Raw genomic sequence first — 121,797 nt, 5'->3', positions numbered from 1 at the left:
CGCTCACAATCACTTTCCCCTATATATATATATATATATATATATATATATATATATATATATATATATATATATATATATATATATAGAGAGAGAGAGAGAGAGAGAGAGAGAACTGTTGGTGCGCTTAAATTGTTATAACGCCTCTCATTCATTTAAATGTTTAGGTCCCGCTTAAGCGCACCAAATCATTCATTTGTTGGGCCCTACTTAGACCGTGCCCCAAAAATCACCAATGACCCTCTGAGCTCTAGAGGTTTTTATATGGAGATGATTTTTGGCTCACAACTTATCTAAGTAGAGGCCCGACAAATGAACGATCATCAAACCATGTGGGCCCCACTGTAAGCATCACGTAAAAACTCCATTCCCAGGGAACTACTATTATTCCACTGACAAAAGATTAGGTGCAGAGAAGAATGAAACATGACAAAACCGTTGAGAAGTTTAATAGTGTGATCATGCATTGGCAGCTATATCTTCATGTTCTTCTCTTTCTTTCCTCTACTGCGGTTTTCCTTCTTCAAAACAGCTAGTTCTTCACCCCAAATTTGCTGTAACAAACTAAGAATTCCCCATTTCCGATAACAGAAGCCAAAGCTGTAACCAGGTGAGAAAACAGAACTACTCGACATAAAGAAAGAAGATACCCTTTCGTATTGTTTTAATTTACAATGAAGATATTATATCAGCACAACCGAGTTTTAATAATTGCACAGACCCAGCTTGTCTTTTCTTTTCTAATTGGCTTGTGAGAGTTTTTTGGTAACTGTAGTAACCTTTGACAGCTCTTTATATACTGAAAGACAAGATACACTAGTGAAAATATCAAAACATGGTTGTGCTGATATCATTTCCCTATACGATATCGGGCGTGGATCTTTTTCAATTTACATTTTTGCTTTTATTGGCATTTTGTTTTCCTCCTTGCAATTGTTGAACTGTTGAACTGGGTTGTGCTAAAATTTTGATTTCAGGTGCCTATTTGGTATTGCTTACATAAATTTTCAGGGATTTTTGCTTTTTTTCGGGTTTTTATGATGATTTTAGAGACCCATTTTATATTTTTTATCACATAATTTGAAGTTCCAAAATTTATTTTCTCCTTTAATCTTTAGGATGTGGTGAGATTGGTACCGACAAAATAATAATTAAATAATAAATCCACCGACGAAAATAATAATTAAATACTCACGTCACTATTCACATCACTATTCATGTCACTATTCACGTTACTATTCACGTCAGATTTTCCTATAAATAGAGGAAGAGGAAGAGAAGAAGAAGAAAAATAGAAAGAGAGAAAGGAGAAGAAAGAGAGAGAAAGAGGGAGAAAGAAGAAAGGAGAAGGAAATCCACTTCAAGGTAAGTCTTTCATAGATAGTTAAAATATTTATTATGAGTAATATGGTTCTTAAAATATTAATTATGGATAATATGGTTGGTTCTACCACCTAAATATTTATTATGAATAATATGGTTGGTTCTACCACCTAAGTTTTATCATCTTTTTTGAAATAGTAACCTGTGGAGTCCACAGAAATAGTAACCTGTGGGGTCCACATGAATAGTAGCATGTGGGATCCACATAAATAGTAACATGTGGGGTCCATATGAATAGTGTCTGCTGGGCCCCATGATCTTGAAATATGAAATAATATGGGGTCCACAGGGAACATTATTTTGGACATAAATGGACATTACCTGGATAGAAAGAACACTGAATACAGGGAAACCATGGAAATAAATAAATAAAATGGTAAGATTATGAGGAACTCATAATAACGGTATGTGTATGGCCTTACTTCCAGGTTGATCACTCCCTAGTCTTGTTGGGACTTTTCGGTTTCTACTTTTCGGTTTCTACTTTTCGGTTTCTATCATCTCCAGGTTTAAAAAGGCAGGTGACAGCTAGACCTTGCTTGTAATGGTTTCCAATATAATTTGTCTATGCAATGTAGCTCTACTTATAAAATTGTGCTTTATTGATACCTGCTTAGTTAATTTATACTTGCTTGCCTGGAATAAAATCTTATGCGAAGTAATACATGAAGGGAGACAAAGTAATACACGAAGGGAGACAGAAGTAATGTACTTTAAACTCCGAATTGCATATCATACATGATCATACATGGGGGAGAGTGAAGGGGAACTTAAGTGTGTGGTGGTATCATCCTGGGACCTAAGGTCCAAAGGCCAACGCGAGAAGCGTGTACTGCCTTTCGTTGGCAACCAACCAAAATGGGATAGTATCCCCGAAACGGCTCGGCATTAAATGAGAGACCGAAATCCGAGTCCATAACGCCACTACCTTCAAACAGGGGTAGTGGGTAGTCGTGCGGCAAGGACACCGGCAGAAAAATAAAAATAAAAATGAGAAAGTCAAAAAAGAACTGACAGAAAAGAAAATGGGAAAAAAGCCGGATGTACCTGGGGAATGAGCTGTCTCATGCACACATAGCATATCAATTATTATTGTCACTCCTGTTATTTATATTGCAATCAATAGCGTAATTCCTTTCCAGTTTTTATTATTGTTGCTATATATTGCTGAGGATCTGAATTATATTGCCTGTACTTTTTATATTGTCTCTCTTACTCTGCTCGGTCTCTGGAGGACCCTGCTCTGACGTTGTTTACTCCACCACAGGGGTTGAGGCGTTAGATGGTGGAGCGTTTGCAAATGAAAGAACCTTGGGATAAGGGGCTGTGTGATCAGAGAGTTTGTTTCTGGGGTTTTTGTATTTTGACGTCTTGCGTCATTTATCGTTTTTATTTCTATCAAGACTTTATTTAGTTTGGACTTTGGTAAATGTTATTGTAAGGAACATTTTAGTTATGAAATAAGAATGGCAGTTGTTATTGTGAGTATTTTGACAGGTGTTTGCTCGTAACGACTTGATGGGAAATCGGGTCGTTACAGTTGTGGTATCAAAGCCCGGGTTTACGGAGAACCTGGTGCTTGTGGGTTGTGTCATTAAGTAGGGTTAGATAGCTAATAGGTGACATATGATGTGTCACATTTCAAGGGTCAACCAAAAAATTCGAACAAGATAGGAGAACTACCCTAAAGACTTTCGTAAGTAAACACACAATTAGAGACTTCATTGTACCTTAAAATTTTAGTAAAAGAAATAAAGAGATTTCTAATCCCTAGTTTTCGTCTCATTCCTAGTATCTTATAGATGTATTCTATCTTATAGATGTATTCAAGAAAGAAGCGAACTGGCAGGAATGGCACCACTAACCAAGCTCCTACATCTGACAACAATACCCAGGGCCCAACTCAGGCTCAGAATCAAGATGGCCTACAATTACTGGCTGAAATCCTCAGGACAAATCAAGAAGCAAATCAAGCAGCTCTTCAGGCCATCGCAGCCAATCTCGGGGCTCGTCAGGAGTCGAGGCCTCGTGAGGATGCCTCTCAGGTGCACCGTCAGTTCCGGGACTACCATCCATCTGAGTTTACTGGTTCAGGTGACCCCTTAGTGGCAGATCATTGGCTTACAGAGGTAGAGGGGATCTTTGCCGTGATGGAGTGCTCTAACATTCAAAAGATTCGTTTTGCTTCCTTCCTATTGAAGGGAGAGGCGGGTGTCTGGTGGCGGACTATGATTCAGAACTATCCCGCAGTTTTGTCTGGAACTTGGGGACAGTTCAAGTCTCGCTTCAATGAGCAGTTCTTTCCAGAGCGCATAAAAGATCAATTGGCGAGGCAGTTCGCATAACTAAAACAGGGGACTTTGACTGTGGCTCAGTATGGAGCCAAGTTCAGAGAGCTTTCACGTTTTGCACCCGGATACGCAGCGACGGAGGCAGATCGGGTTCGGAAATTTGTTAGCGGTCTTCGCCCTTCCATTCGGGCGAGTATTATAAATCTCGGATCACGGACGTTGGCCGAGGCATGTGAGAAGGCAGAGGTGGCAGAAGACTGTGAAAAATTAGTACAAGCGGATAGGTCTCAAACGATTACTATCAAAAGTCAACAACCTCCACCCAAAAAGCCGAGAATGGATAGTGGTCCACCATAAAAAAAACTTGTGCCCCCACTGTGGAAAGATTCACGTTGGGCAATGTTGGAGAACCATGACAGTATGTTTTAATTGCGGAGACCCTAACCACAGAAGAAGGGATTGCCCTAAGGCACCAGCCTTCATCCAAAACCGCCCACCTCCGCCACAATATCAACCGGTGCAAACAAATCAGCAGAACCAGGGAAGAAGAAATCAGTATCGCCCTCTGACCCAAGATAAGAACGCACAGCCAGGAACTGAAAAGCGTTTCTTCGCCCTAATCAACAATGACAACGAGGTACAGGATGGGGCAACAGAAGGTCAGAAAACTTATTTATAAATTATTTATCATATTGATTACTAATTGGTTTAGAAATTTCGTTAAAAGTATGGATTATGGGAAACAAGGGAAATCATAGGAATAAAATGTCTGCCTAGAATAGAAGATTAGTAGCATAGAAGAATTATAAAGAAAATTTTTGTGATTGATTTTAATTAGTGATTTCGAGATGATGATCATGATGAATGAATATGTGTGAAAATTGATGATTTTGGAGAATGGAAATGCATTAAGAGCTTATCGACAAAAATATTTATGGAATTGTGAAGATTTTTCCCTTGCATATAGTGATATTGTGATTGTATGCTGCGATCTCTGATACTATTATTATAAAATTCTTGAAAGTTCAAGATGGCACATACCAAATTAACAGCCAGGAAATATATGTTGAAACCAAGACTCTGGAAAAGACGAAGAGATCAGGAATTAGAAGAAATAACAAGGAATGAAAGGATTGCAGAAAATGAGTTAGAATTTATTGAGATTTCCTCTGACTCCGAAGAACAAGAACCTGAAGAAGAAGAGCCACAAGAAGAAGAACCAGTAGGAGGGGAACCAAGAGGATCCTGAGGAGGAACCTGCTCATATCGAACAAGACATCAACATATCATCTTACTCATTTGGCGATCATACGCCCCTACATTCAGAAGATGAAGTCACTAACAAACGTCGCAGATTGTCAGCCTTCGGTAATGTACTAGATGTATATGAGGACGACGATTACGACGTCGATTACGACAGTGGGTAGTAACTGAGACGTAGGTATGTACCATTATTACCATTCCATTTTACTGCTTAGACACTATGATATCTAGGTTATGGGCGTAGGAATTTCGAGGACGAAATTTTTTTAAGGGGGGTAAAATGTAACAACCGGGGTAAAATGTAACAACCACCCTGCTTAAATCTATAAAATTAAGCTTAGAAAAACTTAAATATATATATATATATAATAAAAATGACCTCATAGGCGGGTAATCATCGGCCTTTACTCATTTTTCCCCGAGTTAATCGGGCATGAGGACATCTGGCATAATGGGGCGTACGCGATTCGAACCCAACACTGAGCGAGGATTGAACGGCTTCCTACCACTAAGCCACCGCCCTAGATGTCAACTAAAAATGAGTAGATACTTACACATATTAAAAATTACCAATAGTCATTATTCATAATTACTATTCACAATAGTCACTATGCAAGATTACTATGCAAGTTCACTATTGAGATAACTATTCACAGTAGGACCCACTGAATACTATTCATCAGCGGGTCCCACATCAGTAGGTCCCACACAAGCGGGTCCCACATCAGTAGGTCCCACACAAGCGGGTCCCACCAACAGTAGGTCTCACACAAGCGGGTCCCACATCAGCGGGCCCTACACAAGCGGGTCTTACCACCAACGGGCCCCACAACAAGTAGGACCCACAAATAGCGGGACCCAACGCCAACGGGACCCATCACTAGTAATAATAATTAAATAATAATCCACCGACGAAAATATTAATTAAATAATAATCCACCGACGAAAATAATAATTAAATAATATTCATCATTACAAAATAATAATTAAATAATAATTCACCGACGAAAATAATAATTAAATAATATTAATCATTACAAAATAATAATTAAATAATAATCAACCAATTGACGAAAATAATAATTAAATAATATTAATCATTACAAAATAATAATTAAATAATAATCCACCGATTATTATTTAATTATTATTTTGTAATGATTAATATTATTTAATTATTATTTTCGTCGGTGGATTATTATTTAATTATTATTTTGTAATGATTAATATTATTTAATTATTATTTTCGTCGGTGGATTATTATTTAATTAATATTTTCGTCGGTGGATTATTATTTAATTATTATTACTAGTGATGGGTCCCGTTGGCGTTGGGTCCCGCTATTTGTGGGTCCTACTTGTTGTGGGGCCCGCTGGTGGTAAGACCCGCTTGTGTGGGCCCGCTGATGTGGGACTCGCTTGTGTGGGACCTACTGTTGGTGGGACCCGCTTGTGTGGGACCTACTGATGTGGGACCCGCTTGTGTGGGACCCGCTTGTGTGGGACCCGCTTGTGTGGAACCTACTGGTGTGGGACCCGCTGATGAATAGTATTCAGTGGGTCCTACTGTGAATAGTAATTTTGAATAGTTATCTCAATAGCGAACTTGCATAGTAATCTTGCATAGTGACTATTGTGAATAGTAATTATGAATAGTGACTATTGGTAATTTTTAATATGTGTAAGTATCTACTCATTTTTAGTTGATATCTAGGGCGGTGGCTTAGTGGTAGGAAGCCGTTCAATCCTCGCTCAGTGTTGTGTTTGAATCGCGTACGCCCCATTATGCCAGATATCCTCATGCCCGATTAACTCGGGGAAAAATGAGTAAACGCCGATGATTACCCGCCTATGAGGTCATTTTTATTATATATATATATATATATATATATATATATATATATATATATAAGTTTTTCTAAGCTTAATTTTATAGATTTAAGGAGGATGGTTGTTACATTTTACCCCGGTTGTTACAATGTGGGCAGCGTGGATTATAGGCCTGCACCAACAACACTACATAGATCTAGAGGTGCACTAACATTGCTGCAATAGCTGAGGCGGTAGTGGAGAAATTCAGTTGGAAAAAGAATAGGGATAAAAATGTCAGGTCTGATCCAGTTCTGAGATGGAAAATGATGCCACAAAAGAGGGGAGTTTTCGTGGCTGATTTTCACAAAGCAACAATATTCAATCAGAGCCAACCCCAACTAGTTTGGGACAAAGGCTTAGTTGAGTTGAGTTGAGTTGAGTTTAATGATATTCAGTCAGAGCTGGAGCGAGCAAGGGAAGAACAGGGAGAAAATTGGGGCAGAAGAGATGATCGGGATAGAAAAGTCGAAAACTTGACTTTGTAGGGTTATGCAAAAGACTTATCCGACAGACCTAATTCAATCTCCAGTTTTTGCAACTTCTACGTACTCTGTTGGAGAGTATGGCACTTCCCCCATTTTGGGGTAAATGGCTAATGATGCAGAAGCAACTTACAGAGTGTTTTTTTCTCATTTATAAGGGGTAAATGAATGTTTTACCCCACATTTACCCTCACCGGAACAGACACTTAGCAAAAGAAAATCCCTTGTGAAGATCATCACAGACATTAAGCTCAATTTACCTGCTTGGTCCAACAATAGGTTGATCTTCAAGTTATCTCTCCAAACTCCCTTATTTGTAACCCAAAAATAGCATATGGATCAATTGGAGGTTTCTTACAAAGGTCACTTTAAGTAAGCTAAAGAACAAAATACACCATGGAGTACAGGACAGTAACTTCTTAGAGCTAAGCGCTATATACTATATAATTAAATTAGCTCTAGATGAATGAGTTAAATCAATTGAAATAGAAACCAATAGCCAATCAACATACAATTGGATAACAAAACAGAATTTAAAGGATGTTACGAAGTTAGTCAATGATATATTGATTCTACTCAACCAGTTTAACAAGTTGCTAATCATAAGAATCTCTGGAACGACAAATAAGACCGTTGATATCCTCGCTAGACTCAGCGACCCGAAAAAATGATAGAAGGGGGTTTGAATACACCAATTGCGGTGCAATAAAGTTGTAATGTGAATCATTTCTTTGAGTAGCTGGGTCTGACGAGGATATCAACGGCCTTATTTGCTATCCTACAGATTTTTGTAATTGACAAACCTCGTAACCATAACATCCTTCGAATTCTGCTTTAATATCCAATTGTATGTTGATTGGCAATCAGTCTCTATTTCAATTGATTTAATTTCATCCAGAGCTAATTTAATCCTATAGTATATGACATGTAGCCCTAAGATGTTAATGTCCTGTACTCCATGGTGTATCTTGAAATAACCTTTGTAGTCTCGTAAAAAACCTCCCATTGATCCATATGCTCTTTTGCATCTGTGTTCAATTTTATGATCCCAAAATCAAGCTTTTCCCATCGCTCAACACTAGTCAATATTTTTTTCTGCACAGATAGAAGAAAAAACAAGAAGAAATTAATGTAGATAACAGACAAAAACATTAGTAGTAAGAGAAACAGTACTTAATACACACCAACACACTACTCAAAAGTATTCCAATATTGAGTATTCAAAATTAAAATCAAAGCAACATACCATAGTCATTTAAAAAACCCCTAAGGGAGTTCTCGACATCTCAACTGAATAACCTATTTCAAATCAACTTTCCTACTTCGACTAAAACATTTCCATCACAAGGATATTGGTCCTAAGAAATATGTAATTTGACCTCCATGTACACTTTCTCATGACTTATGAAGATAAAGGGGAGAACTTGTTATAATTATTATTTTTATTATCTTATTTAAAAAAATATAAACATGGTTGTGACAAAAGACTTACCCAATTATATATATTGTTATCAGTATTCAGATAAAACTTTTAATGAATAATTACAATATTTATTCAAATGCAAAGAAACAAACAGAACCTTCACTGAACAGTGGCCATATGATAACAAACCACAAGCATTTCAGTAAACAATAACCATAGTAAAGAAATAATCTTATCACATACTTAAGCCAAATCCTAGCCCCTCATTATGCCAAAGAATAAAAACATGACAAACATGACATCACACACACTAGTTTTCATGAGAAATTCCACTATAATAGTAGCTCAACTGAACCATGCTTTAAATAATAATTTTAAACTCACACTTGAATGACAAGGATAAATAAAATTGCTTTATCATCCAATTAAGATAATGAAATGTGAGTTGCAGAACTGAAAAACAACTCATAATTCTCACATTCATACTTTAGCTGAAGTAAAAAAAAATAATTAGAATTTCAAACTAAGTACTAAGAACCAAGAAAATTAAGGTACAAAATTATATTTGTATGATCCTTTAGTTCTAATATACTCATAATCTATAGGAACAGAATTCTACTCAGACAATATGCAAACCTTATAGAGTATTAGCAAGCACATTCATTATTGCGAAATAATTTTAAACCAAACAAAAAGGTACTGAATCATCAAATCATTCAAACTAATAAATGGATAACCAACAACGCAGCCTAGAACCTAAACACCTACTGACATGGGATATTAAAACATCTAGCTGATACGATTTTCAACATGTTTTATTCCTGTTTCTAATACTACAAAACTCTGTACAGACTTCAGATGTAAAATAACAGTCCTAAGACTTAACAGAATTATGACAATAAACAGTTACTTCTTAAAATCCTTTGATCTTGAAAAAAAAAAAAAAACTTTATACAACCTGAAATTCATCTCCTAAAAAATCTGTATGATCTTGATTGGAAAAAATCCTAGATAAACAATGACTTAAGCTGCATGTTAAGGTTTCAACACTTCATACTCATGATAAAATTTTCAATAAACACCTCAACCATTTGATCTGCATCTACTCATGAAATGAACACAATTCATATAAATTGTATTTCTTGTGTGTGTGTGTGTGTGTGTGTGTGTGTGTGTGTGTTTTTAAAGGACTAGAACCTGTTAGCAAAACTATATAACTCAAACCTTTATTTACATTACCTCAGTTATACTAATCAAATAATCAAGAAAATAATTGCATAATCAAAATGTTCAAGACAGTAGATCAAATGAAAAAAAAAAAAAAAAAAAACTTGAACATACGAACAAATCACATGAATAAATGAACCTGATTCTAAATCCAGACCTTTTCTTTAAATATTCAGAATTAAATAAATTGAGGTAAAAATGAAATTTTCTCAATTAAAATGAGTAATAAAAAAAAAATGGATCTCAGGACAGACATATCAAAACTAGCATTTGTATTTAAAACAAAATTTCATAACATTAATTTTAATTGAGATACTTAAAACAAACAGATTATAATTAAAAATACACATGATGCTATCAATCAGAACAAAAAAGGTATTATGTATCTTAGGTCTTCTTGTAAATATTTGAATTAGATAATCCTCAAAAAAAAAAAAAAAAAACACACACACACACACAATTTCATAGAGGAGAATCAAACAAATCAGTACAAAATAAACTTTCTCAAGGAAATTACATCAAACAGGTAAACTAGCTCAAAACTCAAGATAAATAAATCAAAATTATAAGAGAAATACCTCTGTCCTGAAAATCATAAAGATGCTCTTAGCCTCTCAGAATGATGAACAAATTTTCTCTCTTTCTACAGCTCTTAATAGTGGATCCGAAAGAGATAATAATTTCAGCAAAAGAGTATCTCATCCAGAAAATGAAAATTCCTAAAAAATATACCAGATCTAATAAAACATGCTTAAAAAAAACAGATCTGAGATTATGAACTTGAAATCAAAGCTAAAATGAGGATTTAAAGCAATAGACGTAAGATTTTGCCTAGCAAAGAAAGGATAACGAAGATGAGACTAAGAGTTTCTATGAAGCAACAGATCAGAACTTAGGGAAGGAAGAGAAGGCTTGGATAGGGTTTCTATGGCCTGATCTAAGATTTTTACGCAAAGAGTTGATGGATCTGAGGAAAAGTATCAATGAAAAGAAAAAAGTAATGGAGATTCCGGCAAGCCTCGCCGGAGATGATGATTTCTGGCCGGAAGGGAAGAAAAATCGATCTTTGTTGATTTAAAGGGATTTTGGTCGGCGATGAAAAGAAAATTGGAAAAATGACGATAACAGTGGCTGGAATTGGAAGAAAAAAATCGATGATTTAAAGGGATTTTGGCTGATTTTTGGGGAAGGATTTGGTAATACAGATGAAGAGTAGTGTAGAAAAATAAATGAGAAAATGACGATAAAAGTAGCTGGAATGGCTGATTTTTAGGGATGAAGAGTCGTGTAGATAGAGAGTGTTCTTGTAGGATTGTTGACACGTGGGGAGTGATTGTTGGTCCGTTTTAAATGTGGCTTACTAATTAAGAAGTAAGCACCATTTGTGTTGCAGGAAAATACTTCTCGTGGAAAAACATTTCCTAGGATTTTGTTTTCTGTCTTCGATTAAGAGAGAATTGATATGGTTAGACAACTGATATTTGCACTAACATATGGTTAGACGACTCTCCCTTACGATTAGGGTTTCAAAGGGAGGCCTCATTTTTTAGTTAAAAAAGGGAGATAGAGCAGAGTAGAAAAAGAAAGATGGAGAGGGATAAAAGGGTTTGGGGTTTGTCTTCTCCGGCCACACTTCCCTACTAGCGAGCTCCTCCGACCCCTCCATTAGATCTAGCCTCACCTTCTTCCTCCCCTCTATTTAAATCAGCCATCGCTACCCCTTGAGTCTACCTCCATCAAATTCCTTATACCAACAGCCACCTCCGTTGATTCTGGCAATAATCTCGCCGGACTAAACCTCCATTGCCCTTCACTCGCCACAGATCTGTCGAACCACCATCTTCTCTGCAAATTTCACCCATCATAGCCGCCATCATCTTCACCGATTATAGCTCGGCTGGGGTTTTACTCCTTCTCTGCAGATTTCACCCATCTTGGCTCGGTAAGGCTCGCGAGCCGCTCACGAGCTTGGTCGAGGTTGGCCGAGCTCGAGCCAAGCTCGAGCTCAGGCATTGAGCTTCACAAGCCGAGCCGAGCTAGGCCAAGCTCGGCTCGTTTACATCCCTAAGCCCATGGTTATTTGCCAGAAGCTTTTCAAGCTCAATCATTTACTTTTCTAGTTAGAGACCAATGTCTCGGGGCTAACATGGGATCCGCTCAATGGCCTACTGGTTTAGGTAAATATCTCAAAGTTCCCCAGGTCATTTTTTTGGAGAAGAAACTATGCGCTTTTAAAAAATGGTTGGAAAAATGCACTAGGGTTTAGGTCCCGACACAGATTTCTTGAGTAAAACAACAATTCTTCATTGCCTTCGGAAAAAAACCAATTAGTAGTTGAGGCATCGAGTTCCTCGGTCCTCCTCCATGAGCGTTGGCCTGAGCGCTCTATAACCAAAAAAAAACACTAAAATAAATAGTTTTCTATATTTGTTACAGGGCTTTTGCGTTGACACTCAACTCCACATGTCCAAGTCGTCCAATCAGGACAAGGTGTGGAGCGACAAATAAAAGCGCAAATGGAATCTTAGCAAAAGCCACTATACGGTTAATAGGTTACAACTGATTTTTTTTAAACAAAAACCGAAGTCGAAACCGAAAACTGAAATCGGTACAAATTGTTAGCCGAGACCGAACCGAAGCATCACATAACAGAACCGAAATAACTGACCAAATTCGGTTCGGTCGGTTATTTTGGTTTTAACCGTATAGTGGACAGCTCTAATTGGTAGTGGGTTCGTCGTTTAGAGTGTTTAAAATATTGAGAGAGATTTGAAATGACACAATGAAAATCGTGAGGGAAATCCGAAAGCCGGGATTTGCATTTCCAAACGAAACCTCGAGATGTTTTTTTCTTTCTTTCAATATTTTACATATACACATTACGTGTAGTATGCGATTGGAAAGGGAAGAGTATAAATCTTGAAAACGAACGGATTTAGTGACTGACTAATTAATAGAGAAACTCCACAATCAAATCTCTATAGATCGGACGGTTGGGATCATCATATGGAAATTATTATTGGGGCACAACCTTTTTACATTGTCGCCCATCAAATGGGCGGTTTGGATCATCCTATCCTATGGGTGTGGGCTATACAATCCATTTTGAAAAATATGGGGTGAATTCACACTGCCCAAAAAATGTTCTAAATATATATAAAAAAAGCATGCCCCTAGTAATAGGGGGATCCGTTTTGGTGGCAGAAACTAGTTCACACTACTGTGACACGTGTAAATGAACACAAATTGGTAAGCTTAATCCTGCTCGAACCTGGTATCTCTCTTTTCATTCTATCCATTCAATTGCAGGTTAAGTGTTTACACTGTACTGCAAGTGAACTGCCTGAGCCACTGAAAAGGTGGTTTCATTTCAAGCCCATGCTAAAATGAAACATGTTGCAAATGACTACAAATCAATATATCACCAAACCTTATCAACATCAAGCTGATAACAATATACCTTTTGGACATACAGAAATTTAAGTCCGAATCCTCGGTTTCTTTGGGCCTTCCAAGGGGCATTGGATTTGTTTTGGTGCTAAGTAGACCAAAACAGAGCAGTGCACCAGGCCACGATGCGTGTTCTTGTTTTTAATAAAATACTACTCATCTTCAAGCTAAGCTCCAAGTGGTTAGAGGTTCCCAAGCTAAGCTAGGCATGTAGTAATAGCTGAATATAATCAACGAGGCTCTGTTTCTTTAGTGCCCATTTTTTAGTGGAAAAATGAGTGTAAAGCTATCACAAGTAAAACTTTACAGCAGTAGTAGACGAGGCAAGTGTAGTCCATCCAATTGTTGTAAAGCTTGATGGAGGTCATTGTTGTAGAATTTTCCTCTTAAATTAAAATTATGGCGTACCTTATTTCTGATTTCTGTGAAAAACAGAGAAATAAAAAATTAGATGAAACATTTTCGATGCGGCGAGATGAGGCACGGATTAGGTCGCTCTCTTTAAGGTGATTTTACGCCTCTGCGCAAAAACCTCCGGTGCAACAAATCCGAACGCAATCATCCCCAGGATACAACAGCCCGACGCACCGTCGATATCTTATCTTAAGTGCACTATCAGATAGATCTGAACTAGACGATTAACACTCCAATTGCCCAGCAAGAAAGAAAAAGTAGATAAAGATAGAAGAAAATGTAAGGCACTGTTCTGTTAACAACAGAGAGAATGCAAACAAGTTGTGCGTAAAAAACGTTGGCGGGCTTCTGTTTTTATAAGCAAAAACGTGTCTGTTAAAGGCACTCTTTAAGAAATGTACACACCCTTTACAACATGTAGACCCTTCGGGTTTAAAAAAAGATAATTATGTTTAAGAAAATCCAAACCCACACGCATGAGCCGAGCGAGCCGTGCCAGGTCGGGGCGCGGGTGCGTGTGTTTTAATTTGTTCTAGTTCTTTGCAAAAGCTCCAAGGCAAACGAATTGAATGCCCTCGAAAGGCCTGAGCCTTTCCCTCAACACTCCCTCTTATATGGTTGTAGAAATCTTTCTCACTTTCCCATCTAGGACTATCTTTTCAAAGAGGTAAGAGAGCTCACTTCAAACCATTTGAATTCTTTGGTGGGAAAAGTACAAAAGAGAGAATCAATTTGAGGGTGGGAAGTTCTAAAAATAAAAGGTGCTCGTGCATGTGTTTTAATTTGTTATTGTTCTTTGTAAATGCTCCAAGGCAAACAAATTGAATGCCCTTGAAAGGCCCAAGCGTTTGCCTCAACACTCCCTTTTATATGGTTGTAGAAATCTTTCCCACTTTCCCAACTAGGACTATCTTTTCAAAGAGGTCAGAGAGCTCACTTCAAATCATTTGAATTCTTTGGTGGGAAAAGTACAAAAGAGTGACTCAATTTGAAAACTTCAAATTTTAGGTGGAAAGTTTCAAAAATAAAAGGAATCATTTCAAAAGGCAAAAGCTCTTTGTAATTTTAGTATTAAAATACTAACAGTCATCGGTACCATAGGGAGTGGCACAAAAGAACTAGCAATAGTGGTCATATTGAATATTCACAACAAATAACAACAACAACAACAACAACAAATCGCCAACAACCAATCACCACCAACAAAAAACAACCAACAAGAACAATGAAGCCACCAACAAATTATGAACAAATCACCAATGAAGCGCCAACAAACCACCAACAGATCATTAATAAATCAGTAACAAATCTCCAACATAGACAATTGCAACCATTGCCAGCCACTAATACATGATGGCCCATACATCAGCACATGGTTTGGGGACAGAAAGATTGCACAATAGGCACACCACCAACAAGAGGGAATCACCAAACATCGCCCCAATTTAGGGTTACAAGACTCCTTTTCGGTCATGAAAACACAAAACAAGGCATGGAGAGTAGAGTGTGTAGCACACATTAGTATGTCATGGTGTGCGTCGCGCACATTAGTCTGCCAGGGTGTTGTATCACTGTTAGAATAAAAGCAAGTCGCGCGACATATAATATCTTCTATCTCATGATCTTATCTATAATTTTATCATGAATGCTACAAAACTCGATGCGCAATGAAGTGGAAATCAGTATGCCTAAAAACATGGTTTCAAATTTCGGTTGCGGAATGCATTTCGGTCCTCACCGAAACTGAAATTTCGGCCAAAATTTCAAAATTTCGGACTAAGTCTGATGAAATATAATAAAATAATATTTTCTCTAGTAGAGCAATTTCGGGAAAATATTAAAGAATTAAAAAAAATCGAGATTCTTGGGTGAAATCCCTAAAATTTCGGCCGAAATTCCGGGATAAACGTCGGTCAATTTCGGTTCAAATAAAATACCCTGTTTCGACTATGTGTGATTTCGGTTCCTGAATTTTTGGATTTCTGTCAAAATTTAAAACTATGATACGAAGGAAGGTGCATTACCTATTCTTTATCTCGTTCTTCCACTTTTTTCATCAAGATTTTCAAAATTTTAGTGGGCTCTATTGATTGATAAGATCCACTACAAAATATGCCAATGGAAAGCAAGATTTTTATCTTATCGAGGGAGATTAGAGTTTATTAAATCTGTTCTGGATAGTCTTCAGCTATATTATACACATGCATTTCAATTGCCAAAGAAGGTTATTCTTATGATTTAATGTATCCATTGGACTCCACTATTAGCATGCTGATGAAGGACAGTGTTTTTAATCTGGAATTATTCTCAATCCCTTCATTAATAGAGATCAGAGAAAAAACTTTGGGAAGCTATTTTCTTAGCTAACTCAAAGGGTTCACTTATTTGGTCATTCTCTCTTAGAAGTGCTTGTAACTCTCTTAGGAAAGTTTCTCCATTGAAATTTTTTATTGAAATATTTTGTTTAGGGCGTGTCCACCATTTTTTACACCTCATGCATGGCATGGGTGGGACATATCATTTTACAACATATGTTTTGATAAGCTCTACCCATCATTTTACACCGATTGTTAGCAAGAGTGGGCCCACCATTTTACACCTCAGGTCTTGGTAAGGCAGGGCTCACCATCTCGGCCCAAAACACATGCATATAGTGCGGGCCACCTTTTTTAACTCACGAGTGGGTCCTCCATCTCCACCCAAATCCATACATAGGGTGCATCCACTATTATACACAACGTTTTGTTTAGGGTGTGTCCCATCAACTCCACTAAAATTCTTGCATTGTGTTGGATCCAATCGGTCCGATGGATCGTCCGAATTCGAACGTTAATGAACGGGATCTAAACATATGAATAGGATCCATGGGTATATTTCGGATCATCAAATCTGGGATATGAAAAAAATTGGATTGTGTATGGGCACGCCGCAGAGGCCCATTGGATAGTCACGATCTGAAATGGTTTACCAAAATACCCTCTAAATTTTGTTAATGCTAACTGTTCTATGAAGGGTATTTTGGTCAAAACCTCTCTTATCACTTAATGAATTAGATGGGAATGCAATTTCACTCATTTCAGTCGTTTCACTTCATACTTTCATGAAGGAAAAGAGAGAGGGGTTTTGCTCTTTATGCATCATATCCTTTGATAATAGTTATACCTTATATCTGTGTATGTAATTTTGGTTAGTGTTTTTGTTTACAAGCATTATTATACACATAGAGACACTAATAGTGGATTGTCATTCTATCTCTTTTTAAAAAATTAATTGTTTACTTAGCTTAGTGGGACATAATAGGACACTTCGATGGACGGTTCGAATTAAAATGGATCGTGATCATGACGTGGATAGTAGGATCCAAAAAACAATCCGACTTCGACCCGACTGATAAGGAATTTGAATGGATCGGGACTGTGACATAGGTGGATCCGACCTGAAGTAAATCCATTGACACCCCTACTTCCGCCCACTCAAGCCTATCGCTTAGTACCATCCTTGCCTGAGGACCCGACCCTCAGACTATTGGGCACACCAATATTCCTTGGAATAATTTTTCATTGCTGACAAACATGGCCTTAGACTAAGGCTAATAGTCCCAAAAAGATACTAGCGACAAATCAGAGAACTGTTATATTTTGGATGACAAGAATTTTATGGAAAAGTTTGGAAAGGAAAAATATTTCTAAAATTTCCTACTTTTTTAACACACAAAAAAGATAATCGGAACCAACCCTATTCACATTTTATTTAGTTAATATCCGTCCAAATTAACCATAATCATAACAGTTCCCTCTAAATTGTGGAAATAAAAAAAAATTTCTCTTGCAATCCAAACAGGGCGTAAGGAGCATGGAAATCACTTTCCTATAAATGAAGTTTCAGTGCAATACATTCTCATTACCCATCAATTCCTCTTTTCTAATGATCAGCAAAATCTTTTTATGTGTTACCACAACAGAAACAATAACTCCTGTATTATCCTCTCTATCTTCAAACAAGTGGGTGCCTGAATTTCTCACTTATACTGCCTTTTCATTTCGCCGTAAATAACAACCCCGATATAAACGAAACGGGATTTCGAAAGATGAATATAGGTATTACAACAGCCACAACACCTTTTGCATTGCCCAACACCTGAAATGAAGGTGAGAGTTCAACAGAAGTGAGCAGTGAACACTAAAATTTGAAAAAAAATAAAAAATCATTGAGGCATATGTTTGATACACAGACACACTTATGGATGCAACATATATAAAAATGCAGGTTTACATACAAAATGAGTTAAAAAAGGGATATTCAATTAAATAAGCAATCAACAGTCACCAAATGCATTTTATGGCTCTAAGAACGAACTATAAAGATTGATTTGTAGAGAGCGAAGAGAAGCTTTTCGATGGAGTTTCGTAAATAAAAGAAAGGAACAGGTAGCAGAGGAATTTTTTTGGCTAAATGCTACAATTAAAATAGATTATAACACTCAGACACATGGTGTGGAATCAGGTAGCTTCAAACACGAATCAATTGTATGAGAACAACTTACATATGGCACAAGTAGAATGTCTGGTTCTTAAAGAAAACTCAAGTAACCAACATATGCTTACCAACCCAATATAAAACAATAATTAGATAGATATAATGAATGTTCTTCTATTTATTGGTTTTATTTTTAATAGAACAAGCAATGTTCTTCACCAATTACTGCGTTTGATTTATAACCACATAGTCTACAGGGATAAGCAACTTCTTGATGAAAGTCCTCCTAGTGAACCAAAACTACGTGTGTAAGAATATTCATTAGAAGATGTTATTTTCAAAGCAGTATCTGATCCACATAGTATCCCCAGACAACTTAAAACATCTCAGCCATTATTGCATAACAAGATACACGCAAACAATGTAAGGGATATAAGATCTGTAGTGTTAGGGGACTCATATGCTTAGTCACCAAGAAGTTTGACAAATTCACTGAATAGGCCATTGCGGAATTCACTAGAAGAAGTGGCCACATGAACCTATTGCGCTTCTTCCCAGTGAAACAGTGACATCTAATACTGTGGGTTCCATGGCGAGTGCCGCAGGCAATAGAACTAGAACAGCAATTGGTGACATATACAACAGCAAATTCATGGAGTTCAACTTCTCCCTGTAACAATGATAAGAAGGTACAGTAAATATCTCAGTGCAGAAGCCAGTTAATAACATCAGAGCAAGTATAAGTCGTATAAGGGAATCAGAAGTACATAAATACGAGGCAACCTTTTCCAAAGAGAATACCAAGTTACCATGTATCTTGTACCTAAATAAATTCCACAAGAATAAAGGAACAAGTTCATCATACCCAAAATGGGTGATAGTAAATCCCCTAATAGCTAGAAAGCTAATGCATGAAGTGCAACAATCACAAGCATAACTTAGTGTGCAACATTACAAACTAGGAACAATTTTTTATTTTTTGAACTAGGAGAAATTAAATGTCATGTATATTAGTATATACTCTTACGAGAAAATTTCGGTGGAAACTTGCAAAATCAAGGAAACATATGCAAATGATAGAATTTAAAGACGAAGCTTCAGGAAGTCCTAAAACAAGCACAAATACACACTTGGAAACCATCTATAATGATTTAAAAATATCGAACACCCGTAGAATGCACCGTTGAGCATGTCTGATAATTTAATAATTATTACATACCAAATTTTAGATGATATTCAAATAAATATTTTTTTTGAATGGTAATTCAAATAAATATTTATACATAATACATGCACCACATTTCATATGCACTACATATAAATATAATTACATAATACATACTGATATAATATACCAACTATTACACTTGTGATTTTGGTTTATGCATTTCGGTTGTTTTGGTTTCGGTAGGGATGGAATCGGTAACATTTTCGGAGTTTCATGCTGCTTTAAGTGGAAATTTAAAACCATGTCCATGATTTTTTTATGGCATAGGGTATCCCCATCCCATTTTAGGGCGGGACTAATCCCTATGGATGCACGCAATCACCCGTAAACCACGTACATCGGGCAACTCCGAGGGGACTCGGACTCGCATCTATGGGGAGCAAACCCATGAAGACCCAAGTCTGCAAATTACTCCTGTCAGCTTGATGGGACTAATTACCTGGAATGGTGATATCATTTCCCTTTACTTCTTGTTTTCCCGCTTCCAATCCATTGGATTTTTCTCTGAACAGGGCTCCATGGATGGTGGAGACTGATCCGAAAGAGGTCGGATTAGGAATATACGTATAAGGATGCTAGAATAAAAGTCTCAAGTACAGCTGAGTTTCTACTTTCGCGTCTGTTGTAATACAAGTGGTAAACCGCTGATGTTTCTGTCGAGGTTCCTTTATCATGAGTTATCATCAAAACTGGGATATGGGTTATCTTGATTGGACAAGAATATCTTGTCCTACTCATGGATTATATCTAATTGTATTTGTAGCTGTACTGTATATCAACAAATCATTCAATTTTCAGCAACTGACCAATAAATCCATTGCCAGGTAACCCCCTGTGGAAAGTTGGTGAAATGCAACTGTTTAGAGTTGCCCAGTGCTGGAAATTGGAAAAGTCAATTTTCAGGGAAAGTTTTTACCCTAGATCCAAAAAAACCTAAGTGAGCTTATAGGGAGAAGAGTTTACATATAATTTCACATATAAAAAAGAACTTCCCTCACAGACCCACTCCATGCTACAGTAGACAGTGGTTGTTATAGTGCTATTGGGTTGGTTTTCTATTATTAAAGTTTGAGTAATACTAGACTGATGGGAGCCCTTGCAAAAAATGAGATGAAAGGGCTCTCCCATTGGCTGCACTTCACCAAAGTGCATTAACACTCGTTTACATTTTAGAGTGACGTGCAGCCAATGGGGAGGCCTTTCATCTCAATTTTGCAAGGGCTCCTTCAGTCTAGCATTCCTCTTGAAAATTTGATGTAGCTTTTGATTTATGATTTGTTTGCTTCTTTTGAAAGGTAAACTGGGATTGAACTAGGGATAACAAATCAATGGGGCAGATTTTTTAATCGATTAAAAAATTCCATGGAAAATGAGTTGATAAATGCTGGAAAAGTCAATTCTCAGGGAAATTTTTTACCCAAGATCCAAAAACCCAAGTATGCTTCTAGGGAGAACAGTTTAAAGAGGATACAAACAAGAATTTCCCTCCAACAGACACTGATTTTTCTTGGCATTGGCAATGAAAAACAAAAGGCACAGCATGATCATGTAAATTTCTTGTAATTCAATGATTTTGCATCTACTCAGGTTCTTGAATTCTCCCTATGGGCTGAAATACCAACTCGAATTCTTTGTGGGTTCTTTGTTTAGTCTATTCACGCAGTCCAGAAAAATTGACACAAGAATTTCTAACTATATTAAGCAATACAGAACTACAAGATCCTTTTACAAGCACACTCACGCAGATTAAAAATTGAATGAATTAACACATTACAACAGAATTCATTCCCCTGACTGATGCGGCTCTCTGGAGTATGCGATAGTCAAGGTTGTCTCAGAAGTGATGGCATATAGAAAGCATGGCTGTGAGCCATTTCAATGCGATCACGAGGATCATTCATGGTTTCATCTCTTAATGCTTGAAGAAGTGCCCCAAGTTGAAAGCTCCCTGTAAATCCAAGTCAAATGAATCATTTTTTGTTTGTTTGAATGATTGGGTTTATTAATAAAAGAGGAACTACAGGCAAGATCTAGCTGGTCTCAAGGGAAAATACCAAAGTGAAACAACCAAACCATAAGAACACAGGAAAATAGGAATTTTGTAACGATCCAAAAACCCAAGTATGCTTCTAGAGAGAACAGTTTAAAGAGGATACAAACAAGAATTTCCCTCCAACAGACACTGATTTTTCTTGGCATTGGCAATGAAAAACAAATACCAACTCGAATTCTTTGTGGGTTCTTTGTTTAGTCTATTCACGCAGTCCAGAAAAATTGACACAAGAATTTCTAACTATATTAAGCAATACAGAACTACAAGATCCTTTTACAAGCACACTTACTCAGATTAAAAATTGAATGAATTAACACATTACAACAGAATTCATTCCCCTGCCTGATACGGCTCTCTGGAGTATGAGATAGTCAAGGTTGTCTCAGAAGTGATGGCATATAGAAAGCATGGCTGTGAGCCATTTCAATGCGATCACGAGGATCATTCATGGTTTCATATCTTAATGCTTGAAGAATTGCCCCAGTTGAACGCTCCCTGTAAATCCAAATCAAATGAATAATTTTTTGTTTGTTTGAATGATTGGGTTTATTAATAAAAGAGAAATAAAAGAGAAACTACAGGCAAGATCTAGCTGTCTCAAGGGAAAATACCAAAGTGAAACAACCAAACCATAAGAACACAGGAAAATAGGAATTTTGTAACTGCTGGATCAAATGAATCAGGTTTAAAGTGTAGAAATCCAGTTAAACTGAAGGGTTTTCATTATACAATTAATACTACCGGTAAAAGTTGTCAGATAGATCTGATTTATCTGCTGTGTACTTGCAAACAGCAACAAATATCTCCAACTTTTTCAAAATATTGAATTTTCTCGCGACATTTTGATGAACGACAAAATCCGGAAATAATCCCGAGATTGTAGAAAATACCACGATATTTTCATTTTTATCATTTACTAGGAAAAATGTCTCGATAATTTTATGGTATTTTTTTAATGTTTTCTTTAATTATATATTCTTAAATGAGAAAACGGTTCCTACACACGTGTAGATAAGTTATCTATACACTAGCTTAAAATACAGTGGGGGCCACATTATTTGGGTGATCCAAACCATTCATTTTTAAGGCCCTCACATAGATAGGGTGTCCACAAAAAATCACATCCATAGGATCATCCTAACCATTCGAATTGTGGAGGCAAAAAATGGACTAATTTGTGAAGGTTTAAAGACATCCATTTTACCTCCACAAATCGTAGGGTTGGGATGATCCTATGGATCTGATTTTTTGTAGACACCCTATCTATGTGAGGGCCTTTAAAATGGATGGCTTGGATCACCCAAACAATGTGGGCCCCCACTGTATTTTAAGCTAGTGTGTAGAGAACTCTCTACACATATGTGTAGGAACCGTTTTCTCATTCTTAAATATTCCATTTTCCAGTTTTTTTCCAATATAAACCCAAAAGTAACAAAAAAGAATTTTAAATCTTCCAAGATATACACTTCCTGAGAAATTCCCAAGGCAAATATTTATGACAATGTTTGCAAGATAACTTATATCAAGCATACTAAGAGTTGAAACCAAAGTTACAAAGTTCGAGTTCGGTAATTATTCGACAAGGCAAATGTTCAAAAACTTTGTAAAATGTTTGGGAACAGTAAAATTTGGAAAAAATGCATGTTTTTATTATTTACATCATGAATGCATATGCCCATTTTCAAAATAAGAAACAGCAAGAAACATGGATGAATGGTGCAATGCATGTGTTTGCTAAATTAAGATGTGAATTCAATTTTCAATACAATGTCTTTTTCAATAATTTTGAATTTCTCACAAGATTTACACATAATATATGAGAAAGCGATGAATTATTGGTCAAATTCACATTTCATTAAGAAAATTTAGGTTTAAATTGGAAAATCTGATTATGTAAGTAGAACAACCCAAATCAACCGACAGTGGTCATTCCTTTTGGTGTTCTATATATGATCATGTTCCTACACCCACATTTGTTATTTCCACAATACATGGAATCTCTGTTTGGTGTGGATTATGTCTATAGGGCCTGATGGTAGCCCACCAAATCAACAGCCGCAATCACCACACTTGCTACTGCACACCTTGTACAAATGGGCTGGTGAAGCTCAACTCAATGATGCAAGATATGTAGATATGGGCATTTTGAAGCTCAACTTAGTGACACAAAATAGGTAGATAACATGGATTTTCTTGTAATCAGCTGGTTAGGTTGTGATAATTTTTTGTTTCAAAATGAGATGGCGGACATAATTAACATCATGGGTTGTGAATGTCCCGTATATGGTCGTTGCCTAAATTGTTTGAACCTAATGAACTGGACTCTGTTGTGTTTGAACCTAAATTACCTTTAAAAAAACACTAAAATGAAATGCACATTAAATCAAACATGTCAAAGAGATAAAATGGGAAAATTAATGGGAATATCTTTTGCGCGGTGACTATGATCTCCTTCCTGAAATCGCCAGAGGTTACGGATAAGGAATGGGCATTCCAGAGCCTCTTGCCTCAGTTAAGGAAAGAGGCGAAAGAGGCTCCGCCACCGGTGAGGGGTGAAAAGGAGATCTCCTAAGTGTGGGAACCTGATAGGAATACAGAGATGGTGAAAATTGAGAGCACCATGATAGTTGCTGTTGATTTCTCTTCAAGGTAGGCAACAAGAGCAGCAGTTTTTACTTCCTTTTTTTATGGGCACGCTGGGGATTAAGCAGGACCCCCGACCATTTTTTTCAAGGTTGTTAGGCGCAGCAGTTTTTACCGAAAAAGGGGGTGACAACAGTTTTTACTTTTTTTTTATGGCCAAGCTGAGGATTAGGCAGGACCCCCGACCACTTTTTTTCAAGGTTTTTAGGCGCAGCAGTGTTTACCGAGAAAGGGGGTGCGATTCATTTTTAGGATTTTTTTCTTTTGTAAGGGCTTACAACAATAACGCCTTTGTACTATCTGATCCAACAAATGAACGGTTTAAGTCATCTTATGGCCCCACTGTACTTTCTGAAAAATACCAGACTTTATGCACACGTAATGTGTAAATTACCAATTTATGATGGAGTTTTCTTTATCCATTTGGCCGAGTCTTGGGTGGTAACTGCTCCCCTGGCAAGAACTTTTCCAAAATTTTTGCTTTGGCATTACTTGATTACCCATGAAAATAAGTAACTTGAACCATTGCAGTTCAAGTTTTATACAAAGATAGACCTTCATTTTATAATGATAGATTTTACATTGTGTGACCCTATGATCCAAACTGTCCATTTGTTGGGCCACAATGTAAAAACCTTGAAAAAAATGGTCGGGGGTCCTGCCTAATCCCCAGCTTGCCCATAAAAAAGAAGTAAAAACTGCTGTTCTTCTTGCCAACCTTGAAGAGAAATCAACAGCAACTATCATGATGCTCTCCATTTTCACCATCTCTGTATTCCCATAAGGTTCTCACACTTCAGAGATCTCGTTTTCACCCCTCACCGGTGGAGGAGCCTCTTTCGCCTCTTTCCTTAACGGAGGCAAGAGGCTCTGGAACGCCCACTCCTTATCCCTAACCTCTGGCGATTTCAGGAAGGAGATCATAGTCACCGCGCCAAGGTATTTCCATTAATTTCCCAATTTTATCTCTTTAACATGTTTGATTTAATGTGCATTTCATTTTAATGTTTTTTTTGAAAGGTAATTTAGGTTCAAACACAACAGAGTCCAATTCATTAGGTTCAAACAATTTAGGCAACGACCATATATGGGACAGTCACAACCCAGGATGTTAATTATGTTTGCCATCTCATTTTGAAACAGAAAATCATCACAACCTAACCAGCTGATTACAAGAAAATCCATGTTATCTACCTATCTTGCGTCAGTAAGCTGAGCTTCAAAATGCCCATATCTACATATCTTGCATCATTGAGTTGAGGTTCACCAGCCCATTTGTACAAGATGTGCAGTAGCAACTGTGGTGATTGCGGCTGTTGATTTGGTGGGCTACCATCAGGCCCTATAGGCATAATCCACACCAAACAGAGATTCCATGTATTGTGTAAATAACAAATGTGGGTGTATTTCGAATTCATTTCTTCTGCTTGGTTCTTTGTCCTCATCAATGGCTCTCCCTATGGCATCTTTAAATCCTTTAGGGGTCTATATCCGTACGCCCCAACCCACCCACCCACACTTAACATTTAAATAATGCTTGGGTTAAAAAACCCCACATTCTAAGTTCACTGTACTGTAACTCACGGCTCTTAGTCGCACAACCTGTGAAGCGTACACTTCAGACTTTAGTCATACTAAGGGGTACGCCTCAAAGCACCACAGTATGCATAGTGGCCTAAGGCATATGTCTCAAAAGCATTTCACCTCTTCATCAAGGCCTTAGGCCATTTAGAGTGCACCTCGAGGCATGGGCCTCAAAAACCATTGAAAACATTATCGGAGCCTTTCTTTCCAATGATGAGAAAATAAGGTGAAGCCACTCACTTTCAGCCATCTCAACTCTGCTGATTTTCTCCCCTGCCCCTTGGCATTATACGACCATAAAAGAAAGGGTTCTTTTTCCCCACCCTACACAAACTCTTTGCCACTGTATTGACAATGTCATAGGAGAAAATCAGCAGTGGACATTGTCTTTTACAAATCCTCCACAAACTCTTTGCCACCTGATAGACAAAGTCCACCTCCAATTTACACTAGAACAGCAGAAAGCCATCTTCGACGGACATCCCCATTGACCCCTCCACACCATCTTGATCGTCTCAGTGAAGTACTTGAACTTAAGTCGTGATGGTGCAAATTTGACGATGATACACTGATACAAATGATCTATCATCAAAGTTGTAGCCACAATGGGGAAAAACTGATGTTCTTGGCCATCATTTCCAAGGTCATAGGATGGGCATTAGAAAGCTACTATGGTCGAGCGAGAACCTTCCCAAACCACCTCTGAAAATATTTACCCAAGGGTTGCATAGGAGATGGAAAGTCCGATTGAGGGGTAGTTAAAGCGTTTGGGACCCCATGATAGGGAACTCCAACCCAAGAAATTATGTCTTGAAAAACTAAATCTTGCGAGTCGGGAAGAATTCACATAGAAACGGAGCTCGAATTCACGAACTAGTGACTCAATAACATTGACAATATCCGTGTTGAGGACATTCGGTCTATCGGACATTTGGTTTATCATTTGTATTTCTATCCATCTTCTATGGTATTCAAGTTATACACGAGTAGTTACTCAAGAAGATAAAGAGTCATTAGAAAATGGGAGGATAGCATCTGAGTTTATGTTAGCATCTTAATAAAAGCTAGAGCTAAGAAAGCCTCTTAAATGAAGTTAAGAGTCAGCCTCATGCCCACTTCTATTTGGTTGTATAAGTGGTTCCAAGTGGGTCAAGAAATCAGCTCTACTCCTATGTCTTACTGGTTAACAATTCAAGCATGGAAAGGGACAAAAAAGATGGGAGTAATCCCCTCCATAGGGTTTGAAATAATCTAATTTTGCCACCAAGCCTTCACACAATTTTTTAGGCCCGAAATGGGGAATTTACTAACAGTTTTAGAAATAAAGATCACAGATCTTGAAAAGCTGTTAAAAATGAGCAAGTATGGGGCCAAAATGGATACCTGGTGGGCATCGACTTATGCCCTCCAGAAACATAAAAGCATTTTGGAAGGAAACCTCCATAATGAAACAAAAATGAGAGAAAGTTCTTGCGATTTATGATTTATCTGATTGGAATAAATGTGTACTCCCCTATCTCAGATTCCGTATAAAGAATATGAATAACATCTGAGTCCTTTTCCTTTAGAATTTTTCATTTCCGATAACAAAAAAATACAAGAAGAACCACTTACTCAGAATGAGCAACTAGACGTTGTCAATCCTTCCATGATGACCCAAAAACAGAGGCTGCAGGGACAGTCTACCAAAACAATTTCAATCATTAAACTAACATATCAAATAAAAAACAACAGATGTACAACACAATGAACCAAGGAAAATCAAGATCCAGGTATTTCCACATAGATATGATATAAGGTTAAAAAAATTTAGTAATAGAAATAAGTACATATACTATCACATAATATACGTCAACAATAGGATCATAGACACTGATAAAGGAAAAGGAAAAGGAAAATCAGATCATACATATATCTACAAAATTTGGAAATCAGACTTTCATGTCTAGGAATTTCAATACAGGTTCCATGTTACAAAAGTACATGGTGCAGTAATCAATAACATAACAAAACCTTGTTACTTCATAGCTACAAGCTGAATGTTGGGGCCATTCAATATCTAAATCTAGCTAATGAAACTAGGGATGTTAACTCATACTTCACCCCCCTATGTTACATGGATTCTTCTGAATGGGCAAAGTACTCAAGGGCAACATATGTCTAACACTTGAAGTGTGATTGTAGGGAACTTCAAAGACCTGGGGAGTCATCTATATCCTCTGACCTACATGGAGACAGCATCACTGTGATTAAGATTACATTTAATCAAAATTTTCATGAGCTACACCAAACATTCTTATTAAGGGAACAAATGGCCATTTATTGAGCCACGGACACCAGTATCAGAGGAAGTGTTAGACAATGATGTATTATCCATATATATATTGCGGTAGTTTGTGCTTCTATACTTTGTGTGCATACAATGTATCTGTACAGCAATTAGTGGTACAAACATCCCTAGTTCTCAATACACATTTAAAGCAACTAAAATTTCAACAAACATCCCCAGTCGTCTTTAAAAATTTATACCAACAAATATTTCACATTTATTGAAGTTATATTTTTACACGGAATATGTGATTTAACCAATTTTTCAAAAACTTGTCCCAGCCTAACTCAAAAAACTGCACCAACTAGTTTTAAGTCGATTTTGAGCTTTAAAACACCGAAATGAAATGTGGATGCATTCCTGCATGAAAGTTGATGTTGTGATGCATGCATACAAATTTCAATTCCAAGAATCAAGCTAAGGTCCCGATAAAGCTGTTTGGGATATACACAATTCTAGATTGACAAAGAGAGCTGGTTGTACATGAGTTTCTTTATCTAATATGAAGGGAATAATTGGTTGCCTTGATCATGAAAGCCCTATTAGAGATAGTTTGAGTATCACTTGTCTTTATTTCCTTTTTGGATAGTTTCCACTAGATAGTTGGCTAATTAAGGGCACTTATGTAAATAAATAAATGACAAAGAAAACCTAATCTGGGGGAAAATAACTCATGATTCTTCTCCCCAACATGTTTACCGGCTTTTAACATGGTACCGAAGCGGGAAAGTTGAAACCCTAAATTTCTACAAGTTGTCCTTCTACTTCAATCTTATGTTAAGGTTCAATTGATCTCAAGAGCTTTTTCAAGGACTAAAATCAGATACTACTGGATCGAGGAGAGCCTCTGCAACGGCATCACCATACAGTCAACAGAGCCTACACTAGCAAGTCAGAAACACCATGATTTTCGCTTTTGGAAACGATAAAGTTGTACACCTACAATAATACAGAAAATTTTCATCATTCTCGAACCCTTTCCTTTTGAATATTCCTGAGGAGTGTTTCAAGTCAAATGTCATATAACGTTAGGTATATGCAATGGACAAAGCATGAGTCCAATATACATGTGTTCCCTTCTACAGCTTTGCAAAATCTGTTTATAGTTTGACTAATTACTAGTGACACCCTAAGCTGTGCACTTTTTCTCAGCTTCCTCAATCACCGTATCAAACCTTGTATAGGTACTCTGCATCTATCTTAGAATCTAATGTGTTTTATTAGCATATAATGCATTTTATTAGCATATATCCTGTATAGGCTCTGTACAGCCGCCTTATTTGAATATCTCACAGGGCTTGAAAATACCTTAATAAACTCTCTCCTGAAATTCCTCAAAACACCCCCAATGCCAACCATATTTGAATATTTCACACTGGCAGGGCTTGAAAATACCTTAATAAACTTTCTCCTGACATTCCTTAAAACAACCCCAATGCCAACTAATCCCGACTACCTCTAGGCCTTCCATCAAAGTTGAGTTTGATGTCTCCCACCAGTTGGAGGGGTTCACCGAGAAATGATTACTCTTTAATATATTCTTTTCCTATTAGCACTTGATAATTAAACTGTTTTTAGAAACAAAATCCTTATATGAAATTGACAAGTTTACATATGTTCTTCATTTGATGGCCATCGAGCCATAAAAAATATGTACAGCACAGAACTCCAAACTCTGTGCAGGGAAATTGACCAACTCTAACTACGCCCACCTCAACATTTAGAGACAGACTTGAAATCCCTTGCATTGTAGAAATTGAAATTGGTTCGTTAACTATGATCTTTGACTGCATTACAACAAAGAGACCTACAATATGCACTAGCATTAGATGAAATGGTGTAGAAACAGAATTTAGCAATGACTTGGCGTAAAACCATAGCCAATGCCGACTTAGGTTAGGTTATCAATCTACAGTTATTTCTTAGAACATACGGTCAGGATAATACATAAGTGGTGTTCTTCCTTCTATATCCTTCCAACTAACCATTGGCTATAAGTGTAAATCGTGCTTCCAACATCTATGTCAATTAGCAGATCGCTAATTAAAGAAACCTCATCAATTACCAAGAGAAATAATATCTCTTCTCTATAGGAGGTGGTACTCTACTCCAAATCTGGCTTTTCACTATGTTGTCATGCATTGACTTAAAATATGTTGTTCTAAATAAAATGATTTGACGCCTACTCCAACTTAAAATAAGTTGTCAATTTCGTTCAGGTGACCATTTCATTTTCGTAACAGGGATGGCACGTTTCGGTCATCTCAGTCATTCCATTGCAATTTCGTTTTAAACTTTCTGTTTCGCTAAAAACAATGGGAATTGTTTTTCATAGTTAAAAATATGGAAAAACTCCACAAAAAAAAAAACAGAAATTGTTAGAAAAATATAAGAAAGAACTAAATGAACTAAATATGTAAAAGATCCAATATTTACTTAAAGAAAATCAATATTAGTCAGCTGAAATGACTGTGCTGACTGTTGACCAGTGTGTTCACCAGGCTTGACAAGATGAAAAAATTTTGGAGATCAAATTATGAGATTTTTACGTGACTTTTGGGATTTAATAATGTTTGGACATGCTAAAATTTATGAATTTTTAAAATCGGAAAAATACCCCACCGTTTGGAATTTAAGATTTTGACCCGACCCTTTTTCCGAATTTTGTACTATAACTGGAGAGTTGACTTTTTATCCTTTTAGATTTGGGTCTTGAAACTATTTTTAATAGATCCAAATGGGGGTATTCCGTTATTTCCCAGTGAAGCGGCATATGATGTATCTGTACATCAATTAGTGGTACAAACATCACTAGTTCTCATTAAAAATTTAAAGCAACTAAAACTTCAACAAACGTCCCTAGTTGTCTTTAAAAATTTAAACCAACTAAAATTTCACATTATTGAAGTTATATTTTCCCACGGAATGTGTGATATAACCAATTTTTCAAAAACTTCTCCCAGCGTAACTCAAAAATCTGCACCAACTAGTTTTAAGTCAATTTCGAGTTTCAAAACACTGCCATTAAATGTGTATTCATTCCCATTCCGGCATGAAAGTTGATGTTGTGATGCAAGAATCAAGCTAAGGCCCCTATAAAGTTGTTTGGGATATACACAAATCTAGATTGGGAAAGAGAGCTGGTACTACATGAGTTTCTTTACCTAATATAAAGGGAATAATCGGTTGGCTTGTTCATGACAGCCCTATTAGAGATGGTGTAAGTAGCATTTATCCTTACTTCCTTTTCCGATAGTTGCCACTTGATAGTTGGCTAATGTAAGTATCATCTGTGTTTAGTGTGTTCATATCCATTTCCCATAGTTGCCACTTGATAGTTGGCTAATTAAAGGCATTTATGTAAATTAATAATTCACGAAGAAAACCTAATCCTGAGAGTAAAATCACTCATGATTCTTCTCTCCGACATCTTTTAAACGCTAAATTCCTACAAGTTGACCTTCTACTTCGATCTTATCTTAATGTTCAATTGATCTCAAGAGCTTTTTCAAGGGCTAAAATAATATACGAGTGGACTCAGGAGTGAGGAGAGCCTCTGCAACACCATCATCCATACAGTTAGCAGAGCCTAGACTAGGCAGTCAGCAAACACCATAATTTTCGCCCTGGAAACGATAAAGTTTTTCCCCCACTTGAATACAGAAACATTTATCATTCTCGGACCCTTTTTGAATATTCCAGGAGAGTTTTTCACGTCCAATGTCTTATAACATTAGGCATATGCAATGGACAAAGCGTGAGTCCAATATAGATGTGTTCCCTTCTGCAGCTTTACAAAATCTGTTTACAGTTTGACTAATGACTAGTGACAACCGAAGCTGTGCACTTTCTCTCAGCTTCCTCAATCACCTTAGCAAACCTTGTAGAGATACTCTGCATCTATCTTAGAATCTAATGCGTTTTATTAGCATCTAGTGCATTTTATAAGCATATATCTTGTATAGGCTCTGTACAGCCGCCTTATTTTTTTTGATGGGTAAGCTGGGGTTAGGCAGGACCCCTACCAGATATATTAATTGAAATCGAAAGATATACAAGGAGCAAGAGAGCAATCCCTAACATAAAGGGGAAAACAAAGAAGCAACAAGCCAAACAAAAGCAACAAAACAGGGCGAAACCCCAAGATACAAGACAAGCCCGAAACATGGGCAAAGCTCCCACACTGCAGGGGGGACAATAGCAACCCACCAAGCAAGGACCGGAGAAAAGTAGCTATAGCCCACTGAGGATCAGAACCTTCCAGGGATAAGGCCTTTGAAAGCTGGTGGAGTTCGAAACCCAGGAAGGGGAGGAACAAAAGGTAAAACCTTCCCTTTCTTTTTTGAGACTAAATTCCAGGGTTCTCCATTGGAAGAACAGGGAATAGAAGCTGAATTAGATAATGGGCTATCTAATGGGGGCTTACTACTATTAATCACATTTGTTATCACAGTTGCTTTGCCTTTGTCAATTGCGTCTGGGGGAATCGGGGTGATGGTTTCTCCCTTGGATACCATATTTCCTTGATCACAGAGGGCATCAAATCTGTTATAGAGAAGATTCTGATTAGGAGGCAAGCTCCTACAGGTAGGAAGAAGATTTTCGGGAGAAGACTTAGCTTGCTCAGGGACTACACTCTTTTGGACAGGTTTCCAAACCTTTTTGGGGACCACATGAGAAGAAATTAAGGTACAATTCTCCAAAGAATGGCTGAAATCTTTGCACCTAGAACATGCCTTGGGCTTCCAATCATAAACAATTTCTTGAATGATCTCCCCAGAGGAAGTTTTAAGCTTTATAGAATCAGGGAGGTCTTGCTCAGCTGAAATTTGGATGCAAATTCTTGCAAAGTGGAGTCTTGAAGTTTCAGCTGTGTGGGTATCCATGTAAAGTGGCTTTCCGATCATGCTTCCAATTCTACTCAAGCAGTGAGGGTTCCAGAATTTGAGGTGAAGCCCAGGAAGACGAACCCAAATTGGGATTTCTGGCAATTTTTTCTTTTCAAGTAAGGCTGTACATGGATTTCTGGTATCCATGTACAGCCGCCTTATTTGAAGCCTTATTTGAATATTTCACACTCACAGGGCTTGAAAATTCTTAATAATCTCTCTCCCGCCATTCCTTAAGCACCACCAATGCCAACCAATCCCAGACTACCTCTAGACCTTCCATCAAAGCTAAGTTTGATGTCACCTGCCTGTTGGAGGGGTTCACCGAGAAATGATATCTCTTCAATATATTCTTTTCGTTTTACCATCTAATGATTCAAATGTTTTTAGACACAGTTTAAATCGACCAACTCTAACTATGCCCACCTCATCATTTAGAGACAGACTTGAAATCCCTTACATTGTAGAAATTGAAATTGGTTCCCCACTTTGACCTTTTACAGCGCTACAACACATAGACCTACAATATGCACTAACATTCGATGAAATGGCATAGAAACAGAATTTAGCAATGACTTGTGCGTAAAACCATAGCCAATGCCGCCTTTAGGTTAGGTTATCTAACTTCAGTTCTTTCATAGAAAATATGATCAGGATAGTACATAAAAAGTGTTCTTCCTTCTATATCCTTCCAACTAACCATTGGCCATAAGTGTAAATTGTAATTCCAACACCTATGTCTATTAATTAGCAGGTCTCTAACTAAAGAAATAATGTCTCTTTCTTGTAGGAAGTGGTACTCCAAGTCTGGCTTTTCACTATGTTGTCATACATTGACTTAAAATATGTTATTATAAATAAAATGATTTGACGCAGAAAGTACCAGATGAGCTCGAGATCCAAACCCTTTTGTCATCTCCTATCTTCCTTATATAGCAGGCTTCCAATAACTCCAATAACCAGGCTACCCTTTCTATCTGCCTTTCAAAGAAATTATGTCTAAATAGTATATTCCACGATATTCTCCCCTCTACCCATTCATAGCAATCTAATACAACCGCATTCTTGTCGACAGCCACCTTGTACAACTCTAAAAAAGGCTTCACTAAAGACAAAAACCCACACCATATCATGAAATAGTTTGGCAATGAACTTAGCAACCAATGTGTGCAAAACCACAATCAATGCTGCAAAATCAAACTCATTTGCACGTCCAGGCAACACATTTGCAACACGTAGCAAAATCAAACTCAAAAGTACACTCTAGGTTATTGATATCACCTTTAATCCTGCATCCTATCATAATCTCCCTAGGCAAACTCATCTGTGCATTCTCTTTTCATTTCTTTTGTTTATATATGATTATGGATCTTGTTCTTCACTTCCTTGAGGATGTTAACACAATCAATCCCCTACATCTTTACCAGCTTAAAGTTGGTGCAGTTTACTACCAAAAATCTACCTGTTACAATGATTGGGTCCAACCTTACACCAACACCCTTCTAGCTTATTTTGGTATTTCACCCAGAATCCATATCCTTGAGAAATATTTACATTGAAAGAAGGTTAAAAGAATGTTAATTGTAAAAAAAAAAAAACAATAATATCCTATTCTAATTCCTTATTATGTTTAACCCTTCTTAGTATAGTAGCCCTTTCGCGCCCTTCTTAGTATAGATTGTCGGGTGCGATGGTCAGCCATTCATAAAACTGAAAAGTAGATTGGATGCCCTTAGGACAATCTTGAGCTTCTAATATATCCGTTTAAGCTATTAAATGACTAATAAAGCAAAAATCTTGCAAAAGAGCATTGAACTAAGATTTGGCTTAGAAGGTAAGGTGGGATACTCACAGTGAACAATGACATCAGAAGGGACCAGTTAATAGTCTTTGTTAAGTACCTGTCTCCAATGTGAAATGTAGATACTTAGAACATGTTGTTAGGACTTTTCACATATAATTTGGTGACAATCTAATATCAATTTAAACATTATTTACCTATCATAAAAATGAAACGAATGGATTTCAGGATAAACTTGACGAATCATGGATGGCCTCCAAACAAGGAAATAGATGTTAAGAGATTATATAGCAAACTATCACCCTATCTACTATTAATGGTGAGGACCAAAATTCCTCTTGTGATGGTTGTTGAAGTAAATACTATTTCACTTACTCAATCCCAATAGGTGCGCCCAAAACAATAGCTCCGAAGGCATTTAGTAAAGCCCCTACAAGGTCAAAGTAGTATAAATTATGCAAGAAGACACTAAAAAAATAAACACCCAATACCGGAACCAAGCCTGAATTGTTTAAATTAGCTAAGACATTGAATCAGTGATGGACTTGAGCAATTTTTATTAAATTAGCGACTTTTTTGTAGGACTAATCCAAATTGAATTCAAAAATCAAACTCCCAATACACAAACTAGGCCTAAATTGTTTAAAATTCAAGACAAGAAGACGCTAAAACTTCAAAAGATAAAAGAAATAGAGACCCACCTGCAAGAAGCCCTAATAATCCTCGTCCAACCGCCTTCAAATACTGTTAAAATGGATTCTATTAGAAACCTCATCAGTTTACAACAGAACAGAAAAGAAACAAAAAAATCAAAATAGAAAATTTAAACAGATTAAGGAATTACCGAGCAATGTTGGGGATTTTGTCGAACGAGACTAAAACCCAAAAAGAGAATAAGGTAAGGAATTAAAAAAAAAAAAAAAAAGAGGAAAATAGGAGCTAGGGTTTGGAATTAGGGTTTAGGGTTGAGGGTTTAACCCAATGAAGACGGAGAGTCTGAACGGGATTAGATATGAGACTCGAAACATAGACTACGCGCGTAATCCAAAAGGCAGCTGATAAACTGCACGCGCAGAGCAAATGCAAGGCAAAAGCTACGGAAGAGGAAACTTCAGTCATCTCTCTACTATCAGATGGTCATGGGAAAGTATGTGATCGGATCCTGATCCAAACATGGACCTCAGGTATGGGTGTCAATGGACCCGGACAGTCCGATGGACCATCCGAATCCGAAGTTAAACGGACGGTATCGAGGCTGCTTACAGGATCCATGGACACATTTTGGAGCCCTAGGATATGAAAATATAATTGATCGGATCTATACGCAACCACCAAAAGCCCGGGCAAGAAGTAATCTTTATTTTGGTCGGCCTTTGACTAGAATGGAATCCAATCCTTGCTCAGATATGCAAGTTTTCATGGCAAAGAGCTTTATCAACCTACTCACTTAGCTAAGAGTGCCCACCAAAGTTGCTCTTAGCAACGACTTCTCAAGTCGCAACGAGACGAGTCGGTTCGGAAGCTCCCATTGGGAAGATTGAAGCATGTAAAGAATTGGGGAATTGCTAGCGTCCATAGCAGAAGGCATTTCGCGGATGGTCCGTCACATATTAGACCACCCACCTCATGAATGGAGACAAAAGCATTTGTCTTTATTCATGAGGTGGCTGGTTTGACATGTGACAAACCAGCCACGGAATGCTTTTTGCGATGGACCCTATCAAATCCGAAAGAGTTGATTGGTTTCAAATATCTTTAAAAAGGATGTTTTTTCCCTTTACCGTTGATCAAGGGGCTATGATCCCCCGATGAGGGTGGGACCATGGGTAATAGATTTGAATTTTTATGTTCCACAAGATCTACGAACCTGATTACCATACATATGGTAGTTGGTGTTTTACATATTCAATTCTTTTTTATCCTTCTCTTGGGCATGCGTGTGACTTGTCAGCTTGATCGGATCCACTGGTCCTATAAGCTACCACTATACAGCCAGATATTATTGAGAAAACATTAATCGGATGATCCTAGGCCCTTAATCAGCCAAGCCTCATTTAAAGTTTCGCCAAGAAAAGTTAAACCATTGATTTTTGAAGTATTTTCCTACGTATGGAATTTCCATTCAGCACAAGCTCGGACCATGTGGGTCGCCTCATAATGCTCTAAAGATCAACGGTCTTCTATTGCATATGCTTGTACCTGAGTAAGAAACACAAAAAATATATTATTAGCATTGATTATGCGTGTGCCTAGTGTCACGGGGAAACAATTCAGGACACAACCGGTATTAAAATCTAAACTTACCTCGTCTCGTTGCGCCTTGAGAAGTCGTCATTTATAGCACCTTACTTCTTGGATGACCAAGCTCAAGTGCTTAGCGGATTGGTGCGTGGCATCATCATGCCTCGTACTCGATGGACTTTGCATTGGGCTCCAAGGCCCGGTTTACACGCATTTTGCTAGCTTATCAAAATTCGGGGGCCGGGGGGTTAGATGTGGGTCAAAAGTATTTTGACTGGTTAATAATAGATCTACCAAACCTAATCAATTCTATAAAAAAAAGGTGTTATTTTCACTCCCCTGCATTAAGTATGCGCCCCCCTTTTGACATGATTTGACATAAAAAAGTGTTAAAGTTGCCACTGTTCACGTCATAAGTGGGGCGCATATGTATATGCAGGGGGAGTGAAAATATCATCGCCCAAAATAATTTAGTATTTTGACTGTACGGTGTCTTCACGTGGACGAGATCCACCACCAAACCTAATAAATACTATAAAGGGAGCTGATATTTCCGCTTCCCTTTTAGACTAATCCGCTCCAAGTTTATTTTTCACCCTAGTAAATGACAAGAACACCCTTGTGGCATGTTCTGTTATCTTCACATGCCAAATTTGCCCCTGATTGCTTTAAGCAGATGGTCAACGTCAAAAGCCATAAACACGTATCGAGGGCAGTGTGTATTAAACGGTTATGCTCTGTTTGGTTGTGTTTTTTTGAGAAAAATAGGGGATTGTAATTTTCGTGAGAAATTAATTTTTTCCGTAATTGTTATAGTTTTCTACCTTTTGTTGGAATTTTTTTCGTAATTGTCATAACTTTCTACCTTTTGTTGGTAATTTTTCATTTAAAACTTTATAACTTCGCTACTTTACTTTTTTTTTGTGTAATGATTACTTTTTTTTCTGTGCGCATCTTTTGCGCACCAAGGATGATATTCATATAAAAAAAGAAGAAGGAAATGTTATCAAAACTACTGTTTTCTTACGAGGGCACTCTCACTTTATTAAAAGAATGGTATGGCCCACACCATAGGATGATCCAAACCGTCCATTAGATGGGCCATAGCCTAAATAGGTTATGCTCCAAAAATCGTTTCCATAGGATGATCCTATCCTTCGGTGGGACCAACAAATGAACGGCTTAGATTAACCAAATACCTATTGAGGGAAGTGCTTATTATGTATAATCTCGGGTATGATGCAGTAATTGCTAAGATAACAGGGGCAAATTTGGCATCAGCGTGTTTTTGTGGCTTTTGACGTTGCTTAAAGCAATTAGCGGCAAATTTGGCATGTGAAGATAATAGAACATGCCACAAGGTGTTCACTTGGGTGAAATAGTAACTTGGAGCGGATCAGTAGTCTAAAAGGGGAGCGGAAATATCAGCTCCCTACTATAAATTCTATAAAAAAAATCTCGTCCTCGAGAAGTTGAGTCTCCTAAAAAGGAAATGTTCTGGGGTTTAGGGGCAGCAGCCCTTCATTGTCTTTGAAAAATGGCGATCCGTGGCGGTCTTCCACTTCCTCCCCTGTCACTCTCGCCCTCCGTGAAGTCCTTGAAATTTAGCGCTCTCACAAGCCTCTCTTTCTCGCCCTCAATCATTCGTTTTGCTCGTCTCTCCCTCCTCAACTCCTCCAAAGGTACACTCTCTCTAAAAATCAAACCTATTTTGTTTGTAATTCTTTGCTCCTCTTCTCTTTTTCGATTTTTTAAGTCCAAAACCCATTCTTAGCTAAGTTGACGGTTTGGTTTGCAGTCTAATATTGAATTTGGACTCGAATCGATTTGACATGTCTCTGTGTATTTTTCATCCATTTTGAGTCCAAATTCGATTTTACAGCCAACAACTTGTTTTGTAGTCAAAATCCACAACTATCTGGGACGTCACATCTTTTTATTTAAGGATCTATCGATGGTTTTTGTTTCTAGAGATTTATTTTATATGATGTGTGGCTGTAAAAACCTGTATTTTTCAAAAAGTACGGTACGGCCCCCTCCATAGGACGATCCAAATCGTTCATTTGTTGGGCCACGATGTAAATAGGTTATGCCTCAACACTTGTTATCTCTATGAAGCACTCTTGAATTGTCAAATTTCTCACCTTGTCTGAAGTCTTAACTATTCTGCTGACTATAGACCTTTCACGGTGTTTTAAAATCTATTTTTTGGACAATAACAACAAACCATCCTTCCAAGTTGAGGAAAAAAAAAACTTTCTTTCCTATTCTTAGCTTGATATCTTTGAAATAGGATAGAAGGTTCCCATGTTCAAACAGCTTTTAAGACTTCCATTCTGTCGTTGTTGTGTATGTGTAAACAAGCACCATTTGGGATTTAACCTATGGGTGCGATTTGGGATACCTTTCTTTGTTGGTGACCATGATACCCATGTTTGATAGTTGCTTAACAACTGGGCAACTATAGCTGCAAGTGAAAAAAAGAGATTCCTAAATCAATATCGAAATATGCTCACACTAATGTGAAGTCTTTTTTTTTTGGAACGACTACGAATTTATTAATGAAAGCCGAGCAAACATATTGACTGAGGATGAATGCCAAGTAATCACTTTTCTTCTAGATTTGATACCAGATTGATGTAGGATGGAAGTCAAAACAATAAACCATATTTGTGATAAAGATAAGTCTGAATAGAGAGTTGGTACTGGATAAACAGTTGCATAGAAAAGTAACGGAATCAGGGCAAATAAGGGATTGTAATGCCTTAGAAAGTTTCAGGAGGACATCTCCAAAGTGTAAGGCTAACAAAAGTATTATTATGTAAAGGATATAGGTTTCATAAAATTTACTGGGTTGGTGAAGTGGACTAATTATTATACGTTTTAAATATAGATCTAAAAAATTATTCGATAACATACCATTTCATTTTGAACGGTAAGTGTTGAGTTATGCACATCTCCCTTCCTAGTGGTATTTATGTCTTTCCAATTTTTTCACTTATATATATATATATATATATATATATATATATATATTAATGTGCGTGCAGGAATTTTCTCTTGAACTCTCCCATTCACACATTCATCCAATTCTTCTCTTCTTCTCTTCAATGTAGATTGACATGATATCTGAGCTTTGATCTCGTTGAAGCTTGAAGAAGATTGAAGATTGGGATTAAGGTACCAAAACCCTCATCTTCCGCCTTGAATTTTTTGTCTGTTTTTTCTGCTTGTAACCTTAAGGACCATCTCGGTTCTTTCTTTAATATATATTTATTTTTGCCGTTTCAGAAAAAAAAGGTACCAAAACCCTAACCCTCAACCAACCTATAAACCCTGACCTTTGCTGCTTAACCCTAACCCTATTTTCTTCTTTTGTTGGGTTTTAAAATGACCCTAACTATCCATTCAAACCTTTGTCTAATCCTATCACACTGTAACGGCCTGGATTTTTTTTGGGGCAATTTTTTGTTTTTTTAGATCCCAAAATCCGAATCGCTACTACAAGAGAAACACGGTAAGTTTCAATTGAAAAATACTAAATATATTTTCTTGAAAGTAGATTATAACAAGGACTCAAAAAAATGTTGATTTGAAATCCATCCTTTTAAAACACCAACAATAGTTAAGAGAGTTTAACAAAATAAAAGAACACTAAGACAGGGATTTCATCTATGCCACAAGACCGAATCAAACTCTTTGCGCACACCCTTTTTTCCCAACGGCATTAGTTTCGTCATCCACTATTGCAAAACCTGAGATATATAGCAATATTAGATACAACGATCTAGCAGAATGATTCAGTTACCCAAACAAGTATAGAGATCAATAAAAAAGTAAAGAGTAACATAGTCTACTGAATAAAATTACAAACTAGAATAGGCAGGAATAAAACTCAAGAGGATAATTGGAATAATAGAAATATGAGTAATAAGGAGAATAACTAAACAATGTGTAATATGCATGAAGTATGGGATGACTAGCCAAGGTACTCCGGCTCCCATAGCCTGTTACCTTTGCCCGCACAGTCGGCTCCGTGAGGGCTTGTTACGGCAGATCCTACCGCCTCAGGACTTTGTCTCCAAAGGATTCCGCATCGACAAGGGTTAGCGCTTATCACCCTTGACGTCTAAATATCCGAGGATCAGCTCGTTGGCCTCCCATCACCCACCCCATTAACAGTGTTCATGTAATGGTTCATTTTTTCCTTTTGAATCATTGGCATAATAACAATTTCTTTCTATGCAATAGAATCTACTATCACATGACAACTATGCCATTACATCCCTGTCAAAGAATTAACAGTTTTCCAGTTTTATTGCATGTTACAAGTACAACAAGTGTGGTGTAACATCTTATCACATCAAAGCATATATCATGTTATCATTCAACAAGCTACATTATTGCATTTACTTCTCTCATTGAAAACCATATGAAGTTTAGGTTTAGCTGTCACCTGCCTTTACAAACCTGTGAAGATGTGAAACGGAGAGGCTCTGGCTGAGAGGATGGTTGAGAGGAAGCGACCTGAAATGAGGCCACGCAGCATCTGAAGTCTTTTCCCATTTCTTTGGTATTAACTTCAGAGTTACTTTGGATTGTTATTAAGTTATGAGGATGTCCATGGTCACTCGAAATTATTTAGGTTATGCATCCCTATTTGTGATGAGATTTGTATGAATTCTTACATCAAAGGATCACTTAGCATAGAAAAACCATTTGGAATTATATGGTTTACTTAACGTTACCCCCTCAACTCATGAATCACAGAGAAATCATTTGAAACCATATAATTCTTAATTAACAATACGCTTAAAATTCATTATCATAGGGAAATCATTCGAAACCATATGATTCTCACTTGACAGTATGCTTAAAATTTATTATCATAAAGAAATCATTTGAAACCATATGATTCTCACTTGAAAGTATGCTTAAAATTTGTTATCGTAGGGAAATCATTTGAAACCGTATGATTCTTAGATTTTACAGCCAACAACTTGTTTTTAAGTCAAAATCCACAACTATCTGGGACTTCACATCTTTTTATTTAAGGATCTATCGATGGTATTTGTTTCTAGAGATTTATTTTATATGATGTGTGGCTGTATAAACCTGTATTTTTTCAAAAAGTACAGTACGGCCCCCTCCATAGGACGATCCAAATTTTCATTTGTTGGGCCACCATGTAAATAGGTTATGCCCAAAATTCATATCCATAGGATGGTCATTCTAACACTCCGCTCGATAAAACTTTCCAGAATGTGCAGCCCTCTATAGAGTGGAGGGTTAGGATCATAATATGGAAATGATTTTTGGGGGCACAACCTATCCAACAAATGGACGGATTGGATCATCCAACTGCCTGGGTCTTATTGTACTAAAAAAAAATGGGTTTATACGGCCGCACATTATATAAAATCTCTATGTTTCCATTCATTGACTCGGTTTTATTGTACTAAAAAAAAATGGGTTTATACGGCCGCACATTATATAAAATCTCTATGTTTCCATTCATTGACTCGACTCATATTTTTGTGTTTTTTTTCTCAAACTCTTTATGCCATTTGCTATAAATCGAACATCTTTTTATTTTTATTTATCACACGCACACACACACACACGTATATATGGATTAGTAATTTTGTAAATATTCTTATTGCAAAGACACCATAAATACTCATAGTTTCATTGAATTTAACATGGATTGTTGTCGATGCCTCAACACTTATTATATCTATGAAGCACCCTTGAATTGTCAAATTTCTCACCTTGTCTGAAGTCTTAACTATTCTGCTGACTATAGAACTTTCAATGTGTTTTAAAATCTATTTTTTGGACAATAACAACAAACCATCCTTCCAAGTTGAGGGAAAAAAAAAACTTTCTTTCCTATTCTTAGCTTGATATCTTTGAAATAGAATAGAAGGTTCCCATGTTCAAACAGCTTTTAAGACTTCCATTCTGTCGTTGTCGTGTATGTGTAAACAAGCACCATTTGGGATTTAACCTATGGGTGCAATTTGCTAGTTGACTTTGATACCTTTCGTTGTTGGTGACCATGATACCCATGTTTGATAGTTGCTTAACAACTGGGCTACTATAGCTGCAAGTGAAAAAAAGAGATTCCTAAATCAATATCGAAATATGCTCACACTAATGTAAAGCCTTTTTTTTTTGGAACAACTACGAATTTATTAATGAAAGCCGAGAAAACATATTGACTGAGGATGAATGCCAAGTAATCACTTTTCTTCTAGATTTGATACCAGATTGATGTAGGATGGAAATCAAAACAATAAACCATATTTATGATAAAGATCAGTCTCAACTCTCAATAGAGATCTGGTACTGGATAAACAGTTGCATAGAAAAGTAACGGAATCAGGGCAAATAAGGGATTACAATGCCTTAGAAAGTTTCAGGAGGACATCTCCAAAGTGTAAGGCTAACAAAAGTATTATAATGTAAAGGATATAGGTTTCATGAAATTTACTCGGTTGGTGAAGTGGACTAATTATTATACGTTTTAAATATAGATCTAAAAAGTTATTCGATAACATACCATTTCTTTTTGAATGGTAAGTGTTGAGTTATGCACATCTCCCTTCGTAGTGGTATTTATGTCTTTCCAACTTTTTAACTTATATATATATATTAATGTGCGTGCAGGAGTTTTCTCTTGAACTCTCTCATGCACACATTCATCCAATTCTTCTCTTCTTCTCTTCCATGTAGATTGACATGATATCCGAGCTTTGATCTCGTTGAAGCTTGAAGAAGATTGAAGATTGTGATTAAGGTACCAAACCCTCATCTTCTGCCTTGAGTTTTTTGTCTGTTTTTTCTGCTTGTAATCCTTAAGGACCATCTCGGTTCTTTCTTTAATATATATTTATTTTTGCCTTTTCAGAAAAAAAGGTACCAAAACCCTAACCCTCAACCAACCTATAAACCCTAACCTTTGCTGCTTAACCCTATCCCTATTTTTTTCTTCTTTTGTTGGGTTTTCAACCGACCCTAACTATCCATTCAAGCCATACAGAAGTTGAACAAGGACTCCTAATCCATGTTGCAAAACAACTCCTACACCATAAGATTACTTATAATAAGACTCCTATTCTAAATAACCCTTTATAAAGACTTATACTACAAGCAACTTAATCTCTTAATCTCTACCAACAGGATCATGACAAGTGTCCAAAGACTTACTCAATTTTCTAAATTTAATAATTTTATTCTACCATTACAACAACTCTTCAATAATCCTACTACTACTCATCTAATAACTTTTCCTACAAATGGGACTCCTATGGAAGCGAGGAAACTGTTTGTGGCGCATCCTGCACTTAAGTGACATTACCTTATGTCGTAAGTGCTTGATGAAACCTGTCCACTATTGATATCGTCACCTAAAAAAATGAGGTTCAATAGAGATATTGTCACCCGGGATTGATTATGGCATTAAAATTGATATTGACGTCCAAAAAATTGAAGTGGTTAGGGATGTTACCTCCATCATACTCTCCCTCTTGAAAATACTCGATCTTGTCGTTTATAATGATCAGCATTACTAATGGGTGATCGTCATCTATGATCTTCACACACATTGCAAATGGATGTCCTTTACATCGATCTAGGTAATTCCAATGCACTAGTAGCTTTCGACAATCATTTCGTTAGTTCAAAGTAACATAATCATAAGGTAATCCCTCTTGAAAAGACGGATTGGATCATCCTACTGCCTGGGTCTTATTGTACTAAAAAAATGGGTTTATACTGCCGCACATTATATAAAATCTCTATGTTTCCATTCATTGACTCGGTCTTATTGTACTAAAAAAAAAGGGTTTATACGGCCGCACATTATATAAAATCTCTATGTTTCCATTCATTGACTCAATTCATATTTCCGTGTTTTTTTTCTCAAACTCTTTATGCCATTTGCTATAATCGAACATCTTTTTATTTTTATTTATCACACAGACACACACACATGCGCACGTCTATCTGGATTAGTAATTTTGTAAATATTCTTATTGCAAAGACACCATAAATACTCATAGTTTCATTGAATTTAACATGGATTGTTGTCGATGCCTCAACACTTATTATATCTACGAAGCACCCTTGAATTGTCAAATTTCTTGTAAAAGGTTTCACCTTGTTTGAAGTCTTTACTATTCTGCTGACTATAGAGCTTTCAATGTGTTTTAAAATCTATTTTTTTGGACAATAACAACAAACCATCCTTCCAAGTTGAGGGAAAAAAGAAAACTTTCTTTCCTATTCTTAGCTTGATATCTTTGAAATAGAATAGAAGGTTCCCATGTTCAAGCAGCTTTTAAGACTTCCATTCTATCGTTGTCGTGTATGTGTAAACAAGCACCATTTGGGATTTAACCTATGGGTGCGATTTGCTAGTTGACTTTGATACCTTTCTTTGTTGGTGACCATGATACCCATGTTTGATAGTTGCTTAACAACTGGGCAACTATAGCTGCAAGTGAAAAAAAAAGAGATTCCTAAATCAATATCGAAATATGCTCACACTAATGTGAAGTCTTTTTTTTTTGGAACAACTACGAATTTATTAATGAAAGCCGAGAAAACATATTGACTGAGGATGAATGCCAAGTAATCATTTTCTTCTAGATTTGATACCAGATTGATGTAGGATTGAAATCAAAACAATAAACCATATCTATGATAAAGATAAGTCTCAATAGAGAGTTGGTACTGGATAAACAGTTGCATAGAAAAGTAACGGAATCAGGGCAAATAAGGGATTGTAATGCCTTAGAAAGTTTCAGGAGGACATCTCTAAAGTGTAAGGCTAACAAAAGTTTTATTATGTACAGGATATATGTTTCATGAAATTTACTGGGTTGATGAAGTGGACTAATTATTATACGTTTTAAATATAGATCTAAAAAATTATTCGATAACATATCATTTCTTTTTGAATGGTAGTGTACCTAACCTTAGGTACGTTCGAGTGCCAAATCACATGGGTCCCACATTTTTTGTGGTCATCTAAACCATTCATTTGCAAGGCCCCCTCATAGATAGGGTGCGTACCAAAAATCAGCTCCATAGGATCATCCTAACCCATCCATTTGTGGAGGCCAAAATGGACAGACAGTGTTTGTCCACAAATCTGCCATTTTGCCTTCCAGTTTTGGAGGGGTTAGGATGATTCAATGGAGCTGATTTTTGGTACACACCCTATCTATGATGGGGCCTTGCAAATGAATGGTTTAGATGACCACAAAAATGTGGGACCAATGTGATTTGGCACTCGAGCGTACCTAAGGTTAGGTACACTCGAGCGTACAATCCTTTTCCTCATATATATATATATATATATATATATATATATATATATGAGGAAACTGTTGGTGAGCTTAAGCGCACCAAACTTATGGTGCGCTTAAGCTCCCCAATCACATGGGTCCCACATTTTGGCAGGTGATCCAAACCATTCATTTGCAAGGCCTTATCATAGATAGGGGGTGTACCAAAAATCAGCTCCATAGGATCATCCTAACCCCTCCATTTGTGGAGGACAAAAATGGGGCATATTTGTGTCTGTCCATTTTTGTCCTCCACAAATGGAGGGGTTAGGATGATCCTATGGAGCTGATTTTTGGTACACCCCCCATCTATGTAAGGGACTTTCAAATGAATGCTTTGGATCATCCTAACAAAGTGGGCCCCCATGTGATATAAGTTTGGTGAGCTTAAGCGCACCAATAGTTTCCTCTATATATATATATATTAATGTGCGTGCAGAAGTTTTCTCTTGAACTCTCTCATTCACACATTCATCCAATTCTTCTCTTCTCTTCAATGTAGATTGACATGATATCCGAGCTTTGATCTCGTTGAAGCTTGAAGAAGATTGAAGATTGCGATTAAGGTACCAAAACCCTCATCTTCCGCCTTGAATTTTTTGTCTGTTTTTTCTGCTTGTAATCCTTAAGGACCATCTCGGTTCTTTCTTTAATATATATTTATTTTTGCCGTTTCTGAAAAAAGGTACAAAAACCCTAACCGTCAACCAACCTATAAACCCTGACCTATACTGCTTAACCCTAACCCTATTTTCTTCTTCTTTTGTTAGGTTTTCAATCGGCCCTAACTATCCATTCAAACCTTTGTCAAATCCTACCACACTGTAACAGTCCGGGTTTTTTTTGGGGCAATTTTTTGTTTTTTAGATCCCAAAATCCGAATCGCTACTACAAGAGAAACACGGTAAGTCTCAATTGAAAAATACTAAATATATTTTCTTGAAAGTAGATTATAACAAGGACTCAAAAAATGTTGATTTGAAATCATATCCATCCTTTTAAAACACCAACAATTGTTAAGAGAGTTTAACAAAATAAAAGAACACTAAGACAGGGATCACATTTGTGGCCCAAGAAATGGACGGTTTGGACCATCACATGGAGTAGAAAAATAGAGCTTTGTTTTTCTGTTGAAATAATCTCGGCCATTTATTTAGGCAAAATTGAATGGGCTGATTTCTAGATAATCTTATGGTTGTTACACGCATTTTGTGGGCTTATCAAAATTTTTGGGGCCGGGGGGTTAGATGTGGGTCAAAAGTATTTTGACTGTATGTAGATCTGGTTAATAGTAGACCTACCAAACCTAATCAATTCTAAAAATAAAAATAAAAAATAAAATAGGAAAGGTGATATTTTCACTCCCCCTGCATTAAGTATGCGCCCCCTTTTGACATGATTTGACATAAAAAAGTGTTAAAGTTGCCACTGTTCACGTCATAGGGGGCGCATATGTAATGCAGGGGGGAGTGACAATATCATCGCCCAAAAAATTTAGTATTTTGACTGTACGGTGTCTTCACGTGGATGAGATCCACCACCAAACCTAATAAATACTATAAAATCTATAAACAAATCTCATCCTCAAGAAGTTTACTCCTAAAAAGGAAATGTGGTGGGTTTAGGGTAGGCCCTTTGACGGAAGCAAGAGCAGCAGCAGCATGAAAGATGGCGATTCGTGGCGGTCTTCCTCTTCCTCCCCTGTCACTCTCGCCCCCCGTGAAGTCCTTGAAATTTAGCGCTCTCACAAGCCTCTCTTTCTCGCCCTCAATCATGCGTTTTGCTCGTCTCTCCCTCCTCAACTCCTCCAAAGGTACACTCTCTAAAAATCAAACCTATTTTGTTTGTCATTCTTTCTCGATTTTTTAAGTCCAAAACCCATTCTTAGCTAAGTTGAGGGTTTGGTTTGCAGTCTAATATTGAATTTGGACTCGAATCGATTTGACATGTCTCTGTGTATTTTTCATCCATTTGAGTCCAAATTCGATTTTACAGCCAACAACTTGTTTTGTAGTCAAAATCCACAACTATCTAGGACTTCACATCTTTTTATTTAAGGATCTATCCATGGTATTTGTTTCTAGAGATTTATTTTATATGATGTGTGGCTGTAAAAACCTGTATTTTTCAAAAAGTACGGTACGGCCCCCTCCATAGGACAATCCAAATCGTTCATTTGTTGGGCCACGATGTAAATAGGTTATGCCCAAAATTCATATCCATAGGATGGTCATTCTAACATTCCGCTCGATAAAACTTTCCAGAATGTGCAGCCCTCTATAGAGTGGAGGGTTAGGATCATAATATGGAAATGATTTTTGGGGGCACAACCTACCCAACAAATGGACGGATTGGATAATCCTACTGCCTGGGTCTTATTGTACCAAAAAAAATGGGTTTATACTTTATACGGCCGCACATTATATAAAATCTCTATGTTTCCATTCATTGACTCGGTCTTATTGTACTAAAAAAAAATGGGTTTATACGGCTGCACATTATATAAAATCTCTATGTTTCCATTCATTGACTCGACTCATATTTCCATGTTTTTTTTTCTCAAACTCTTTATGCCATTTGCTATAAATCAAACATCTTTTTATTTTTATTTATCACACACACACACACACACACACACACAAACACACACACACACACACACACGTATATATGGATTAGTAATTTTGTAAATATTCTTATTGCAAAGACACCATAAATACTCATAGTTTCATTGAATTTAACATGGATTGTTGTCGATGCCTCAACACTTATAATATCTATGAAGCACCCTTGAATTGTCAAATTTCTCACCTTGTCTGAAGTCTTAACTATTCCGCTGACTATAGAACTTTCAATGTGTTTTAAAACCTATTTTTTGGACAATAACAACAAACCATCCTTCCAAGTTGAGTGAAAAAAAACCTTTCTATCCTATTCTTAGCTTGATATCTTTGAAATAGAATAGAAGGTTCCCATGTTCAAACAACTTTTAAGACTTCGATTTTGTCGTTGTCGTGTATGTGTAAACAAGCACCATTTGGGATTTAACCTATGGGTGCGATTTGCTAGTTGACTTTGATACCTTTCTTTGGTGGTGACCATGATACCCATGTTTGATAGTTGCTTAACAACTGGGCAACTATTACTGCAAGTGAAAAAAAAGAGATTCCTAATTCAATATCGAAATATGCTCACACTAATGTGAAGTCTTTTTTTTTTGGAACAACTACGAATTTATTAATGAAAGCCGAGAAAACATACTGACTGAAAACATATTGACTGAGGATGAATGCCAAGTAATCACTTTTCTTCTAGATTTGATACCAGATTGATGTAGGATGGAAGTCAAAACAATAAACCATATTTATGATAAAGATAAGTCTCAATAGAGAGTTGGTACTGGATAAACAGTTGCATAGAAAAGTAATGGAATCAGGGCAAATAAGGGATTGTAATGCCCTAGAAAGTTTCAGGAGGACATCTCCAAAGTGTAAGGCTAACAAAAGTATTATTATGTAAAGGATATAGGTTTCATGAAATTTTCTGGGTTGGTGAAGTGGACTAATTATTATACGTTTTAAATATAGATCTAAAAAATTATTCGATAACATACCATTTCTTTTTGAATGGTAAGTGTTGAGTTATGCGCATCTCCCTTCCTACGGGTATTTATGTCTTTCTAATTTTTTCACTTATATATATATATATATATTTATATATATTAACTAGTAAAAAACGCCGTGCGATGCACGGGCCGACAAAGAACTGTACGGACCACGTCATAGGTTGATCCAAACCGTCCATGTGATGGAACACAACATAAATAGGTTGTGCCTAGCCCTCCAATCTATAGAGGTTTCCATCATTCCTCTTAAATCGGATTGTTAAGATCACCCTTTAGATTTTTTATTAAAAAACCATAAAGGAGGGGGTAAGATTGAAATTATGTGGCTTTAATGGGTGCCTTTGTTAAAAAGCATAAAGGAGGGGGTAGGATTGAAAATATGTGGGTTGAATGGGTGCATTTGTTAAAAAAAGTCAAAAAAAGTGATGAGTAATTCTCATAGAATTTTCAAAAAATTCTCTTCTTTTCTCTTCTGCTATATAGTATATAGATGTGCGTGCAAGAGCTTTCTCTTGAACTCTCTCATTCACACATTCATCCAATTCTTCTCTTCTTCTCTTCAATGTAGATCAACATGGTATCAGAGCTTTGATCGCGTTGAAGCTTGAAGAAGATTGAAGATTGCGATTAAGGTACCAAAACCCTGACCCTCAACCAACCTATAAACCTCAACCTTTGCTGCTTAATCCTAACCTATTTTTTTCTCCTTTCGATGGGTTTTCAACCCTGACCCTAACTATCCATTCAAACCTTTGTCTAATCCTACCACACTGTAACGACCCAGATTTTTTTTTGGGGCAATTTTTTGTTTTCTTAAATCCCAAAATCCGAATCGCTACTACAAAAGAAACAAGATAAGTTTCAATTGAAAAATACTAAATATATTTTTCTTGAAATTAGATATAACAAGGACTCAAAATATGTTGATTTGAATTCATATCCATCCGTTTAAAACACCAACAATAGTTAAGAGAGTTTAACAAAATAAAAGAACACTAAGACAGGGATTTCGTCAATGCCACAAGACCGAACCGGACTCTTTGCACACACCCTTTTTTTCCCAACGGCATTAGTTTCGTCATCCACTATCGTGAAACCTGAGATATATATAGCAACATTAGATACAACGATCTAGCAGAATCATTCAGCTACCAAAACAAGTATAGAGATCAATAAAAGAGTAAAATGTAACATAGTCTTCTGAATAAAATTACAAACTAGAATGGGCAGGAATAAAACTCAAGAGGATAATTGGAATAATAGAAATATGAGTAATAAGGAGAATAGCTAAACTGTGTGTAATATGCATGAAGTATGGGATGACTACCCAAGGTACTCCGGCTCCCATAGCCTGTTACCTTTGCCTGCACGGTCGGTTCCGTGAGGGCTTGTTACGGCAGATCCTATTGCCTTGGGACTTTTAGTCCCCAGAGGATTCCGCATCAGCGCTTATCACCCTTGACGTCTAAATATCCGAGGATTAGCTTGTTGGCCTCCCATCACCCACCCCATTAACAGTGTTCATGTAATGGTTCCTTTTTTCCTTTTGAATCAATGGCATAATAACAATTTCTTTTTATGCAATAGAATCTACTATCACATGAGAGCTATGCCATTACATCCATGTCAAATAATTAACAGTTTTCCAGTTTTATTGCATGCTACAAGTACAACAAGTAAGTGTGGTGTAACATCTTATCAGGTCTAAGCATATATCATGTTATCCTTCAACAAACTACATTATTGCATTTACTTCCCTCATTGAAAACCATACGAAGTTTAGGTTTAGCTGTCACCTGCCTTTTCAAACCTGTGAAGATGTGAAACGGAGAGGCTTTGGCTAAGAGGATGGCTGAGAGTGATCGACCTGAAATGAGGCCACGTAGCATCCGAAGTCTTTTCCTATTTCTTTGGTATTAAATTCAGAGTTACTTTAGTATTGTTATTAAGTTATAAGGATGTCCATCATCACTCAAAATTATTTAGGTTATGCATCCCTATTTGTGATGAGATTTGTATGAATTCTTACATCAAGGGATCACTTAGCATAGAAAAACCATTTGGAATTACATGGTTTACTTAACAGTACCCCATTAACTCATGAATCATAGGGAAATCATTTGAAACCATATAATTCTTAATTAACAATACGCTTAAAATTCATTATCATAGGGAAATCATTCGAAACCATATCATATTTACTTGACAGTATGCTTAAAATTTATTATCATAAGGAAATCATTTGAAACCATATGATTCTCACTTGAAAGTGTGCTTAAAATTTATTATCATAGGGAAATCATTTGAAACCATATGATTCTTAGATGTACAAGACTTTCGGAAAATATATCAAAGTGATCTAAATCCATGAGTTCGATATATATACACTAAACTTTGCTTTGTAACATAAGTCACAAGATCTGTGAGTTATTGTATGTATACGAAACTCAACTATTCATTAAAATCAAAAGATCTATGAGTTAATTTACATATATGAAACTCACTTATTTATTGAAATCAAACGGTCTGTGAGTTTTTGTATACATACGAAACTCACATTAATTAAAATCATATATACGAAACTCACATTCATTGAAATCAAACTGTCTGTGAGTTATTATGTGTGTATGTATATATATTTGAAAGGTATTGCATATATATTGTATTTATATATATATATATATATATATATATATATATATATATATTTATACAAGAAAATTCGCTTCCATATTAACATCAAAGGATCTGTGAGTGATTGTATATGTACAAGACTCACCCTTATATCAAAATCAAAGGGTTTGCTGAGTCATTGCACATATACAATGTCACTACAAGAATTTGAGAGTGGGCGTATATACATAAATTCACTAAATCGATGAGGCTATACACCCTCTCATTAATTTGATCCAAATCACAGATACAAGATTTCATTTATGAATTTTACACACACACACACACACACACAGATATATATATATATATATATATATATATATATATATATATATATATATATATATATATATATATATATATATATATATAGGAAAATGATTGTGAGCTTGAAGCTCATATAGCTTATATGAGTTTGAGGCCCAAACACATGGGTCCCACATTTTTTGTGGTGATCCAAACCATTCATTTGCAAGGCCCCATCATAGATAGGGTGTGTACCAAAAATCAGCTCCATTGGATCATCCCAACCCCTCCAAAAGCAGAGGGCAAAAATGGGCAGATTTGTGGCAAACGGTGTGTGTCCATTTTGCCCTTCACTTTTGGATGGGTTAGGATGATCCTATGGAGCTGATTTTTTGTACACACCCTATCTATGTAAGGGCCTTTCAAATGAATGCTTTGGATCATCCTAACAATGTGGGCCCACATGTGTTTGGGCCCTCAAGCTCATATAAGCTATATGAGCTTCAAGTTCACAATCATTTTCCTCATATATATATATGTACTTGAGCTATATTTATAAAATTCCATATATAAAGAAATTATCCAGTCTTTAAGTCATATATATATGAAAAATCTGATTTTACAGTTCTCTCTCTCTCTCTCTATATATGTATATACATAAGAAACTGCATAAATATACACATGTAGAACCTTCTCTAGTCCGCCGACCCAAAACACAGTGGGCCTACAATGTTTGGATGATCCAAAGCATTCATTTGATAGGCCCTCACATAGATAGGGTGTGCCCAAAAAATCAGTTCCATAGGATCATCTAAACCCTTCGATTTGTGGAGCTAAAAATTGGACAAATTAGTGAAGTTTTATACCCATCCATTTTAACCTCCACAAATCGTAGGGTTGGAATGATCCTATGGAGCTGATTTTTTGGGCACACCCTATCCATGTCAGGGCCTATTAAATGAATGCTTCGGATCACACAAAAACTGTGGGCCCGCACTGATTTTTTGGCGGACGGACTAGAAAACTTTTCTAGTCGGCCGACTAGAAAAATCAACCCCTATATATATATATATATATATATATATATATATTTATGTGTGTGTGTGTGTGTGTGTGTGTGTGTGTGTATTATACACATATATAGAAAACCGTATATATATAAAAATCAGATTTAAAGTTATATATGTATATATACGTTCATACGAAACTATATATATATATATATATATATATATATATATATATATATATATATAAATCAGATTTGAGATTATACATATATACAAAATTTTATTATTAAGTTAAACTCTAAAAAAATCTGAGTTATGTACATATACCCGATTCACCATTCCTATAAGGTCAACGTATATGAGTGGGGTATATAGATACGAATCTCATCAATCATGAAAGAAAATCCAAATTATTAGTTTAAGTTTATTTATAGCTTTTAGATCTTACAGGATTACAAGGTTAAAATTACTTACTTGGAGAAGAAGAATGAAATCTTGAAGAAGAAGAAGGTAGAATGGGAACACACAAGAGGCTTCACTTGGTCTTTTTCACCACACACCATATGAGAATCCCTTTAGGATTGTGTTTTTTTTCTATTCAGACCCCACCCTTAATCCTTATAAAAGAAGGCCATAAAGATTGCCAAATCAAATCCAAATCTCCACTTGCTTGATTAGCAAGCAACCTTCCCCCCCTCTTTAGAGTAAAAAATAATAGGATTCTTTCTAAAAGAAAAATATTACAAGATTTGATTGCTAAAAAAGGGGAGAGGAAAATCTTTACTTGCTTGATTAGGAAGCAACCTTCCCTCCCTTTTTAGAGTTTAAAAATAATAGGACTCTTTCCAAAAGAAAAATATTAAAAGATTTGATTGCTAAAAGAGGGGAGAGGAAAGTCAATTTCGGTATTTCACTCCTTTATGGATTTTATATAAAAGTTGCCTTAATTTAAAATAGCCATTTTAGAAAGATCACATGTGGGGTCCACATTCCCTTCATGGAAATATGACCACCCATTAAGGTGTTTGGGAAAACACTTTCAAGGAAAATATTTTCTAGGAAAACTTTTGTACATAACTTAGAAATTTTCAGATATAATAAGGCCCTTGATCTTGGATCAATGAGATCCTCAAGATCTAATCATTGATCACATGATCCAAGGCTACCATTAGACATCCTAAAATAATCGACCCTTATGGTAGGGTTGGTTATTACACACACCCTCTATTGTGCCCCCCACTACATTTTCGCCTCCCCTTTCTTCACTTTTTTTTTTTCCTTTCTGTTGGGTTTTTAACCCTAAGCCTCACTAGACTCCTCAGACCCTTGAAAAACCCTACCCCACCCTCCGAACCTCATATATATTTTCGCCCACAGCTAAGCCCCCCCATCGTTGCTTTTTTTTCATCGCCGCAACCCCCAACCCCCCCCCCCCCCCCCCCCCCCCCCCCCTCTGTTTATTCCCAAACCTTAATTAATTCCTTTTTCCAAATCAGTCCCAAATACACCTCTTTCTTAATACTTCTCGTGTTCTAAATAACTAATCGTGACTCTTTTTCATTATGTGGATGGTTCAGGGTGTTGGTGATTTATTTATTGTTCTATTGGTGTTGATTTGCGGTGTTCTTGGTTCGTTCTATCGCGAGCCCATATGGTGTTCTGTGTTACTTCTTCTCTAGATGCTGTTGTTGGTGATTGTTTTGACGGTGGTGATCCGTAGTTCCGGTTGGTTATTATGAGATTGTGTGCATTGTGATGATTGTTGGTGATCTCCATGCCTAGGTTGTTGTTGTTGTGAACGGATTGGTTGATGTTTTTGTGTTAGTTCTTATTGGTGGCTGTGGAGTATTGAGCGTTGTTGTCTCTTTGTTCATTAGATTATTGCGATTTTCTTTGGGGTTCGACATGGCTATGTCTTCCACATCTTCGACTACATCTGGTTCTCTTCTTGTGACTTCTATGACGTCCATCAAGCTTGATGGTTCGAACTATCCTGCCTGGAGTCGTTCTGTTCAGCTATATCTCCATGGGCAGGGAAAGTTAAGTTTTATTACCTCGGACCCCCCCAATCCGAAGAATGCCTCTTACTACAAGTGGAGTCAGAAGGACGCCCAGCTTCAGTCCCTATTATGTCAGAGCATGGATCCGAAGCTTACTAGGCATATGTTATTCGTAAATACCTCTCACAATCTGTCTCGGATCTGTGATGTTTACACTGACTTCTTCAGTATGGAGCGGGGAGACAGATTTGTGTCTGAGTACTATTCTAATTTTGTTAGCTTATGTGAGGAGATTGATGTCTATCATCCTCCGTCTACTGACCTCGCTGAGTTAGAAAAACAGAAAAATGAGCTACGAGTGGTTCGGTTTTTGGATGGACTTGGTCGAGATTTTATGCTTATTTGTTAGCAGATCTTAGGTCTTGGCACTCTACCAGACATTGATGAAGTCTACGCTTGAGTTCAGCGAGCATTGCAGGTTGATCCTCAGAGTGATATGATTGGTGAGCAGTCGGCTCTTGCCGTTCAATCTGGTTACTGTCGCAGAACTCGAGGTCATGGTCGTGGCCGTGGCCACCGAGGTTCTGGTCGGGGCTTTGGTCGTGATTCAGGGGGAGGCCGTACCTTTGGTGGTTGTGGATCTCGTTACTGTTCCCATTATGATATGGAGGGTCATACTATTGAATTCTGTTATGATTTACATCTGGAGTTGCGCCCCTCTAGAGCTGCACATCACGTTTTAGGGAGTTCTACAGAGACTCTTGCCGGTATCTCTACTGACTCTTCAGTCACCCTCGTGATATCATGCTGTTATCTCTACTTACTCTTCAGACACTCCCGTGATATCACACACTGAGTACGAGTCTCTTCGGCACCTACAGGAGAGAGGAAAACAACCAACTGCCACTCTTGCTACGGAAGGTAGTACCCCATCTTGCTCTCTATTCATGGCTCATTGACTCTGGAGCCTCACATCACATGACTGGTAACAGTAGCCTTCTGAGCACCTTTAAACCTAAGTCTTCTTCTACATTAGTTACTTTAGCTAATGGCGCAAAGTGTCCCATTTCTGGTACAGGGGACACTTCTGTAAGTACTTCTATCCCATTTCCTTGACGGTGATACTGCTCCTACTACGCTAAGTACTTTGGTTGATTCTTTCATCTGGCACTGCCGTCTTGGTCACCCTCCAGCTGATCGGAGGCAATATTCTTCAGTTGTGTCTAGTCCAGTTAGTTGCTTTTAGTGAGTCTTGTTAGTATGGGAAACACCATCATGTTTCCTACCAGACACGTTCAGTTGGTCGTGTCTTACGTCCGTTTGAGCTGGTTTATTCTGATGTTTGGGGTCCATGTAGGACTCCTTTATTAGGGTATCGGTATTTTATCATCTTTGTGGATGATTATTCACGGATGACATGGTTATATGCAGTAAAAGATTGTTCTGAAGTTTTTAATATATTTCGTTCTTTTTATGCTGAGATCTCTAATCAGTACTCATGTTCTATTAAATGTTTGCGCACAAATAATGCCCGTGAATATTTTCTCTGTTTCTAATGGTTTTCAGGAATTTTTATCTTCATGTGGTATTATTCGTCAGTCGTCTTGTGCCCATACTGCTCAGCAAAATGGGGTTGTAAAGAGAAAAATTCGATATCTTATGGACACAGCTAGGACCCTTCTGTATTAGATGCACGTTCCTAAACACTATTGGGCTGAAGCAGTTCTTACATTTTGTTTTCTAGAAAACCGTCTTCCATCATCTGTTCTCAAGAATCAGTCGTCTTCTTTGTCTTACATCCATCTGGTAACCCATTTCCCTTACAGTGTTTAGGTGTACGTGTTTTGTTCATGATCTTACGCTCAGATTAGATAAATTGGAACCTTGATCGATTAAGTGTATTTTTCTCGGCTATTCTCACACTCAAAAGGGATCTGAAGATTGCTAGTCATATGTTATTCGTAAATACCTCTCACAATCTGGCTCGGATATGTGATGTTTACACTGACTTCTTCAGTATGGAATGGGGCGACAGATTCGTGTCTGAGTACTATTCTAATTTTGTTAGCTTATGTGAGGAGATTGATGTCTATCATCCTCCGTCCACTGACCTCGCTGAGTTAGAAAAACAGAAAAATGAGATATGAGTGGTTCGGTTTTTGGATGGACTTGGTCGAGATTTTATGCCTATTTGTTAGCAGATCCTAGGTCTTGGCACTCTACCAGACAATGTTATCAAAATCGTACGATTTACGATTCAAATCGTACGATTTGAATCGGATCGTATGGCAAACTATTTAAATCGCAATAGTGAATTGTTTTATGAAAGAATCGTACGAGTCATACTTGAATCTTACGATTCGATCTTGAATTGTACGATTCATTTCCAAAGTGTATTTTACTTTATTTTAATATGCCTTTTTTTAATCGTACGATTCCAGAGGGCCCCACAACTTACGTTAAAGGTTTTAATACGCCTTTTTTAATTCCATACGAAGTCTTATCTGTATTCCATCGTGTTAGGGTTTTGTGAGACGAAAGAAAAACCTCCGCATTTTCCATCGACTTGGGTTTTTTATCTCCTCCCTCACTCGTTTCTCCTCCACTGGTCCAAGAAGAAGAAGAAGAAGAAGAAGAAGAAGAAGATTTCAGGTATGCCTCAACCCCTTGTTTTATTTTCTTTTTTTGTACTTTTTGTATTTCTTTGCCTCAACCCCTTGTTTGTTTCGGACTGAGAACCGATTGGAGTTGGTTCTCAAAATCCAAAACAAACAGTATCTTCTCAAAACAAATCAATTTGAATTTTGAAAGCCTGATTTTCTCTAATGTTTAGGCCATGTTTATTTTCGATTTTGAGTACTGATTTCGAGTTGGGTTCTGTTTGTTTTGGATTTTGAGAACCGATTGGACTCCAATCAGTTCTTAAAATCCAAAATAAATAGGCCCTGTGTGATTGTTCAAAAATCATTTCTTGTGAATTTTTTTTCCAATCTAGTGGCAAATGATAAATTTTAGGGATATGATTCTAAATCAAAAGTCCCCCTGTAATTCTGTAAATAATACTTGAACTGTGAGTGATTCAATTCTCTTTTTTTCCCCCATATGTAATCAGCAATGAAGCTTTAAATTATGAAAGAAAAAATTCTTTTCCAACCGTTTCTAAAAAGTTTATTGCAATCCAAACAGGGCCTGATGCTCTGTTTGTTTTGGATTTTGAGAACTGATTTCGAGTCCAAGACTGATTTTTAGACCCAAATTTAGGGTCGAATAATCTGTTTTGCATTCACAAATGGTTCTCAAAATCCAAAACAAACAAACCCTTTGTTTTGAGTCAAATATTCAAATAGTTTCTTTTTTTCCCTTAGGCTCTGTTTGTTTTGGATATTAAGAACTGATTTCGAGTCCAAGACTGATTTTTAGACCCAAATTTGGGGTCGAATAATCTGTTTTGGATTCACAAATTTCTCAAAATCCAAAACAAACAGATCCTGAATTTTCAGTCTAATATTCAAATTTTTTCTTTTTTTCCCCTTAGGCTCTTTTTGTTTTGGATATTGAGAACTGATTTCGAGTCCAAGACTGATTTTTAGACCCAGATTTAGGGTCGAATAATCTGTTTTGGATTTACAAATGGTTCTCAAAATCCAAAACAGACCCTTAATTTTCAGTCTAGTATTTTCAGTCTAATAGGGATGGCTGAGCTTAAATTAATAGTCCCTGTAAATAATACTTGAGCTGTAATCCGGCTATGTGTTTTTAGGATTTTGATAACTGATTTCAAGTCCAAAACTGATTATTAGAGCCAACTTTACTTTTAAATTTGGGTCAAATAATATGCTATGGACTCACAATCTGTTCTCAAAATCCAACACAATGTGCCATGTATCATCATTTCTTTTGTGCCATGTATTTTAGTGCTTCACTCCATTCATGTATTTTTAATTTTAATGTGCCATGTATCATCATTTCTTTTGTAATATGATTTTCATTTCAGCCATTGGTTTGAGAAGTTTGAAGTGTAGTATGAAGAAAGATGGTTAAAGCTAGAGAAGTGGATGTGACATGGGAGCATTGTACGACGGTCGTTCTAAATAACAAGACAAGATTACGATGTAATTATTGTGGGAAAGAGTATTCTGGAGGTGTATTTAGAATGAAGCATCATGTAGGACGTACAAAACAGAATGTAGCTGCTTGTACACAAAATCCGGATGACATTGTTGATAAATTTAAGTTACTATTGAAGGAAAATGAAGAAGAGGAGAAAAGAGATGATGCAAAGTATGATGTGGGGCGGCCGAGCTTCTATTATCATGATAGGGAAGAAATAGAGGATGCACGTGTTGCTAAAGGGAAGAGGAAAATGGAAGATTTTGTGGTGAGGGGGGACAAAAAAACTGGCAAGCAAGCAACTATCAATCAAATTTGGAAAAAGAGAGATAGGGATAAAGTTTGCCAAAACATCACAAGGTTCTTTTACTCGAATGCATTGTCTTTCAACCTTGTTAAATGCCCGTTTTTTGAAGCCATGGTTGAATCCATAAGCCATTTTGGACATGGATTAAAAGTCCCAAGCTACCATGAGATGAGGAATACATTCCTCAAAATAGAAGTGGAGAACATAGAGTCAATGATGGAAGAATATAAGAAAGAATGAAAAAAGACGGGTTGCAAGCTTATGTCAGATGGTTGGACGGATGGGGTGAATAGATCCATTACTAATTTCTTGGTTAATAGTCCGAAGGGGACAGTTTTTTTGAGATCAGTAGATACCTTGGATATCTCAAAAAATGCAGATAACTTGTTCGCTCTACTTGACTCGGTTGTGGAAGAAGTGGGAGAAGAAAATGTAGTCCAAGTTATCACGGATAGTGCTGCTGTATATGTGAGAGCAGGGGAGTTGTTGATGGAGAAGAGGAAAAAATTATTTTGGTCTCCTTGTACCGCTCATTGCATAGATTTGATGCTTGAAGACATTGAAAATTACCAACCCATGCAGAGACCATCGCAAAGGCCAGGATGATCACAGTGTACATTTACAATCATAGTTAGGTTTTGCATCTAATGCGTAAGCATACGAAAGGGGAATTGACAAGGCCATTTGTGACACGTTTTGCAACGTGCTTCCTGACATTGAAGAGTCTAAGAGAGAGAAAGGCGGGGCTTGATGCAGATGTTTGCCTCGGATGATTGGCAAAAAAGCCCATATTCCAAAAAAGCCGAAGGGAGCAAGATATGCGGAATTGTGTTGAGCGATTCCACATTTTGGCCTAGTGTGTATTATTGTTTGAAATGCACATCCCCTTTGGTGAAAGTCCTACGCTTAGTCGATTCAGATGAGAGGCCTGCCATGGGGTACATTTATGAGACTTTAGACTGAGCCAAAGAAGCCATTGCAAAGAATTTGGGCAACATAAAAAAGAAATATGAGCAAATTTGGAATATCATTGATGAACGTTGGGACATGCAATTTCATAGGCCCTTGCACGCAGCGGGTTACTTTTTAAATCCGCGCTTTCAGTATGAGACTTCAAATGACGTGGACATTGAAATTAAGGTGGGACTATTGGATTGCTTAGAAAGAATGGTTCCAAGTTCAAAAGAGACGGTGTTAATTGGTAACCAAATTGATAAGTTCAAGAAAGCAGAGGGTCTCTTTGGACGGGAAATGTCAAAGTTAATGAGGAAAGAAGGTAAATTCTTTAACTAAAAATTTTAATTGAATTCTTATCTTATGTATTTAGAAATTATCATAATTATTTTTTGGAAAAATAGGGTTATGGTGGGACACCTTTGGAGATGAATGTCCAGAGTTGCAAAAATTTGCAATTTGAATTGGAAGCCCGACGTGTAGTGCTAGCGGTTGCGAGCGCAACTGGAGCACATTTTTTTATTCATATCTTTTTATTTGTATCCCTTTAATTTTTATTATTAACTTTTTTTATTTTAGATACATTCAAAAAGAAGAAACCGACCCGAACAAAAGAGGATGAATGCACTTGTTTTTATCAAATACAGTCTTCAACTTCAAGTTCGCAATTCAAAGAGGAAGGACAACAAAGGATTTGATCCTATTTCGTAATCTGACATGGGCTCGGACGATGAGTGGATAAAGGAAAAAAGTTGGACTTGTGCTTCCAGAAGACACTACTTGGTTGGATATGGGTGAATGTTTTCTGGAAGAAGCTGCAGGAGATGAGACGGGCGCTGGCTTCAGCCATGCGCCTCAACAAAAGAAAAGACGTAAGCTATTTGTAATTTCTTTTCTTAGTAATAAAGACATGATTTATTGATATTCATTCTTGTAAATGTAACAGGCGTTAGAAATCTCAACAAAAGGAAGGACAAGCGTCAATTGCAAGATGAAGAAGAAGAATTTGGCTCTGCTTCTAACACAGATGATGGCGATGAGGGTGTTAATATTGAGGGAGGAACTACCGATGCCGATGACGAAGATGATGATGAGGATGTGAATGGGATCGACGACATCTACGATCTATATTTTTTTTTTTGAGAAACTTTTTTGCAAATATATATATATATATATATATATATATATATATTTTTTTTTGAATAGGGCAAAATTTTATAAAAAACAGAACCGAGATGGTCCTGACGAGAAACAAAGAGAAAAATTACAATAAGTCAAGGAGGAAGATAATCAAAGTACTCTAAAACTGTCCTAAAAACACCTCCCCTGGCTGGAGAATCTGCTTCAGCATTGGCTGATCGCCTAACATGGCCAATTACCATAGAAGAGCCCTGAACCAGGTCCTCAATCTCCTCGAAAAAAGGCAAAAATCTCCAGGGAGGAGACGCCTCCACGATCTATATTTTATACAATCATGATATGTTTCATGTTTTGTTTTGTGGTTCATATGTGAGACTTTAAAGTTGTTTTTCTCTTTTTGAGATCTTTATAGAGAGAATGAATGGATTTTGCCATTTTGGTAATGAATGGTTAATTAATTTTAATTATGACAATCGGTTAAGTGGTTTTCAAGCATTTCATGTTATTTATTTTAATGTTTTTGAATGGAAAATTGATAATTACTCTTTTATGCTTATTTATAAATTTTCCTGTTTTTTATTCTTTTTTTCTGATTTTTATATATAAATCTGAAAAATCTTACGATTTACGATTCGACCCCTCTTACGATTTACGATACGATTCCGATTTTCAGAACATTGCTACCAGACATTGATGAGGTCTTCTCTTGAGTTCAGTGAGCATTGCGGGTTGATCCTCAGAGTGATATGATTGGTGAGCAGTCGGCTCTTGCCGTTTAGTCTGGTTACAGTCGCAGTACTCGAGGTCATGGTCGTGGCCGTGGCCATCGAGGTTTTGGTCGGGGCTTTGGCCGTGATTCAGGGGGAGGTTGTACCTTTGGTGGTCATGGATCTCGTTACTGTTCCCATTGTGATATGGAGGGTTAGACTATTGAATTCTGTTATGATTTACATCTGGAGTTCGCCTCTCTAGAGCTGCACATCACGTTTTAAGGACTTCTACAGAGACCCCGGCTGGTATCTCTACTTACTCTTCAAACACCCTCGTGATATCATGCTGTTATCTCTACTTACTCTTCAGACACTCCCGTGATATCACACAGTGAGTACGAGTCTCTTCGGCGCCTACAGGAGAGAGGAAAACAACCCACTGCCACTCTTACTACGGAAGGTAGTACCCCCATCTTGCTCTCTGTTCATGGCTCATTAACTCTGGAGCCTCACATCACATGACTGGTAACAATAACCTCATTAGTACCTTTAAACCTAAGTTTTCTTCTACATTAGTTACTTTAGCTAATGTTGCAAAGTGTCCCATTTCTGGAACAACGGACACTTCCGTAAGTTCTCCTTTATCTATTTCTTCTGTTTTGTGTTTACTTAGTTTTCCTGTTAGTTCTCCTATATCTCTTTCTTCTGTTTTGTGTTTGCTTAGTTTTCCCTGTAACCTTCTTTCGATTAGTCACCTCACTCGTAGTCTTAATTGCTCGGTGACATTATTTTCTTCTTCTTTCTTTTCAGGATCTGGAAACTGGGAGGATGATTGGATCTGGTTGTGAAGTGGATGGCCTCTACTACCTTGACGGTGATACTGCTCCTATTGTGCTAAGTACTTTGGTTGATTCTTTCATCTGGCACTACCGTCTTGGTCACCCTCCAGCTGATCATAGGCAATATTCTTCAGTTGTGTCTGGTCCAGTTAGTCGCTTTTAGTGTGTCTTGTAAGTATGGGAAACATCATCGTGTTTCCTACCAGTCACGTTCAGTTAGTCATGTCTTACGTCCGTTTGAACTGGTTCATTCTGATGTTTAGGGTCCATGTAGGACTCCTTCTTTATTAGGGTATCGGTATTTTATTATCTTTGTAGATGATTATTCACGGATGACATGGTTATATGCAATAAAAGATTGTTCTGAAGTTTTTAATATATTTCGTTCTTTTTATGCTGAGATCTCTAATCAGTATTCATGTTCTATTAAATGTTTGCGCACAAATAATGCCCGTGAATATTTCTCTGTTTCTAATGGTTTCAAGAATTTTTATCTTCACGTGGTATTATTCATCAGTCATCTTGTGCCCATACCGCTCAGCAAAATGGGGTTGCAAAGAGAAAAATTCGATATCTTATGGACACAGCTAGGACCCTTCTTTATTAGATGCACGTTCCTAAACACTATTGGGCTGAAGCAGTTCTTACATCTTGTTTCTATGGAAAACCGTCTTCCATCATCTGATCTCAAGAATCTGTTGCTTTATTTGTCTTACATCCATCTGGTAACCCATTTCCCTTACAGTGTTTAGGTGTACGTGTTTTGTTCATGATCTTACCCCCGGATTAGATAAATTGGAACCTTGATCGATTAAGTGCATTTTTTCTGGGCTATTCTCGCGCTCAAAAGGGCTATCGGTGTATAGTCCCTTGCTTCGTCGTGCTTATGTGTCTGCTGATGTTTTGTTTTCCGAGGATCAGCCTTACTATGCTGGATCTATTTTACCCAGATTACAGACTCTGACGTCCCATTACTTGTTCCCGTTCCTATCTGCGTACCCAGTTCCTCCCCTATCGTTCCACCCAAACCTCTTCAAGTTTATTCTTGTGGTCCTAAGCAACCTGCAGGTCTAGATGACACTTCATGCCCTCTAGATCCCTCACAGGTTGTTGGACAACCCACTGCTCCAGAGGTAAGTGATTCCCCAGTTGCATCTCGTACCCGATATTGTACCACTCCTCATCCTATATCTGATGTTGTTTCCAAGGTTTTAAATTTCCGTCAAGACCGAAACCGAAATTGGCGAAATGCACAAAATTTTGGTCGAAATTTCGACGAAATTTTTAAAAATAATTTTTTATTCCTTTACGAAATTTCAGCCGAAATTATCGAAATTTTGGCCCAAAAAACCGACATTTCGAGTCCCATTACCAAATTTCGGCTGAAATTTCGGTTTCGGTGGGGAACGAAATTAATCCCGAAACCGAAATTTAAAACCTTGGTTGTTTCTTATGCTCATGTGTGATGTAGGCTAAGAGAGATAATTAGAAGAAGAAGAAGAAGAATGACGAATTAGAAAGGAAGAAGAAAGAAGAAGAAAGAATTAGAACTAGAAGAGAGGAATTTAAGGAGGAGTAGAAGAACTCAGGGGAAGAAATCTCAATCAATTAATCTCAATAATCATCAAAAGGTAACAAAAGAGATGTAGTTTTGCCTATAAATAGGCAATTAACAATCCTAAAATAAAGAAAATTGCCAAATTAAGAATTCCTAAAAGACTAAAACACCCTAAAGGCTAAAATAACCCTAATAAATCAACTATGCCCCAAAATACTCCTAATAACACTAAAAATAACAAAAAGATCCCTAAAGGGCACAAATAACAATAAAAAGATCTCTATAGGGTTCCTCGAGAGCGGCCAATAACAATCGATATTGTTACAGTTTTGCAGTCTAGTTTGTTACAGTTTTGTGCAACAACTTTAACAATCACTGTGATAACTATAGCACGTTTTAATGGGTTGTAACAAATCGATGTTGTTCAGAAATAAATATGTTAAATAACTGAAATAGATCTAGAAATAAATCTGTAAAAGAATGTTGAGGGTAAGATCTATAGCAAATCTGTAGTAGTTTGCTACTACAGGTGGGATTTTAGGTTGATACATTGTTCGGTTGGGAACTTGGGATTTTGGTGTGGGATGTGGGGTTTATTACAAATTTCTGGGCAGTTCGTTGGGTGAAAATAAATAAATAAATAAATAAACCGAGATAGATAGGTGGAGAAATGGAGAAGAAGATGAATGAATAAATAAATAGAAGAGTTTGTGGATAGAAAGTGGCCTCACATCACATCAAGGCTCTCCAAGGCCTCACACTGGAGGATATGAAGTATTACAATTCAGAATAATAGTCATAGCACCCAATCAACATGAGAAAACTTCATGTTTCCATTCATATTCAACTATTGTCAGGGCCCATAGGCCTTTCATAGCTATATGCTATGCAAGCCGTACGGAAGTTGAAGAAAGACTCCTATTCCATGTTGCAAAACAACTCCTAGACCTAGTTGCACAACCATAAGATTACTTATAATAAGACTCCTATTCTAAATAACCCTTTATAAAGACTTATACTACAAGCAACTGAATCTCTTAATTTCTACCAACAGGATCATGACAAGTGTCCAAAGACTTACTCAATTTTTTAAATTTAATAATTTGATTCTACCATTACAAGAACTCTTCAATAATCCTACTACTACTCATCTAATAACTTTTCCTACAATTGGGACTCCTATGGAAGCAAGGAAATTGTTTGTGGCGCATCCTGCACTTAAGTGACATTACCTTATGTCATAAGTGCTTGATGAAACCTGTCCACTATTGATATCGACACCTCAAAAAATGAGGTTCAATAGAGATATCGTCACCCGGGATTGATAATGGCATTAAAATTGATATTGACATCCAAAAAATTGAAGTGGTTAGGGATGTTACTCCATCATACTCCTCCTCTTGAAAAGACTCGATCTTGTCGTGTATAATGATCAGCATTACTAATGGGTGATCGTCATCTATGATCTTCACACACATTGCAAATGGATGTCCTTTACATCGATCAAGGTAATTCCAATGCACTAATATCTTTCGACAATCATTTCGTTGGTTCAAAGTAACATAATCATAAGGCGTGCCTTCAACGTACTCCTAGTGCTCTGGCCATCACGGTGAAAGAAAGTATGTTCATATCTTGTAGTAACTTACTTTGTTGTTTTAACGGCATCTTCTGACGATCACAATCTGAATATTGAATTCAATTTCAATAAAGTACTTACGCATCACAACCATGAATGGAATGGATGACTACGTCTTTTTTGTAACATCCTTCGAGTAAGGGTTTAAATTTCTGTTTTATTTTCGGTTTCGGTAGGCACGGAAATGGAACCATTTTGGTTTCTGGTAATTTTGGTGGATATCTTGTAAAATCACGGAGGTAAATGATGAAATTTTAACATGAAACTTTGGGAAATGCTAGAATAAGCACAAATACATGCTTAGAAACCATCACAAAGCAAGAAAGCCATCCATATTGGCTTAATCACATCAAGCAATCAGTGACGTCCATTGTCCTGCATGTTTGGAACAACAAAGTCAATAAATAAGTACACTGTAATGAAGTTTTAGAAAATACAAAGACCGGTCTCCCCTCTAAGGACCCCAACTCTCTGTCAATGCCACATAGAGTTAGAGGTATTGTTGGTGCAATGCCGATCTGACATCCCTTGCATAAGATAAGTTACTTTGTTGTGCAGTTCAATGACGTTACCTGTCAAATATCATTCTCTACATTAATGAAATGAAATGCAAATCATAACATCTTTTGTCGTTCCGACCACTTTGGTCGAAATGTCGGAGAAATAATGACGTGGAAGGAATTCATGTAGATTTTGTTTCGGTGGGGATGAAAATGAAAACATTTTGGTCTTTTCAGGAAAATTTTGGCTAACAGTTGAATGACTCTACTCTTCTAGGTGTGATGGATGATATTGTTGCCTTCTTTATCCTTATATTCAAAATTGACTATAAAGTTGATGGTCTCTTTCTCAATCTGAAAAGTAATGCGAGCGAACCGTTTGCTGTCAGAATCGATGCTAGATGACAACTGCAACTCTTCTGTTATTTGATGTCAAGCTGTAACGACCCGGAACAACCTAGCCCCTTGGAATGACCCAAACTTACTGTAATTCTATGGCCCTTTTCACCCACATTGTTAACTACAATTAGGGGATGCACATTCACACACACATTTAAACAAACACCTTAAGTGCACCAACTCATAGGGGACTGTTTTGCAATTCTTTTTCTGTCAAACACCAATAATGACTTTACAAAAGAGAATAGAGCTATGCTCTCATAATATGGAAGATTGGGAAGGTTCCAATCACCAATAACAAACTGAAAAACAAAAAAACAACATTTGGTATTGGAATGGAGGTTGAAGATGGGAAGCTTGGTTGGGCATTCTCTTCAATGGCTGTGGAAGATGGAGATCTCCAAGGGCACACTACCTTGGAAGGAGGAGGGAAGATAGATGGGGTGCCCACTGCACCAGCCAGTTGGAAGACTCACTGCCTTCAAAACTGGTTGGCTTCACTAACCAAGGAGGGAAACTTGTATTTGTTAAATCTTTTTTTTTTTTTTTCTCATTCTACATTCTACATTTAAACACCAAAGAGTTGGGTGGCAATACCAATTCTGTTTAAGGCAAAATCAGCCCCAAAATGCCCATCTCATAGCCTCCTTTAAAGGCCTTCCCCAATTACATCGTTGAGTGCATATAAAGAGTGAGAGGGTGCTTATATCATTTCTGCCCCCTTAGCATATAGTTCACAATATGGCCACCCAATGACCCATTTGACCATTAGATGGCCCCACGGTCGATGTCCAAACACAAAAGAAGGACCCACATGGCCCTAACCCACAAAACTAGGCACCATAATCTATGCTCCTAGAAGGGGACATGACAAATCTCCCCCTCTTGAATTGCTTGCCCTCGAGCAATGCAAGTGTGGCTGCTGATATAGAATGTTCTCCCTTTCCCATGTGGCATCCTTCGTCGGTAAATTCTGCCACTTCACCAAGTATTCCGTGATGGTGCGGCTCCTCAACCTTCTTTGTCGCATGTCAAGAATGGCTTCGGGGTTGAGTGCGACCTTTCCCTCTTCATCAAGAGGGGGTAGAGTAAGAGAGGGGTGAATGTTCTTCCCAATGGCACCCTTCAAACATGACACATGGAAGACGGGGTGGATTCGACTACCCTCTGGAAGATCCAAACGATGCGCTACACTACCCACCTTAGAAGCCACCTGATACAGACCATAGAAGCGGGGTTGAAGCTTATGAGCCCCCTTCTTCTTCAATGAGGATTGTCTATGCGGCTGCAATCGTAGATACACCATATCCCCCACCTGAAATGAACGGCCGGATCTCTTCCGATCAGCGTACACTTTGTACCGATCCTGTGCAAGCTGCATGTGTTGCTTGAGTTCTTTGAGAAGGTCTTGGTGGTGTGTAACCGATTCCTTGGCTGCGGGCACCCTCATCTCAGGAAGTGCTATGTCAACAAACTTAGGGGCATCGTAACCATAGAGGGCACGAAAGGGCATCATGTCGATTGACATGTGGTGGGTGTTGTTGTAGCAATACTCACCCATGTATAACCATCGTGGCCAAAATGATTGTTGATCTTGTACGTGTGAGCGTAAGTAGCCCTCAATCCACTTGTTCGTAACCTCAGACTGCCCATCGGTTTGGGGGTGGTAGCTAGTGCTCGGGGTCAATGAGGTGCCCGTCAATCGAAATAACTCCTGCCAAAAGGCGCTCATGAAGCGGCGGTCCCGATCACTCACAATGGTGCTTGGAAGCCCATGCAAGCGAAAAATCTCCTTGTAAAACAACTCAGCAACTTGGGGAGCCTTGTAGTCCGCCGGAAGGGAAAGGAAGTGCGCGTATTTGGTGAGGCGGTCGATGATGGTCAAGATGCAATCCTTCCCCCCCGATCTTGGTAATCCGGTGATGAAGTCCATGGATATGCCATCCCATTTCTTGTCGGGAATAGGTAGAGGTTGGAGCAACCCTGCAGAAAATACTGTCTCATGCTTCATATGTTGGCAAATTGAACACCCACGGATGTGCTCCCGAACATCTCTCTTTAAGTGCTTCCAAGAGAACCTCTCCCTAACCTGGCGGTAAGTATTATAGAAGCCCTGATGACCAGACATTGGAGAGTCATGATACGCGTTGAGAACCTTCTTCTTCAATGCAATGGATGGAGGGACATAGATGCGTCCCTTACGTAGGACAATGTCGTTATGCACATGGTACTCTTGTTGGAGCTCAGGGCCACATGACTTATCCATGACCGAACTGCATAAGGGATCTTTGGCATAGGCAGCCACTAAATCATCACGCCATGGGAGATCCACAACTGAAACGGCTGCCACCTCTGCGCGTCTAGAGTGGGCGTCTGCCACTGTGTTATACTTCCCCTTCTTATACTCTATCTCAAAGTCAAAGGCCTGAATGCGACTCACCCACCGTTGTTGTCTATCATTCAACTCCTGCTGAGATAAGAAGAAACAGAGGCTATGGTGGTCTGTCCTCACAACAAACTTTCCACAAATGAGGTACTGTCGGAACTTCGACAAGGCATGCATCAAAGCAAGCATCTCCTTATCGTACACTGAGAGATGCAACTCTGAACCCTTGAGCTTTCTGCTCTCGAAGGCAATGGGATGACCCCCCTGCATTAGCACAGCCCCTATGCCCACACCAGATGCGTCGCATTCAACAACGAAGGGTTGGCTGAAATCTGGAAGGACGAGAACTGGGCATGAACACATAGTCTTCTTGAGATCCTCAAAAGCCTCTTGAGCTAAGTCGGTCCAGGTAAAGGCATTCTTTTTAATCAGCTCAGTCAATGGGGCAGCCAACTGAGAGAATCCACTAACAAACCTCCTGTAATAACTACACAACCCTAGGTACCCTCGTAACTGCGTGAGTGTAGAGGGAGTCGGCCACTCTTGAATGGACTGAATCTTCTGTGTATCTACACGCACCCCCTCCGCGCTAATGACATGTCCCAAGTAGAGTAGCTCAGTCAATCCAAACTCACACTTTCTTGCCTTGGCCCTGAAGGTGTGACTTAGGAGAAGAAGTAACACCACCTCAAGATGCTGCAGGTGATCCTTGCGAGTTCGGCTGTAGATGAGTATATCGTCGAAGAAGACCAAGGCAAACTTCCTCAAGTGGGGGCGAAAGATGTCATTCATTGTCGCTTGAAATGTAGCAGGGGCATTGGTTAACCCAAATGGCATCACCAGGAACTCATAGTGTCCATAATGGCATCGGAAGGAGGTCTTGGAAACATCCTCAGGCCTCATTCGGATTTGGTGATAACCAGAGCGAAGGTCAATCTTGGAGAACCATTGAGCACCTTGAAGTTCATCTAGTAACTCATCAATCCTGGGAATAGGGTATCGATTCTTGATCGTTCTTTGGTTCAGCCCTCGATAGTCAATACACATACGCATGGTTCCATCCCTCTTCTTGACAAGCACTACCGGGGACGCAAAGGGGCTTGTGCTAGGTTGGATGTGCCCTATATCAAGCAGTTCATGTATGGCCTTCTCTATCTCCTCCTTGTAAATTCGAGGATGGCGATAGGGCGGAACCATGATGGGCGAGGTCCCATGCTCCAACTCGATGACATGTTGATGGCCACGATCCGGCGGAAGCCCGTAGGGAAGCTCCCCGAAAACTGCACTTTACCGGTCTAGGATGTCCTGTACATCTTCTGGATGGACCGTGGTAGGCTCGGCAAGCTGGGGCATCCCTTGGATGGCAAAACACTCAGCTGCCCAAGTGACTTGATCCCTCCTCATTACTCTCTCCAACTGATCTGCTGATATAGATTGGGTGGATCCTACGGGAAGCCCTTGCAAGATCACCTCTTGATCCCCTGCCATGAAATGGATGGTCATGCTTTTGAAGCTTTGCATGAACTCCCCCACAGAGTACAGCCATTGCACGCCTAGGACCATATGAGCAGCTGATATAGAGATGACATAGAAATTGTCCTGCTAGGTATGGCCTTGGATGGCCACTGGCAGTTTCCTCACCACTTGAGTGCAACGCATGATGGAACCATTGGCAACGGAGACATCAAATCCGGCAAAGCTTTCAACTGGCAACTGTAATGTTGTGACCACAGACTGATCAATGAAGTTGTGCGTAGCTCCGGTGTCAATCAAGATCACCAAGTGGTGCCCCTCAATCCTTCCCTTAACCCTGAAGGCGTGAAAGTTGGGTACCCCTGAAAGTGATGCAAGAGAGGGATGCAACCTTAGATTGTTGCTTTCCCCCTCAACAGATGGGACTTGTTGTTGCTGCAACTCGGTGTCGTCTTCCATGACTTCATCCCTGTCATTGCCATCAATAATATCAGGCCCACTCTCTGGATGAACCTCCACAATCTGAAATTGGGAGCACTTGTGACCAGGCTCCCATGGTCCCCTACATTTGAAACACACCCTCATCTGCCTCATTACTGTCCTCGACATATCTTCAATAGGGACAACACCCTTGCTTGGAGAATTAGTGCTTGGTGGCCCGAGTTGTTGTTGAGGGTAGGGAGGTCGGTGACCTGTTGGATTCAAGCCAAAGTTGCTTCCTTGTTCAAATGAGGAAGGGGGCCTAACCGGATTGGGTCGGTTGGGGGTGGTGAATGAGGCGGAAGCCTCCATGGTCAACGCCTTGGCCATGGCGGACTCTAAGTTAGGGGGATCAAAAGCGGACACCCAGCCCCGTAGAGGCTCCTTCAAGCCTTGAACAAACATGTAGGACAGCCGGATAGCACTCAGCCCATAAACCATAAGGGACAATTGTCGAAACTCATCAACATAGGCACATAGTTTGGCTGTTTGCCTAAGGTCTGCAAGCTCCCTAAAATGCTGCTCTGTAGGGACTTGATCAAACATTTGCAAGAGTCTTCTGCTGAAATCGGCAAAGTGTGTCACTTGGTCGTGATCCAAGGTCCTTCTCCCTTGGTGCCACCAATCATGTGCTGCACCATCTAAGTGTAGGATGGCGTAACAGACCTTGTCTGCCTCAAGCATCTCATTCACCTCGAAGAAGACCTCCAACTTTTTGTATCCATGTGCGGGCTGCTCTTCCTGGGGTGCCATCGTGATGGGGCATAGGAACACGGTTACATTTGTCCGTGGCGGTCCTTAGCTCGATTCCGGCTAGTGGGATGGTGTTCTTGGCTCTCCATGTGCAAAAGTCCCTGAAAGACATCAGGTCCCTGAACTCTTGGCGAGTGGACATGTAATCAGCCATGAGAGTTTCAGCCTCTTCTTGCAACTCAGTCAAGCCTCCTCCTCGACCCACCATCGGTATCCCGGTGCGATCAACTCCTCCGCTAGGCCCAACAGACAAACGCTCGACGACATCACCTCTAGGCCCAATGGCCAAACGCTCGACGGCGTCCACAACGGCCCTCTCCATTCTGAACAAAGGTGCATCAAGGGCGGTGACCAGTCTCCTCACCAACCTGTCCTCAGTACCATCGTCATCCGTTCTTCCCTTTGAGGTTCCATGGAGATCTCGGGCACCCCGTAGGTGTCAACAACCCTCTCGGCTTGGTTCCGGGTTAGTTCTCGGTGCTTGGCCCTCAATTCTCTTTTGCTCATGGGCAACACCCTCCTCCCAACTCTCTAGAAGACTCGGAGTGCAAGGGCTTGACAATGGGAAATGTCCACATACGCCACGCTATGCTTGGAGATTAAACAAACAGTTGGCGAGCGATTTTTTTTTTTTCTAAGGTGATTGCCCTGCTACTCTTTTCCTCCACACAATGATAAGTTCGGTGGATCAAACTTGTATAGCACATCCAACTCCCAACATCAAGGAGATTCCAACGGGGCAGACTACTAATGCCGAACACTTGGGAGGCGTCTTCGGGAAGGACATCTCCACTACCCATAGCTGGCCAAGATGAGCTTTGATACCACTTGGAATGACCCAAACTTATTGTAATTCTATGGCCCTTTTCACCCACATTGTTAACTACAATTAGGGGATGCACATTCACACAGACATTTAATTATTTAAACAAACACCTTAAGTGCACCAACTCATAGGGGACTGTTTTGCAATTCTTTTTCTGTCAAACACCAATAATGGCTTTACAAAAGAGAATAGAGCTATGCTCTCATAATATGGAAGATTGGGAAGGTTCCAATCACCAATCACAAACTGAAAAACAAAAAAACAACATTTGGTATTGGAATGGAGGTTGAAGATGGGAAGCTTGGTTGGGCATTCTCTTCAATGGCTGTGGAAGATGGAGATCTCCAAGGGCACACTACCTGTTGGAAGGAGGAGGGAAGATAGATGGGGTGCCCACTGCACCGGCCAGTTGGAAGACTCACTGCCTTCAAAACTGGTTGGCTTCACTAGCCAAGGAGGGAAACTTGTATTTGTTAAATCTTTTTTTTTTCTCATTCTACATTCCACATTTAAACATCAAAGAGTTGGGTGGCAATACCAATTCTGTTTAAGGCAAAATCAGCCCCAAAATGCCCATCTCATAGCCTCCTTTAAAGGCCTTCCCCAATTCCATCGTTGAGTGCATATAAAGAGTGAGAGGGTGCTCATATCATTTCTGCCCCCTTAGCATATAGTTCACAATATGGCCACCCAATGACCCATTTGACCATTAGATGGCCCCACGGTCGATGTCCAAACACAAAAGACGGACTCACATGGCCCTAACCCACAAAACTAGGCACCATAATCTATGCTCCTAGAAGGGGACATGACACCCCTACGGGAAAAAGAAACCTGTTGAAAATCATCATTTTTTTAAAATACAACAAATAACTTTTTAAACCATAACTCTAACCACTAAGCTTCCATAACCACGAGTCTTATTCCAATTATCTAGGTCCATCCACAATACATAACAATCTCCATAAAAATGAAAGTCTCAAATAGCAAACGTATAGGAAAGATGACGAGGCTCGTCATTGGCACCAAGATTAGCTCCCACATCGTGCTCACCCCTTATAGTCTAAGCCTCTTTGTTAGCAAAGGCTGCACCATCCATAACTGCAAGCCTTGCAGTGTAAACTATGTTAGAGCAAGATCCTTCAGTGACAAAATCCAGTACAATCAAACAATATAGATATTGTAGAGTGATCCATATCTATCTAGATAAATAAAAACATGGCAATATAAGGTGAAATAGAGGTAACAATGAGAATAATCGTAACAAAACAAGAGACAATAGAATTACTAGAGTATACGTGCTCAGTGTGTGACATGCAAGTGTCATGAGACGGCTAACCCCAGGTAATCCAACTTTCCCCAATCCTTTTCCTTTTTCTTTGTTTTTTTCTTTTTGCCTGTTACCCTGCCACACGACTACGCATGACCCCCGTTCAAAGGTAGTGGCGTTATGGTCTCGGATTACGGTTTTACCAAACCACCTTGAGGATCATGTCATCACCAATAGGCGGTTGTACACGCTGCTCGTATTGTCTGTTTAGACTTTAGACTAAATAATCCTCTGATGACATCGACGGCCACCCCATAGCCCCATCTATATGCCCATGCAAGCTAAAAATAAAGTAACACAATTATCTTTCCTCTTTTTTTTTCTACACATGTGATTCATATTCTTAGAGATAAACAGAGTCATCTCTATAGAATGTTAAATGAAGCTAGACTAGATATTGTTCATCAGGGCATAAAGTATTATTACTTTGAAAGAATCAAACTACCATCATCAAACCTATATTGAGAGAGATATTGAATTAAGTCTAGTTGTCACCTGCCTTATCAAATCTGCTGCAGTGAGGTGCAGTGACATGATCTAAAGGCGAAGAGGAAAAGGCAGTCCTGAAACGAAGTGAACGCTTCTAAGACCAAGTTACTACATTTGTTTTTTATGCACCAAAATTCAGCACACACATAGAGCATCCTTTACCCTAAAAACAGATTACAAATCTTCGGCTTTTAACTAAAAGATCAGCACGCACTTAGGGTATGTTTTGCCCAAAAACAGATTGCAAAACCTATGAAATTAACCACGAAATCAGTATACACTTTGGGTTTCTCTTACCCAAAAATAGATTGTGAAAACTAAGTATGTAATCACGAAATCAGCACACACCTTTGGGTCCATTTTACCCCAAATAGATTGCGAAAACTCAGTATTTAAATCACGAAATCAGCACACACCTCTCGGTCCATTTTACCCAAAACAGATTGCGAAAACTCAGTATTTAAATCATGAAATCAGCACACACCTTTGGGTCCATTTTACCCAAAACAGATTGCGAAAGCTCAGTTTTAACTCACGAAATCAGCACACACCTCTGGGTCCGCAAAGCAGATTGCAAAAACTCAGTATTTAAGTCACGAAATCAGCACACCTTTGGGTTCATTTTACCCATTGTGAAAACTACATATTTAAATCATGAAAACAACAACTCACCTTTGGGTCCATATTACCCAAAGATTCTAAAAACTATGCAATTAATTACGAAATCAGAATACACTCTGGGTAGAATTTACCCAAAAATAGATTACGAAATCAGAATACACTTCGGGTAGATTTTTACCCAAAAAATAAAAGAATATGTAAAACTCTACTTGTAAAATGCGAAATCGGAAGGAAAAGTCCGAATCCCCTTATCCTTTTCTCTTTCTTTTTCTTCTTTTCCTCTCTTCTCTTGATCTCTTCTTTTCTCCTCCTTTCTCTTCAAAACACTTTGGGTAGAATCTACCCAAAAAAAAAAAAAACATTCTAAAAACCCTAGATTCACACTACGACCCAGCATACACTTGGGTAGATTTTTACCCTAAAAATAAAAGAATATGTAAAACTCTACTTGTAAAACGCAAAATCGGAAGGAAAAGTCCGAATCCTCTTCTCCTTTTACCTCTTTCCTTCTCTCCTTTTCCTCTCTTCTCTTCTTCTTTTCTCCTCCTCTCTTCTTTGTTTCTTCTCATTTCTGTTTTTCTTTTCTTTTCTCTGTCCCCTCCCACGTTTCGGCGTGAATGGAGATTTGGGAGGTGCACACATTTTCCCCTTTATGGGAAAACGCGGTTCCCCCAATTATGTGTGTGTGAGTTATTGATTTTTAAAGTTAAATTCTTAAAAGAAGGCAAGATTGGATCCTCGTGCAGAAAAGTGCAGAAAGCATTTTCCACTATTAATGAGTTATAAATACTATTCATGGTATCCTAGTCTCCATGGATGAAGGAAAGAAATAGAGAGAAAAGAAGGAAAACGATAGAGAAGAAGATTTGAGAAACATTTTTTTTTTTTTTTAGCTTAGAGAGCTCTCCCACTCGTAAAATATGTGTGTGTGTGTGTGTGTGTGTGTGTGTGTGTGTGTGTGTGTGTTATTGTGTGTGTTATAAGGACAATGACAGAAATAGTGTTACTGTGTGTGTTATAAGGACAATGACAGAAATATCCCCATACGGGCATGTAATTACATCGCTGCTTCTAACACTCCCCCACAAGTTGGAGTTTATACATCCCTAGCTTGGTACACTTATCACTTAAACTCGTTCTACTTAGAGGTTTAGTAAACATGTCAGCTATTTGATCATTTGATCTAGTGAAAACAGTGCAAACCTTCCCATTTTGAATCCTCTGATCAATAAAATGATAGTCCGCTTCTATGTGCTTTACCCTCTCGTGAAAGACTGGATTTGAGGTCATGTGAATGACTGCTTTGTTATCACAATGCAGTGAGGTTGGTGATGAGGAGGGCAACCCAATCTTTGACAAAAAAGATCTCAGCCAAATCAACTCATCACATGTATGGCCTGTGGGTTACCTCCAATAAAGGTACAATACCCTGTAGTAGACCTTTTGTTTGCTAGAGATTGTGCCCAGTCTACATCTGTATACCCGTCGACTCTCATGTGATTGTGCGTTCTGAAGAACAATCCTTTAACTTGAGCTTTCTTCTGATATCTCACAATCTGGGTGGCTGTTGACCATTGAGACGTACGTGGTGAGCGCATGAGCTGACTAACAATACTGACTCCAAATGGAATGTCTGGACGAGTCATAGTGAGATAGATCAGTTTCCCAACTAGACGTTTGTATCTTCTTGGGTCCTCTAGCAACTCCTCCGATCAAGAAGCTTGACATTGGGGTCCATAGGTATCTCAGCTGGCTTCACTCCCAAAAAGCCCATCTCTTCAAATATATCCAATGTATACTTACTTTGTGATAAAGATAGTACACCCCCTGAATAAGCTACCTCTAGCCCCAAGGAAGTACCTAAGGCGACCTAGATATTTGGTGCTGTATTCTTTCTGATGGAAATCCTTTAGCCTCTATATGCCTGCACTGTTGCTTCCCGTGATAATGATATCATCCGCATAAGCAACTAGAAAGATGCTACCATCCTTAGACTGTGAACTGAAGATAGAATGGTCAACAACACATCGTGTCATACCAAATCGTAACATTGCCTCACTGAATCTTCCAAATCAAGCTCGGGGAGATTACTTAAGGCCATACAGGGTCTTACTCAACGGGCAGATTGCATGCTTCATCCCCCCCGAGCTACCCTGGAAGTTGCTCCATGAGAACCTCTTCCTGATCACCATGCAAGAAGATATTTTAACATATAATTGGAAAAGAGGCCAGCACATGTTTACTACAAGAGATATCACAACATAGACTGATGGAATTTGGGCAACATGGGAGAACTTCTCTGTGTAATCGACACCAAATGTCTGTGTATTACCCTTGGGAACCAACCATGCCTTCAGCCTTTCAGCTGTCCCATCAAGTAGGTATTTCATGGTAAAGACCCAACGACAACCCATAGCTTGCGCACTAGGCGGTAGGGAAACCAACTGCGAAGTGTTATTAGACCGAATGACATCCATCTCTGTATCCATCGCATTTGACCAACCGGGATGAGCTAATGGCTCTGCAACAGAACGAGGAAGAGAAAGAGAGGACATGACGGAAAGAAAGGAACAATAACTGAGTGAAATATGAGCATAAGAAACAACATCAGAAATAGAATGAGTCTAGAACGAGAACGTGTGCGAGATGATACTTGAGCATCAACGAAACGAGAAGATACAGACACCTGAGAGTCAGAGGCGAATTCGACAGGCTGAGGAGGAGGTGGGTCACATGAGGGGCCCTCTGCACACATAAGGAGAACAACCTGTCGAGTACCACATGAATAAACCTTCACGTTAGAAGGTGAAGGAGACAGGCAAACACGACAATGGAATCGGAAGTGGGGGTAAGTCAACCGAGCCAACAAAGTATGGGGAATCCTCACAAAAGGTGACATCGGCAGACACAAACTTTTTTTTTGAAATGGAGGGCAGACACATAAACTCTGCATAGCAAAGGACTGCAACATCGGTATCCCTTTTGAGTCCTGAAGTAGCCAAGGATGACGCACTTTACGGCATGAGGGTCAAGCTTATCCAGGCCATAAGATAGGTTATGAACAAAGCAGACACAACCAAAGAGCCTAGTAATTGGTGGAAAGGATTCCTAGAGGGATGCAAAATAGAGAAGGGAGAACGATTACCTAAAATAGTGGACGAAAGACAGTTTGCCAGGAACTGCATCACCCCATTACTGCTTAGGAACGCACATATGAAACATAGGAGTGTGTGTCATATTGAGAAGGTACCAAAGTTTCTTCTCTGCAACCCCATTCTGCTGAGAGGTGTAAGCGCAAGAGGATTGGTGAACAATACCATGAGTGGATAAGAACCGCTGATTGCAAACTTCAAAATAAAAAGTGTGAAATGTAGTAAACACCTCATCTTTTTTTAAGTAAAATCATTCTTGAGAAATCATCCACAAATATAACAAAATACCTAAATCTAAATAATTAAAGTAGTCCGACATGGACCCTTAACATCTGAATGGACTAACTCAAAAGGACTCGAGAAACGACTGACACATCTAGACGGGAAGGAAACACGGTGGTGTTTTCCAATCTAACAAGACTCGCACTGAAATTGACTAACAGGACTGGACACTATAGGAGAATATTGTAACTTATTTGTCGGGGGATGGCCCAAGTGACAATGCCACTGAAACAAATCAACTGAATTCTCCAAAGAGGTACGAGGAACCTCTCGATCAAGATAATAGAGCTCATCTACGTCATGTCCTGAACCAATCCTCCTCCCAGTCATCAGATCTTGAAATATACAATAAGAGGAAAAGAAGGTTACAGAACAGTGAAGATATTTAGTTAGTTGGATAACGGAAAATAATTGAAAGGGAAATTGGGAACACAAAGAACAAAAGAGACATGCTAGCACTAGGTTATGCAACCCCTACTCCAGAAATGGGATAGGTGGTTCCATTAGCAAATATGACAGACATGGTAGAGGAAGAATCAGTTTGAAAAGAGCTAAGCAAACTATTGTTAACCGTCACATGGTTAGAGGCTCCAGAATCAATTAGCCATGAGCCAAAACTACTGAGAAAATGGGATGGGGTGCTACCTTCCTTTTCCAGAGTGGCAGTTGGCTGTTGGCCTTTGTCCTGTGACTGCAATAGTGCCTTGTACTCGGCCCGTGAAGCAACTAATGTATCTGTAGGATCAACTGGTGGTGGAAGTGGAGTGGAGCTCTCCGAGATAGCAACGAAAACATGATGAGCATGCCGAGGAGGTCGCAACTCGGGATGAAGATCATAACAAAAGTCCTTCTAACCACATTGAGTACAAAATCAGAATCCACAGCCTTACCTGACAAATCGGGAGGTGTAGCCGCAATAGCACCAGTTTCTATATCTCTGTTGGCTTTACCTTTTTTTAAAAGTATGTATGTGCGTAGTTCAAGTTTTCGCCGGAGCAACGCGTCTGGTCTTGTTGGTCATTTCAGATAGGATGAAAAAATCCATCAACGCCACGGCCTCTCCCCAAGCCTCAACCAGCACCACGACCACAACGTCCACTACCGCGGCCTCCACAACCACCACGAGCAAAGCCGGACTTAACATCAAGGGCAAATCGCTTAGTTGGAGATGCTACCGGCACCTCAACTCTCATGGACTGCTGCACTCTAGAGAAAACCTTGTCAAGAGACAGTAGAGTGCCCGAGCCAACAATCTGCTGACAAATCGGAAGGAACTCGAGCCCTATGATTCGAAGTACTATACAACCCGCAAATCCTCCTGGCGCTTAGTAAGCACCGCAGGGTCCACAGTAAATGGCATAAACATGTCCAGCTGCTCACAAAGTTTCACAAATTGAGAATAATGCTCAACGGCATATCACCAGAGCGTAAATGTAGGAGCTCCGAGTACACGCCACAAATCACAATGAGGTTGTTGGCACCCAAGTAAAGAATCTCGGCACGTTTCCAAACAGCCTCAGAAGTAGGAAGATACATCATTATCCCAGCAATCTTGGGCTCCATAGTGTTCCATAGGAGGGTCTGAATATTTGCTTCCTCCTGGATCCATTTATTGTATAATTTGTCATCAACAAGACCCGGATCCTGCATAATAAGATTTGATTTCCTTCTGGCGTGGAGAAAAGTCTCAATTGCGCGTCGCCAAGGGGGTAATTGGTGCCATCAAACTTGATGGAGTCCATCTGAATCAAAGTAACCTCCATCGATGAAAAACTAGAAGAGGCAGCAGAAGTCAGAGTAGTCATGTGGCCAACAAGAAATCAAACCACCAACAACGAAGATAAAACATCCAACAGCAACAGTCAACCAACTACCAACAATCATGAAGAGAAGCATAAGGGCAAGACGAGTACGGTTGAACAAACCACCAACATCACGTGGCTCCGGAACATAGAGTCCCTGACGATACACACGACCACCATCAAACAGGCAAAAATCAGCAACATTAGCATTCGGAGCCGACAACCACGAGTCGAAAGTGGAAGTTTAGATCATAACAATATGACAAAAAGAGGAGGGAGAAATCCCTGTCGAATAGTGTGTTAGGGTAGTTTAAGTATTACATGTATTGTAGAGGGTATTATTGTTATTAGACACATGTTACCCTATTGAGCCTATATATACATCATATACATGAGGAGCTCCCAGAGTGGAGACTTCCTATTCTCTCCATTCCTCTTCTTCGTCCTCATTAACATAATCCCCATTTTTAACATGGAATCAGAGCAAAGATCATTGGCAAAGGTAGAAGGAAAGAAGAAGAGCCATCATCACTCCGTCTCTCACGTTTTCATCTCTCTCTTGCCCCTCTCTCTATCACTCTGTTTTGAGTGATCTCTATTTTGTCTCCATAAAATCCCAAAAATCTCTCCCAAAGCTCTCAAAATCTCTCTCTCTCTCTCTCTCGTGTATTTGTGGTCTGCGCGAATGTGCAAACCCTTTTTTCGAAACCCATTCATGTATTTGGGTTTGCCGTAAACCCAAGTCTCCAAAATTTTTCCATATCTCCCTCTTTTTTTTCCTCGAAAATCTCTCTCTCAATTCCTCGTATTTCTTTCCCTTTCTTTTTTTTCTTTCCTTTTTGGGGTGTTTGCCGTAACCTAACAGATCCGGGACTCCCCATTAGCACATTTGCGCAATCCAGCAAACTCGGTGGATCTCTCCCTTTGTCTTTTTCGCAAACCCAAAACCAAACAAAAAAAAAAATCAGAAAAAGCTTCTTCCCTCATCTCTCGGTTTGCCTTAAAACCCACCTAAAATCTGGAAAAGGCCTATTTTGTTTGCCATAAGCCTCTCAAACACCCTTTTTTGGGTTGCTGCAAACCCCAAATCTCAACCTAACTCCCTCATTCCTCCCTTTCTTTCTCCGTTGAATCCCCAAATCTCCACTCTACCCCTTTATTTTCTCTTCTCTATCTTTTTTGGCTTGCCTTTGTCTTTGTGCAGATCTACTCCCCAAAATACTTTTTCATTCCTAAAAGTCCGCCCCAAATCGTTTTCTTTTCTCTCTTCTTCCTCTTTTCTTCCTCTCCTTTTTTTTTCTTTTATTCCCTTTCTCTCTTTTTTTCCCTTTTCGTTCTCTCTTTCTCGGTTTCTCTATTTCCCGGTCTCTCTTTCTCAATTTGCGTGCTCAAGTAGGGAGAAACCCACGTTTTGGGTTTTTTTAATAAACCCCCCTATTTTTTGGTGCATTATGAGTTGTTTTCCTAATTAGCCTCAAATTCCTTAGTTGCTTTCCTATTCTAACCATAACACTAAATAAAAGAGTCCATCTTTATTCAAACTATTTAAAAAGGGTGTAGTTATCAATTTAAATGTCAACTTAAGGTTATTTAAAGTTTTTAAATAATTAATGGGGCCCACTTGTGCGTGCGCATGAGTGTGTGTGTGTGGTATGTGCATACTCCCAATATTGGGATGTGCGCTTGACCATACCTATTTAGGGAGATTTGCTTCCTGTTTGTTTAGCAAATTTCCTTATTTTCTCTCGTATTAAATCTGATTTTATGTTTTCTTTATTCTCATCTTTAATTAGTGAAGATTGGTATGTATTTTGGATTTTAGAAACCCAATTAGTGGTCCCACTCGTTATTCGAACAGGGTGTCAATATCAGTGTGCTTAAGTGATCTCACTATGTTAATTAGAACATGGTGTCATTATGTCATTATCAATACGATATTAGTAGTAGTAATAATAATAATAGTAGTAGTAATAATAATAATAATAATAATAATAATAAAGGGGGAAAAAGGGTGGTCGTTACAGGTGGCGGTGATGGGAGTGAAATTGGGAGGATCATTCGCTGAGATAGAGGAGAAAAATTAGGTGACAGGCTAAAGCGAGTATTAGTTTTTTTTCTTTTTTATTTAAAAACTTATAATCTTTTCCTCTATAACTCGGTAACGGTCTCTCTCTCCCTCCCCTTAACAACAACCAAAACTTGAGATTCCTTCATTGGTTCCACTTGTTCATCCATATTAGTACAAAAATAAAGCATCCCATATTAGTACAAATATAAATTATTTTTGAATAACCCATTACCAAGCAAATAAATATTAGGTTGTGGAAATCAATGGTGATATTTTCAGGAGAAGAAACAAAAAGAGGACAGAGATAGGGAGAGGGAGAGGGAGAGTGGGAGAGAAGTTGGTTTGAAACAGGGACGGAGCCAGGGATTTGGCTCGGGGGGTGGGGGGTGGGGGGACAAAGGTTGTTACATAATAAAATGGCCGAAATTAAAATGAACTGACATAGTGACATCAGCATTTAAATGTAGTTGAGGACATGCTCAAAGTTCCACATACAATTAGAACGAAACCTAAAGTTGAAACTCCTTACAACAAAGTTCTACTTTCGAGTATTCACGGAATAAATCTTAGTATAAAACTTCTAGTAATACCTTCAAATACATGGGGAGCATCTTAATAACTATGCCCAACTTTTCCTTCGCATAAGGAAAAAAAAACTATCAACTGTGAGCAATACCCACAAACACTTGTCTTGCACATGAACTCAACATAACACCAACTCCATAGCCTATGTCATCAATCAATAAGAAAAGAAAGAAATTTTGGAAATTTTTTTCTTTTCCAGACTTTTCCAATAAGTTCTCTCAATCCAAACATGGCGAAAATCAGATTAAGGGGTTTTTCTTGAACCTGAATTATGTGGTTTTTTTTTTTTTTTTCGAAGACACAATCAGATTAAGAGAAAAACAGGGAAAGATTAAGGGAGAGAAAGAGAGGAGAGATTGAGAGAGAAAGAAGGAGAGACTGAAGACTGAAGGTTGAAGAAGGCTTGAAGAACAAGAAACCCTACGCAAGGCAAGAACGAGACTACTTTTTTTTTTTGCAACTTCTTTGTAAATCGATTTCTATAAAACAAAGGCACTGACTTTTAGCAACTTTCCCTACAAAATAGAAATTGATTTCGATTTACTACCCTATGTGGAAGGCGATAACGATTGTAAATCGATTTCTATAAAACAAAATCACTGATTTCTATAAAACAAAATCACTGATTTCTATAGAAACTGATTTGGGTTTAGTGAATCCGGTTTTGAAAAAAGACGAAAAGGGCATTTGCCCCTTTAATAGAAAATTTGAAATTTAAAAGGGGACAAAGGGTATAAAAGTTTATTTGCCAGGAAGGAATTTTTTTTTGTTTGAGATTTTTTAGGGGGGCATGTGCCCCCCTTGGATCCTCTCTGGTTGGAACCCTTTGTTGATAAAGAGAAGATAAATTGTGTGATTTGGAAAAGGGATTACCAGTTTCCCTTTATTGTTTAAAAAATACTTCCTTATCTGTTAGAAGGGCATTTTAGTCATACATGTATTTTTCACTTATATATATATATATATATATATATATATATATATATATATATATATATATATCGTACATTGTGGGTGATCCCCTAATAGGGACTCTCACCTCCTCCCACTTCTTCTCCTTTTTTTAATGGCTAAGATATCATTAATAAAGAGAAAAGAATACAAGACCGACCGAGCTAGTCAGCGAAAGAAGGGAAAGAAAATAAGAAGAAAGAAAGAGAAAATACAATCAGAAGCCTCTGAGAGAGGAAGAAAATGAAAAAACCTAGATCTTGCCTCACCACTCCAACCTAGCGAGCTTGTCCAATTTCTCACTGTCCTTTCTTCTCATTCAACTCCTCGTTATCTTTCTCTCTTGGGGACTATGTTACAGGTAAAACTAACCATATATATTGTTTTTCAAAAATAAGTTGCATCACAATAGTATTCAGCTAGGTTTTATCCTATCATTCCTATATGTGTATATGCAAACGATGTTGAAGTTTAATATGGTTACTTGCACATAGTGTTTCTAATATGTTGTTAAATGATATAGTTAATGGCTAAAGAGGCCTTAATGTCTTGATGGCAAATAAAATCAAATAATTTACATGTTAGTCTCCTAACGTAAATGTGATTATAATCCTATAATATAAGTTGTGTTATCCCTTTATTAGCTCTAATCGCTCATTTTGTTGTAGGATTGACAATTACAGTTACATTATGAGACTATGAGCCTCTTTGGATATCACCAATATTAAGTTTGTTAGAAAGTAAGATTATTTGTCAATTGGACATTAAGGCCTCTTTGGAAGTCATTAACCATGTAATTTGGGGACATAGCTAGTTTTTTTCTTTTTTTAATTGACATATTTTCATTGATATTATGAAAATTACATTGGGGACCAGGAGTCCCACCTGGCATTACATAGTATCAAATAAAGCTGGCCAGGGCATACCCTGAGCCAGAAAGACTGAACAAGAACAACAAAAATCAGGGCCCTTTCTTCCTGAACGATGCCATGGGCAAGCCTTACACTACAATCAATTCAAAAAGAAAACTTTCCCTGACCATGCGCAGCCAATTGCCCTGCACTGCAATCATTCCAACCTACATCCATCATCTTCCTCAAACAACCTCCAAAAAACCCCAACACTTCTTTAGCAGCAACACCACCACATTCCTTTACTAACAGCAACGTAGAAGAACTTCTAGGCAGCATTGCCTCGACAAGCGAAAGACCATGGTCGCTCAAGCTATTGAGGATCTAATACTTTCCTTGGCGCACCTAGAATCTGATATTATATGAGACAATTACTCCTGCTATCTCTCCAATCCACCATTCTAAAGTATCACCTTAACACCGACCAACAGAACTAAAACCAACTTCATGGATCCCACAAACTAAATAACAAATCACCCAACTTCCCCTTTGATCATCCCTTTTTCCTTCCTCACTGTACTAGTAATTAAAAACAACAAACATAACCATATTAATACTTAGCACTTCATTGGAAACAAATATTTGAAACTCTCAGTACCCGACCTACTCTTAACCAAGAAGCCAAAAATTCAAATCGTCCAAGGGTCAATTACTGAATTAAACCATAAACAGGGCCTATCCTACTAGATTTGGAGTAGAATTTTAGGAGGTTCACCAATCTGCTGTTTATCTTCTTTAACCCTAATTTTATAACAAAAATATTCTCCAATATATTCATAAGGACATTTTCTTGAGATCTTGGCCCCCTAACCAAGGGATTTGAACCATCATAATATCCGTCAGGGGCTCGATAGTCAAAGCTCTTCCTTGCTATTGGGTGAAAGCCAACTGACTTGATAATCCTAGTGGGTGCACCCAGCCAGGCAACTTTCTGCCTAGGGGCAGGGTATTTTGGCTTAGATGTCACGGGCCTTGCTAAAGGAAAGCCTGATTGATCGTTTTCAGGACCCACCACACCTTCATCGAGGCGAGCCATCGCCACTTCCTTGGGCGGCAAAGCTAGAAGATTTGATTGGTTAGATTTGAAATTTGAAATCCATACGGGATCCAGAGGCTCACCAGTAGACCACCTCTGACTCGCCGGCGGCTGATACGCCGGCAATCGAAAACCCGATCCTGGAAGGCCCAAGGAGGAAGTGGGAATATGAGACCTTTCTTCCCCCGGGAGCTCAACCCCAATAGTAGAGGTCTAACCAAGAACTTTGATTTTAAAACAGGATCTAGGGAGGTGCCAACGTGGGGCTAGAATTTTGGCCGAGACATAACTCATACAGTTCTGGTGATTGCCTTCCATCTTGGTTTGTACTACCTAACCAAAGAGACCCCCTATAGCCTCCACCGTTGAAACAACCCAAGCGTGTAAAGGGATGCCATAAAAGTGAACCTAGTGAGCTTCCTCACCTTGAATAAACTCCCTTTTCCAAGGTGAGAGGGAGGGCAAATGATTCCCCAAAGCCTCAGGTCCCTTAGCAAGGATCTGCGATGCCTGTGATTCTGTTTCAAACATAAAGAGAATTTTATTCTTCGCCAATATAGAAGGACACTGTAAAGATGGGATATCACAAGACTTTTGTGCCCATTTCCAGAGCTCCTGCAAGGTCTCATTATGATTTTTCTTTTTCCCTATTAGGCAAGCTCTTAGTAAACCCATTCGTGTGTCCACCTCCTTGCCCAAGATAGATAAAAATGGATTCCCTGAACTTCTTTGGTGATAAATTTTGCCCGAATCGGGCCAACAATCATCCTCACCACCATTGGATTCTTCCCTAGAAGGTGAGCTAGCACGAGGAACCCACTTCGAGGGGATTCTGGCCCGATGACACCAACGACATTCATTTCGCCATCTGAAACTAAGATATTGACAGGGAGAGCAGAACCATACACCAGATCTGTTACCTTGATTTGGCTTAGAACTCCCTGTAGGGCCTTCTCCCACCGTCCAGAGGCGAACTAGGTGAAGGGATCGATTTCGCTGTAGCTTTCGAGCACCTTCTACATCTATCCCGCCGGCCAAAGTTGTGGTAAAGACAGTAGGGGCATTGCCAATCCTCTGCCTTTTCATTTCCGATTTATTGTTACATAGCTAATTATTTGAATAACATGATTGTCTGCAAATTATTTTTAGAGACTATTCAATGAAGCTTTAAATCTCCATTACGTATTTAAATTTGTTTTTTATATGCTCAACTTGTTTCTCATAATGTCGTTTCTCTTCTCTCAGCTTTTAATCCAATCAAAACCAAGAAGATACACATTAGCAGTGACACGAGCGAGCAATCTGAACTTCCCAACCGGTCGGTTTCTCATCATCAACTTCCATTGCTAATGCTCTCTGGTGAAGAGCATACTAAGTTCTTCAGTCTCTTTGAAAAGAAGCCTTACGATATTCAAATACCAGAATTTCATCGGAAATGGTGTTGCGGATCTTCCATGGGATGGGTGGTCACTGTAGATGATAGCTCCAACGTTCATCTTATAAATCCCTTATCAAAAACTCAAATCCAGCTTCCCTCACTTGATAAACTCATGTACCCCCGTTACAGTTTTCTACGTGAAATTCCAAGGGAATGCATATATATTAATAAGATTATTTTATCAGCAGATCCTATTTCAACACCAGACTACATTGTTGTGATGATTGTCGGTGGTCATTCACTATTTTCCTTCTATAAACCGGGGGATGAAGGATGGACTACATTAGAGATTCCGTGGGGTCCATTAAACGATGTCATATATTATAAGGGTCAATTTTGTTGCATCACTAAATCGTGTTGTATTCTAGCTTGTGACTTTGCTTCCAATGGTTTACCCAAATTTACAAAAATTACACGGGCAGCTGGACTAGCGAGTTATATAGTGGAATCATCTGGGGAGTTGTTGGAGGTATCCAAATGGAATGGAAAAAAAGGTTTTATATCTTATTTCAATGTTTTTCAATTGGACCAGAGCACAGGAAAGTGGATCGAGCTTGAAAGCTTAGGTGACCAGGTGTTGTTCTTAGGCTTCAATTGTTCCATCTCTCTCTCAGCTCTTGATTTTCCCCAGTTGAAGGCAAACTGCATCTACTATGCCGACAATGATATTTATGTGGACTGTGGCATATACAACTTGAAGGATGGGAGTATAAAAGATTGCTATCCCCACCCTCTGTGTTGGATTGAAAGGCCAATCTGGCTGGCTCCATGCAAATCTGTGGTAGGTAGTGATCATTTGTATTATCACTGGTTTCCTTTTTATTGTTCCTAATCATTCTTTACCAAGTCTTAATGTGTTGAGAAATGCTGCTATGTTACTTGTTTGAAACAAGTTTTGGTTACTTTTAAATGACATAATAACAATTTTTAATTTTGGCCTAATCTGGTTATGCAAATGTAAGTTTACTTACCTACCAAAAATGTTACCATACTAATTTTGTTTTGTTCTAAATAAGATAAGATAGAGGCAAACCTACAAGGGGATTTCTTGATACGCTTTTCACTACTACTTCTGAAATGTTTTTTATATTTCTTATCAACTTTATGATTATACATGGGAAATTGATGGATTATTTGCAAATATATAAGAAAGTTTCTTTTAAGTTTCAAAATTGTGAATTTTTAAATTTCTTCAAGACTGAAGTTTATAATAGGGCATATAAGTTCGTAGTTATTTGGATAAATTTGCGATTTTTCGCTGATTTAACAATAGGCACAATAAGAGGTTCCAAGGCTTCCAATTTGAGTTAATGTATGCTTGGCATGTATTATGGGTAGAGGTGTACCAAATTTCCATGGATCGATTGAATTGCTGACATTCAATAGCTATTATTTTTCACTACCAACACATTTTTGAAGTTTAATACAAGGTTATTGGTCCATTGACTCCATTCAAAAAAGAAAAAGAAAAAAGAAAGACAAGGTTATTGGAAACCCTGGAAGGTGGGAAGCGCGCTACGGGTAAATCACATTTCAAAAGAGGGAAATGAGGAGCTTCCCAGAAAACTGGGTAATCATGTTTCCAAATTTTGGAAAAGTGCTTGTCCCAATTTTTTTATTTTTTCATTTAAAGAAAATTTTCTGTTCAATTTCTTTTCTTTTTTTTGTTCATTTTAGCCTATCATATTTTTAATTTTTGTGTTTTTTTTATAAAATCAGAAATGTTCATTTGTCGCGGTTGTTAATTTCCTAATTGATTAATTATAAGAAGAAGATGTATTTAATGTTTATTAATTTTCTCTATTCTCTATTTTTGTTGAATTTTATTTTTTTGAATATTGATTAAGTTATTCTTAATTTATTAATCACAAGAAGAGGGGGAAGAAGTCGAATCAAGAAAGACAAGAAGAATAAGATGTTGATTTGATTAGATACTTCGATTAAATTACATTACTAAATTTATCATTTCACACTATAATCTATGTATGTACGTATATTAACTATATAGATTAAGTGTTGTTATTTAGTCACTTTACATTTAAGTGAAAACGTATCGGTGTGCCACACTTCATAATAGTATATAATGTTGATGTATATATAGTAGTTATGTTCAATGGGCGAGAAAACTGATGTCATTTAAGTGATTAATTAGATTAATTTTCTAGTTTAGACTTGAGAAAATTTTGCATTAACTTTGATATTTGATGTTTTGATTAATGACTGAGAATTAAATTTTCATGTAAATCTTTTATGTTGGTTGGAATTATAATTTAACATTGGCTAGAAATTTGACTCTTTTATGGTGATTGGATTTGGTTTTGCTTATGTGGCTTGGAAACATGAATTCACTTGTTTATAAATTTTGCAAACATTGAAAATAGTTTATTAAAATTTATTTCTAATTATCATGGTTTCTTTTATAATTATTTCTTTTTCATATTTTCACTAATTTTTCACTTCATGCACTCTTGTTCGCTTCCTTTTATGCTTTCCTTGATGCTTCCCCAACCCTTCACGCTTCCCGCTTCCTCTTCCTGTGATCCATCTCTTCCCGCTTTTGGTTCTCGCCTTTGCTTCCCACATTGACAACTATGGTTTAAAATAGGTTATAGGGCGTAAAAGTTCATGTTTCTTTGAAATTTTTTCTAATTAATACTTTATTAGCTGAATTTTGTAATTATAAATCTAACAAGAGATGCAAAGGCTTCTCCTAATTTGAGTTTATTCATGAGTTGTATTCTATGTAGCGGTGTACCAAATTGCCAATGACCAATTGAATTGATGAGATGCCAAAATTTCTCCTGATTTGAGGTAATCCTTGACATGTATTATATGTAGGGGTATACAAGACTGCTAATGACCAATTGATTTGATGGCTTGTTGAATTAGTTATTATTATTATCTTTTGTTTGGAAATTGAGTTGTCTATGTGTTGGATTGCTAATGTTTGCTTTTGGCATGAAACCTTACACTTCAACTGCTTGATTCCTTCTCCTGTATCTATTATCTTCTTTACTTGTGGTAGCTTCTTGATCCATTTGATGTACTAGGCTGAACATTGGTTTCTTTAATATGATTTTACTAATTGAAGAACTCATTTTTTTTAAATGAATTGTATTATTAGCTATGAAAAAAAGAATATATGACTAAGTATGACTAAATATTTTACAATATTACGTAATATTATAAAATGAGTATTACTCCTATGAGTTTGCATATGCTTGTGTGGGTATGTGTAAAAATGTGGGAATGTGATTGGACATGCCATAGAAGATGTGATGGGACTGCTAGGTCATTAGATGATGTTATATGGCAAAGATCAGGAGTGTTCTTGGTAGTCTGATCATAATTTAACCTTGTTATTTATTTTTGAGTGTTGTTATTTATGAGAGGTAGTTTTGAGAGAGCTAGATTTGATTGTGTGATGAGGATCGTAGGAACCCATGAGGCCCAATAAGTGTCATATTTGCCCAATAGGACTTATAAAGACTTTTATTCCATGTTACTTTTACGGACTTTTATTCCATGTTATTTAGTTTTAGGGATTTTATTTCCCATGTTATTTTATTTCCTATATATATGAGGGCCTCATATTCTTCTTCTTTTATTCTTTTCCTCTCATCTTCTCTTCTCCTCTTTCTTTTATTTCCCTTCCCCTTGCCTGCATCATTGTGATTGGGTTGAACTTGGATTGTGGATAGATGGATCAAATATGCATTTTGTGTCCTATACGATTGTTTAAGGTGGTGACATAAAATAGTTAATTTATGTGATTTCTTTCATGGATGTTGGTATTGGCTATGTGATGTATTAGTGAAAAAGGCTTATGCGCGGAACGTTCGGTGGAAGGTGGTCCATTGAGAATAGGCATAGGTTGACTAGATTGCTCAACAAAGCCTGCAGTCAAGGTTTTAAATTTCGGTTTCGAGGGTAATTTCACTCCTCACCGAAACCGAAATTTTCGGCTGAAATTTCAGGCGTAATCCACGAAATCAAATTAAATAATATTTTATTCGATAGAAAATTTCGGACAAAATTATCGAAATTTCGGGAAAGTATTATTTAACTGAAAAAATCTATTTTTTCAGTGATGCACCAAGATGCACAAGTTAATTATCAAGTTACTTCATCGTACATTTGAACATTGATTTCAAGTCTACTTCAAATCTTGCCCTGATCAAGTCCAAGCCACGTTCTCAGTTATTAAATAATCACTTGAATTTAATAACTAGTTAAAAAAATGTGAAGAACTAAAGAGCTTATAGGCCTGATTTTACCATAAGCATCAGTTTTTACTCAAAACACCTGTCCAAAGAAACAGTACATTGCAAAGAAACAACCTATGTAAAGAACTAAACAGTACATAGATGCTTCCCACCTATGCAAATCTGAATCTCAGAGCTTTAATAATGGAACCTATCACTGAAAACGACCCACAGAAAAATAAATAAATAGATAACAAAGAAACCCAGATGACAACCATGATTGAATTTCAATTTATCTTACGCTGAAATGAAGATAAAACAAAGATTTCAATTTATCAGAGAGGCTATATCCCTCCTTCAAGCAGTACATAGATGATTTATAAAACCAGACAGACAGACAGACAGAAAAGAGAACAGAATGAAATGGGTGGTTCAAATAACAACGCAGACAAAGCCATTTGGGCTTTTCAAAGCGATTGATGGTGTTAGAAGAGTGTGTTGTATGTGTGTAGCATGCCTAAGGACATTTTAGTCTTTATACTTTTCCCCTTTGTATATATACATAAGTGAGGGGGAGAATACTCTAACTCACTATTTCCTTTCTTCTCTTCTCTTTTCTCCTTGAACTCTCAACATGGTATCAGAGCCCTAGGGCATGGATGCCTAGGGACCAAGTTTTTAAATCTCGGTTTCGGTACGAAAATTCGGATGAAATCTTGTAAAAAATTCACCGAAATTTCCGAAACGTTTCACTGAAATTTCTGAAATTTCACAGAAAACGAAACGCTTCGGCCGAAATTTCTACCAAAATTTTGTCCTTTTTTGAAACTATGTGCATTTCATTTCGTTTTCTAGGACCAACCTTGAGTCTTCTTCTTCTTCTCTTTCTTTTCCTTTTTTCTTTTTTTTTTCTTTCCTCCCTCCAACCTCTCTACAACCTAAAGCCTAGATACTTTTTTTTGTCTCCTCCCTACAGCCCACCGACCCTCTACAGCCCCAACCCACGTTCCCCGCACCTCCCACCCTCACCGGACCCCATCCCCAAACCCCTACAGCCCCACCCCACCATCCCCGCACCTCCCACCCTCGCCGGACCGACTCTTCTCCCTTCTCCGCGTCCCTTTTTCAATCCCATACTCCCCCTAAAACTCCTTTTTTCTAGTCTTCAGGATCTCTCGAATGGGAAGGCGATTGGTTCGGGATATGAGGTGGTCGGCCTCTATTAGCTTCAGTGCTCCCCGCTGCTGACCATTTTGCATAATTCTGTCGATGCCTATCAGTGGCATTGTCGCCTGTGTCATCCTTCTCTTCAGTGACTCCAGTAGACTTCTGTTATCTCTTCACCGCTTCAGCCCTTTAAGTGCGAGTCATGTGAACTCGGGAAACACCACAGGGTGTCCTTTCCCCCACGGGTTGTTAGTAGGGTGTCGAGACCATTTTGAGTTAGTTCATTCCGATGTATTGGGTCCCTCGAGGACAACCTCTCTTGCTGGATATCAATACTTTATTGTTTTTGTGGATGATTATTCCAAAATGACATGGTTGTTTTATTAAAGGATTAATCTGAAGTTTTTACTGCTTTTCATACTTTTTGTGCAGAGATTGTTACTCAATACTTCTTTCCTCATAATTGTTTGCGCACCGATAATGCAAGGGAGTACACCTCCAATGTCTTTCAGCACTTCCTTACCTCTCATGGCATTCTTCATCAGTCCTCTTGCGCTTTCACCTCCCAACAGAACGGTGTAGCCGAGAGGAAGTTTCTGTATTACTTGATATGGCTTGAACCATACTCTTTCAGATGCATGTTCCCAAGTTGTATTGGAGCGATGCTATACTTACGGCTTCCTTCTTAGCCAACCGTCTACCCTCTTCCGTTCTCGACAGTCACTCTCCCTTCTCGGTTCTTTATCCTCATACTGATCCCTTTCCCCTTCTCGGTTCTTCTCCGCCAATGTCACATTCTTTGAGTCTGTCTCCCACTTTACTGCTTCTGCTGAGCGTAGTCCTATTGTATCCGACCCTCCGGTTCCTTTTCCCCGTCTGGTCTTACTTGACCCCGTTTCGTCCTCTTCTCCAACGTTAGAGGTATCGGTGGCTCCTCTTGTGTCGGATTCTGCACCATTACCAATCTCAGCTCCTCCTCCAGCTCCTACGAGCTGGGGGAGAAAGGAGAATCGAAGTCAGCGGCGTCCTAGGCTAGATGTCCATCACTCTGCACCCGAGACATCATCTTTTCAACCGACGATCTCGGCCCCTTCCTTTCAGGTACCTATTGTTCCCTCTTCTGATGTGGTTGTAGACTCTCCTATTGCTTCACGCACTCGTTCACGCACTACTGCTCACCCTATTTCATCTTATTTTTCTTATGATCATCTCACACCTTCATTTTGCAGTTTTGTCTCCTCTTTGTCTTTTGTTTCCTTGCCTCAGTCTGTGCATGAGGCTCTTACTCACCCTGGGTGGCGTGCTGTTGTGGACAGTGAGATGGCCGCTCTCCAGGCTAATCATACTTGGAATCTAGTTGCTCCTTCTTCTAGTGCTCACCCTGTTGGCTGTTGATGGGTTTATGCCAACAAATATTTTCCAGATGGGTCGGTTGAGCGCCTTAAGGCGCGCTTGGTAGCCAAGGGCTACACTCAGACTTACGGGATCGACTACACTAAGACCTTCTCTCGCGTTCTCAAGATTCCCTCTGTGCGTGTTCTTATTTCTCTTGCAGTTAACCATGGCTGGCTATTATTTCAGCTGGACGTCAAAAATGCCTTCGTGGGGATTTGGCCAAGGTGTACATGGAGCAACCTTCTGGTTATGTTGCTCAGGGGGAGATGTCCTCCTCGGTATGTAGGCTTCACAAATCATTGTATGGGCTCAAGCAATCACCTTGGGCCTGGTTTGGAAAGTTTAGTGAGGCTCTCATAAGATATGGCATGAGGCAGTGTGCAGTTGACCATTCAGTTTTCAGCCATCAGTCAGGTGCTGGTCATGTCCTCCTCATAGTGTATGTGGATGACATTATTATCACACTTCACAAGCAATGACACAGTTGGCGTTCAGCAGTTGAAGGTTTTTCTGCAGAAAGAGTTCTCCACAAAAGACCTTGGTCGCCTTCGATATTTTTTAGGGATTGAGGTCGCTTACTCAGGTACTAGTCTCTCCCTGTCATAGAGGAAGTATGTGTTGGATCTTCTAGATGAGACAAGATCCCTGGGTATGAAACCAGCCGCTACTCCCATGGACCCAAATACGAAGCTCCATCCAGAAGAGGGTGATTTGTTACATGACTCTGGTAGATACCGAAGGCTTGTTGGGAAGCTCATATACCCCACAGTTATTCGACCAGATATTTCTTATGCAGTGGGGGTTAGCCAGTTCATGAGTGCTCCTCGTACATCCCACTGGGCAGCTGTGAGTCAGATTCTTCGATACTTGAAAGGTGCCCCAGGGAAAGGGCTGCTTTTCAAAAGGCATGGCCACCGAAGGGTGGAAGGATACCGTGATGCTGATCGGGTAGGCTCTCCAGCCGATAGACGCTCCACGACTGGCCATTGTACCTTTGTGGGGGTAACTTAGTGTCCTGGCGAAGCAAGAAGCAAAATGTGGTTGTTAAGTCCAGTGCTGAAGCCGAATATCGAGCTATGTTACATACTGGCAGTGAGCTTATCTGACTACGCTCACTTTTGTCTGAGATTGGTTTTTCCTCATCATCCCTAACTCAGCTATACTGTGACAAGAAGGCAGCTATTCACATTGCTACCAATCCGGTCTTCCATGAGCGTACGAAGCATATAGAGGTGAATTGTCACTTCATACGACACAGGATTCAGTAGAGAGAGATATGCACTACTTTCACTCGGTCAGCAGACCAACTTGCTGATGTTCTCACCAAGCCCCTAGGCAAGGCTAGACTTGGTGATATTTGTAACAAGCTTGGAATGTTCAATATATACATTCCATCTTGAGGGAGAGTGTAAGAGTGTATTGTATGTGTGTAGCATGCCTAAGGGCATTTTAGTCTTTGTACTTTTCCCCTTTATATAAATACATAAGTGAGGGGGGGAGTACCCTAACTCACTATTTCCTTCTCTTCTCTCCTTGAACTCTCAACAGATGGGTGATTCAAATGGTAACACACTGAAAGCAATGAAAAAGACAGTAATTTCCGTGAGTCTCCTATTAGAAAATTCTAATTTGACGAAACACTTGGAAAACCTTATTTTTTTCAAATGCCCAACTATCTTTGCTATTAGAAGAAATAAAACCAATCATACTTCCACACGAATAAGAAAAAAAGCAAAAACAGAAAAAAATACATACCTCAACACAAACTGAAATAGATGAAGCTAGGGCTCTTCAAGTGGAGAAAAATTATCTTCTACGGTTTCAAATGCCTTAAAACAAAGAACCTTTTTATTTGACCTAAATCGATTTGGGTACTTCTGTCCGGAGAAGACAAAGCAGATTTTCATTAATAGGTAGGATTTCAATGGAGAAAAACAAAAAAAATCGAGTGGAAATTGATTTCAAAAGACTGAAAAAATGAGGGTTTCTTCTTCTCGCCCAGTATAGGGTATTTTAATGTTTTCTGTTAGTTGAGCGCAGAAAATTTGGGTTTTCCCTATTTCGTGTCTTATACCGCGTTAAACTTATAGATGCGGGGGACCCACACCTGAAACAACCAATCGAATTTTATTTTAGAACTCAAGTGCAAATATCTGCGCTCAAGCGCAGAATCCCTTTTCTCAATAAAATATAAATATATATTATATTCAGCGTATCCTATTTAAAAAAAAAAAAAACACGTATCCACGTACCCGTATCGTGTCGTACCCGCACCCCGTACCCATATCCGTGCTTCATAGTCGAGAGCATTTAGGCCTACAAACCATTTTCAAGTCCACCAGACTAAATCTTATCTTAGTTTCGACTCATCCCAAAGAATTTGTTATCATTTGTTATTCTATAATAAAGTGAGAAATCCTCAGTCTATTTCTGTAAGCATTCCTCTTAGCTAGAGGATACATGGAGAGTGAAGTTTACGAACAAGGGAGTGTAGTATGAAACTACATGAGCCCAGAGAGAGTGTATTCCATATACTACATAGAGGGGAGAGCCGAATAGCAGCCCTCTTTCTCCACTCCAACTACTCATGAAACTAGCACCTTTATCCCTTACAAGAAGAATGGGAAGGAAGGAACTTTTTTGAGTGACTCGTAGCGGAGAGAGGGTATTCAGAGAAGAGCTGGGCTAAGTAAAGCGGCTATTCTTTAAAAGTGACTCGTAGCGGAGATAGGGTATTCAAAGAAGAGCTGGGCTAAGTAAAGCGGCTATTCGTTAAAACCTGTCTCTTCCCGTCTATATTGGTGGGGAAGTTTCCCCTGTATCTGGATGTTGGTTGGATCAATCAGGAATCTTGATCTGGAAACTATCAATCTGTTGTTGCAGCTATCGATCTGATGTTCTCGAGCAGGGGAGCAGCAATCCTCAATATACCGAATGGAAGTAGGGACTTGAAATATGGCAATTCATTAATGGAATCAAAGGTATGGAGAAGTTGGCTCGTACCTCTTCCATTGACTGGAAGCCTCGCTCACCTGATGTAAGCAGCCGGCAATCTCCTCTTCTATTAGGCTGGAATGGGCAACAAACAACCAGGCGTAGAGGCGCTGTCAGGCCCTCGTTCTCATCTTCTCAAGCATCATCCCTCCCAGCTCTTGTATTACCGCATCCGTGCTTCTCACCTTATTAAGTCATGTTAGCATCTGAAGTGTACATATGTTAGCCCAAGGTTTCACTTACCCATGTTTTGATGAATTATGAACCAAAATTGATTACCAAAGTATTTAATGGACTAATGCTTTTCGTGTGTAACTATACTCTTTAAGCAATGGTAAATGAGAAGCCATTTAAACTACAAGTGCAATGGTAGATCCAAAGCTCAAGTTTGATGATTCAACACTTGGATGATTACTCAAGCTGAACTCAATTGAAGACACTCACAAGCAAGGCAAGATCCAAAGCTTGAAGAAATGAAGTCTAAGTGAAGAAATTTTTTGATTCTATAATGTATATCCATCCTCCTTGGACTAAAAGCAAGTTCAAGGCACCTTAGAGATCTCAAAGTTTCAAAATAAACCCAAGGAACCAAAAGCATCGAAGCTAGAAAGCATAAAGATGAAAAATATATTCTTTTGTACTAACTCGGTCGACCTTTGATCGACCTAAGGCCAAGAAGACTGAAAATAAAATAAAAATGCAGTACCGAGGCTCGAACACCTATTTGAGGCCCTTTTTAGAAATCCCAACGACGATCTCTTAGGCCGACCGAAGGTTAATCGAGATAGCCGTTGCAGACCTTAAACGGCTAGTTTTGTGCTTTCTCTATAACTAGGGTGCTTGATGACATGTTAATCAAATCTTAATGACCATTAACTCTCTCCAGACTTGTGCTTTCAACAGAGAACCATTTTTCGAAAGCCAATACTCATCTATATCCTCTAGTGCTTTGATTTTGCAATGACTTCAAGAGGATCATATTAGGCTTTTGCTATCGTATTGCTTGAGTATTGGTGAGAGCTTGATCTTCAACTTTTTATCCGCCTAGAAGAGGCAAGTGAGCAGGCTTATATTATTCTTTTTCTTCTTCTGCCTGTATAGGGTGGAAAGGGTCAACACTATTAAAACCCATGGAGCTTGGAAGCCTAGTAAAGTTGTATAAGGTACTGATCTCCACTGCCATGGGAGATTGAGTTTTAGTGATTCCTCAAGGACGGTAAGCTTGAGAAGAGCAGACGTAGGGGTTTCCCTAACCACTTTAAAATCTCTGTGTTCAAGCTTCTCTCTCTACTTGTGTGATTGGTAACATCCTACCTTACTCTCATTTACTTTTCTTTATAGTTTTAGATTCAAGCAAGTTTAGCAAAGGGAATTTATTTTTGTGAACTTAGTTAATGAGATTTTAAAGAAACCCAATTCACCCCCCTCTTTATAGTCTTGGATTCCCTAAAGTCCTTGTAAGCCCAATGGTTCCCACCTTGGCATTCCCATCTTCTTTTGATGATTCCAATACACAAGTGATTTTATATCACTAATGTGTTTGATTGTCTAAGTTGTAGATCATGATTGTATAAAGACAAGATTGCTTGGATTGAGGCCAAGAAGCTCTCATTGGACCACATTCGGAAGGCCAAGACATCGGAGATCCAAGACGCATGAAGACTTGAAGCATCGCAATTGAAGATCGAAGTCAGTTTAGAATGTAAAGATCCAATCCTAGTTTAGGTGTTTAGAGGCATAAATAAAGTAAATCACACCCCTAAATGTTTAAGAGATTATCCTTGTGGTGTTCCAACACTTTGGAACCCTCATAAACAATCCCAACTTGGTGTAGAGTTGGAAGCCCAAATGAATAAAGAACAGAATTGAAAATCTGCTGGAATTAGGCTTCTCGGAACTTCGAGAATTATTCTCGGAGCTTTGAGCTCGGAACTCCGAGAAAGTTTTCGGAGCTCCGAGATATGGTCCAGTAACATTTTTCCAAATTCTGTTTGTATTCCCGGAACTCCGAGAGAAATTCTCGGAACTCCGAGAAAATCGCTCGGAACTCCGAGACCACTATTTCGGGAAGAAATTATAGCCGTTGGGGTTTTTGCCAGAATTACCACTATGCCCCCAAACGGTCATATTTTGGGTTTTCTATATATATGGGTATACTAATCTTCCCAATTATCAATCCTAACACTCAAAAACTCTATTTGAACATCCTAAGAGTGAATCAAGCTTGTTTATGCCTCTCATCCTCTAGAATTTGGATTTGGATCATTAGGCTCAAATTTGTACATCTTTTACAAACCTTGTAAACCCTTGTGAGGTATTTTTTGTTCTTTCTTTCTTATTCAAACGATTGAATTGGGGATTGGAATTGTAATTGGCACCGATCTTCGCCGAAGTTAAGAAGATCAACATAGTGAAGCCATCAACGAGTTTGGTTGGTGGAATGGAGTAGGCCTCGCGTTTTGAGGACCGAACCACTTTAAATCTCGGGTGCACTCTTTCTTATCTCTTGCTTTATATTTGCATTGCACTTAGGATTTAACATGTGTGCTTAATTGCCTTTTTGATCTCTTAAATCTTCAAAATTGGGTTATAGTTTTCAAAAGCTTAAAACTTGTTAGGAACCTAATTTTCCCTCCTCATTAGTTGCCATTAGAATTGTACTCGGGCCTACCCTTGGAATTTCAGTCCTGCTTGATTGGGAAAAGGAAGAACCCTAACGGAGCTTTAGAAGACCTCTGGTTTTGGGAAAAAAACACCTGGAACATTCCATCGCTACATTGCCCAAATATTCTGTCGAAAGACGAGCTTCTTTTTATGTTTGACTCTGAAATGCAGGCTCTGAAGGTCCTTTCTACTAGTCCTGATTCCTTGGCACCCTATATGAGTTCGCTTGTTCTGTGGAAAAAGGAATTTGTTCAAGGGGAGTGATGCAGAACGTGCGGCGTAGATCAAATCTTTTATTTTTTTATTTCCTATTTTCGTTATTTTATTTGTGGTATTTTTTTAGGACGTCAAATCTTGTTCTTTTAGCATGATTTTGGTGTTTTTAGAAAGGTTTTTCGATTACCTATCTAAAGAGCCCAAGATTACGCTATTTGGAATTGATTTGGATAAGTTATAGGCAGTTTTAGGATATGGTATTGTTATATTACGGGATTACTATTTTAGGAAAGTTTTAGTCGTGTTTCTTCTTTTTATTTATGTTGCTTTAGTTAGAAGATTGAGAATAATAGTTAGGCAAGAATGTAGAGTTGCTATTGTTAGGTTTTAGCTTTTTATATAATGTAATTGCATGAGGAAAGAAGACAGATTGAATAAACTTATTTTTGGGACATCTTTTGTGAAGAGAGCATTGGCTCTTTCATGTGGGTGAAGGAGCTTCGCTCCTGTCATCTGTTATGTTGGACCTTTTCTCCAAACCGTGGCATGGGTTTTCAAACTCCCATGAGATCATTTTAGTTGCTGCTTGTGTTGATCTCCATCTTGGTGTTGCCGCTCTCACGCTCCCTGCGTCAGCTGGTATCAAAGCACAACTTCCTAGCTATTTCTTTGAGAAATCAACAAAAAGAATGCTTCCTGGCTATTTTTGAGTGAAATCAACAAGAAGCATATTTCCTGGCTATTTTTTTGTGAAATCAACAAGAAGCATATTTCCTGGCTATTTCCGTATGAAATCAACAAGAAGTCGTCGCCAGCCTGATCTAGCCGCGGCGAACGAAGAACTCCAACAACGGGTGAAGACTTTCACACAATTAGCACTACTTGAAACTCGCATCCATGAGAAGACGGCCATGGATCTGAGAGTGCCTTCGAGAGCCCTTTTCATGGCTAAGCATCATGTAAGGGATCACAAAAAAAATAAAATAATAATAATAAAGGGGGAATGAAGAATAGAAGATGATGCAGTGCCAAAAATCAGATTTGGAGAACGATGTCCTAAACTCGAGGTCGAGTTTTCTTCAAGCGGGGGTGAATGATGCAGAACGTGCGGCGCAGATCAAATCTTTTATTTTTTTATTTCCTATTTTCGTTATTTTATTTGTGGTATTTTTTTAGGACGTCAAATCTTGTTCTTTTAGCATGATTTTGGTTTTTTTAGAAAGATTTTTCGATTACCTATCTAAAGAGCCCAAGATTACGTTATTTGGAGTTGAATTGGCTAAGTTATAGGCAGTCTTAGGATATGGTACAGTTATATTAGAGGATTACTATTTTAGGAAAGTTTTAGTCATGTTTCTTCTTTTGATTTATGTTGCTTTAGTTAGAAGATTGAGAATAATAGTTAGGCAAGAATTTAGAGTTGCTATTTTTAGGTTTTTTCTTTTTATATAATGTAATTGCATGAGGAAAGAAGAGAGATTTGAATAAAGTTTATTTTTGGGATATCTTTACTAAAGAGCATTGGCTCGTTCACGTGGGTGAAGGAGCTTTGCTCCTGTCATTTGTTATATTACAGTTTTTCTCCAAACCGTGACATGGGTTTTCAAGCCTCCACGAGATTATTTTAGTTGCTTCTTGTGTTGATCTCCATCTTGTTATTGCCGGTCCATGCTCCCTGTGTCAGGGAGGAACCTATGTGGGTCAACCTTTATGGCATCCCTTTACATACTTGGGCAATATCAACGGTGGAAGCCATAGGAGGTAAGAGTCCTAGAAACAAAATTGGAAGCAAATCATCAGCACTGTATGAGCTTTGTCTCGGTCAAAATCCTTGCTTTTCAACGGATTGTCTCAGGTTCCTTTGTTGTAATTAGAATTTTAAACCATACTTATCGGATTGGTATTGAAATCCCTGAGAATTCTAGATCATTTGTCCCTTTGGCCCGTCGGGAGTCTTCTGGCCGTTTGAATCCGGCCCCGATCGTGGGGCTGGGTCAGGGCCCCGTACACTTTACCGCCCCCTGTTGATTGCAAATTTCAAACTCCATTCAAGTCGACGTGGGAAAAGCTGGGCCTAGCTCTGTAGGGCCGCTAGGGTTGGTTTCTGTTTCTTTAGGGTCTCTGGCTTTGATCTTTAGTTATTGAGGGTAGTTTTGTCTTTTATTTATCTAGCGTGTTCTTTCCTCTTTCTCTTTTCGGGTTCCCGAGGCGGGATCCTTTGGTCCCTTCGCTTACTCTATTTTTCTAGGTCCTGTTTGGGTTTTCTTGTGTAGTTGCTTCTAGGTTTTTCCTCTAGCCTGCTTCTTTGCTACCATCCGGAGAATTTCTTTTGCTGCTCGCTTCTAAGGGCATTTCCTGGTTCTGTGTTGGGTGAGGGCTCTGGTCTCTTAGTTTATATTTTGAGAATGGAAAATCAAGGCACTTCTCCTAGTCTCCTATGAAGGTAGAAGATCGTGTTTGTCTTCAGAGGTAAGGATTCTGGAAGACATATTAAGGAGGATGGAAGAGATGGTGTATGATGAGGAAAAGCCCCTAAAGAGATAGCTGATGATTTACTTCGCAAGCGATGGAATATCTTCAGACAAGAGGCTCAGGAATGCCCATATACCCTAACCCGTCTCACTGGGTCAAGGGAGATAAGGGAAACCCAATCACCTCTCTTTGCACATCTGTTCTGTAAATTCCTTTTGGCAGAAGAAGATATGAGGAGGCTTAATTCGGAAGCCATCAAAATCGTGGGTATTCGACAAGTGAAAGAAATAAATGTGGATAGAAAAATCCCTAGTCGTCTGGAGCAAGTTCCTGAGGAGCTTCTTGTAGAAAAGCCGGATTTCATAATCCAGCATATCTTGGATAATCTTGAGAAGTGTGCGGCTTAGGGTTCCCGGGAAGGAATTATAGTTCGGGCTACCCAGAGTTTTTGGGCACCCTCAGAGGGACAATTGAAAATTTTGTAATACAATAGGTTGTTTAAAGAAAACTGGTTAGAAAAGAAGGAAAAGGGATTGTATGTTGGTATGTTATATTTGTATGGTTTACTTTGAATAGGCTTTGGGTATGCCCATGCCAAAACATGTTAATCTCTTGTATTGCAGGCTAGGACTTCTGGTCCCGAATGCAGTTTGAGAATTAATGAATTATGTCATCTTTCAAAAAAAAAAAAAAAAAAAAATTCACCCCCCCTCTTGGTCTGCTACGTTGCGATTTCAACATATAGTGCTACAAAAGAAAAACTCCAAAGCATTATTACCAATGAAGAACGGATACGAGTACGGGGTTCGGGTACGACACGATATGGGTACGTGGATACGTGATTAAAAAAAAAAAAGGATACGGGTATTCTGGGGGTACGTTAAATATAATATATTTTTATATTTTATTATATATTTATAAAATTAAAATTTTAAATATTTTGTTAAAGAATTCAAACAATTTAATTGGAAAACAATCAAATCACAATAACATCTCCAAAATCTAATATTACTTCACCCAAATCTAAAATTACTTCTAAGTTGTTAGTTTTTTAATTACGGGATATATATATATATATATGAGGAAAAGGATTGTACGCTCGACCGTACCTAAAGTTAGGTACGGTAGAGTGCCAAATCACATGGGTCCCCCATTTTTGGTGGGCATCTAAACCATTCATTTGCAAGGCTCCATCGTAGATAGGGTGCATACCAAAAATCAGCTCCATAGGATCATCCTAACCCATCCATTTGTGGAGGCCAAAATGGGCTGATTTGTGGACGAACACTGTCTGTCCATTTTGGCCTCCACAAATGGATGGGTTAGGATGATCCTATGGAGCTGATTTTTGGTATGCACCCTATCTATGATGGGGCCTTGCAAATGAATGGTTTAGATGCTCACCAAAAATGGGGGACCCATGTGATTTGGCACTCTACCGTACCTAACTTTAGGTACGGTCGAGCGTACAATCCTTTTCCTCTATATATATATATATATTACGAATATTTTGATATATTCACCCCTCCTTTTGTTAATTAGGACAACCCCTCTATTGTAAATCTTTAATTTTTTATTTAATTCAAATATGGACACCCGATACGTACCCAAACTGGATTTTCGTTTTGTTTGCTGTTTGGGTGCGTATCAGGAGTACCCAAGAGCACCCGCATCCGATACGCACCCGACACGGGTGCGTGCGCCTCCAGAGAGTACCCGTGCTTCTTAGGTTATTACTACTAAGGTTTAAAATTTTGGTTTCAGTTTCGGTTTTGGCTTTAAAATTACAGAAATGTATGGAAACATATTCAAATGATAGAATTTTAAGATGAAGCTGCAGGAAATGCTATATTAAATACAAATACAAACTAAGAAAACATCACATAATCAAGACAAACATCCATAATAGTTTAACAACATCGAACACCTTGTGACATGCATTGTCACCGATGTCTGATAATTTAATATATACCACATTTCACATGTAATTCATTTAAAATATTTAAATATTATTCACACACCAAATTTAACTTGCAATTCATAGCGCAATGGTAAGGTTGCTCCATTGTGACCTGGTGGTCACGGGTTCGAGTCACGGACCCCGCAATGGCGGAAGCCTCGTGCACTAGGCTGCCCTTTTATACTGATTAAGTATACCGCTGATTTACTTAAAAGTTTTGATTTCGGTATTGGTTCAGTTTCTGTAAGCATTTTCGTGCAGAATGGAGACAGAAATATTCCAGTCATTTCGTGTTGGTTTCGGTGGGATGTAAAACCATGATTACAACTAGTTTTAGATGGTGGTAAAATTTGGTATAGTTTGTCATAATCTCTTAACCATCCCATCAAATAAGTCACTATGAACGGCAGAACATAGAATAAATGTACATATAGAAAGCATTTGCTTATTTCAATGCTTCCAAGGTGTTTCTTCTGATTCTTTTTGTTTATTCAAAAGTTTGTTGAAAATTAGTTGCATATGATTTTTTATGCATTCTCTTGTATTAATCTATCACCCATTTGCCTGTCAGAAAATGTCTGATTTCATATACTGACTGTTTCCCCCCACTTTTTGTTTCTCTTTTACATTGCAGATTATTGACTGAAAAAGCATCCGTCACTGAGGGAACTGAGTTAGCCAAGGTGATGCATGGGTGTAAATTCTCGGTTCTAGTGAGTGCAACACATCAATGGTTTGTTTATTGATATTAAAGGTTAAGATTAGTTTAAATCAATAGAGTCAATTAGGTCATGATCCTAGCTATGTTTATGAAGGTATTTGTTGGACTCCTCTGTTAGTATTAGTCTGTTCGATATGTGAAATTTCTTTCGGTTGGGTTTCTTCACTGGAGTAGCATTATTAGGTTGTTGGTTTCTGCTTTGACTGGATTATTATGTATTTGCTTTTGGTTCACTTTTTTTGAATAAAAAAGCTTTATTAGGGAAAAAAAAAACATTGCCTTATCCTCTTACCTGATTAAGCATTTCTCTTGGCTGATTTAATATCCAATTTATAGGTATTGTATATGGTTGATTTTCCATTAGGAATGATTGCATGAAGTGCTTTCTTGTACAGTATCTCATGCCTTTTTTTTTCATCTACAAGTTAGCATTTATATGCGATGCACGTTGGACGAAACATAGTTGTGACGATTTCGGTTTGGTTTGGTTTGGGGTTCAATACCGAAACTGAACCATTGCCACCCCTACATGTGTTTCTAAAATTATATACTTATTTCCCTCGATTTTTATTTTGATAGACCTGGATATATACTTTTTGTATGCTTTTGTGCTCATGTGTTTCTAAAATTATTAGTATTTTGTGTTTTTTTGTCTGAAAACTCTGATGATAATCTGAGAAATAGGCTATTTGGATTGTTATTCATGCATATGATTTTTCAAAGGTGGGTGTGGTTTGGACAAAACTTTTGGGGGAAGTTTTTATGGCTTCTCTCTTTTTTTCTTTGGTGCGAGGGAGAGAATTAAGAGGGCATGAATGAGGAGAGGGTGAGAAGAGGCTGAAAGAGAAATTCTACTCAAAATACAGTTTTTGTTGAGAAGTGGCTGGGAAAACAGTAAAAAAAAAAAACCCCCTACTCAAAATAGAGTTTTTGTTTTCCTTATTTTCAGTTACTTTGCATTTTGTTCTCGCAAAGTAACCCAAAAATCTTACATATATGCCTCCACACCCCTTTTAGAACCCAAAATACAGTTTTTGTTGAGAAGTGGCATCGTACACTAGCGGGGCATCTGCCCTTGATATTTGATCCAACAGCAGCCCCTTTAGATGTTGAAAAAGTGGTCCCACTTGCCCGATTGGGCACGGTGTAAAATCGCCTTACTATCAATAATGTGCCGTTCCTCTACAGATCTGAGGGTCAGGATCACCCTATGAAGATGTTTTTTTAGGCCAATCTATTTTCATTGAGTCATCTGAATGAGCAGAAATCGTGGGCACAATCAAATATATATTCTTTTAAACCCGTACGGGGTTTCCAAGTTGGCAAGTGCCGTGGGCATGTTCTCTACTGACGCATGTTTAACTCCCCAGGCTTACCCTATGCATGTGGTTTACGAGTGATTGCAAGCATCTGTAGGGAGTAGTCCTGCCCTACAAATGGGGTAGGGACACCTCGATCGAGTGGATAACTTATCTAATCCGTTGGCCAGAAACAGAGTGGGCTCACATTGTTTGGATGATCCAAAGCATTCATTTGATAGGCCCTCACAAAGATAGGGTGTGTCCAAAAAATTAGCTCCTTAAGATAATCCTAATCCTTCGAACTATGGAGGTAAAAAATGGACAGATTTGAGAAGGTTTATGTCCGTCCATTTTAACCTCCACAAATCGTAGGGTTAGGATGATCCTATGGAGCAGATTTTTTGGGCACACCTTGTCTATGTGAGTGTGCCATACTGTATTTTAGGCCTAGGGAGTAGATAAGTTATCTACGCGATCAAAGTAGATAAGTTATTGCGTACCAAAAACTGTTATGGAGGTAGGAGAGCACCAAAAGCAATGATAAAATATGTCAAAATAGGGGAAGTAGAAGAGAGAGATTATTAAGCTGGAAGGGAAATACAAAGGAAAAATAAAGCAGATAATTGATGTACCTGTAGTTGATGAAAAATTCAGTCAGCAGTAAAGGAGTTGCCCTTCTTAGAGAACACCTAGTTCTGCAATTCATTGGGGGAATTATAATCAAAATTTTCTCTGGAACAATTTTGTATTTTTCACCTTACATACCTCCTGTCAAGGGCGATTAATATTGTCCCCAACATCTGCTGGTAACTGCCTCTAATAAATCAACCCTAAAGCTGTAAATGTTACTTTTCTTATTCAAAAGCCTAAACAATATTAAAAAAACAGGAAAAGATTAAAAATGTGATAACCAATTCTCATTTGTCATGATCAACTCCAGCTTCAAACAATTAATAGAAGAAGTTAAAAATATAACAGAAGGAAATGTGTGAACACCAAGAAATAGTCATAAATAAAAAGCCCTCATATGATTTCCCTTAAAGTAAGTCTGAAATGCAAACACTTGTACACCGAGAAATAGCCATAAATTGGTAGAGAAGCAACCAAAAGAAAAAAAAATTCCTCCATGGCATTCTGTCAAACAGCTCATGTGCCTCCCTGATAAGACCTGAATGGCTGAATCCACCGAATCTATAGTCTTCCGATACTTACGAAATTATAAAACATACACCAGATTTTCAGCGGATGAAAAAGAGATGAAAGTGCAACGTCAGTCGTAGAGAGAGAGAGAGGGTTAGAAATCTTTGATAATAAAGATGAGGGATTAGCTTGGTCTGTGTTCTGAACTGAAAGTACACTAAAATAGTTTAGGGTTATTGACTGTTACGTGTCGGAGAGTTGCATTATTGACATAAAAATGTCATCTGTTGAGAAAAAACGAATAAATGCTGATTTATAAAAAGATCAAAATTTTAGGACTAAAATGCCCCTCAGTACATTTATTCTTCTTGCCTTCTTTTTACAGTTTTACTTTTACCCATTTTGTTCGAACACTGTTTTTAACCTAGTTGAAGTGCTTTTTCTTCTCCGGCGAAACCTACTCTTTCCTCTGGTAATACGTAAGAAGGTAAGCCTCTCATTCTCCCTCTCTCTCTATATTTCTATTTTTTTTTTTTCAAAACTCCATCTAACATCATCTCTCTCTCCCATTTTTTAGGGTATTCAAAGGTTTTTTTTGACAATTACCAGCGTAGTTGATTTTCCAAGCATTCATAGGTAAAAAAAAAAACCCTGGAATTTGCCTTTTTTCTTTCATTTTGAACATTGCAGATATAAGTATCTTTAATGACTTAATTTTTATGCTGGGTACTTATTTGAATTATTGCAGTTGTAAAATAGAGGATGGAATTTGGCCTCCTAACTGGTTTTTGCTCATGTATAGAGAAGTCTTGTGAGGGATTCTGAGGATCAACAACTATGCCTTTATTGAAAGCCAAGAGCACCGATCTATTTGTGTTTATATCGTCATGTGAGCAGAGGAAGAAAATAGAATGGGAAGATGAGATGGCGAAATTGGATTATGGACATGTTGAGAAACCCCATTGGATAATTTTTTGTTGTGTTACTGTAGCTAATGGAAAACTCCACTACCTCTCTTAACTTCTAAACTTCTAAAAGAGATGCTATGGCAAAGTCATATGTTTATCATTTTTGTGCTATCAATGGACATCAAATGATTAGTTATTTTCAGAGAGGACAAAATCTTTATGCTAGAATTTGTAGAACTACCCTGTTTCGATTGCAAGAGTCTTAGGTCCAAGGTAGGTGATGATTACCACCGTCTGAAGAAAAAAAAAAAGTTATTCGAAGCCTAAAAATATTTAGTCGAAGCGAAAAACACAACGGCGAATGCTACTAGAAACACATTTTTGGCTTCGAAAAATATTTTTTCGATTCGAGTACTTGTTTTTGCATCGAGAATGAGAAAAAAAGTTATTCGAAGCCTAAAAAATTTAATTGAAGCGAAAAAACACAAATGTGAATGTTACTGGACACATTTTTTGCTTCGATCAACATGTTTTTTTGGCTTAGACCAAGTATTTTTTTGGCTTCGAATAACCTGTTTTCGCTTCGAGTACTTGTTTTTGTGTCGAGAAGGAGAATAACAGTTATTCGAAGCCTAAAAAATTTATTCGAAGCGAAAAACACAACTGCGAATGTTACCGCAATCAATTTTTGCTTCGACCAAGTTTTTTTTTTTGTTGCTTCGACCAAGCAATTTGGAAGCCATTAAATACTATCTTCAATGGTAGAGTCTAGAGCAAAAGCCACACAAGAACTTAAGAGGTTTTACATAAACATTTAAAGCAAAAAAATGGCAAATGTTTATGGCAATTGATGGGCCTAGCCAGCGCACTTCTTGTAGCTACAACGCCTCATAGTGTTGGTAGTTCAAAAGGAAGCTTTCCAGAATGGGGGTAGTCGAATCCATGAGGAAGCTTTTCTAAAATTTCTATAACTGCTCGAATGCACCTACAAGAAAAATGGAGCTTGACAGGAGACACCGGACCTGCCGAAAATATGACAACGACCGATTAATATTTGAATTTATGATCAAAAGGCTCTCTATATAGTAATTCAAACCGTATATGTCACATACCTGTTGTACATAGGAGCAGATGGCCCAAAGGGACTCTGGTTGTCTTGTTGAGTTCGTTTGGGAGGATTTTACATGACCTTTTATTGTGGCCTAGTTGGCCAAATGTACTGCAATTATGATGTACACCAACTTGCAGTTCTCGCTCGGTCCTTCTTGAATGAGGTCTTCCAGGTGGCCTTTTGGGGTGTGGGGGTGATACAATCATCAAAGAGTAGGGAGGAACCTGCCACTGCGATCGATCTAATGTAGGTAGCACCACCTCTTCATAAGTGTCCCGATACTTCTCCGTGAGAAACCATGGTTGGCAAAAATCATATTCATCATAATTCCTCTTGGTCATGGCTGCCATTGCATGTGAGCATGGTAGTCCAATTGTATGGAATACACCACATGTACAGATTTTCTTATCTAAGTCCACAATATCAACATTTGTTGACGACAGTACTTCAAATAAATACTGCCCAAACGGGCGTGCTAAATGGTGACAATCTTTACGACGTGAAAAATCTAAACGGGTCTCCGCGTTTGGAGTCAACTTTGTCTTCCACTGATGACCCATCTTCCGACGATGCTGGAAGAAGTCAGATATTATCCATCGAATATGTTCTACCAACGATGCAATCGGCAATGTCCTCGCATCCTTTAAAATTGCATTGAAGCATTATGATCTATTCGTTGTCAACACATCATACCTACTGCCCTGGAAATAGCAACTTGCCCAATGTTCCTTTGGCCAATGTTCAATTATATATTTGTGTGCACGTTCATTCCTTGCTTTAATTTTGTCCATTCCATCTCTAAAATGGCTCTCACGCAACATATGTCACTCGAATCCTAGCTTAGGGCCAAAATAGTTTAATCAAAGGCAACATATGTCACTCGATGTGGACCCCGATCCTGAGAGGACAGGTGCCGAGGGACGAGTCCCCCTGCAATCCTCAAAGATCTCCACATGTGAAGGAGAGCTCTGCCAAGGAACTCTCAAAATAAGTGCCACTCTCACAGCATAGCATGAGTGGCGATACATAACGAAGGAGATACATCTTGATTCGGAGCCAGGGCTCGAAACCGAGATATACCTAAAAATAACTCAGAGTCGCCATCCATGGATACGCCATGGAACCAAAACAAATGTTCTGTCTGCAACGGATAACCAAAGATACAAAAGGTCCGTGCTTGATTACGAATGGAGAAGGTCCGAAGAGCACCCCCAATTCGTCCGAGTGCAAGTACTTGGTCTCTTATGCCATTTATTACTAATTTCGAAGAGTTGTGGACGAAAATCATGTGAAATGGGAACAAATATCCCCGAGTGAACGTCTACCTGATCATGCATGACTCGAGAATGAAATAATAAGCACATGCAAAATAAAATAAAAGATGTGTCACCTAAACACAGCTAGGTTATGAGTGACATGCCTAACTGGTGTCTAGGTTCTGGTGGACGAACACATGCACGCTACAGCTAAAGGTATAACGTCTGCTCAGAAAAAGTAAGAAAAACACAACAAAACATACAATATGACAACACAACAAATCCGTAATTCTAAACGATTTAGCCCGAGTCCTTGGATGATCTGCTGTTCATCCAAAGAAGCCCACGTATCCTCGCCTCCACGAGAATCAGAGCAACGTAGTTCTTCGCGCCTATTCTAAGCTATGATGCCTAAGACACCTAGACCTCTATCCTAGACTCGATCTAAAAGACCAGTCTAGTTATTAAAGCTTCTTGAGTGATTATTTAAATTCCAGTGAATTGCAGATTTTAGGACACCCTATATGCTCTAACTAAATGCAGGGTAGCCCTAAGCTAATACGGGTGGTTCCTCCAACCTGTGTGTAACTAGGCTGTGTGTCCTAAGAAAAATAATGGGATCGCTAATGCATCCTAGACCTAGTCATCAGTCGGCGATGTGAATCGCCAACTGACCGGATGGAGGCGTACAAACTCCTAACTCTAACACAAAGACACAACAACCACAACAATCAAACAACATACTAAGGACAAACTCCTAACTCAAAAACTCTCTATTTAGGACAAACTCCTAACTCTAGAGGAAGATCTTTTTGAAAACATGGTTTTAAAGTTGGTTGAATGATTTTTGAAAGATTTATAAAGTCTATTTACAAAGTTTGGCTGGACTTGGGATAATGGTCTCAAGTTGCACTACGTACCTCGTGGAAGAGGATCAAATCAACATAGTTCGAAACGAACTCTCCTCTTACTACTAAAAACTAACACTCCAAATGATTTTGAATTTTTCAAGTTTTCAAATGTTTTTGGATTTTAAGATATTTCGAATGTTTCAACTGCTTTTGGATTTTTAGAATGTTTTCACCATTTTGGTCAAAGACCTAAGGGAATACACAAAGCAAAACCCTAGGGACGAACCCGAGTGGGCTCCCGATCTTTGTGGAGACGAGTCGTGGCGAACCAAGCAGCGAGTACCCGAGTTTTAGTGAACTGGGTTTCCGAATAATGAGTACCCGAGTTTTAACGAACTGGGTTTCCAAGCGGCGTTGGTTTTTGCGTCCGGGCTGGTTCCGGACCAGGAGTGGGCTCCCGGTCTTTGTGGAAACGAGCCGTGGTGAACCAAGCAACGAGTACCCGAGTTTTAGTGAACTGGGTTTCCGAATAATGAGTACCCGAGTTTTAACGAACTGGGTTTCCAGATAATACGTACCCAAGTTTTGGTGAACGGGGTTTCCAGATAATAAGTACCCAAGTTTTGGTGAACTGGGTTTCCAGAAGGCACGAAGATCTGCAAAAGAGTTTCCATATCATTCATATTTAATATGTATTTACATTTACAAAATCACCTTTCACGCCCGACATTTGGCTACTGCTAGTATTTCCTGAGATTCTTGGAGTTCCATGCATGAGGTAATAAGTGCTCCTCCAGTGTCTCCAGCTTATAACTTCCTGGGCGAATTACTTCTTTCACTCGATACGGCCCCTCCCAGGTCGGGGAGAGTTTTTCGACTTTCTTTGGTTGGGAGACGGCAGCTTTCCTCAGGACTAAATCTCCTGTTCGAAATTCTCTGGGGAGTATCTTTGAATTATGGTAGTTGGACACTTTCTGCTTGTAGACGGCGATCCTGATTCGAGACTCTTTCCGGGCTTCCTCCAGCAAGTCGAGGTTCGCACGGAGCCCGTCATCATTGATTTGCTCACTGAAGTTGGTGACTCTGGGAGACGGGGCGCCCACATCGACGGGTATTACCGCCTCCGTTCCAAAGGACAAGTTGAATGGTGACTCTCCCGTTGATGTGCGCGGGGTGGTTCGATACGCCCACAGGACATGATAAAGCTCATCTGCCCATCGGCCAGCCTCTTTTTAATACCCTGAAGAAGGATTCTGTTTGTCACTTCTGTCTGCCCATTCGTCTGAGGGTGCGCCACTGAAGTAAATCTCTGCTCGATCTTCAAGTCAGAGCAGAATTTCCGGAAGTTGCGGCAGTCGAATTGTCTACCGTTGTCCGTTATCAAAACGCGGGGAATCCCAAATCTGCAAACTACCGATTTCCAGAAGAAGTTCTGCACGTTTTGCTCTGTGATCTGGGCTAGAGGTTCAGCCTCCACCAACTTGGTAAAATAGTCAATTGCCACTACAACGAACATGCGTCTTCCGGAGGCCGGCGGAAACGGGCCCAAGATGTCCATCCCCCATACTGCGAAGGGGAGTGAGTGGGCTGATGATCGGGGCCATCGACACGGCAGGCTGGTGAATGGTGGGAGAGAATTTCTGGCATCTCTCGCACCTTCTAACCAGACTCAGTGCGTCTTGTCTTAAAGTAGGCCAGTACAGGCCTCTGAGCAACACTTTGATTGCCAGGGCCTTGCCCCCCAGATGCTCTCCATAGATCCCTTCGTGCGTCTCTTGCAGAGTGTATGCGGCGTCGCCCGGCCGGAGGCACTTTAGGTACGGCAGGGTGTACGATCTTTTGTACAGATTCTCACCACTGAGGGAAAACCGGGCAGCTCTCTGTATCACTTTGCGGGCTTCCTTCTTGGTTTCAGGAAGTTTACCACTGCGCAGGTATTCAATGATTTCGTCCATCCAGCACGACTCGTGCTCCACCTGCATTACTTCAGCGGCCTCACCTTCGATACTAAATTTCTGTAAGAACTCCATACATATACTCCCGAGAGTGGTATACCCGGAGGCGGCCAGCTTGGACAACACATCTGCTTTTGCGTTTTCTGTTCTGGGGATTCTGATGACCTCAAAACTTTTGAATTGGCTGGCTAGCTAGCGGACCTTGGAGAGGTATTTGATCATACGCTCGTCGCGGGCCTCATAGACTCCTTGAATCTGGTTTGCAATCAGCTGGGAGTCGCAGTATGCTTTAAGTCTTTAGGCGCTGGTCTGGACTGCGAGATTCATTCCGGCGAGGAGGGCTTCATACTCTGCCTCGTTGTTGGATGCGCGGAATCCGAACCTTAAGGCATAATCTGCAGTGAAGTTGTCGGGTCCGGTGAGAACCAAACCGGCTCCACAGCCACCCTTGCTCGAAGACCCGTCGACGTACACTTCCCAGATTAGTTCGGCGGTTGATGGATCCTGTTCTGCTGGTGCGGGGATGATTTCTGCTTCAGTCTTTCCTTCTGTGCGTTCTTCAGTTGTGATTGACTTTTCCACAACTGGGATTTGAACAATTTCAGATTCGGTGATCTGCTGGGGGATGGTGCACTCAGCTACGAAGTCTACCAGCACTTGAGCCTTGATCGCTGGCCTGGGTACGTACTGGATGTCGAACTCGCTCAGCTCCACGGCCCATTTCACGAGTCGTCCCGAGATGTCTGGTCGATGGAGAACTTGCCTGAGCGGCTGATCAGTCAGGACTTTTATAGTGTGGGCTTGAAAATACGGCCTCAACTTCCTGGCTGCCATCACCAGCGCGTAAGCCAATTTCTCGGCCCGCTGGTACCTGATTTTGGCGTCATGGAGAACTTTGCTGACATAATAGATAGGCTTTTGCTGGCGGTGCTCTTCACGAACTAGGACGGCTGCTAGAGCCGTGGGGCTTACAGACAGATACAGGAGTAGCTCCTCACCTGGCTCCAGCTTTGTCAACAGTGGTGGAGAGGATAAGTACTGCTTTAATTCTTCGAATGCGGTTTGGCACTCCTCTGTCCATGGCGCAGTCTTGAGTCCTTTGACTGCGTTGAAGAAGGGTAGGCACCTCTCTGCAGATTTCGAGATGAAGCGACCCAGCGCGGCCACCATTCCTGTAAGCCGTTGCACTTCTCTGATAGTTTTTGGTGGAGTGAGCTCCACCACTGCCCTGATCTTTTCTGGATTGGCCTCTATTCCTCTCTGACTTACCATAAATCCTAAGAACTTTCCTGAGCTGACGCCGAAAGTGCACTTGGTGGGGTTGAGCTTCATGCTATGCTTTTTCAGGACCTGAAAAGTTTCTCTCAGATCGGACACACGATCCTATGCACTTCGGCTTTTAACCAGCATATCGTCGACATAGACTTCCATGTTACGGCCAATCTGGCTCTGGAAGAGTCTGTTCACGAGCCTCTGATAAGTGGCCCCGGCATTTTTTAAGCCGAAGGACATGACACGGTAACAGTAGGTCTCTTGATCTGTCACGAAGGTCTTTGATATATCTGATTCATACATCCGGATTTGGTTGTACCCGGAGAAGGCGTCCATGAAGCTCAGCAGCTCGTGACCTGCGGTGGCGTCGATGAGCTGGTCGATTTTCGGGAGCGGATAACTGTCCTTGGGTCAGGCCTTGTTCAGATCCGTGAAATCAACGCAGGTTCTCCACTTCCCATTTGCTTTCTTCACCAGGACTACGTTTGCCAACCAGTTCGGGTATTGAATCTCCCGAATGAAGTCAGCCTTTAAAAGCCTCTCCACTTCTTCTTTTATCGCATGCCGCCTTTCGAGAGCGAAATGCCTCCTTTTCTGTTTTACTGGCCTACAGGTTGAGTCAACACCGAGTCTGTGCGTGCTGATTTCCGGGTCAATGCCGAGCATGTCAACGGGAGCCCACGCAAAGACGTCTGCATTGTCCTGAAGAAATTTGGTGAGGTCGTGCTGAATGCTGCTATTTAGAGAGGAGCCAATCTGAATAACTTTATCATTATCACCCTGGCACAACGGGATGGAGATGAGGTCTTCGGCGGGTTGAGTCCCCCGAAATTCGTCCCTCAGATCGAATAGCTCAATCGGCAACGATTCCACCGCATGTTTGCCTTTGAGTGCCATTGCATAGCACTCTCTGGACTGGGGTTGGTCTCCCTGAACTTCGCCCACGCCGTTTGGCGTTATGAATTTCATCTTTTGGTGATACGCTGAAGCAACCGCATGGATCAGGTTCTGGCCAAGCTGTCCTAAGATAGCGTTATAGACCGAAGTGGCCCTCACTACCAGGAAATTGACCATGGCGAAGGCTTGGCAGGGCGGTTCTCCGACCAGGACTGGGAGTTCAATTTGTCCATCCACCTTCACAACCTCTCCTGAGAAACCGAACAGGTCTGAGTTCGCCGGCTTCAAACGATCGTCGCCTATCATCATTTTCTGGAAAGTGTGATAGTACAAGATGTACGCCGAACTCCCGTTGTCAACAAGTATTTTCTTTACCTCCCAGTTTGCAACGAGCATGGTTAAAACCAAGGCGTCGTCGTGAGGCAGTATCAGGTTGTCCAGGTCTGCGTCTGAAAAGGAGATTTCATTCTCCGTCTTCGTCTTCTTGCTGCATGTGTGCACGGCGTTGACTCGGCGTGCATACACTTTACGAGCAGCAGTTGATGTGCCCCCCGCAGCCGGTCCGCCCATAATCGTGCCGATGACCCCCCTTGGCTGGGGTCGCTGTGCCCCTGGCTGCGAACTGGGCGGCAGAGGAGATTGGTTCCGGACAGGGTGCGGCTGCAACCGTCGAGGGCTGCGGCCCTGAGGACTCTTCTCTCTTCTCTTTGGTCTGCGGCCGTCACTTCGAACATATTTTTTCAAGTAGCCCCGGCCTATCAGCAGCTCGATTTCTTCCTTGAGCTGCCAGCATTCGTCCATGTCGTGGCCGTGGTCCCTATGGAACCGACAGTATTTTGATTGGTCTCTTTTGTTTCCTTTGGAGATCATTCTGGTTGGCCACCTCACGAATTCTTCTCCGCTGATGGCGGCCAGTATATGTTTCCGGGAGGTGTTGAGAGGCGTGAAGTTATCTTCTCTCCTCTGGGGGGACTTTTCTCTTCTGACGGCCTTGTCATCCCTACGTTGCTTAGTAGGGTTCTTGTCTTCAGAGGTTCTCCTCCGATTTAAGTCCAGGGCCGCCAGTGTCTCTTCCACTGATATATATTCCTCTGCCCCGGCCATTAGATCTGCTAATGAGTGCGGATTCCGGCGGGCCACTGCTCGGCGGAAATCATTAGATCTAGCACCCGCGAGGAGCGCGTTTGTCGCGGCTGAAGGATCTAGATATGGCACTTGGAGTGCCTCCCTGTTGAAGCGGCTGACGAAGGCTTTCAGAGGTTCATTATCCTCCTGCTGCAAGTCCATCAAGGATGTGGTTGTTTTTCTTGGCCTACGGCTGCTCATGAAGTGGCGGACCAGATCTTCTCCGAAGTCATCGAAGTTGCTGATGGAGTTCGGTTTGATCCTTGAGTACCAGTCCCTTACCGCACCATTCAGTGTCGTCGGGAATGCTCTGCAGAGGAAGCCATCGGATGCGCCGTGAAGCAGCATCATCGCTCTAAACGTCTCTAAGTGGTCCACTGGGTCAGTTGTCCCGTCATATTGCAGGATGGTTGGCATTTTAAACCCTCTGGGTGCTGGGGCACCCATGACATCGTCGGTAAACGGCGTTCTGCTTGAGAATGCCGGCACAATAGGCCGGCTATAATCTTTTGCCAGCTCTTCTATGCGGTGGACCATTTCTTCCATCCTTTGAAGCATCGGATCAGCTCTGAGGTCCGGCTGGCCCGGTGATCTGTTTCTTTCCACTGACGGGCTTGCCGCGGAGCCGGATTGACTTTCCGGACTCTTTTGACGAGGCCGGGGCTTCTCTTGCTGTGTGCGGTTTTCACGAGCTCAGGGCCTTTGCGGGGAGCGGGACCGCGACCTTCGGCGGCGGTGAGGCTCCATATGCGCATGCCTTGCCCCGGAGTGATGGACTTGCCTTGAGTGGTGAGTCCGGTCTTCATCGGGGCGTACTGCCTCTTCTCTGTGAATATTCGACCTTTCCTGTGCAGGTCGTGAAGCTTCTGGAGGAGGTTGGGGAGGCGCTTGGAGTAGCTGTTGATACTGACCGACCAGAGCCGTCATCTGTTGGAAAAGAGCTTGAACTTGATCCGGAGTGGGCATAGAGTTGAGGTGTTCCGAACGAGCCGGGCTCTGTTCAGCTGTAGCAGAGGCGGCCACCACCAGCGAGGCGATTCGCTCACTACGGGTCCTGCGCGGTAGCGCGACTCGAGTCGTCCGTGCAGTTGGTACTCGAGCACTCTTGTGCCCTACCATTTTGTAAGGGGATCTGAGCAGCTTTTAGTTCGTGGTCCCACGAATGGCGCCAATCTGTTAGACCTAAAATCGGTAACAGGTATGGCAGTGACGTAAGGGCTGAGCTGGATGACCAGAGGAACCAAAGTGAAGGAGTCGAGTTCGGTGGGATTGAAATGAAGTGACTGTGTTCTGCACAATCCGGGTTTTACTTCGGACAGACCCTTCGACACTCATGTCAGTATATGAGGAGTGCAGAGCTAGTTTAAGAGTTTTTTGGAGGAGATGAGGTTCTTCATTACCCATTGGCTTGAGCTTTGAACCCCCTTTTATAGAGGGAACCTTGCTGACGTGTCCAGGACAGGTGCTGGCCTGCTAGAGGCTGGAGCTCACCTACTCCAGGACAGGTGTCGGCCTGCTACAGGCTGGAGCTCACCTACTCCAGGACAGGTGTCGGCCTGCTACAGGCTGCTCCTTTTATACCCCATCAAAAGGCAACATGCATTAGCATTCTAAGTTGCAATAAGAAATAGCCTCCAACTTGATCAAGTACGTTTCTAAATGTTCTGACAAATTTTGGCTGAGCCTCAAAATATCACTTCACATCCAATTCCAAACAAGCAGAGAATAGCACGAGTGTTGAATTAAGCATGGTTTTGCCATAGGGAAGGACATCTTTCATTTCTTTAATAAGCAACTAAAATTTCACATAGAGAGAGTTGATAGAGGACATGTTTCCTTCAAAGGCCTTCTTTCAAACATCTCAAGTCAAGAAATAACTTCTGAAAAGTTAAACTCCAGTGGCTGCAGTTGGAATATAGCTCTTGGTTTCGCTATGAAAATCTCAAACTAGATTGGACTTTAAGGAAAATACAAAATAATTCTCAATTTTTGGCTTATGAGCGTATTCTTCATAAACCAATCATAGGGACAATGAGTAACCATGGAACGACACTCTATCAGGCAATACTCTTTTTTTTTATATATTGGTAAGTTGGGGATAGGCAGAACCCCTACTAGTATATTAATATAAAAAAAGAAAGATATTACAATCAAAGCACAAAGAACCATCCTTATCACTACAAGAAAAGCGGAACAATCAATCTCAAGCGATCCAAATTCTTCGAACTAACCCTAGAGAGAGTAACCAGGGGAAACCGGGAAAACAATGGGTTTTCACTGATCCAATACATGTCTATCAGGCAATAAATGATCTGTCATGTAGACAATGTACATGTTCATCTCTTGAGCAGCACACTTTCTAATGAAATTCTTCCTTTGAACAATGTTATTCAATAACTCATAAAGGATCTGATCTTAATAACCTCACTAATTCTTATGGTACTTAGGAGGGATTGAAACTCAGGAATGTATATAGAATAAAACCGAAACACGGAATTGGATAAAATTCCTAAATTATAATGATGAAAATCCTTTTATCCAACAGATGACAATGAAAGCACAGTTATAGAAGTTTTATTAATTAACAAAGCATGGATATTGCTAGACCTTTCACTGCATGCTTCACCCCCTTCCCATTCTAGTTTTCAAATTCCATTTTGAAAAACAACACTACCGTATCGTTAAGGACAATTCCACTGATAGTAAATGAAAACGTGTTTTAGCTGAAACAATGCCTTGGGGCTGAAACAAGGTCAGTGGACAATTCCACTAAGGACAAACACAGCTTGTCCACAAATCTGCCCATTTTTTTCTCGACTGTTGGATGGGTTAGGATGATCCTATGGGGCTGATTTTTTGTGGACACCCTATCTAGGTAAGGGCCTTTCAAATGAATGGTTTGGATCACCCCAAAAATGTGGGCCCCCACTGTTTTTAACCCGACCGAGTAGATAAGCTTATCTACTCGACCGAGTACGCACACCTTTCCCTTAATCAATAAGCTTCGTAACTTAACAGAGAAGAAATTCCAGCATCCAATTGAAATCCAAGTGAGGGCAGAAACTATCACCGTTAAAAACTCACCTTCGATGGTAATTCCTTTGGAAAATCGGCAACATGCAGAAAATTTGAATTCAACATTCCAGAGAGCACCATTGCACAAACAGAAGAGTAATACCCGCACTGAATCTGAAACGAATTGTACGAGTAAATGGACCTGGTAAGGGGATGCTCAGATCTGATTCATTCGAAGAGCTCCTTGCAACTCACAAGGATAATGAACAATGATTGAGGGGGAAAAGCTTGGACTAAAGCTTCCAATCTCGTTTCTTTTGATCGATCTTCAAGATGAAAATTTCTCCAAACGGAGATTTCCTCCAAGAAAAAAAAAATCCAATTTCTCTTCAAAGTTGAAAATACAATGTCAAAATAGGAAAATCAGGGAATTTGGCTTTTATAATTTTATTTATATCCAATTATTGCCTAA

The 121,797-nt window shown here is 39.1% G+C and overlaps 1 protein-coding gene and 2 long non-coding RNA genes across 28 annotated transcripts; 2 read left to right on the top strand and 1 right to left on the bottom strand.

Annotated features, from left to right (window-relative positions):
• Positions 1-21,181: 21,181 nt before the first annotated feature.
• On the bottom strand, positions 21,182-36,314 carry LOC143854546 (uncharacterized). Of its 12 annotated transcripts, none has more exons than XR_013237548.1 (8): positions 35,786-36,314; positions 35,652-35,682; positions 35,509-35,551; positions 35,183-35,237; positions 34,859-34,907; positions 27,403-27,470; positions 21,851-22,056; positions 21,182-21,456 (listed from the first exon to the last, which is right to left on the bottom strand). It is a non-coding gene; the product is annotated as an uncharacterized LOC143854546 (long non-coding RNA). The 12 variants fall into 12 exon arrangements; XR_013237570.1 differs by having other exon boundaries at positions 27,403-27,457; XR_013237650.1 differs by having other exon boundaries at positions 35,652-36,314.
• Positions 36,315-38,462: 2,148 nt separating this feature from the next.
• LOC143853964 (putative F-box protein At5g55150) lies at positions 38,463-106,780 on the top strand. Of its 15 annotated transcripts, XM_077363966.1 has the most exons (8): positions 38,464-38,730; positions 40,165-40,228; positions 43,787-43,850; positions 46,907-46,970; positions 48,030-48,217; positions 88,508-89,481; positions 91,448-91,511; positions 106,408-106,780. In XM_077363966.1, exons 5-7 carry the CDS (start codon positions 48,073-48,075, stop codon positions 91,475-91,477), a joined length of 1,149 nt encoding a protein of 382 aa, XP_077220081.1. In that variant the 5' UTR covers positions 38,464-38,730; positions 40,165-40,228; positions 43,787-43,850; positions 46,907-46,970; positions 48,030-48,072; the 3' UTR covers positions 91,478-91,511; positions 106,408-106,780. The 15 variants fall into 15 exon arrangements, 9 of the variants coding, with proteins under 9 accessions (XP_077220298.1, XP_077220081.1, XP_077220148.1 ...); XM_077364183.1 differs by lacking the exon at positions 43,787-43,850 and having other exon boundaries at positions 38,463-38,730; positions 48,035-48,217; XM_077364033.1 differs by lacking the exon at positions 43,787-43,850.
• On the top strand, positions 61,391-62,475 carry LOC143881851 (uncharacterized). Its single transcript, XR_013252032.1, has 3 exons — positions 61,391-61,654; positions 61,912-62,204; positions 62,279-62,475. It is a non-coding gene; the product is annotated as an uncharacterized LOC143881851 (long non-coding RNA).
• Positions 106,781-121,797: the final 15,017 nt, after the last annotated feature.

This window comes from Tasmannia lanceolata, unplaced genomic scaffold, assembly GCF_043159265.1.
Source record: "Tasmannia lanceolata isolate RefF3 unplaced genomic scaffold, GAP_Taslan_0.1 ptg000002l, whole genome shotgun sequence".
NCBI lineage: Eukaryota > Viridiplantae > Streptophyta > Magnoliopsida > Canellales > Winteraceae > Tasmannia > Tasmannia lanceolata.
The sequence above is the reverse complement of the archived record's forward strand: the minus strand, read 5'-3'. Positions and strand labels throughout refer to the sequence as shown.

What these genes read in the sequence shown, in the direction of transcription:
- LOC143853964 (XM_077364183.1), top strand. Translation starts at nt 48,073, where the DNA reads ATGGCGATTCGTGGCGGTCTTCCTCTTCCTCCCCTGTCACTCTCGCCC. An exon ending in CCTCCTCAACTCCTCCAAAG is followed by an intron (nt 48,218 to 88,507) that starts GTACACTCTCTA and finishes CTCTTCTCTCAG; the next exon opens with CTTTTAATCCAATCAAAACC. An exon ending in TGGCTCCATGCAAATCTGTG is followed by an intron (nt 89,482 to 91,447) that starts GTAGGTAGTGAT and finishes TATTCTATGTAG; the next exon opens with CGGTGTACCAAATTGCCAAT.